This window comes from Eumetopias jubatus, unplaced genomic scaffold, assembly GCF_037043125.1.
Source record: "Eumetopias jubatus isolate StellerSeaLion01/CBP00866 unplaced genomic scaffold, mEumJub1_p1.0 scaffold_17, whole genome shotgun sequence".
NCBI lineage: Eukaryota > Metazoa > Chordata > Mammalia > Carnivora > Otariidae > Eumetopias > Eumetopias jubatus.
Genome location: NW_028274823.1, coordinates 79,030,716 through 79,170,194, shown reverse-complemented (window position 1 = coordinate 79,170,194; position 139,479 = coordinate 79,030,716). Strand labels below are relative to the sequence as shown.

At 37.7% G+C, this 139,479-nt stretch overlaps 1 pseudogene; it reads right to left on the bottom strand.

The window, feature by feature from the left end:
- Positions 1–39,261: 39,261 nt before the first annotated feature.
- Positions 39,262–101,641, bottom strand: LOC148162226 (heterogeneous nuclear ribonucleoprotein A1-like; annotated as a pseudogene).
- Positions 101,642–139,479: the final 37,838 nt, after the last annotated feature.

Genomic DNA, 139,479 nt, shown 5'->3' with positions numbered 1-139,479 from the left:
TGATGGATGAATTTATGGTCACTGAATTTTCATGTCATTAACCACATAAAAATTGATGATACCTCACGCTGTATTACAATATATTTAGCATTTGTTTTTATTTTGCTGGAGGCAGAATACTCATGGCTTGAAACATATTTGGGGGTTGGGCAGGGATCAGTTAATCACTTTATCTTTTTACATGAAGAAAAATAAAAAGGCATCCAGAGGAGTTCCTGGCGTAAGAGAAGTCATGCTATGATTGCACCTGTCGCTGAGATTAGAAACGGGAGCAATTGGTTGTGTTGGTTTTTATATTAAATTATAATTACTCTAAAGCTTGTATTCAGATATAAAAACAATTGAGAATAAGTTTTAGAGATAATGCTAAAGCCCAGTCCCATTCTTTCACGGTGACATTATGTTGAATTTGTCAGTAAACCATTTTTACGGGAATCCAGGGCTAAGGTAACTTTAAAAAGTGGTGAAAATTCATGACCTGTGTCAGGGGAAAAAAAAACCGAAAACCCAGATTGTCTGTTTTTTAGTGATATTCAAAGGTCAGCACAATTCATCATTACCTTCTGTGACAAAACGATATCTTACAACAAAAATTAAGGTAATAAAATGGTAAAAAAACGAGCGCCAGTTCCCGTCAGGTAACTGGCTGCTCGTAATTGCAACACAGAAGGGTTTGTAGGATATCTATGATGGTTTTATCTATTTCAGTAGAACCAGTCTGTACACCAGGTAGATACTTCTAGAATAGAGGGAAAACCTGATTTCATGCACAGACCTATTTATTTAATTTATATATCTTCTTTGCTCAAAATCCAGCCTCCTAAGTGCAACTGAAAATTAGATGTCCACAGGACACCTGAACAAGATCCAGGCGCATCTGCTTTGACATGTTGATAATTCATTCTCAGCCCTAATTAGGAAGAGCAGCGAGAAGCTTTGCCTGGCTTCTCAGCGAAGAGGTTTACCTGTGCGCCCATGGAGGTGCAGAGCTCATGACTCAGGCAACCCATGTGGGGACAGAGGTGCATTTGACAGCTCATCTCTGTCCTTTGGTCAAACAGCAAGTAGCCTCATGCAATCTCCTTGCCTGCCTTTTCTTTCTTTCTTTCTTTCTTTCTTTCTTTCTTTCTTTCTTTCTTTCTTTCTTTCTTTCTTTCTTTCTTTCTTTCTTTCTTTCTTTTTCTTTCTTTCTTTCTTTCTTTCTTTCTTTCTTTCTTTCTTTCTTTCTTTCTTTCTTTCTTTCTTTTCTTTTCTTTCTTTTCTTTTCTTCTCTTCTCTTTCTTCTTTCCTTTCCTTTCCTTTCCTTTTCTTTTTTTTTTTTTAAGATTTTATTTATTTATTTGTCAGAGAGAGAGAGAGCACAAGCAGGGGGAGCTGCAGGCAGAGGGAGAAGCAGGCTCCCCGCCGAGTAGGACTCGGTGCCAGGACCCCGGGATCATGACCTGAGCCGAAGGCAGCTGCTTAACTGACTGAGCCACCCAGGCGCCCCTCACCCTCACTTTTCTATGTAACAAGGCCAAGCTGACTTGCCAGCCCAGGAATCAGCCTTTCTCAGATCTGTAAGGGATTTTATATTGGCCTGTCTAAATCTTCTTCATCTTCTCTCCTTTCATCATTGCATTTTATTTTTGCGTGTCAGGTCACTGCTCTCCGTACAATTCCACTCAGGAAAATACGAGATTGAATCAGGCAAAGCAAAAGTAACACCATTTTACTCATTTCATTTCCTCTCTCTTAAATAGCCTGGTTTCCATGTGAAGATACAGCTTAATTCCTACAGCCTTATCTTATATTTCTATCTACACTACTAACATACCTTTCCCACTTTGATTGTCTAGTCTTAAACTGCTCTTTTCTTGAGAAAGCAATAACCATTTACTGTTTGTGTAGGTAGACGTTGTCCTAATACTTTAACATGTTTGTTTTTTCCTTTTTCTCTCTATCAAACCTGTGAGGTAGAAATTATTATTCCCATTTTACAGATGAGGAAATGGAGGATCGAGAGGCTAAGTGATTTGCCGACTATCACACAGTCAATAAAATTGCAGATCTGGGATTTAATCTGAGGTCTGTGTTCCTCCCATTCCTACCCAGCTAGTTTACATCAGCAGATCTCATGGTTGCAAAGAAAGACTACAAATGAGACCAACAGATAGGAGAATGACTTAAATTCTTGCAGGTTTACTTCTAAATCAGCTTTCAGTCCAACTTCTCGCCGTTCCCAGCACCGCTGCTCTCCTTCTAATTGCTTCTTAAGGGGCTCTGTGTTTTCCATCTTTTTTCTGTCAAATTCGCTCTTCCCACAGATGCTAGACATGGCTTTCAAATGTAAATCTGACAGTATTATTTTCTTCCCTAAAAATCCTTCCGTAGTTTCCCTTCACCTACACTGTTACACGCAGGTGCTCCAGCGATTCAGCAAATGCTCAAAATGATTCTCGTTTAAAATAGTTTTAGTATTCTCTACTGGTTTAAAAGATCAGGTATGTTCTAATAAAATTTATTTATGATTCATTTTTTAGATTTATTTATTTTAGAGAGAGAGTGTGTGTGCCCGAGGTGGGGAGGGACAGAGGGAGAGAATCTCAGACAGACTCCGCACCCAGTCCCACAACGCTGAGATCATGACCTGAGCTGAAATCCAGAGTTGGACACTTAGCCTACTCGGCCACCCAGGCGCCCCAAGAAAATTTATTTTTAACCCTTTAAAATCAGTGTAGGATTAAGGGGCAGGCTACCGGCTGCTTACAATGCCCATGTAAAAGGGGCATGAAAACCTCCCTAATAAGAATAGGTGTTTTTAATGCCGGTATACTCAGATTTCCGTGAGGGATCTTTAACATCATCTGCAGAAGGTACATTTATTCTTCTCCCCTTGAAGTATTTTGTGCTCCCAAACAAAAATAAGCAAAATAAATCAGTAACAAAAACCCCACAATTTTCACTGGTACTGACCTCTTTTTGCTAACTATTTTACAACTGACACAGGTTAAGCACATGCCCTAGTCACATTCCCGTTGCATATTGATGTAGCTGACATGGTTATTCTGAAGTATCAGTTCTTTTTGGTGGGTGTGGGCACCGTCTAATTTTTAGAGATCCTGAGGTCTATAGGTTTCCAACCCTCCAACTGTGCCATGAGAAAAGGTGTTAAAATGAATGCTGAGTCCCAGACCAGCTTCTACCACACATAAAAACCGTTAGCAAGAAATTACAAAAAGTTGTGCTATGGCTTCCAAAAACATGGAGTCCCAGCTCTCTGTCCTTGTACTTTACATAAAACATTCACTCAAGCCAGATGCGTTTTAGCAGCTAATTTTCTGGATAGGGGAAGGAAATATTTCTCTGGTAATTGGCTGCAGAAACCTAAGCCTAGAGCACTGCTTCATAATGTGTAGCACATTGGGCTCAATGGGTTCTTGGGTGGATTTCTTAAAAATATCTAGTCAATAGGCATATCTTGAAAAATTCCAAGGTCCATTATGCTAATTAACACAATCTTCTCTGTAGCTGTTGGAGAAAGTGTTAGCACTTACAGTAGCTGTATTTGAATTGAGTTTCTGAATAATAGACTTCTATAGGATAACTACAACTGGAGTTGTTTACTGACAACATCTAAGAGACGGAGGAAAACTAAACCCAAACACCAGCCTCACTAGAGTGAAGTAAATGGGATCCAAAAAATTCATTCAGCTAATTCATGCAGAGGTGACCTTGGGATTTGGAGCCTGGGGACCATGAGGGAGGCTGCCTGATCCTCCAAAGAGTAAGAAATAGTGTCACTAGCAGAGCACTGGAGAACAAGTGCTGTTCTACTCTTCACGGAATACATCAAACTGCCATTCCCTTCTGAGTTTCAAGGGAAAATCTTGATGATCTCTTTCCTTAGTAATGGACTGACTTCTATAGTCTCAATTTCAGGCATCAGCTCCTTGACTCATTGGCAGCCACCACTGCTCATCCTTCTACTCTAGGAGCTGCAGAGAAAAGTTCCTCTTTCTCCATATCCCCAGACAGTCGGGGATGGGCTCAGGACCTGCACTCAGCTAAGAAGACATTCATACCCAAGGTAGGGTAGGAATCACTCATGAAGCCACTGCAGTGTCCCCACAGTGGAGACCGCGCCCTGCTGCACACAGATGCATCCTAGCTGGCTGGTCCCTGCTGAAAGTAGAGTTGCCATTTTTTCCTGATTTGAGAACTTTAAGGTTGTCTCGGTTCCTGTGCACTTCCTAAGCTGTGTCCCTTTGTCAATTCTGTGACCCCCCCAAACCTTCCCATAATTTATCCCTTTTGTTTAAATACCTAGATTTGGATTTTGTTACTTGGTAATGAAAAAATTTGGATACAAAGAAATACATGTTTCCTAAAAGAACCCCAGCCCTACCAGGGCCTTTAATAAAAGTTAGGTAAGTATTAAAGGTTACTGGTGACAGGCTGCCATAAATCCTTAGCCAGTCCTGGGGGCTCACTGGAAGGACCCATCCCTGGTCAGCTTATTAAGCGGCTTCAGGTTTGCTGGCACTCAAGCTCTCCCCTTGTCCACCAAGATCCCAGAATAATGCTTCTTTTGCCATTTCTGTTTCATAAAAATTAAAATTCAACTAAAATTAAATTTAGATATAAAATATGCCGAGGGTGAGATCTGGGGGTTCACTGAAGTGGCCTCATTGAACTTAATGCTTGACTATATAAGTTGATGTCGCCAACTGTAGCTTGTGTAATTATACTAATAAGGGACTATTTTTTTTTCATATTTTATATACTGGATCTCTGGGTAGACATTGTTTGAATAAGGGGTTATTCCACTTCGAAAGACTGAAAGCGATGCCCTGCAGAATATGCTTCAAAGTATTTAGCATAGGATTAGAAAGCCCTCTATGATTTGGGTCCAACTCACTAAACTCTTCAGCCTCATTTCTGTCTACATAATGACTCATTCTGTAAACGTTCTGACAACTGCTCAGCTTGTAGTCCTGCTTCTTTCCTCCTACACAATGTGTTGTTTTTGCCTCATGTTTTGCCTTCTGCCTGCAATGCTTTCTTCTCTCCTGTGAGTTGGTTAAGTCCTGCTACCCCTTACGACTTGAGCATCAGCAGTAGGGGCCTCCCTGCACATATCCATGTGACCGGAGTACGAGCCCTTCAAAGCTGGCTTCCTTGTACCACAGGAAAGAGATTGCCCTCACCATATGTCCTCATTGGTTTTGCATTTGGGTTTTCTGTCTGCCCTAATGGAGGGAGGGCTCCTTGTGGGCAGAGAAATCACAATGTTTGGCCCCTAACAGAGACATTGTGAGATTGTGATTTATAATAAGAAATATATCTTTCTTATATACCTCTGTCCCTGTCTCAGCCACAGCCCAACTAAAACTCTTGTAAATTCCTAAATGACAAGAGCACTAGGAACATTTTTTGTTCTAGTATTTGGTCTTTGATCTGGGTTCCTGACAGAGGACTCTTGAAACCCTTCAAATTTCCTGGGTGACAATAGCGTCTTTTGTTCTAATGAGGTGACTCTGGGTGGGCTCTTGGATGAAGGCTGGTCACCCACCAGAAAGACCACGCCACGATCAGAAGCTTGGAATTTTCAACCAGTGCTTGCCTCCCCACCTCCATTCCATTCTTTTGAGAAAGGGAGAGGGCTAAAAATGGAGTTAATGATTGATCAGACCTATGTGATGAAGCCCCCATAAAAATCCCAAAGTTATGGGGTTTGGAGAGCTTCCAGGTCGGTGACCATGTGGAGGTGTGGGGAGAGGGGCACCCATGGAGAGGGTGTAGAGGCTTCCTGCCCTTTCCCACATACTGTGCCCTAAGCATCCTTTCCTTTGTCATATTCTTTTATAATAGACCAGTATACACTAAGTATACAGTGTTCCTGAGTTCTGTGAGCTGCTCTAGCAAATTAATCGGACCAGAGGAGGAGATGGTGGGAACCTCAGATTTATAGCTAATTAGTCAGAAGCACAGGTGATGACCTGGACATGCATCTGAACAAGGCGGGACAGGGGCAGTCTTGTGGGACTGAGTCCTTAACCTGTGGGATCTGATCTCCAGGTAGACAGTGTCAGAATTGAGTTCAATTGTAGGACACCCAGTTGGTATCAGAGCATTGCCGGTTGGTGGTGGGGAAATCCACTCCCCCCATTGGATTTGGTTCCAGAATACCCTTTTAGACTCCTTTTAGACAAGAATATTAACTCATATCATGATATCATCGTATTTAAACAGCTAACACGTCAAATTTTTCACATTCTTGTTTGGAATGCATGCATATATAGCAAAAAAAAATGGGAACATGTTTAATATTCTCTAACTTAACCTGCTTCTCCTGCTTTTATCTTCCCAGTTGAATTCTAGTTTGAGAGGTTTGCAATGATTTCCCGTAATTCTGTTAACATTGACTGCGGTATTGCAGATAAGAACCACAAAGCCATTGTGGTTCTCTTTCCTTTGTAAAGCTGAGTTTTTTTTGTGTGTTCGTTTGCTGTTTTCATTTATTTTGGTGCCGTGTTTTTTGTATGTATATATGTGTGTCTCTGGAAACTTGGAGGAAGTCAAAATTTCTAATAGGATTTGAGTGTGTGTGTGTGTGTGTGTGTGTTTTCCTAAAATGTTTTCATCAGCAATGGAAATTTGTCATAATTAATTTTCTTGATTATTGATTTCCGTATCTTTTTTTTCTGTATGCTCTTCAGTGGGTGTCGGCGTGCCTACATTTTCCAAGCACGTATCTTACCTTTTTTTCTCTGTGTTGAATCTTTTCACTTTCCTGTAGTTTCAATACAGTTGATCTTCACAAATTTCATTTCTAGAACTTGCAATTTGTTCTTGACTTATGAATGAGGTAGGAATTTTTTCGATCGTGCTTTCAATTTCCAAGACCTTTTCCAGCAGTCTGATTGCCTCTCTTTGCAACTTGCTCTTGTTTTTATCACGGCAATTCTCTTGAATCTGCCTGGGAATACTAATAAGCTATTTGTAAAGTCCTCTCTCACTTCTTTCATTAATTCTGTTTTCTTTGGCAGATTTTTTTTTTCTCCTTTTAGAGTGTGGAGTTATCATTTCTGGCTGCTCTTTTCCTTTGCATCCAGTGTTGTATTCTGATTGCTCATATTTTTTAAAAAATGAAAGGGTAGCTCCTCGTTTGGGGAGCTGATGCTGGTTCCTCCAGGGATTCTGTGGCCCAGAGATAACTTCCCCAGCAGGCGCTGTGGCCACAGGTCTTCGCTTCCTTAGTGCATTTTCTGTATTTTCGTGAAACCTGGCATGGTGGTTGCAACAACACGGGTAGAGGCTTCAGCATCCAACTATTCTGTGTTCAGATGTTTGATGGAGATCCTGGAGAACTAATTTTTTTCCCCTAAAAGTATAGTTAATTGACTCTCCACTATTTTTGATTGACTTCATTCCTAGCTCTTTGCAATGAAAAGGTAATTATGTACTGAATTCATATAAATAAGAATTATAAATAGAAATTCTTATAAATAAGAATGCTGTTATATCTCTCCAGAAACACGATCCATTGAAGTTTTAACAATATCCTCGCATAAGTAGCCCATTCTTTTAATTACTGAAATTTCAAGGTCCTTCTTTTTATGTCTTCTTATTAAATATCTTAGCTATTTGGCCATTTATGATTTCACAGAATTTGCAGTGTCCCTGGGAGTTCAAATTAAACCTCGCTGAGGTTTAGTTGAAATTATATGAAATTATTTAATTGAAGAACTAGCATTTGAAAAATTTCCTTTTACCTGTTCAGGCACGTATTTCTCCATTTCTTTAATTAAGTCTGTCATAAGTGCTACCTATTTCCTATTAAGATATTCCTAGGAATTTTATATTTCATAGTTATTTTGAATGTAATATTTTTTCCATTGCACATCCTCACTGGTTAAAATGGTCCCTAAGAAACATTTGATGTTTCATATAGTCATTTGCAAGTGTTCATCTTAAACATTTTTTCCTTATTTCTCTTAGGCTGTCAGGTAACTTTATTGTATCTTTTCATTTAAAGAAGACATATTTCAAACACATAAAATGATATAACAAACACTTGTACCCATCTCTTAAAAATAATAGTTAGCTATATTTATTTTTGATATTTAAAATTATATAAGTATAACTAAATAAAGTTGGCTGAAAATCTTTTTACAACATCTCTTCTCAATCCTGTTCCCTCCTGTCATTATCAAAAGAAACCATGATCCTGAGGTAATCGATTATCTTTCCTATCTGTGATTTAATAATTTTACTATCTATGAATTTGTCCATGAACAATGCACAGTATTATGTTAAATGGTTTAAGATGTGCATAAACTATAATATACCGAATATATGCTTCTTTATTTTTCTAAAAATTTCTCACATGACCAATCCCAGATGCAAAGGATAGAGAAATAGAGCACAATTCTTGAAGAAGTTGCCTCATAATCACAGACCTATACCTCTGAAACAAATAATACATTATATGTTAAAAAAAAAAAAAAGAAGATAGTAGGAAGGGAAAAATGAAGGGGATAGAATCAGAGGGGGAGACGAACCATGAGAGACTATGGACTCTGAGAAACAAACTGAGGGTTCTGGTGGGGAGGGGCTGGGGGGATGGGTTAGCCTGGTGATGGGTATTAAAGAGGGCACATATTGAATGGAACACTGGGTGTTAAACGCAAACAATGAATCATGGAACACTACATCCAAAACTAATGATGTAATGTATGGTGATTAACATAATATAATAAAATAAAATTTAAAAAAATCAGCAAAAGTCCCTGTCTTGAGGTGCTGCTTACTTGAAACATTTGGTGGTGTGTGTTACATAAATAAAAGTCCAATATTCTGTAAAAAAAAAAAAAGTTGCCTCATAAGATAGTGGCCATTAAAAAGCTAACAACCAAACAAACCAAGAAACCTACTCTAATACAGAGAATTATAAATAACATAAAAATTATCCAAATATTAACATATAATTTGATTTTTAAAACATGATAATTATAACTGTCTATTTCTCCACTTGGCTATTCTATGTTCTATTTGCTATTCTTCTATCATTGTGTATCTTAATTATATATTTTTATTTTTTTGCAACAGGTCTCTGTGTAAATAAATTTGTGTTTATTTCTAATTATTTCTTTATGAGAGCTCTGTGAATTGGAAACACTTCCAAAATGCATGATTTATTCAAAAATATTTTTTCCTAATAAATAGCTCAGTTGCCCTTTATAAAAATTATGCTGTTGTTTTCTACCACCAGCAGAGAATTAAGATGGTTTCCTTTAGTCAGGGTTCTTCAGAGAAACAGAACCAATAGGATGCATTGAATATACATATATTGTATACACACCCACATCCATATCTATGTACCTATCCTCTATCTTTCCTTCTTGTTTTATTGTAAGGAATTGACAAGCTGGGGGCCAAAGAGGGCCAATGTGTATTTCCAGCTTGAGTCCAAAGGCCTGAGAACATACCTGAGTTTTGATGGTATAAATTCCTGAAAACCAGCAGACTGGAGACTCAAGAAATACAATGAACGATCCAAGTCCAAAGGGGAAAAGAGGTCAATGTTCTTGCTCAAGCAAATCAGGCGGGAGGAGTTCCTGCTTACTCAGCGGTTTTGTTCTATTCAGGTCTTCACTTGATTGAAGGCACTCACTCACATTACGGAGGGCAATCTGCTTTATTCAGTCTACTGATAAATGTAAATCTCATCCAGAAACACCCTCATAGAAACAGAATAATGTTTGCCCAAATGTCTGCACATCCTATGGACTCATCAAGTTGACACTTAAAATTAACCATCATATGGAATATATTTGTTACTGCTTTATGAACTCCTGTCTTCTGTTCATCATCATATCTCATATGAACAACCACTTAACATCCTCAAGCAGCATGTTATGATTACTGTTTGCCAATTGGAAAAAAAAAATTACAAAACATCCCCTTAGAGGACTATATTAAGGACCAGGTATAAAATTTGATTTTTTGGTTCTTTTTATGTGCTCAATGCACTCAATTTTAGTGATAGAAAAACTTATCAGGGACATTCTTGTCTGTAATTTAGAGCCTAAAATTCAAAAGATTTATTTCCTTTGAATGAACCGTAGCTCACAAAGAAGCTTACATTTGAATAAGAACACAGAAAGTTGGTGCAGACAGGATTGGATTTGACTCCTGACTTGTCCACTTTAGCCAGTTGCCCTTGGACCTCAGCGAGGCTCAATAAATGTTTCTTGAATGAATAAATGAGTCAGTAGAACTTAGCCTTCTATTTTAGACTACATTTAAAGTGTTGTAAGGATTAAGTAAACTTAAATGTGAAAATACACAGAAATCCTGGCAGACAGTCATAGCTTGATAAACGGTAATAATAATTGTTGTTATGGTGGTGGTGGCTTTTATTACCCTGAAGCTGACATCAGCCCTCTGACCACAGGTAATAGAGTAGAATATCTGTGTTGATATGAATGCCTAGGGATACTGAAAGACTCACTAAGTGAATCTAAAAGCTACACCTAGAATATATTCCCTATCAATATGTATCATATAATTTAGCGCCTATTTTTTTGTAATAATGGTAAAATGACAAGATGACACCTATTCTGAAACATTTTCACAACTTATATATATGATGTAAAATGAAATAGGGCTATTTTAGCCCTACATATATATTTTTTCATGGGCTGAAAATTATATGCTTGAAAAGCAATTTAGTTAATACAGGAGGTAGCACAAAATGTAGTAATAAAAGGAAGAAGCCTATTATTGTAAAACAATGTATCTAAAATGAGAGATAATCAAATTGATTTGCATTTTCTTAGAAGTAAGACTTGTCTATTTCTTCTTTCACTGCCCCAAACGATTATGAATTCAAATTCTTTTTTTAAATTTTTTTTATTTTTTAAAGATTTTATTTATCTGAGAGAGCGAATGAGAGATAGAGAGCACAAGAGGGAAGAGGGTCAGAGGGAGAAGCAGACTCCCTGCTGAGCAGGGAGCCTGATGCAGGACTCGATCCTGGGACTCCAGGATCATGACCTGAGCCGAAGGCAGTCGCTTAACCAACTGAGCCACCCAGGCGCCCTAAATTCTTTTTTTTTTTTAAGGTTTATGTATTCATGTGAGAGAGAGGGAGAGAGAGAGTGAGTACAAGTGGGGAAAGGGGCAGAAGGAGAGAATCTCAAGCAGATTCCCCACTGAGCATGGAGCCCAAGGCGGGGCTTGATCCCATGACCCTGAGATCATGACCTGAGCTGAAACCAACAGTGGGTCACTTAACCAACTGAGCCGCCTAGGCGCTCCTGAATTCAAATTCTATTGGGACAATATTTGTCAGACATTTATCAGGACGGAAACTGAGAGACTGAATACAAATGGACAATAGCCAGACCACATATAAAAATAGAGCCCTCATCCACAATCTGCAGCAACCATTTCCTAATTTCTGCTTCCACTTCTAACTTATGACCAAGCAAACAAAGCCAAACATGCTCCCCTCACCAATTACTTAGAATGCCTGTCTCCAGTTTCCACATGCCAGTGGCCTTCAATCAGGGCAAACCCAAAACCTTCCATTTTTTTCCCACTATAAAGTTTTCCCGCTCCTTGTTCTGCCTGTTGAGTCTCTGCCAGGCACAAGTGGTCGGGACTGACTCTTTTTATGGCAAGCTCTGAATAAAGCCTTTGCTTGTTCTCATTTGGGTGGGTTTTGTTTATTTCCACAGAACAGAAAAAGAAAATTCTATATAAAGGATTATATGAAATCATTTCATATAAAGAATTCATATCATCATTCAATATAAAAGATTTCAAGCAGTGAATAATTCTGAAGATTTGCATGTGTCCTGTTAATTAGGTACTACAATGTGATTTTGTTTACCTTACTTTTTTTTAAGATTTTCTTTATCGAACATAAAATAAATAAAAATAACTTCAAAAAAAAGATTTTCTTTATTTTAGAGAGAGAGAGAGCGCGCTCGTGTGTGTGTGTGTGCGCACATGGTGTGGGGGAGGGGCAGAGGGAGAGGGAAAGAGAGAACCTCCAAGGGGACTCCCCGCTGAGCACAGAGCCCAACACAGGGCTGGATCTCACCACCCTGAGACCATGACCTGAGCCGAAACCAAGAGTCAGAAGCTCAACCGACTACACCACCCAAGAGCCCCTGTTTACCTTACTTTTATGATGCCCTGGTTGTTTTACTGCTCTCCTTTCAACTACATTAACTTTCCTTTGTAATACCTGGAGTGGCAAGTTTACTAGCTCTTAAGCTCTCTTCCATTATTAGTAGTATAGTTAGGTATTACAGTAATAATCTCAGAGATAGCTTCTTATGTGTAAAGCGCGGATTGTGATAATTTTACCTGGAACAGTTAATGTTTAATGGATACTTTCAACAGCTGGATGTGTTTAGTTTGTGCACTGTTTTTATAAAGCTTTTGAAGAAAGAGTGTACTTAAAGGTCTGATTGCCTAGATATCAATGTCCTTCTTAGGCTTTAAGCAGGAAGCAAGTTCAGAATTACTCCTTAACTAATAAAATGACTGTGAATTCACTGTATATATAAACATTTATAATAACACTGAAGTATGTTGCACAATTGTTGTGCTTGAGTCTGAAACTGGATTAATTTTAAATTGAATAGGAGTTCTAAATAAAGACAATGAAAATACAAAATCTGTGATGGGTCCTGCTATGGATTGAACTGTGTCCCCCCCACCCCCCGTTCATATGTTGAAGCTCTGACACCCGGTTTAATTATATCTGGAGAAGGGGCATTTGGGAGGTAATTAAGTTTAGATGAGGTCATGAGGATGGCTCAGTCATGATGGGATTAGTGTCCGTGTAAAAAGGTAAAGAAACCAAAGCTCTCTGTCTCTTCCTGCCGTGTAAGGAAAGATACAGAGAGAAGGCAGCTGGCTTCAAGTCAGGAAGAGAGCCCTCACTGCGGAACATAACTGGCTGGCATACTGACCTTGAATTTCCCAGCTTCCGGAACTGTGAGAAATAAATACCTGTTGTTGTAGCCACCCGATCTGTGGTATTTTGTTATGGCAGCCCAAGCTGATTAATACAGGTTTTAAAAATTCACCAAAATATCCAGTTATTTCAAATGCTCTTAACGTTTTAATGAATGTTTCCATCTTCATCCAGTAACCTACTATGTGGAATATTTTTTATTAGTCTTTTCTTCTGCCTTTAGAGAAGACTTCTGTTGAAACTATTCAGTTGATGGGGCTGACTATTAAATGTAGATATTAAAATGACTGAAAACCGTGAATCTTAAAAGATAGTTTGAATTAGATTCAAAATAAAGTATTAAAATTACATTTTGATAATGAGAAATTTCAGTGCAGTAACTGTTTTCTTTAATAATTAAAGCACTTAAGGCAATCCCATTTCTCCACTTAGTTTTGCTAGATTGTATGGGTTTGGGCATGGTGCGTTCTTCCTGTACCTTTGTAAATTTATAAATGGTGTGCATTTTCTATTTCGATCCAATAGTTATTGTGGACTGTGATGCTTCATTTCTAAGTAGGTAAGATTATGTTGGTATGGTTTTTGTAGTTTATTTCCAATTTCTTTCGTTTTAGGATAGAAATGCGATCTATCTTTCTCTCTTATATGTATCTTGTGCATGTGTTCAGCATTGTTGATTACTTACTCAATTGTTTCTCTCCTTTTTATTTGTACTCTAATAGATCTGTTTCTTTACAGTTTCTTTTTTCTTTTCTCTTTATCTTTAAAAAACATTTTCAAAAAGAATTGAACAAGTTGCATTTATTTTTCCTGTAGCTTTTATTTCCTTTGTAGTCATCATCTCTGGCTTGGCTGCTTTGGCACACTCACGTTTCCCTGCCAGGCTTGGGGACAAGCCACCAGCTATTATCTTGTGAGGACTTCATCCCCTGATCTCCAGCATCCTTCTCCACAAGCTGAGATTTTTGGAACATATTCATTTCCCTGGTCTTCTTTTCACCATGATCTGAAAGAGCCTTTCCTTTTTTTTTTTTTTTTTCCTTTTCTCTCTCTTTTTTGACACCCTAACTCCAAGTTTTATTTGACATAATTTAATATTTTCTTTTTCTTTTTTTTTAAAGATTTTATTTATTTACTTGACAAAGAGAGACACAGCGAGAGAGGGAACACAAGCAGGGGGAGCGGGAGAGGGAGAAGCAGGCTTCCCGTGGAGCAGGGAGCCCGATGCGGGGCTCGATCCCAGGACCCCGGGACCATGACCTGAGCTGAAGGCAGATGCTTAACTGATGGAGACCCCCAGACGCCCCAACATAATTTAATATTTTCAATCCCAGATTCTTCTTATATTTTTCCTCTCCGTGTCAGCTATCCTCCATTTTGATGATTTGCAGTCATTTGATTTCAAGGATTTCTCTTCAATCTTGAGCATCCTTATGATCATTTGATTGCACTCATTTCAATGATAGGTATGTGAAAAATGACATCCCTCCTTCTCCTCCTCCATTGCTATTCCCTTTGCCTTCCTGTCTCTTGAGGTTTTCCCCTGATATAATTGTGTTGGTTAGACGAGGAAGAAGAATAGGGTATTTCCTGAAGGGTAGCATATCGACGTGTATCTTACTTTTTTCCCCTGTCAGGGATTGGTATCTTGACTAGGAATGGAAGGATCAGGCTGTGATTCTTGCTTCTCAATATTCTGTAGGTGGTTTTCTGCTGCTTTGCTTTTTGCCCCTATGGCAGACAACGAGCCTGTGGCTGCTCTGATCCATTTTCCTTTTTAGGTAATTTGTTTTTTCTCTCTGGAAGCTTGTAAGTGTTTTCTCCTTTTCTTTGAAGTTCTGGAATTTCTCCAAGCATTTTTTAATCATCAACTTTGCCTGGGTTGTTTAATGAATAATTTTTATCTGCAGGCTTGGCTCTTTCTTCAGCTCAAGTAAAAAAAAAAAAAAAAATACGTGTTTATTTTATTTCATTTCCTGTCCTCTCTCTGTTTCTGCCCTTTCCCCCAGGACTCCAGAACAATCCACATGCATTTCTATGAGACCTCTCTTCCAAATTCTCACGTTCCCGGTATAGTTTTCTGTCTCTTTATGCTTTTGGCTCTGTGCTTTAAAATATTTCTTACATTGTATCATCTAGGTCACCAATTCTGATCTCACCAGTAACTGTCCTATTTTTCAACATCTATTGAATATTTTTAGTTTTACATTTCTATAAAGTCTTTCATACCATGACTGAAACTCCCTAAATGTTCACTATTGTTCATGGTCTGGCCTATCTCTTCTAGTGGTTTAATTTTTATATTTTTGGGGTGCTTAATCCAAGCTTATTTTTTTCCCTTTCCCTCTCCTTGCTTGCTTGACTGTGTTAGATGTATTAGTATTGTTTTTTTTTTTTTTCCCTTGTTTGTTGATGTTCTTATCCACCTTCTGGGACATATCCAGAGGAAATAGCCACGTTAGTGGCAGAACTACCAAGATTCTTTACTTACAGGCTAGTCATTGAGCAGCAACATGTTCTCAATCCCCCATCATAGCACACAAGGTTGACACTGTTCTTCCATCTCTTCTCCCTCTTTTATCTGGAGAAGGGATTGAGGCAGCCATTTGGGTTCTCAGCAATTTAAGAGTGAGAAGACCAAGGTCATACTGGTAGATGGACACATTTACCCCTCAAGTGCACAGAGCTGTTCTCGCTAGGCTATACTATTTTAAGGGTCTCTCCCTGGGTATCCCCAGTACTGGTCTCCAGGTTCTTATATGGCCCAAATATAAGATAGTCTCGTACCAGTTGTTTTTTTCAAGTGTCTCTCATATAGTCCCAGTACCAGCAGATACTAGACTCCAAAGAGGTAGATTGATTCGTTGGATCTAACTGGAATCACACTTGATTTAACTTGAATTGAGTAACATGTGTTGGTGCTATATACACTTTTATTTATATGTTATCCACTATATGAATAGCCTCTGTCAATTGGTTCCCAGAGGAATCTTATACATCCTCAGAGAAACAGTTCATTTTTCTTCTTCCATTGATCCTTTCCTGATCCAGTGTGCTTGTCTCTGAATGTCTCTTGTGTTCACTCTCTTTCTTTAGTTTAACAGTTTGAAAAGTTTATTTATTTTGTTTACTGTCTTTAACATTGCACGACACATAGGAGTAACTCAATACATTCATTTAATGAATAAATAAGTGAACGAATTCATGCTAACACGAGTAGTTTTAATACAAGATCAAATATGGAAAATATATATAGGTCACAACATCTTGCACCACATGATATACTTAATGGTGAAAAAATAGTATTTGTGTAATATTCTGTAAGAAGCAGAAAGTGGCTAGTCACTGGGAATCTTTTCTTTCAGTGCTCCTTTTCATATCAGCATATTTGTATAACTTTACTAAAATATGACTGGCAAAATGTATAGACTAAATGTGTTGAAATCATCTCAGATCAAATGCTGTGTCTTACTGTCTTCTTCAGGGTTGGCCTCTGAGTGACAGATGTTAGTGTGCATAAGAATAAACAGAGGCGGGGCGCCTGGGTGGCTTAGTTGGTTAAGCATCTGCCTTTGGCTCAGGTCATGATCTCAGGGTCCTGGGATCAAACCCCACATCGGGCTCCCTGCTCAGCAGGGAGTCCATTTCTCTCTCTCTGCCCCTTTCCACTGCTCATTCTCTCTCTCTCTCTCTAAATAAATAAATAAGATCTTTTAAAAAAAAAAGAATAACCAGGAACCCTGTAAGGTGAAGTCTCCTTTGTCCTCTTCTTGAAAGTCTAATTCAGTAGATGTGAGGTGGATCCCAAATTTCTGCTTCTTTATAAAGTACCCCAGATGATTCTGTTTCGGTCATGCAAACTCCACCCTTGGAGACACACTGGTTAAGTGCCTCAACAAATATTTGTTGAAATGAATTAATTCATCTAAGAAGCTTCATCATTTCATATTATTATTCTTTAAGAAATGAGTAAAGAATTCTTCTCTTAAAAATTAAAAAAAAAAACCCATAGATACAGAGAACAGATTGGTGGTTGCCAGAGGCAGGCGGGTAAAAAGGTAAAACCTCAGTTATTAAATAAATAAGTCCTGGGGATGTAGTGTAGAGCATGGTGACTACAGTTCAGAACACTGTATTGCATATTTGAAAGCTCCTAAGAGAGTTCATCTTAAAAACCCTCATCACAAGAGGAAGAAATGTCGTGTAATGATGTGTGGTGACGGATGTTAATTAGGTTTATTGTGGCGATTATTTAGCAATGTATACAAATATCAAATCATTATGTTGTACACCTGAAACTAATGTCATGTTAAATGTCATTATGCCTCAAATAATAAAAAAAGAAAAAGAAGAGATTTTTAACATATAATTTCTCTATGGAGATATCACTCTGATTTAAATGCCCAAGTGAAACATGCCAGGTGACTGGTGTTGGGAAAATCAATGTAAGGGTGTAAAAGAAAAGAGCAATATGAAAATGTTATGCCTGGAAGAGACAAATCCATAGGCAGAAGGTGGATTAGTTGGGTTCCAGAGGCTGGAAGGAGAGTGACTGTTAATGAGAATGGAGTTTTGGGGGATGAAAATGTTCTAAAATTAGATAGTGATGGGGGAACAACTCTGGGAATATACTAAAAACTGTTGAATTGTGCACTTTAAAAGGGTGAATTTTATAGTATGTGAATTATAATTCACACACTCTATTCTATAGTCTCAATAAAGCTATTATTAAAAAGAATAGGAATGAGTCCAGTAAATTATATAAAGATTAATAAGTCAAGCAAAAGAACAAAAGAACGACTGTGCGCTTATGTCTGACTCCTTTGGGATATAAGGCTGACACTGTTGTGGCAGACATTGAATACAGAGCTCTTATGGGGGGTCAAGGGAACTTTATATTCAAACCAGATTGTGAAGGTGTCTTAACCCTTGCTGAACAAACTCTGTCAATAGAGCTCAAATATTTAGTGAGATTATGCACATTGGGATCAGAAGGAAGAATTGAATTTACCATGTAAATAAGCCAAACACACACACAGACACACACACACACACACACACACACACACAGTATGATGCGCTATTTTTCTCCTGATCCTGCAGACAGACATGGAAATAAAAAAATCCCATCCAGTTGCTCTATCTAGAAATAAAAACTGAAGTTAGTCTCTTAATATTACTATCAATATTTTCTTTTGGTTTACTTGATTTCTATCTTGTTTTTTAAAGGGCAGGCATCTACCTTCCTCTCCTGCCCTTGGCATTAACAAAAGATTCAGAAACCCGAAGCTGTTACTGTATCTTGACAGCAAGTGGAAGAAGGAGCAGAGAGGAAGGATGTATTCAGGCAAGGACTGAGCAAAGTTAACAGTTTTCCTTTGTTATCAGGTGGCCCCATTGGCAAGGAGGTTTGTTTGTTTGTTTCTTTCTTTCTTTCATTCTTTTGTGAATTTGAGAGAAAGCAGCTGTTCAAAAAGGGATAGCTATTCCTTAGGTTTATTATTTTTTTTTTCAGAATTGGTATTAAACATTGAGAAGATGCCACAAGCCATTCAAAATGATGAGTGAGTGAGAGGGCAAAAGAAGACACCTGCTAGATTTTCTTTAAATCTCTGATTTTTCTTTAAATGCAAGCACAACAATAAATATTTTTAAAAATTGCCTACCTGAAGCTAATATAAAATTTGCTACTCTTCCTTACATATTTTATTACAGAACAAACTTTAAAAGTGAAAGTGGATTATTTTTACCACTAGTAATCATAGAAAGATAATATTGTATTAAGTAGATAGCTGGTGTCATCCCTCACTGGTGGGTAGAAATAAGTGAATTTTCAAAGGTTTTCCTTCAACATGGGCAGAAAATGATGACTAAATGAATCTTTATTAGATGGGCACTTTGTTTATTAGAGGGGTACTTTGTTTATTGAGGAAGACATAGAAACTGCTGGTTCTGTTTCTAGAAATCATGACTAACAAAAATCCTCAGAGAGATAGTTGGAAAATGACAAAATTTTAATTTAAATAACTGGTTGAACCTCTTCCCTTGATTACAGTAGGTGAGCAAATGAAGTAGACGAGCTCTGGAATGCATAGTTACACTGTTTATGAATCTTTAGGTGGAGTATTCATATGTGTCCTCCCTATAGCGTTAGGAGATATACACATACTTTATGGCATCATGCTGTTTTTGCATGTTTTGAATACAACTCTACATTGTAGTAAAAATAGTTTTATTCAGTTACAGAGGTTTGGCTAAATAGAAGCATTTGCATATTTAGCTAGGCCATTGCAACAGACAGAACAGATCAAAGATTTCCTCTATCTCTGATAACATACAAGGCATTTTATATATAGAAATGTATATATATATATACTGTTATACTGTTATAAAATAATAATTATTCTTCTTCTTGTATACATATAGAAACCAAGGTTCAAATAACTTTCTGTAGGTCACAGTGTTAGTAAGTAAGGATTTAAATCCATGTCCACTTGAACACAGTGGTTTCTCTCCCTCCAAAATGCACACCACCACATCCTAATAATGAATTAGATAAATGTTTAATTAAACAGAAATTCACTGAGACCTTACCCTATGCCAGGCATGACGCTAGATGCTGAGTTTATATTGAGATATGGAAGCTGCCCTCCTCCTTGGTGTTCCATTCAGCTCACTCCCCCCCTTTTCCAGATGCACCTCTCCTCTCCCTTCATGGTGCATGCTTCATGAAAGCTTGACCTATTAAGTCAAGTCTGGGGAACACCGCAGTGAGTCATGATCTCCATCTTCTATGACAGCCTAGTAAGACAGGTACAGTACGAGTGGCTCATGCTATGACAGATATTGAACACGCAGGCCTTGGTGAGCACCCACCTCGTTGCAGCTGCTGTAGCTGGCGGTTGAGGGGGGTTGGTTACAAGGAAGCTGGACTTGCAAATGTGCGGGCGTCCTTCCAAGGCCCCAAACCATTTCCTGTTCTCTTTCCAAACACTTCTTTCTTTTCCAGTGTCTCAGCCTCCTATAGAATAAAAATCATAAACACTATCTCTGTCCTGAGGTGTTTTACTCTCCTCCCCTTCTCCTGGTTACAGTACAGACCCTTGTGGTTAATCCTCTCTGAGGCACACCACAGAAGGTAGAACAGTCTTACTATTGAGCATGTCCTCCAGCAGGAAGCCAGCTCCCTGGGAGGCATTTCTCCTACCTGGACCTATAACGAATCTCCTCACGGTGGGATTCACTCTCTCTGGTAGCATCTTATTCTAATACAATCTGAAAAGACCCGTGGGTTCCCATTCTCCTCCGTAAGGCAGATTCTCACCGCTAAGCTTTGATGCAGCATTGGACTCTTCTGCCCTAGCTCAGAAGTTCTGTTTTCTGCCTCGTGTTTTCATGTTTCTTGTGGTTGCTACTAAGAAAAAGTTCATCTTTTCAAATAATCAGACATTAAAGAAGCATTCCTTGAGAGCTTTCAGTGCCAGCAAGGACACCAGATTGTAATTTGATGCATGCACTGTTTCTGGTGTGGAGAAAACCAGATCTTGTCTCAGGAAGAGTTCTTAGAGCTTTATGTCCACCTTTATATGAAAGGGAGAATCTAAATGAGACCACTGTGCTTTGTGTCTATCTTTCCAGGGTTAACTCCTTTAACTTCCTGCTCTAAAGTCCCGTGTTTTGAAGGACACGAAACCCCGTCCTTCTTAAACTAGTTCATGCGTTTTCCTGCTCACTCAGATTTCAACAATAGTTCTTAGGTTCATGATGTGAACTCTTCCACTAATATTCACTGACTCTACATATTAGACCATTGGGCAACATATAAAAATAGTAATTATTTTATTTCTTAAGTAAACTTTTATGTTTATTTATTATCCATATAAGCAATATTAATTGCATTAAATTAATATTAAAATATAATTCCAGTGTATGCCTTCAGAAGGAAATATTATAGGCATGTCTTCTTTAAGAGTGCCAATAAGGACATTGTATTAAACTACTAGTATATAATGAAAACATTTTTAAGTAATAAATTTCATTTTTTAGAACATTTGCATTTTTAATTTCAAGTGCCACAGAAAAATTGATAAGATAGTATTAGAATTCCCATATACCCATATGCCCTGCATCCAGTTTCCCTTATAACTAGCATCTTATGTTTGTGTGGTACATTTGTTATCATTAATGGACAGATTTTGATACATTAGTATTAACCATAGTTTATTCAGATTTCCTTATTTTTATCTAATGTCATTTTCTGTTCCAGAATCCCATCTCAGATAAAGCACTATATTTAGTTTTCTTCTCTCCTTTGTCTCTTCTTGGCTGGGATAGTTTCTCAAAATTTTCTCGTTTTTCAACCTTGATAGTTTTAAGGAATACTAGTCAGGCATTTCGTAGGATTCCTTTATATTGGAATTTGCCTGATATTTCCTCACGACTAGACTGAGATCATGGGTTTTTAAAAGAAAGACCGCAGAGTTCAAGTACCATGTTAACATCGTATCAAGGGTACATGCTATCAGTGCGACATGTCACTCTTGATGTTGACCTTGGCCACCTGGCTCACACAGTTTTTATTAGTTTTCTCCACTGTAAAGTTTATATTTTTCTTCCATTTTTCAAATACACTTTTGTATGTAAGAAGGAAGTTACTATGTGTGATTCATACTGTTAAAAAAGAGACAACAGACCCAAAATGGAGTGATTTATGCTAAACCCATGTCCCAAACCAAGACTTAATACCTAATATAATTATGGTTTAGCTTCTTCCAGGAATGTAATCTTACCTAGTTATTCTAGAATTACCTGGTCAAAACTAATAGGGTAATCTGCCTGATAGACCCCTGCTGTCCCCCAAAGGAAGGTGACTTTGCCTGAAACAATTAGCTCTTTGCTAGTACCTTCTCTTTAATTTTTATTTTTTTTAAGTTTTAATTTTAATCACCCAACGGTCATCACAAGTGCACTTCTTAATCCCCATTGTCTACTTCACCCATGCCCCTACCCACCTCCCCTCTGGCTACCATCAGTTTCTTCTCTATAGTTAGGAGTCTGTTTCTTGGTTTCTCTCTCTTTGTTCCGCTTTGCTCATCTGCTTTGTTTCTTAAATTCTCATATGAGTGAACTAATTATGGCATTGTGTTTCTCTGACTGACTTATTTTACTTAGCAAAATTCTCTCTAGCTTCCGTGTTGTTGCAAATGGCAAGATTTCGCTCTTTTTTATGGCTGAATAATATATATGCATATATATGTGTATATATATATATATATATATGCCACATCTATAGATATATATAGATACGTAGATATGGATATATACCACATTTATAGATTTATCTGCCACATCTTCTTTATCCATTCATCAATTGATGGACACTTAAGCTGTTGCCATATCTTGTCTATTGTAAATAACGCTGCTATAAATATAGGGGTGCATATATCCCTTCAAGTTAGTGTTCTTGTATTCTTTGGGTAAATACCCAGTAATGTGATTGCTGGATCATAAGGTAGTTCTATTTTTAACTTTTTGAGGAACCTCCATACTATTTTCCAGAGTGGCTGCACCAGTTTGCAGTGCATGAGGGTTCCTTTTTCTCCATAACCTTGCCAACATCTGGTGTTTTTTGTGTTTTTGAATTTAGCCATTCTGAAAGTGATACTTAATTGTACCTTTAATTTCATTTCCCTGATGAGAAGTGACGATGAGCATCTTTTCACATGTCTGTTGACCATGTGAAAATATCTTCTTTGGAGAAATGTCTGTTCATGTCTTTGGCCCATTTTTAATTGGATTATTTTTGGGGGGAGTGTTGAGTTTTATAAGTTCTTTATATATTTTAGATACTAGCTCTTATCAGATAAGTCATTTGCAAATATCTTCCCCCATTCCATAGGTTGCCTTTTAGTTTTGTTGATTGTTTCCTTTGCTGTGCAGAATCTTTTTATTTTGATGTAGTCCTAATATTTTATTTTTGCTTTGCTAGTTACTTCTTTAATCCACCATCCTTCTGCCTATAAATTTCTCTCATTTTGTACAACTCTTTGGAGCTTTTTTCTATCTACTAGATGGGATGTTGCCCAATTCATGAATCACTATGAATAAAGCCAATAAGATCTTTAAAATGATTTCAGTTGAATTTTGTTTTTTAAATAATACTTAACAAGGCAGGGAAATGGTTGTGCTCTCCCTCTGAAAGGGAGAGTGTCTATATAAATTGTGCAGAATTCTACAATGGAAATCTGTCTCTTCTTTTTTTTATGTATTCAATTACTTATTTATATCATGTGTTTATCATATGTATATTTATACCACATTTGTAACTGTTTTCTATCCATTGCCTTCTTCGATTTTGTTTTTGTTTTTTTTTAAGATCAGGAGTCACATGATCTAAGGACTGAGCCAGCCAGGTGCCCTTCTTTGTTTCTTTTTTAAAAAAATCTTTTCATGCCTTCTCTGGCTTTAGTGGAGCATTTTATATGACTTTATTTTCTCTCCTCTTCTTGCATATTAGATCTCTTTTTGATTTTTTAAATTATGGATCTCCTTACAGCTTGCAGTTTACACTAACAACTAATCTAAATCCACTTTCAAATTCCATTATACCACTTTATAGTGCAGGTCACTTATAACACAGTATTTCCAATTTGTCCCTCCTTTTTCTTGTAATATTGCTATGATTCATTTCGCTTTATCTATACAACACATTGTTATTATCATTACCTTGAACACAAAGTGCCTACTACATCAGTTAAGAATGCAAAAATATTTCATTTACCTTCTTTTATCCTTTTTCTATTTTTTTTTTATTTACAGAGATCCAAGTTTCTGACCTTACCATTTTCCTTTGTGTAGAACTTCTTTTGATTCCATCTTGCAGTGGTAGTTTGCTTGCAATAAATTCCCTCACTTTTTGTTTTCCTGAGAAAGTCTTTATTTTTCTTTCACATTTGAAGGATAATTTTTTGGATATCTAGAATCCTAGATTGGTAGATTTTGCTTTGAACACTCAATATGTTGCTCCATTCTGTTCTTGTTTGCATGGTTAATGATGAGAAGTGGGCAGTATTTCTTATTCTTTCTCTTGTAGGTCAGGTATGTTTTGCCTTTAGCTTCTTTCAAAACTTTCTCTTTCCATTTGGTTTTCTATACTTTGAATATGATGTGACTAGGTGTAGACTTGTTTTTTTGTTTGTTTGTTTTTTGGTATCCTGTTTTGTATTCTGAGCTTCCTAGATCTGACTTGGTGTATGCCATTAATTTTTGGAAATTTTTAAGCTATTATTACTTCAAATATTTCTTCTGCTTTATCTTTTCTCCTTCTGGTATTCCAATTACATGGATATTATACCTTTTGAAATTTTCTCAAAGTTCTTGGATGTTCTATTTCTTTTTTTTTTCATTTGTTTTCTCTTTGTATCCCAGTCTGTCAAGTTTCTGTAACGTTAAGTTCACCAATACTCTTGATGAGTCCATCAAAGGCATTCTTCATTTCTTTTAGTGTTTTTTATACTTTTAGCAATTCTGTTTATTCTTTCTTAGACTTTCTATCTTTCTGCTTTTATTATCCATCTATTATGGTATGTTGTCTACTTTTGCCTTTAGAATTCTTACAGTAATTATACTTATTTTAAAATGATAATTCCAACTTCTCTGTCATATTTGAGTCTGCTTCTAATGCTTGCTTTGTCTCTTTAGGTTGTATTTTTTCTTGCTTATTAACATGTCTTGTAATTTTGTTGAAAATGGACAGAACATATTGAGTGATAAGAATGAAGTCAATGAATGTGAAGTTTTACATTAATTGAGCTAAGAGTTGGATGCTGTGTAATATTTGCTATTGGCGAAGTTTCCAGGGTCTTCAAATTCCCCTGCTATCTTTGTCTCTCATGTTGTCTCTGATTTCCCCCTAAAAAATCTTAGAGTCTTGCTTTGGAGCTCATTCAGCTGCATCGTTTTTATTATCCCAGAGCCTTTGATGATGGTAAGGAGTAGAGGATGGGAAGTATTCTGTAATCTTTTGATTAAATCTCAGTTTCTTAGTGGCTTGTGTACCTGGGATATGGCCTTTGCAAGCGTAACATGGCTTTTTTTTTTTCCTTTCCCACCCTAGTTGACACAGGAAGCCTAGAGGGGCCTTCAGGTGGGTAAGTTTCCCCTACTTCTAGGTATAACTAAGGTCTTTTTTTTTTTTTAATTGGAGAGCAAGCCTTCATCATGGAAAATGCCTACTTCTCCCTAACAGAGCCATGAGGGCATCATTCCTGACTCTTCACCATGAGAATTCTGTGGGGCTTCCAGAGGCATAACTCATAGAAGTGTGGGGTTCTGATAAAACTAAAGCCTTGGGGGGGGGAGCAAGATGGCGGAGGAGGAGGAGACCTGGATTTCATCTGGTCTCAGGAATTCAGCTGAATAGAGATCAAACCATTCTGAACACCTACGAACTCAACAGGAGATCGAAGAGGAGAGTAGCAACAACTCCCTGAACAGAAATGCGACCACTTTCTGGAAGGTAGGACGTGCGGAGAAGTGAATCTGAGGCGATATTCGGGAGGATAGACAGCGGGGGAGGGGCCTCCGTCGGCCGCTTCTGGCAAGTGCTAGAGCCGCGGAGCACAAAATCGGACTTTTTAGAAGTCGGCTCCGCGGAGGGACGTCGCTGCAGTGGCTAAGCGGGGGGTGGAATCCTCCCGGGACAGTGTGGTCTCAGGACCCTCGGGGTCACAGAGAGACCGGGGGTGCCTGAGTGCGGCAGAGCTCCCAGGGATCGGAGCGGGGAAGCCGGCTGCAGAGACGGAGCCGAGGCGCGGGCGCTCAGCTCGGGGTGGCCATAAACTGTGATCGGTGGCCCAGTCGGGCCACTGCTCCCCCAGCAGGGACCCAACAAGCGGCAGATCTGGGGAGACTCCCCTTCCTCCTCCGGGAGGAGCGGCGCGGGAGCGCACCGCAGGGATCTGCTGGGTTTGGAGACTCCACACGGGGTCGGGTGCCGGAGATAGAAATGCTCGGTCACAGGCCGGGTGAGCACGGAGTGCGGCCGGAGACCGGGGACATGGGAGTGACTGCTTTTCTCTGGGGGCGCACTGAGGAGTGGAGCCCCGAGTTCTCGGCTCCTCCGGGCGGAGATTGGGAGGCCACCATTTTCGCCCTGGTCCTCCAAAGCTGTACCGAGAGTTTACAGGGAACAAAAGCTCCTGAGAGCAAACCCGAGCAGCTTGCTTAGCCCGGACCGACAAGGGTAGGGCAATTCAGCCTCCGGCAAAGACATTTGGAAACCACGGCAACAGGCCCCTCCCCCAGAAGATCAGCACGAACAGCCAGCGAGCCAAGACCAAGTTTACCGATCAAGGAGAATGGGAGAACTCCAGCGCTAGGGGAATACTGCACATAGAATTCATGGCTTTTTTTACCATGATTCATTAGTTTTTCAAAGGTAATTTTTTTAACTTTTTTTTTAATTTTTCTTTTTCCCTTTTTCAACCAACATCTTATCAATCCCTTTTTAAAAAAAAAAACATTTTTTATTTTTCATTTTTAGAGTTATATTTTATCCCTTCATAATAGTTACCCTTATTTTTGGCATATATATATAAGTTGTTCTCTTTTTAAAATTTTGAGATACAGTTTCTTCTAACAGATCACAATATACCCTAAATCACAAGTGTATGGCTTTGTTCTAGTCTCCTGCCTGATCACATTCTCTCCCTTATTTTTTCTTTTTTTCCTTTTAAATCTTCTTTCGTTTTTCAAACAACTTCTTATCTTATCAATTCCTTTTATAAAATCTTTTATAATTTTCATCTTTACAGTCATCTTCCATCCCTTCATTATATCAACCCTTATTTTGTACATATATAAGTCTTTCTTCCTTTAAAATTTTAGGAGGTACTTTTTTCTAACAGACCAAAATATGCCCAAAATCTAGTGTGTGGCACTGATCTATGCACTAGCCTGATTATATTTGATCATATTCTGTTTTATTGTATTGTTCTGTTTTTGTTTTTATATTTTTGTTTTTGTTTTTGTTTTTCCTCTTTCTTTTTTCTTTCTTTCCCTTTCTTTTCCCCCAGTTTCAGTTCTTTTCTGATTTGTATAGAGTATATTTGCTGGGGACTTTGTTAACCTGTTAGCATTTTGTTCTCTCATTCATCTATTTTCCTCTGGACAAAATGACAAGACAAAAAAAAAAATCACCTCAGCAAAAAGAACAAGAGGTAGTACCGTCTGCCAGGGACCTACTCAATACGGACGTTAGTACGATGTCGGACCTAGAGTTCAGAATCATGACTTTAAACATACTAGCTGGGCTTCAAAAAAGCATGGAAGTTATTAGAGAAACGCTTTCTGCAGAAAAAAAAGAACTAAAATTTACCAAGTCGAAATAAAAAAGGATATTAATGAGGGGCAATCAAAAATGGGGGCACTAACTGCTAGTATAAATGAGGCAGAAGAGAGAATCAGTGATACAGAAGACCAAATAATGGAAAATAAAGAGGCTGAGAAAAAGAGAGATGAACAACGACAGGATCACGAGGGCAGAATTCGAGAGATAAGTGATACGATAAGACGAAACAACATTAGAATAATTGGGATCCCAGAAGAAGAAGAAAGAGAAAGAGGGGCAGAAGGTATATTGGAGCAAATAATAGCAGAGAACTTCCCTAATGTGGGGAACAAAACAGGCATCAAAATCCAGGAGGCACAGAGAACCCCTCTCAAAATCAATAAATATAGGTCAACACCCCGACATCTAATAGTAAAACTTACAAGTCTCAGAGACAAAGAGAAAATCCTGAAAGCGGCTCGGGAGAAGAGATATGTAACCTACAATGGTAGAAACATTAGATTGGCAACAGACCTATCTACAGAGACCTGGCAGGCCAGAAAGGACTGGCATGATATCTTCAGAGCACTAAACGAGAAAAATATGCAGCCAAGAATACTATATCCAGCTAGCCTGTCATTGAAAATAGAAGGAGAGATAAAAAGCTTCCAGGACAAACAAAAACTAAAGGAATTTGCAAACACGAAAACAGCCCTCCAAGAAATATTGAAAGGGGTCTTCTAAGCAAAGAAAAAGCCTAAAAGCAGCGTACACCAGAAAGGAACACAGACAATATACAGTCACAGTCACCTTACAGGCAATACAATGGCAATAAATTCATACCTTTCAATAGTTACCCTGAATGGAAATGGGCTAAATGCCCCAATCAAGAGACACAGGCTATCAGATTGGATTAAAAAACAAGACCATCAATATGCTGTCTGCAAGAGACTCATTTTAGACCCAAAGACACCCTCACATTGAAAGTGAAGGGGTGGAACACCATTTACCATGCTAATGGACACCAAAAGAAAGCTGGGGTGGCAATCCTTATATCAGAAAAGTTAGATTTTAAAACAAAGACTGTAATAAGAGATGAGGAAGGACACTATATCCTACTTAAAGGGTCTATCCAACAAGAAGATCTAACAATTGTAAATATCTATGCCCCAAACATGGGAGCAGCTAATTATATAAGGCAATTAATAACAAAATGAAGAAACACATTGACAACAATACAATAATAGTGGGGGACTTTAACCCCCCCCCACTGAAATGGACAGATCATCTAAGCAAAAGATCAACAAGGAAATAAAGACTTTAAATGACACACTGGACCAAATGGACTTCACAGACATATTCAGAACATTCCATCCCAAAGCAACGGAATACACATTCTTCTCTAGTGCCCATGGAACATTCTCCAGAATAGATCACATCCTAGGTCACAAATCTGGCCTCAACTGGTACCAAAAGGTTGAAAATATTCCCTGCATATTTTCAGACCACAATGCTTTGAAACTAGAACTCAATCACAAGAGGAAAGTGGGAAAGAACTCAAATACATGGAGGCTAAAGAGCATCCTACTAAAGAATGAATGGGTCACCAGGAAATTAAAGAAGAATAAAAAAAATTCATGGATACAATGAAAATGAAAACACAACTGTTCAAAATCTTTGGGATACAGCAAAGGCAGTCCTGAGAGGAAAGTATATAGCAATACAAGCCTTTCTCAAGAAACAAGAAAGGTCTCGAATACACAACCTAACCCTACGCCTAAGGGAGCTGGAGAAACAACAGCAAATAAAGCCTAAACTCAGCAGGGGAAGAGAAATAATAAAGATCAGAGCAGAAATCAATGAAATAGAAACCAAAAGAACAGTAGAACTGATCAACAAAACTAGGAGCTGTTTCTTTGAAAGAATTAACAAGATTGATAAACCCCTGGCTAGACTTATCAAAAAGAAAAGAGAAATGACCCAAATCAACAAAATCATGAATGAAAGAGGAGAGATCACAACCAAAACCAAAGAAATACAATTATAAGAACATAGTATGAGCAACTCTATGCCAGCAAATTAGATAACCTGGAAGAAATGGGTGCATTCCTAGAGATGTATCAACTACCAAAATTGAACCAGGAAGAAATAGAAAACATGAACACACCTATAACCACTAAGGAAATTGAAGCAGTCATCAAAAATCTCCCAAAAAACAAAAGCCCAGGGCCAGATGGCTTCCCAGGGGAATTCTATCAGACATTTAAAGAAGAATTAATACCTACTCTCCTGAAACTGTTCCAAAAAATGGAAATGGAAGGAAAACTTCCAAACTCATTTTATGAGGCCACCATTACCTTGATCCCAAAACCAGACAAAGACCCCATCAAAAAGGAGAATTACAGACCAATATCCTTGATGAACATGGATGCAAAAATTCTCACCAAAATACTAGCCAAAGGGATCCAACAGTACATTGAAAGGATTATTCACCATGACCAAGTGGGATTTATCCCTGGGCTGCAAGGCTGGTTCAACATCCGCAAATCAATCAACGTGATACAATACATTAACAAAAGAAAGAACAAGAATCATAGGATCCTCTCAATAGATGCAGAAAAAGCATTTGACAAAGTACAGCATCCTTTCTTATCAAAACTCTTCAGAGTATAGGGATAGAGGGTACCTACCTCAATATCATAAAAACCATCTATGAAAAACCTACAGCGAATATCATTCTCAATGGGGAAAAGCTGAGATCTTTTCCCCTAAGGTCAGGAATGCAGCAGGGATGTCCACTCTCACCACTGCTATTCAACATAGTATTAGAAGTCCTAGCCACAGCAATCAGACAACAAAAAGAAATCAAAGGCATCCAAATTGGCAAAGAGGAAGTCAAACTCTCACTCTTTGCAGATGATATGATACTTTATGTGGAAAACCCAAAAGACTCCACCCCAAAACTGCTAGAACTCATACAGGAATTCAGTCAAGTAGCAGGATATAAAATCAATGAACAGAAATCGGTGGCATTCCTATACACCAACAACAAGACAGAAGAGAGAAAAATCAAGGAGTCGATCCCATTTACAATTGCACCCAAAACCATAAGATACCTAGGAATAAATTTAACCAAAGAGGCAAAGGATCTGTACTCAGAAAACTATAAAATACTCATGAAAGAAATTGAAGAAGACACAAAGAAATGGAAAAACGTTCCAGGCTCATGGATTGGACGTACAAACATTGTGAAGATGTCAGTGCTACCTAGAGCAATCTACACAATCCATGCAATCCCCATCAAAATACCATCCACCTTTTTCAAAGAAATGGAACAAATAATCCTAAAATTTGTATGGAACCAGAAGAGACCCCGAATAGCAGAGGAATATTGAAAAAGAAAAGCAACGCTGGCGTCATCACAATTCCGGACTTCCAGCTCTATTACAAAGCTGTCATCATCAAGACAGTATGGTTGGCACAAAAACAGACACATAGATCAATGGAACAGAATCGAGAGCCCAGAAATGGACCCTCAACTCTATGGTCAACTCATCTTTGACAAAGCAGGAAAGAATGTCCAATGGAAAAAAGACAGTCTCTTCAACAAATGGTGTTGGGAAAATTGGACAGCCACATGCAGAAGAATGAAACTGGACTATTTCCTTACACCACACACAAAAATAGACTCCAAATGGTTGAAAGACCTAAACATGAGACAGGAGTCCATCAAAATCCTAAAGGAGAACACAGGCAGCAACCTCTTTGACCTCAGCCGCAGCCACTTCTTCCTAGAAACATCGCCAAAGGCAAGGGAATGCAGAGCAAAAATGAACTATTGGGATTTCATCAAGATAAGAAGCTTTTGCACAGCAAAAGAAACAGTCAACAAAACCAAAAGACAACCGACAGAATGGGAGATAATATTTGCAAATGACATATCAGATAAAGGGCTAGTATCCAAAATCTATAAAGAACTTATCAAACTCAACACCCAGAGAACAAATAACCCAATCAAGAAATGGGCAGAAGACACAAACACACATTTTTCCAAAGAAGACATCCAAATGGCCAACAGACACATGAAAAAGTGCTCCACATCACTCGGCATCAGGGAAATCCAAATCAAAACCTCAATGAGATACCACCTCACACCAGTCAGAATGGCTAGAATTAACAAGTCAGGAAATGACAGATGTTGGCGGGGATGTGGAGAAAGGGGAACACTCCTACACTGTTGGTGGGAATGCAAGCTGGTGCAGCCACTCTGGAAAACAGTATGGAGGTTCCTCAAACAGGTGAAAATAGAGCTACCATGCGATCCAGCTATTGCACTACTGGGTATTTACCACAAAGATACAAATATAGGGATCCGAAGGGGTACGTGCACCCCAATGTTTATAGCAGCAATGTCCACAATAGCCAAACTGTGGAAAGAGCCAAGATGTCCATCGACAGATGAATGGATACAGAAGATGTGGTATATAGACACAATGGAATATTATGCAGCCATCAAAAGGAATGAGATCTTGCCATTTGCAATGACGTGGATGGAACTGGAGGGTGTTATACTGAGTGAAATAAGTCAATCAGAGAAAGACATGTATCATATGACTTCACTGATATGAGGAATTCTTAACCTCAGGAAACAAACAGGGTTGCTGGAGTGGTGGGGGGTGGGAGGGATGGGGTGCCTGGGTGAGAGACATTGGGGAGGGTATGTGCTATGGTGGGTGCTGTGAATTGTACAAGACTGATGAATCACGGATCTGTACTTCTGAAACAAATAATGCAATGTATGTTAAGAAAAGAAAAAAGATGATAGCAGGAGGGGAAGAATGAAGGGGGAGTAAGTCGGAGGGGGAGATGAACTATTAGAGACGATGGACTCTGAAAAACAAACTGAGGGTTCTAGAGGGGAGGGGGTTGGGGGATGGGTCAGCCTGGTGATGGGTATTAAAGAGGGAACATTCTGCGTGGATCACTAGGTGTTATGCACAAACAATGAATCATGGAACACTCCATCAAAAACTAATGATGTAATGTATGGTGATTAACATAACAATAAAAAGTATAAAAAACTAATGATGCATGGTGATTAACATAACAATAAAAAATTAAAAAAATAAAACTTAAAAAAAAAAAACTAAAGCCTTCAGGATTTTTTTGCTTTTGAGCTAGTCCATGTTCAGCCTTTGGTAGTTTATGAAAATTACTGTTTCAGTGTTTCTACCTGTGTCTGGATCCAGTGATTTCTGCTCTAGGTACGCTGATCTGGTATGTAATTCCCTGATCTGTGTCACATAAGGAATATACCTGCTATTCTGGAATTCTGGGAGGCTGTTTGCCATGTGACCTCAATTCTCTGATGGATCTAAGAAAAGTCATTGGTTTTCAGTTTGTTTAGCTTTCTTCTTTTTGTAAAAATGGGACTGATGCCTCTCAAGCTCTTTATATGACTGATCTGCAACCTGAAATACTGAGAATAGATTTATTAAATAACCATCATATTTGGGTTGGAAGAACAACATAGACAATATTTATCTTATTCACGATTATAATTTTGCTTTAAAGTTATATATTTTCATGCAATCACATCAATGTAGTAAAATGAATTTGTAGAGCCCACACAACTACTTCAGTTAAGTTAATCTCCAGATCTCAAATACTGATATTCTGACGCTGCTCAAAATTTCTAGTTTGATTAAATGGATCTTCCAAATTAAGAGGATAATTACCTAGCTTCATTGGATACTTATACTACATGCATATATATAGCTTTCAAAATATTTAAAATAACACACTCTCTATTCTGTATTTGTTCCAAGGTTTATAAAACCTATCTCAGTTTCTGTTGTTATACAACAGAGAAAAAATTATTAACCTGGCTGGTTGTGAAGAACAGCTGGTAACCTTGACGGCCAAATACTGCACAGTAGAAGTTGCTAAGGGCAGCTTTGATAAAATAAGTTGTAACTTCCAACCAACACATCATACACCCTCCGTGCTAAATAAATGCCTATGTTATTATTCATATTTATACTCAATTCACTTAGCAACATTTTTATTACCCAACTGAATTCATTGGAAATTTGATTCAATGTTCCATTCTTAAATTGTAAGCAGTAACCTAACCTCAAAAATATTATATAACCTAAACTCAAAAATGTAGGTTGAATAGGAAAGTCGTTACCCAAAACTAAATTTTGCAACTGTTTTGCAGAGTGTTGCCCCTGTAGTCAGGCTCTGATAATTCATCCTGCACTTGATCTTCTCTTTCATCCAAGGCAATTGCCCATCTGCTCCCTTACCTTTTGATTTAAAGTAACAGAAATGGCATTTTTTTAAAAGTGTATACTGCTATAGATTCTGTGTCATATCATATAGCTTGTACAGTGCACTTATCTAGACATATGAGTAAAATATATACTGTGGCCTGGTCTGGGAGCTGTAGTTTACTTTCCGTTCCTATACACAAAAAAGAAATGTGTGGAGTTTGCTCTTTTACCCTTTTTTAGTTTGAGAGTGCCGCCTGAGAAAGACTCCTTTGACCTGAAGATGATAGAGAATTGGACTCACACACTGTCTTTCAGTTTTCACATTTGCTGATAGGACGCACAAGAGATAGCCCAATGTGACAGGATATAATCTTTTATGGAATTACTCTTACTTTTTAAATTTATAGTCTAATAGAAAATGGTGTTTTAGCAAATGTGGACATGAATATTTTGGAGGTATAGGTGATATTTAACATGCTTCTTAATGCTAAGATTATGGAAAGTTTCGAGGACCACCTGGAAGAACACCATCCTTTGGTTTACTTATTGCTTAAAGTAGAGGACATTGGATTTAGTACTTACTTGCTTGCTGTATTTACCCAAATCTGAAACTTGCATGTAATTGCTTTGGCATGTAAGCCTTATTTCCTTGGTCAAAAGATATAGTTCTCTTTTGGGGTAAATGTAGAGAATGCTTCAGTCATACTAATCTTATTAGTAAGAACTTAACTCTGGGAAAACTTATTTTGGTGATTGTACAATTAAAAAAAATAAAAAGTTATAGCAGACAAAATAATCTGAAGGAAAACAACTCTAATGTTTTGTTGAGTAGAACAAAAGCTGTCAAGGGAGCTACTTGGTCATATTTGTGAATTGTTCAGATAACTAAATCATACCTATAGGTAAGAAAGTAAACTCTGGAAACTGTTTTTCTCTGACTTACTTGCCCCAGTATTCTACCAGAACTTTGTTAACAAGAGGCATTTGGTGTTTGAGCAAGATGTAAAGATGAAAGACAAAGGAAAGCTATTAATTTCTGATTTTTACGTGGTAACTGATTCGGTTAATGGATCTTATTCTGGAATCCAGAGCATCACGTAGGATGTGTGAAACAAGAGAGAGTAGGCTCCTTTTCCTGGATATTTACATTACAGACATGGTACATTTTCAGAAATTGGGACCTTATGTTCTGAATAGGTGGGCATATTTGTTCATTGTAAGATCTTTGAAAATATAAGTGAAACTCGTGAGGGAAGGAACCTCTAGAATTGCCTAAGGTAGTCAGAATCTTCCAAGTGCTGGAGGGAATCTGGCTCTTTACCTTGAGCTGAAGCTCTTCCAGGAAACAAAACTACAGCTGAAATCCTGACTGGGGATGCCTGCTGACAACTGTTCATGATCAAGAGTTAATTGACTTTAGTTTACAGTAACAGAAACTGTAAAAGTATAGTGACAATGCTTTTGTTTGAGGCTGCCATTTGAAACTGCTACTGAGGGGGATCTGAATATGCCACCTCGAAATATGCCACTTTGAAATATAGATTGTTTTTTGCTGACAGCAACTGAGAATTAACAGATTCAGAAAGGTCTTCTTAGAGCTTCCTTTATCTGATGAAAAGCAGGAATTTCTAAGAAATGAAGACTGCCATAAATCCCCTCTCTAGGGGAATTTTATGGCCATGGAGAAGACAGAAAACAGTGAAATGATTCTGCACAAACAAAGGCACCCTCATTTCCCACTGGTTTCTCCACATACTTATCTTCCCATAATTTATTGTCCTTAGGAACCCCAAGCCCCTTTTCTCTTATCTAGTTACTTCTCCAGAATTTATCACCCTTTGTTAAAATTGTGCATAAGCTCTCAGGTCTAACCACTTCTTCGGATTTTCACTTCCTTTCTGTGAAATTCCCGCGAATGAAAGAATACTAACATCAATAAAATGTGTATGCCCTTTCTCCTGTTAATCTGTCTTTTGTCAATTTAATTCTTAGGGCCCTAGTCATTACAGTTAACAGGGTGGAGGAGAGGCTTTCTTTCCGTATATTATCTCCATAGGAAGAAGTGAGTAATAATATTTTCCTTTTGCAAGATGAAAAATAATAAGACAAGGTGATGTTACAACATTTTTATAGAGTTGGGAATAAAATTATTCAAGAAATGTAAAAAAAATTCCTTATTTTCTAAATCCTTAGTTTATTCAAGAATCCAATCTTGCCCTTATCATCTTTACTCTTCCATATATTCTCATTTCTGGATTTGTCTGGATTGGGATAAAAAGCTGGGTGCCCAAGGCTTATTCTGCTATCCAAATCCAAAGCAGGCTATGGAGTAGAAGGAAAACACTGTTGGAAATATTTTTGTGGCAACTCAGATGAGATTCAAAACTTTAACTTTTATACTCATTATTTGGTGTGTTTCACTTTACCTTATTTTATTGTTTTTTGGCAAAACATAATTTAAAAAAGATTTGCCTCTATTATGGTCAATTACAATAACCAACTTTGAAAACAAAACTCAACCCAAACTTACACACTACCTGAATGAATTTTTTCCCTGAGGATATGTATCTGAAGTGTTCTATGATTATTGCTATCTAATGGGTAGAAGTAAGCATTGCCTGCCCAAAATTACAAGATATTTTTTTTCTTCCTACAAATTTTAATCTGAAGCCTCAGCTTTTAATCTTTTCCCTCACATCCAAAACAAAACAAAAACAAAAGACTGTTAACAGTGCTAAACACACAGCAGGTTCAATAAATGCTTAATTGTTTGTCATTAGTATAAAATTTAAATTATTTTAATGCTGAGGTGTACCTTCTTTTTTTTAAAATTTTTTGCAACTGCCTTTATTGCTTTGATATACTGGTTACTCAAACATTTATTTTGAATTGTAATAAATTATGATTTTTTTTTAGCTAAGCACAGTCTAATCTATTACTTAAGAAACACTTAATATTTGGGGCACCTGGATGGCTCAGTTGGCTAAGTGTCCAACTCTTGATTTCAGGTCAGGGCCGTGAGATTGAGCCCCAAGTCCTGCACTGGGCTCTGCACTCAATGTAGAGTCTGCATGAGAGTCTCTCTCTCCTTATACCTCTGTCTCTCCACCCACTCATGCACTCTTTAAATAAATAAATAAGCAAACAAATAAATTAATAAACTCTTAAAAGAAATATTTAATATTCATATGAATATGTTCTTTTTGTGAATTTGCAGTTTTATATCTATTTTTTCTTTCCTCATTTGAATGCACTGCTATATTCATCAGAATAACTGCTGATTTTTAAATATAAGAGACCTACTGTTTGTATGTGTATTATTTGGCTGAAAAAGCTTTTATTTGTATTTTTATTTAATTTTTTTTGAAAAATCTATTTTAAATAGGACTAACCAAGTGAAGATGGACAAAACAATAGTAACAAAGCCCTCCAGATGATCTCAGGGCTTTCAAGAAAAGATAGTGACATTGCTTCACTTTATCTATGTCAAGACTGGATGAGATAATTGTGACAAATCTGACTTGAAGTCTGTTTAAGAAAATCTCTGCTTTCAAATATTTCTCCATCCTTTGTACCTGTAAGGATAGATATCCAGAATATATGGCCTTTTGTTTTCCATCTATGGGCTTTAGATGTTCAAGGATAGTTGGTTTGGGGAAATGGAGAGCTACAGTGCTCTGGTTAGGAATGTGATAGTTTGGAGCTGACAGCCACAAAAGAGTGATTGAAAGATAGAAGAACGTAGAAAGTAAGAAGAATGTAGAAAGTAAGAAGAATGTGGCTAGAGGGAGTTCCCATATTAAAAACTGGCCAGTAAGTTTGAAAATAGTGAACTCTTTGAGCTTAGGGGTCATGTCTTAATTATCTCTTTATCTCTAGCTCCTAACCAAGTTCTGGTCTTTGCCTAGGACCTAAGTAAATGTTGAAATGAGTTATCTGAATTAGCTTATGCCATTTATACAATGGCCTACTAGGTCAGTAATATTTCCTGTTTACATATGACTATATCAAGGCTCAAATATTTAATTAATAGAGGCAGAGCTAGAAGGGGTTGGGATTTAAATGTAGTTTCCAGGGGACGCCTGGGTGGCTCAGTCGGTTAAGCATCTGCCTTCAGCTCAGGTCATGATCCCAGCGTCCTAGGATTGAGTCCCACATCGGGCTCCCTGCTCAGTGGGAAGCCTGCTTCTCCCTCTGCCTCTGTTGCTCTCCCTGCTTGTGCTCTCTGTCTCTTTCACTCTGACAAATAAATAAAGTCTTAAAAAAAAATAAATGTAGTTTCCAGGATTCCAAAAACCCAGTTTCCACTATAACAAGATTTTTCAAAATGTCTTCAATCCTATGGTAAAGTTGAAAAAGGAACAGTTCTGTTGGGGAAAAGATTTACTTCTAGCTTTCTAAGTTCTTTGGCTGATCTAATAATTAAACTGACACGAGGCAGATCAACAAGAGGAAAACAAACAAAAGTTTAATAACATGAATACATGGGAAAGACCCAAGAACTGAGTAACACCTCAAAATGTCTGAACCCATCACCTTAAATACCATCTTCAGCTAAAGACAAAAGAAGGCATTGGAAATGGGGTGTTTATTATGGGAGGTGCCAAGAAAAGCACAGTCAGCAAAGATAAGATTGTTACACAGATTTCACTCACTGTCTTCTCCATAGATAAATTTCTAGAGATTGAGCCATTCCCTCTTCCAGGTATAGTGAGGTGTAATGAGACACCCTTACAAATGGAGATTTCCGTTATAAATGTAAATGTTTCTTACAAAGGAGTAACTTCTACTCAGTTTTCAGAGCTTCCCTTGTGTCTGTAGTCTCTTAAAAATAACCATCTTAAGGGGTGCCTAGCTGGCTCAGTTGGTAGAAGATGCAACTCTTGATCTCCGGGTCATGAGTTCAAGCTCCACATTGGGTGTAGAGCTTACTTAAAAAAATAACCAGGGGCGCCTGGTTGGTGCAGTCAGTTAAGGCTCTGACTCTTGGTTTCAGCTCAGGTCATGATCTAGAGTCTTGGGATCGAAACCTGTGTTAAGCTTCATGCTCAGCATGGAGTCTGCTTGAGATTCTCTCTCTCCCTCTCTCTCTGTCCCTCCTGCTCATGCTATCTCTCTCTCTCTCTCTAAAATAAATAAATAAATCTTAAAAGAAAAAAACAGCTTAAAATAATCAATATGAGAAGAGCCATATCTTGGGGTGGAAGAATTTTCTGTCCTTCAGTTCCACGGTGACAGATTTTCAGGAAATCCTGTACAGAGTGTTGTCCTTCCTGACATTTCATATGGCATAGTAAAATATTAAAATATCTGATACAACATTTATTTATTTATTTAGACAATTTATTTAGCATCGCGGTCAGACTATTACATTCAGCAATCAGTAGCATGGGTGCAAAAAAAAAAAAATCTGCATTAAAATCCTTTGTTGGAATCCTTTAAACTTTCCACAGAACAAAAACTTAAAATAATCTTTTATACAATTAGTCACAAATACACTCCTTGGGTTTTTTGCCCATACACATGAGTATTGTCTAAGATATGTCCTCTCTGTAGCAGCTAGGCCCTGCCACCACTGTGCTTGGCTGAGTTCACAAATCTGTTGTAACCTGTAGCTTTCTTGTCACTTCTCTGGCTCTTCTCTCCTGCTAAGCTCTGTTTCCTGGCAATAATTAAAACCTTCTGCTATTGTCCTAGCTACTGCTGCTGCTGGAACCACCATAGCTGCCTTGGTTTCATGGTTTGGCGAGGTATAGGCCTCCACCACCATAGAAGCCAAGGCTTCTGCCTTCAAAATTCCCTCCTTTAATGGGTCCAAAATTTGAAGATTAACTGTTGTAATTGCCAAAATCGTTATAGCTCCTATCACTTCTAAAACTGCTTCCTTCGTTACCAAATCTGTTATAGACATCCCCATGGCCACCATATCCACTGCCACCTGACTGCCACCAAAGCCACCTTGCCCACTGAAGTTTCCTCCACAATCAAAGTTGTCATTCCCACCAAAGCCACCTCCAAGACCACTACCAAAATTCCAGAAGCACTTCCACCTCTTTGGTCAGATGAGGCACTAGCCATCTCTTGCTTAGATAGGGCTTTTCTTACTTCCCAGTTGTGGCCATTCACAGTATGATATTTTTGAATGACAATCTTGTGTACAGAGTCATGGTCATCAAATATTACAAAAGCAGATCCTCTCTTTTTGCCACTGCCTCAGTCAGTCATGATCTTAATCACTTCAATTTTCCCATACTGTTAAAAATAATGTTCTTCAGTGTCTTCTTTAACGCTACCAACAAAAATCCTTTTCTCAGTTAAGTGGGCACCAAGTCTTTGAGAATCTTCTCTTGAGACAGCCCTGTTTGGTTCCACAACTCTTCCATCCACCTGTGTGGCCTTGCATTCATGGCTGTATCCATCTCCCCCACGTGGCAAACCTGACAAACCCAAAACCTCTGGGGCATTGGTTTTTGGATCTCTCATTACCACAAAGTTCATAAATGTTCCCCATGGCTCATAATGGCTCTTTAGACTGTTATCAGTTTCTTCAAAGCTCAAACCTCTGAGGAAGAACTTCTGCAGCTGTTCAGGCTCTTTAGGAGACTCTAACTTAGATATGACAGTGATGGGAAGGGAGACTTTAGGGATGCTTGCACAGTGGTGTCCACCGTCAGAAAGCTCTGATAAAATTTTCAGTGAAGCAATTGTTTGAACTTTGCTTTTGTTGGAATTTCTCAAAGGTGGTTTATTGCAGTTTTTATGTCTTTTTTTTTAAGATTTTGTTTATTTGAGAAAGAGACACACAAGCAGGGGAGAGGGTCAGAGAGAGAGAGAAGGGGAGAAGCAGGCTCCAACTGAGCAGGGAGCCCCACATGGGGCTGGATCCCACGACTCTGAGATCATGACCTGAGCTGAAGGCAAACGCTTAACGGACTGAGCCACCCAGGTGTCCCTTTAACTCTTTTTTAGATGGCATATTTTTGAAGGGTGGGAGGAAAATAGCAGGAAATGTTTACTATCCATAATAGTAAAAGAAATTATATCACTGACAAAGAACATGATGAAATATCAGAGTCAATACAGTGTAGAAGAAAATAAGCTTAGATTATAAGAAGCTATTAAGAGAGTATAAGCTGATAGTTTTTATGTTTTCACTACTCATAAGGGTATTATATAGTGCTGAATTAGTTATCTATATCCATATTTCCTAGAATAATAGGACCTATAATTGGAAATATACTTCCATTTTCTTAAGCATCTATTACTTCCCTGAAATAAAATGGACAGAAGAAATGGATTATTTTTCTTTCACCGGTTCAAATACTTGTCATTCAAGGGGCGCCTGGGTGGCTCGGTCAGTTAAGCGACCGTCTCTTCATTTCGGCTCAGGTCATGATCTCAGGGTCCTGGGATCGAGCCCGGCATTGGGCTCTGTGACGAGCGTGGACCCTGCTTGGGATTCTTTCCATCTACTTCTGCCCTATTCCCTCCACCCCCCTGCTTTCCTTTTCAAATAAATAAACAAATCTTTAAAAATACTTGCCATTCAATTAAATTACAAACTTCTATATTTGGAATTACAAAAATCTGCTTCCGTTTAGGGAGGTTATTCTAAGTGTTAAATCATTAATGGCTGCTTCCTGTCTTTACTTTGTCAACCTGGAGAGAAAGAGCCACAACGAGAGGCAAATGAGTGTTTCTTTGGGGTTAAAGCATTGCACTTCGGGGAGTACAGATTCAGGTGGTTACCCAAATAGTGTTCCTGCTTCTAAGGTGAAGGCAAAGGTTTTTTTATGAGGAAGAGGAAGGGGGCTAATTACATACGTTGAAAAAAAGAAAAATAAACATTTTTCTCTGGGTGTTAACAAGTTAACTTGGTTAGACATCAATTGACGACTGATTTTATCTTCAGAAACCTCACAACCATCAATCTTGTGACCAAAATGTTCATTCTCCTACTGATTCCTCAAGTAATTGCTTAAAACAGTTGCCATTTTGCCCACTCCAAAGGTTTGCGCCCAGATCAAACAAAGGTGGGTAAGGCATTTTCTCAGAAATGGCTTTCTCCAACTCTATTTTAAAATGGCTTCAGTCAGGACAGTTTTTTTACAACTTAAAGTTCAAACAGATTAAACTGTAGATGAAGTTAGAAATGCTGCTGTCTTTAAAAGAAGTGGTTGAAGCAAATTGATTGAGTCCTAAGTGAATAGGTGGGCTGTAGAAATTGTACCTTATAAAAGGTTAGTTACCTATAAGATATTAAGCTAAAATATCCTCTTTTATAAATAAGGTGTTTGACAATCATATATACTCATTACTGAAAGGCTTATGAGAGAGAAATAAGTAATATATGCTCATAGTGAAGTTTTGACATAGCCCACTTAATGTTAACACCAACAGTGCTGATGCTTTACTCTGAATTTATTCTGAATTCTTATTCTGTTAAGTTGATTTGGAATAAGGCAAACTATAATAATAAAAATTAGGCAAATCAGACAAAACCTATATTAAAATTCTGGCATTTTCATCACAGTATATACAGATTTTTCCATAGAAACACTATCATTTTTATAAAAACTTCCTAAGTTAGAAAGAGAAAAAAATACGACACACTTTACCTTCAGGATAGGTACATGATGCACATAAGTATGTACACTCAGTGTTTAACGTGTGCACAATTGCTCTGTTACAGGAATTGAAGAGTAAATAAGGGAAATTAATAAACAAATATTGATTGAGCAGCTATTACTTTTTAGATCATCACGTTTCATTTTGGGTATGCAAAAAGTCCCCTTTGAATCATATCAAAGAGGTTTGGTTGCAGAAAGAGTGTCTGACCATATTACAAACTCAATCCATCATTGCCAACAGATGAAATATAAAAACGGGAACACAGCACATTATATGGTATTCTAACAACATGAACATGCAAAGAATAATTATTAAGGAATTTAGGATTGTGAGTTATGAATGTGGGTTGAGTAACAAGAGAAACCCTAAAATCAAAGTGGGGCTTAACTTGGATTTCAAAGGTGAGAGTATTGTTTTTTATGTGGGAAGTATGGAAAACATTGGAAAACAGGGACAAATATGACAGAAGCTTTCAGAGATATGAGTGAACATGGCATGTTGGAATAAGGGATAAGAGAGATGGCAAAGATGCCTGCTGGTTTGATGGGAGAGAAAGATACCAAGATGGAAAAACAGACTGTAAGTATATATTACAAAAGCTTTTCTAGAGGAAGTTAAATGTGAGGCAGGGAAAATCTAATAGGACATGAATTTTAGACACTGAGCATTTTTATTAGGGAATAAGGTCCATTTCATTCATTAAGAGATTTTCTGTAGGCTAGATTGGGTTTGGTGGAACACTAGACAATGGATGGATTTGAAAAGCTATTCTGGAAATTCAGGCTTGATGTGATGGGGGGCTGGGGTAAGAAAGTGTTATTGTGTGTAAGCTGGATGGACATGAGGAAGGGACAGATGTGAGAACACTTCCAAGGGAAATTCTACAGGACTTAGAAATTACTGGCTTTAATAAAATAGCAAATTTACTGAAAGAGTAGGATCAGATAATGAAGTTCATTTCTCTTTATGTTATCTAAAGAAAAATTTTACCTAGCATAGCAATGACAATAGAATACTAAAGTACCAAAGATTGAGGTGCCTGGGTGGCTCAGTCGGTTAAGCGTCTGCCTTCAGCTTAGGTCATAAACCCAGCGTCCTGGGATCGAGTCCCCACATTGGGCTCCCTGCTCAGCAGGGAGTCTGCTTCTGCCTCTGCCACTCCCCCTGCTCATGTGCTCTCTCTCTCTCAAATAAATAAATAAAATCTCTAAAAAAATAAAGTACCAAAGATTATGTCTGAATGCTATTAAAAGCATGTGAACGTTCTTCAACAAAAAATCCTGTTTTGCAAAGCAATAACAGTAAGTACCTATGAATATATATGACAAATTTATGTAAACCTTTATGGAGAAAACTGGAAAACTTTAATGAAAGATGTTAAACAAGATTGAAATTGACTAGAGAGATATAAAATGCTCATTAGGTGTCATAACATTGTCAATTTTTTTCTGAAAACATTAGATCTATTTTATATATTTCCAACGAGAATGCCAATATTTATTTTCAGCTTGAAAAGCTGATTCTAAAATGTATATGTAAGAATGAGCAGGGGGAACATTTGTACGTGGTGTGTGTGTATATGCAAATATATATATTTGTGGCAACTAAGGGTATGTTCTTTTGGTTAAATGGTAGGAAAAGTGAAAAATGAAATAGGGACATCTGGGTCGCTCAGTCAGTTAAGTGTCCAACTCTTGATTTCAGGTCATGATCTCAGGGTCATGAGGTTGAGCCCAGCATTGGGCTCCACACTGAGCATGGAGCCTGCTTGAGATTCTCTTTCTCCTTCTCCTACTACCCCTCCCCCACCTCTCTCTCCAAAAAGAAAAAAAAAAAAAAAAAAAGAACAGAGAAAAGAACCCAAGATCAGATCCATGCATGTATATGAATGAACTGGTATTTCAGATTACTAGTGATTGAGCAGACTGTTCAAGAATAGGACTTTGAGGGATGCCTGGGTGGCTTGGTTAAATGGCTGCCTTCGACTCAGGTCATGATCCCGGGGTCCTGGAATCGAGCCCCGCATTGGGTTCCCTTCTCCGTGGGAAGCCTGCTTCTCCCTCTCCCACTCCCCCGTTTGTGTTCCCTCTCTCACTGTGTCTTTCTCTGTCAGATAAATAAATAAATCTTAAAAAAAAGAATAGGACTTAGAAGGAATTAAAGGGATCTTTATTTCATATACTACACAAAAATAAATTCCAGATAGGTTGAAGACAAATGTGAAAGACAAAATTTAAAAATTTTAGCAGAAAATTAACCTTGGGCTAGTGAGGGATTCTCTAAACCAAATAAAGAAGCATAAAAAATTAAGGGAAGCTTTGAAAAATTAGTAACATTCAAACTAAAACTTGTTTTCACTCAACCAAAAAATTATCAGAACTAACCAATGAATTCAGCAAAGTTGCAGGACACAAAGTTAATATGCAGAAGTCAGATGCATTTCTATCACTAATAATGAACTAGCAGAAAGAGAAATTAAATAAACAACCCCCTTTACAATTGCATCAGGAAGAATAAGATCCCTAGGAATAAATTTAAGTAAGGAGGTGAAGGACCTGTACCCTGTAACCATAGAAAGAAATTGAAGATGACATAGAAAATGGAAAGATACTGTGCTCAAAATGTACCTTGAACATGGTAGTATAATTCACAGCCTAATAATTATTTTATTTTAACTTTACTATCCTGTGGAGAGATCATACCATGTATTTTGAAAATGAATCTCCAAAAATTTTTTAAAATTAAAAACGTAGTACTTAATGATGGTAAATGAAAACATTTAGTTTTCTTTCCTTTCTTCTTTCTTTCTTTCTTTCTTTCTTTCTTTCTTTCTTTCTTTCTTTCTTTCTTTCTTTCTTCACTCAACCAATCCTATAGAATGAAAATGGTTTGTATGTTTTCCCTAGGCTTTCCAACCTGGAGACTGATGAGGAGCAGTGAGGTTATTTGCTGTACCGTATTTACTAATATTAGCAAATGGTGGGCACTTGTATGTGCATTTGATTATGCAAAAATGCTATACAAACGACTTGTTTTGGTGATAAGTTCCAATTATTTATTATTTTTTCAACTTTTGCAATAGATACACAAAATTTGATATAACCCTAGAAATATTTTGGTTTATATTCCATTTATTTAAGGTGAAACCAAGCAACAAAAGAAAGTGTTCACCAGGGGCGCCTGGGTGGCTCAGTAGGTAAGTGTGTGCCTTGAGCTCGGGATCGAGCCCGCATCGGTCTCTCGGCTCTGCAGGAAGCCTGCTTCTCCCTCTGCCACTCCCCCTACTTGTGTTCCCTCTCTCACTGTGTCTCTCTCTGTCAAATAAATAAATAAAATCTTAAAAATAAAGTGTTCACCAAATATTTCCATTACTAGACAAATCTGGGGAATTGACAATTGCTCAATAATCTTAATGGACTACCTTTCTAATAATGACTTCATTTTTCTTGATTTTGATAGCTAGTTTCTACATTACTAAAGTTTTATCTCAGGATATAATGACCATTTTACAGGTGAGGAGGTGGAATTGTATGGAGGTTTAACTAATGTGCCCCATATGTACACAGTTAATTATCATTTGAGCTACTATTGAAAGCCAGATCTGTAAGCTTCAGAGTTTGCACACTTATCTGATATATTATGTAACAGTCAATCAATAAATCTTTGTTTAGTTTAAGTGAATTTTGCTACCTGAGAATCAAAGTACCACATTAAAGGCTGAGAGGATTAAAGGAATGAATTCAGAATTTGAGGGAATGGTAGAATGATTATAATGAAACTTGAATCTCTTAGAAAATGCTGGACCATGTTATCTGTGTTTGTGGGATTGGGGTGTGTGTGTGTGTGTGTGTGTGTGTGTGTGTCTTTGTATTTGATGGTGCCTGATATTCAGAGACTTTTTCAATAAATATTATAAAAGGCAATGATGAGAATTGTAAGTGGCAAGGCGAAAAGAATTTGGTGCTCCATAATTACAAAAGGCGAAGAAACCAAATTACTTTGAAATGGAAATACTCACATTCTTTAAATCTGTTCACACAGTTCCCAAACAGACTAATAATTTGCTTCATTTCTTTCTTTTACACTAAAGCAACTGATGAATTGATTGAAAGTTGTGTAAATTACAGCAGGTGTTTCTTGTTTTTGTTTGGGCATAATACTCATAAGGAGGTAGTGAAAAGAAGGATGAAATGAAAGTAATCTGATTGTGCGATTAATGTAATCGAAATAAAACTTATTTTTAGATATCCAAAATGTGGAAAAAAATACTTGATAGAATGTCATTTTCTTGTCCAGAATAGAAAAGAGATATACAGTCAATAGGAAAAATTATGAAAAATAAAATTGAAATGTAGAGAATAGTTTGTCAGCCTGTAGCACATTTTCTGAAGAAAGCTACAGAGGATAAAAACAGAGGGAATAGTTGGAAAAATATTCTAAAGGATGAAGTCTGAGAATATTTATAATAAGTTTGTAGGAGAGTTTTCAGCTTGGGACTAACCTACAGGATTATGGTAGAATGATTTTTAGTCCCCTATGAAACCCTCCCTTTGTCACGCTGGACAGTCCCTCTCCTTCCCTACCTCTTGACTCTGTGTTTGGGCCCGTGTCTGGCTTCAGCCAATCACATGGGAGCAGCGGTGAGAGCGTTCTGCACGGGCCCAGCCTGAAGCTGGGTGCTCCGTCTTGCCAAGTCCCATTAGGCTAGCTGATTGCAAGACTAGCTGTAGCTGCATGATTATCAGTGAGTGATGTTTTAAAGCCACTGGGTCATTTTTATACAATGGTAACTGAGTAATACAAGTGTCGTGAAAGATAGATAAAACAGACCCACACATAGATATAATGCAGTGAAATTTTACAATATCAAGGATAAGAAAAGAAAATTCTTAAAAGCTACCAGAAAAAAGGATTATCTTCAGATCCACAGCAATTATAGTGTTAGTAGACTTGACATTAAAAGGCAACGGAATTGGGGGCAGAGCAAGATGGCGGAGGAGTAGGAGACCTGGATTTCGTCTGCTCTCAGGAATTCAGCTGAATAGGGATCAAACCATTCTGAACACCTACGAACTCAACAGGAGATCGAAGAGAAGAATAGCAACAACACTCTGAACAGAGAAGCGACCACTTTCTGGAAGGTAGGACGTGCAGAGAAGTGAATCCGAGGCGATATTCGGGAGGATAGACGGCGGGGGAGGGGACCTCCGTCGGCCGCTTCTGGCAAGTGCTAGAGCCGCGGAGCACAAAATCGGACCTTTTAGAAGTCGGCTCCGCGGGGGGACGTCGCTCCAGGGGCTAAGCGGGGGTGGAACCCTCGCGGGACAGTGTGGTCTCAGGACCCTCGGGGTCACAGAAAGACCGGGGGTGCCTGAGTGCGGCAGAGCTCCCAGGGATCGGAGCGGGGAAGCCGGCTGCAGAGACGGAGCCGAGGCGCAGGCTCTCAGCTCGGGGTGGCCATAAACTGTGATCGGCGACAGTCAGGCCACTGCTCCTCCAGCAGGGACCCAACAAGCGGCAGAGCCGGGGAGACTCCCCTTCCTCCCCCGGGAGGAGCGGCGCGGGAGCGCACCGCAGGGATCTGCTGGGTTTGGAGACTCCACAAGGGGTCGGGTGCCAGAGATAGACACGCTCGGTCACAGGCCGGGTGAGCACGGAGAGCGGCCGGAGACCGGGGACACGGGAGTGACTGCTTTTCTCTGGGGTCGCACTGAGGAGCGGGGCCCCGAGTTCTCGGCTCCTCCGGGCGGAGATTGGGAGGCCACCATTTTCACCCTGGTCCTCCAAAGCTGTACCGAGAGCTTGCAGGGAACAAAAGCTCCTGAGATCAAACCCGAGCAGCTTGCTTAGCCCGGACGGACAAGGGCGGGGCAATTCAGCTTCCGGCAAACACATTTGGGAACCACGGCAACAGGCCCCTCCCCCAAAGATCAGCACGAACAGCCAGCAAGCCAAGACCAAGTTTACCAATCAAGGAGAACGGGAGAACTCCAGCACTAGGGGAATACTGCACATAGAATTCATGGCTTTTTTACCATAATTCATTAGTTTTTCAAAGTTAATTTTTTTAACTTTTTTTTGAAATTTTCTTTTTCTCTTTTTCAAACAACATCTTATCAATCCCTTTTTTAAAAAAAAAATTTTTATTTTTCATTCTTTTAGAGTCATATTTTTATCCCTTCATAGTAGTTACCCTTATTTTTGGCATATATATATATATATATAAGTTGTTCTCTCTTTAAAATTTTGAGATACAATTTCTTCTAACAGATCAAAATATACCCTAAATCACTAGTGTATGGCTTTGTTCTATTTTCCTGCCTGATCACATTCTCTCCCTTTTCTTTTTCTTTTTTCTTTTTTTCTTTTTCTTTTTCTTTTTAAATCTTCTTCTTTCTTTTTAAAAACAACTTCTTATCTTATCAATTTCTTTTATAAAATATTTTATAATTTTCATCTTTACAGTCATCTGCCATCCGTTCACTGTATCGACCCTATTTTGTACATATATAAGTCTTTCTTCCTTTAAAATTTTAGCAGGCACTTTCTTCTAACAGACCAAAATATGCCCAAAAGCTAGTGTGTGGCACTGATCTACGCACTATCCTGACCATATTTGATCATATTCTGTTTTTTTTTTGTTTTGTTCTGTTTTTGTTTGTTTTTATCTTTTTCTATTACCTTTTTTTTTCTCTTCTTTCTTTCCCTTTCTTGTCCCCTGGTTTCAGGTCTTTTCTGATTTGTATAGAGAATATTTGCAGGGGACGTTGTTAACCTGTTAGCATTCTGTTCTCTCATTCATCTGTTCTCTGGACGAAATGACAAGATGAAAAAAAATCCCCTCAGCAAAAAGAACAAGAGGTAGTACCGTCTGCCAGGGACCTACTCAATACCGACATTAGTACGATGTCGGACGTAGAGTTCAGAATCATGACTTTAAAGATACTAGCTGGGCTTGAAAAAAGTGTGGAAGTTATTAGAGAAACCCTTTCTGGAGAAATAAAAGAACTAAAATCTAACCAAGTTGAAATAAAAAAGGATATTAATGACGAGCAATCAAAAATGGGGGCACTAACTGCTAGGATAAATGAGACAGAAGAGAGAATCAGCAATATAGAAGACCAAATGATGGAAAATAAAGAAGCTGAAAAAAGAGAGATAAACAACGACAGGATCATGAGGGCAGAGTTCAAGAGAGAAGGGATGCGATAAGACGAAACAACATTAGAATAATAGGGATCCCAGGAGAAGAAGAAAGAGAGAGAGGGGTAGAAGGTATATTGGAGCAAATAATAGCAGAGAACTTCCCTAATGTGAGGAAGGAAACAGGCATCAAAATCCAGGAGGCACAGAGAACCTGTCTCAAAATCAATAAAAATAGGTCAACACCCCGACATCTAATAGTAAAACTTACGAGTCTCAGAGACAAAGAGAAAATCCTGAAAGCAGCTTGGGAGAAGAGATATGTAACCTACAATGGTAGAAACATTAGACTGGCAACACATCTATCCACAGAGACCTGGCAGGCCAGAAAGGACTGGCATGATATCTTCAGAGCACTACACTAAACGAGAAAAATATGCAGCCAAGAATACTATATCCAGCTAGGCTATCATTGAAAAAGAAGGAGAGATAAAAAGTTTCCAGGACAAACAAAAACTAAAGGAATTTGCCAACACAAAACCAGCCCTCCAAGAAACATTGAAAGAGGTCCTCTAAGCAAAAAGAGCGCCTAAAAGCAGCATAGATCAGAAAGGAACACAGACAGTATAGAGTCACAGTCACCTTACAGGCAATACAATGGCACTAAATTCATACCTTTCAATAGTTACCCTGAATGGAAATGGGCTAAATGCCCCAATCAAGAGACACAGGCTATCAGATTGGATTAAAAAACAAGACCCATCCATATGCTGTCTGCAAGAGACTCATTTTAGACCCAAAGGCACCCCCAGATTGAAAGTGAGGGGGTGGAAAACCATTTACCATGCTAATGGACACAAAAGAAAGCTGGGGTGGCAATCCTTATATCAGACAAATTAGATTTTAAAACAAAGACTGTAATAAGAGATGAGGAAGGACACTATATCCTACTTTAAGGGTCTCTCCAACAAGAAGATCTAACAATTGTAAATATCTATGCCCCTAACATGGGAGCAGCCAATTATATAAGGCAATTAATAACAAAAGCAAAGAAACACATTGACAACAATAAAATAATAGTGGGGGACTTTAACACCCCCCCTAACTGAAATGGACAGATCATCTAAGCAAAAGATGAACAAGAAATAAAGACTTTAAATGAAACACTGGACCAAATGGACTTTATAGACATATTCAGAACATTCCATCCAAAAGCAATGGAATACACATTCTTCTCTAGTGCCCATGGAACATTCTCCAGAATTGATCACATCCTAGGTCAAAAATCAGGTCTCAACTGGTACCAAAAGATTGGGATCACTCCCTGCATATTTTCAGACCACAGTGCATTGAAACTAGAACTCAATCACAAAAGGAAAGTCGGAAAGAACTCAAATACATGGAGGCTAAAGAACATCCTACTATAGAATGAATGGGTCAACCAGGAAACTAAAGAAGAATTAAAAAAATTCATGGAAACCAGTGAAAATGAAAACACAACTGTTCAAAATCTTTGGGATACAGCAAAGGCAGTCCTGAGAGGAAAGTATATAGCAATACAAGCCTTTCTCAAGAAACAAGAAAGGTCTCAAATACACAACCTAACCCTACACCTAAAGGAGCTGGAGAAAAAACAGCAAATAAAGCCTAAACCTAGCAGGAGAAGAGAAATAATAAAGATCAGAGCAGAAATCAATGAAATAGAAACCACAAGAACAGTAGAACAGATCCACGAAACTAGGAGCTGGTTCTTTGAAAGAATTAACAAGATGGATAAACCCCTGGCCAGACTGATCAAAAAGAAAAGAGAAATGACCCAAATCAACAAAATCATGAATGAAAGAGGAGAGATCACAACCAACACCAAAGACATACAAACAATTATAAGAACATTGTATGAGCAACTCTATGCCAGCAAATTAGATAACCTGGAAGAAATGGGTGCATTCCTAGAGATGTATCAACTACCAAAACTGAACCAGGAAGAAATAGAAAACCTGAACAGACCTATAACCACTAAGGAAATTGAAGCAGTCATCAAAAATCTCCCAAGAAACAAAAGCCCAGGGCCAGATGGCTTCCCAGGGGAATTCTATCGGACATTTAAAGAAGAATGAATACCTAGTCTCCTGAAACTGTTCCAAAAAATGGAAATGGAAGGAAAACTTCCAAACTCATTTTATGAGGCCACCATTACCTTGATCCCAAAACCAGACAAAGACCCCATCAAAAAGGAGAATTACAGACCAATATTCTTGATGAAACTGGATGCAAAAATTCTCACCAAAATACTAGCCAATACGATCCAACAGTACATTAAAAGGATGGTTCACCATGACCAAGTGGGATTTATCCCTGGGCTGCAAGGCTGGTTTAACATCCGCAAATCAATCAATGTGATACAATACATTAACAAAAGAAAGAACAAGAATCATATGATCCTCTCAATAGATGCAGAAAAAGCATTTGACAAAGTACAGCATCCTTTCTTGATCAAAACTCTTCAGAGTATAGGGATAGAGGGTACATACCTCAATATCATAAAAGCCATCTATGAAAAACCTACAGCCAATATCATTCTCAATGGGGAAAAGCTGAGAGCTTTTCCCCTAAGGTCAGGAACGCGGCAGGGATGTCCACTCTCACCACTGCTATTCAACTTAGTATTAGAAGTCCTAGCCACAGCAATCAGACAACAAAAAGAAATCAAAGGCATCCAAATCGGCAAAGAGGAAGTCAAACTCTCACTCTTTGCAGATGATATGATACTTTATGTGGAAAACCCAAAAGACTCCACCCCAAAACTGCTAGAACTCATACAGGAATTCAGTCAAGTAGCAGGGTATAAAATCAATGCACAGAAATCAGGGGCATTCCTATACACCAACAACAAGACAGAAGAGAGACAAATCAAGGAGTCGATCCCATTTACAATTGCACCCAAAACCATAAGATACCTAGGAATAAATTTAACCAAAGAGGCAAAGGAACTGTACTCAGAAAACTATAAAATACTCATGAAAGAAATTGAAGGAGACACAAAGAAATGGAAAAACGTTCCATGCTCATGGATTGGACGAACAAACATTGTGAAGATGTCAGTGCTACCTAGAGCAATCTACACAATCAATGCAATCCCCATCAAAATACCATCCACCCTTTTCAAAGAAATGGAACAAATAATCCTAAAATTTGTATGGAACCAGAAGAGACCCCGAATAGCCAGAGGAATATTGAAAAAGAAAAGCAAAGCTGGCGGCATCACAATTCCGGACTTCCAGCTCTATTACAAAGCTGTCATCATCAAGACAGTATGGTACTGGCACAAAAACAGACACATAGATCAATGGAACAGAATCGAGAGCCCAGAAATGGACCCTCAACTCTATGGTCAACTCATCTTTGACAAAGCAGGAAAGAATGTCCAATGGAAAAAGACAGTCTCTTCAACAAATGGTGTTGGGAAAATTGGACAGCCACATGCAGAAGAATGAAACTGGACCATATCCGTACACCACACACAAAAATAGACTCCAAATGGTTGAAAGACCTAAACGTGAGACAGGAGTCCATCAAAATCCTAAAGGAGAACACAGGCAACAACCTCTTCGACCTCAGCCGCAGCAACTTCTTCCTAGAAACATCGCCAAAGGCAAGGGAAGCCAGGGCAAAAAGGAACTATTGGGATTTCATCAAGATAAAAAGCCTTTGCACAGCAAAAGAAACAGTCAACAAAACCAAAAGACAACCGACAGAATGGGAGAAAATATTTGCAAATGACATATCAGCTAAAGGGCTAGTATCCAAAATCTATAAAGAACTTTTCCAACTCAACACCCAAAGAACAAATAATCCAATCCAGAAATGGGCAGAAGACACGAACAGATACTTTTCCAGAGAAGACATCCAAATGGTCAACAGACACATGAAAAAGTGGTCAACATCACTCGGCATCAGGGAAATCCAAATCAAAACCTCAATGAGATACCACCTCACACCCGTCAGATTGGCTGAAATTAACAAGTCAGGAAACGACAGACGTTGGCGGGGATGTGGAGAAAGGGGAACCCTCCTACACTGTTGGTGGGAATGCAAGCTGGTGCAACCACTCTGGAAAACAGTATGGAGGTTCCTCAAACAGTTGAAAATAGAGCTACCATAAGATCCAGCAATTGCACTACTTGGCATCTACCACAAAGATACATATGTAGGGGTCCGAAGGGGTACGTGCACCCCAATGTTTATAGCAGCAATATCCACAATAGCCAAACTATGGAAAGAGCCAAGATGTCCATCGACAGATGAATGGATAAACAAGAGGTGGTATATATACACAATGGAATATTATGCAGCCATCAAAAGGAATGAGATCTTGCCATTTGCAACGACGTGGATGGAACTGGAGGGTGTTACGCTGAGTGAAATAAGTCAATCAGAGAAAGACATGTATCGTATGACCTCACTGATATGAGGAATTCTTAATCTCAGGAAAGAAACTGAGGGTTGCTGGAGTGGTGGGGGGTGGGAGGGATGGGGTGGCTGGGTGAGAGACATTGGGGAGGGTATGTGCTATGGTGAGCACTGTGAATTGTACAAGACTGATGAATCACGGATCTGTACTTCTGAAACAAGTAATGCAATATATGTTAAGAAAAAAAAAGAAGAAGATAGCAGGAGGGGAAGAATGAAGGGGAGTAAGTCGGGGGGAGGCGAACCATTAGAGACGATGGACTCTGAAATACAATCTGAGGGTTCTAGAGGGGAGGGGGGTGGGGGGATGGGTCAGCCTGGTGATGGGTATTAAAGCGGGCACGTTCTGCGTGGAGCCCTGGGTGTTATGCACAAACAATGAATCATGGAACACTACATCAAAAACTAATGATGTAATGTATGGTGATTAACATAACAATAAAAATTATTAAAAAAATAAAAGGCAACAGAATTATCTCTTTAATGTAGAAATGTATACCAGGTAAAATACCATTTAATAATGCAGGCAGAGCAAAAGAGACCAACATGCCCAAGCACCTTCACATTAAAACTACAGCTACTGCTGAAAAATAAAGACATCATGTGTGAGATAATAATTGTACGTTTTAAGCATCACATAAAAGAATATCTAACAATGTCAATCCTGATAGGAAAAGAACTTTATAACAGCTGGAAAAATTATTTGAGAAACGGCCGTGATCATGGCCTTAAGTGAATTAATATTTGCAAAGTTCTGGAAGAGTGTCTGGGCCATCATATATACTGCATAAGTAAGTTATTTTAAAAATAATCAACTTTGCAGACTTTTGAGAACATATTTTCTTACAGAAGTTTATTGATTTTAGTGTTAGTCTACTGGAGACTGATGAAGTAAATACAAAAGGTTAAGTACAGATTTGAACTGAAAAACACAATTAAAAAGCTTGTCCTAATAGCTATACACAGAACATTGTACCCAATAAATAAAAACTGTATATTCTTGGGGGTGCTTGGGTGGCTTAGTCAGTTAAGTGTCTGCCTTCAGCTCAGGTCATGATCTCAGGGTCCTGGGATCGAGCCCCACGTCGGGCTCCCCGCTCAACGGGGAGTCTGCTTCTCCCTCTCCCTCTGCCCCTCCTCCTGCTCATGCTCTCTCTCTCTCAAATAAATAAAATCCTTAAAAGAAAAACAAACTGTATATCCTTTTCAAGAACTACAAGACATTTAAAAAATTAACTATATTAAGAGTTACCAAGATATATGAAATATAATATATATCTTTACCTGTCATCTAAGATAATATATATTATATATATTACATAATGAATATACTCTCATATAAGTATGTATAATATATACATATTAATGAAGTGTTCCATTCAAGAAGTTAGAAAACCAAAAATAAACCCTACACTAGAATGGAAATGAGAAAGGAAAGGACATAAATGAAAAACAAAACCAGGGGTCCCTGGGTGGCTCAGTCCATTAAGTGGCAGACTGTTGATTTTGGCTCAGGTCATGATCTCAGAGTCCTGGGACTGAGACCCGAGTCAGGCTCCATGCTCTGTGGGTAGTCTGTTTGAGATTCTCTCTCTCCCTCTCCCTTTGCCCCTTCCCTTCTCATGCTTTCTCTCTCTCTTTCTCTCTCAAATAAATACAATCTTTTTTTAACAAAAACCCAAAACAGTATAAACGATAATTAAAAACTCTTTTGTTTTTAAAGATGTATTTATTCATTTGAGAGAGAGAGAGGGAGAGTGAGCAGGAGTGGGGGGGAGGGGCAGAGAGAGAGAATCTCAAGCCAACTCCCAGCTGAGAGTGGGGCCTAACTCAGGGCTCGATCTCAAGACCCCGAGATCATGACCTGAGCCAAAACCAAGAGTCGGACGCTTAACCCGCTGAGCCACCCGGGCTCCCCAATAAATAAAAATTCTAATGAAGGAAGGGGGGAAACAGATAGCACAATTAAACACACAAACACATAATAAAGTGTTCGTAACTCTAGATTGAATGTAGCTTTAAATTTTCCAAAACCTCACCCTTATTACTACAGTGCTCAGAAAGATACTGGGGCTAGATCATTTTTTATAAATAATCTTCTTTCTAGTCCAGCAAACAGAAAAAGGAGGCTGGCAGTGCAGAACGGTTGTGTGGCTATGCATAGTACTAGGTTGAGCAGGAGGGAAAGACCACGCCTACACGCAACTTAAGTGAATAAAAACAGTTTGGGTTATTTATCTACTGGATACTTGAGGGAGCTGGTACAGTGAGGATACAGAGTATAACAATCACAGTCATGTATTCATCCAGCTCCCAACTATTTATTATGTACCAAAATATGTGACATGTTTCTAGACACTGGTCATACAGCAGTTAAGTAAGAGTTGGAGACTCTACTCTTAAGAAGCTTACATTTTGGTGGAGGTACCAAACGAGTCTAAATGAGTCTAAATGAATTAGTCTACATGAAAAAAAAAGAATATATATATGCATTATCTGTTTAAATTAGTTAAATATAAATATATATATTGCATTAATCTATAATATATATTATATATGCATTTAATATATATGTGCATTAAATATAGTTAAATTATTTATGCATTAATCTATAATGATATATAAAGAGCAATATGTAAATACCTATATTAGAAGATTGAGAAGTAATAAATACTCTGAGTTTATTAGAGAACTAATACATTCTCTGAGGAATTGTAAAGTAGGGTAAGAGAATAAAGTAGAAGTAGTGGTCCTCCTTTAAATCCCTTCTTAGGAGCCACTGAGCAGGGGGCAATGGACAAGGTGGCGGGTGTGTGGTCGCTGGTCTACCAGCACAGCCATGGGGAGATCCCTGAGCTCAACCGTGGCTGGCCTGTTGGAGGCCCCCAGGAACCCCAGTGCAGGGCCGATGGGAAGAGACAGGCCACAAACAGCCAGAGCCTGATCCCTGAATAGGGGATGTCATGATAAGAACCTAGAATTTTATTCTATGTGTGATGGGAAGCAAAGAGACAGATTTGCGAGGAAGAAGGACGTGATTTATCATGATGCTTTTTAGAGGATCGCTCTGGATGCTGTAAAGAGAATGAAATATAAGGGGTCAAGACTGGAGACCGGGTGACTCGTCCGGAGGCCAGGGCAGGCACCTGGGTCCATGGTAATCCGCATCCCTGTCTGTCCCTCCAGCTTGACCTCACAATCGCCGGGCTCTGTGCTCAACCCACTTGAATAAATAAGCATTATTTGAAGGCCATTGTTAAGATAGCCCCTTCCCCTTTCTTTCAAAAGGCTAAATTTTCCTCGCACTTTTTATACTAATTTCATTCTCATTATTTAGTCCTTTGACTTGCCTCTGAAACCTCTCCAGATTACGCACATTTGTCTAAACCAGTGGGCTCTAAAAATAGAATCCAGAGTGTCCCAAGTAAGATCAGGAAAATTAAGCACACGATACAAATTTTTCTGTTGGAGTTAAATGTATTCTGATGATTCATCCAAATGTCTTTTCTTTTTTTTAATCAAAGGTTCTATTGCTGGTGGTTTTATAACATCTATGAAGGAATTGGTCATTTGAGAAAGCTGTTGTCTTAGCCTAGGTTTCCTGAGTAGTGTGTGCAGGAGGTTTATTGTGGGGTATTCTGTGGGTGCTTCAACAACTGCAAGGCAGTAAAGGACATAGGACTGGGCTGATGGAGAAGCTGACCTATTATAAATGAGAGCAAAGTTCCCAGCAATGTCAGAACTGCTCCAATTGGAGCTCAGAAGTGGTCCTCAGACTCCATACCCACCAATCAATGGATGCTGGGTATCCTTGGATGGAGTTATAAACTCGGTCGAGGCAGCTCCCTTTGGCCCGAGGACCTTACCTACAGAGGGACTCACCAACAGGGGAATGAGCATCTTGGTCCTGAGGAGGGGATCCGGGTAGCCTAACAGCCAATACAGCTGCTCACTGACTCGTAGTTTCAAGCAGAGGTGATAAATAGTATTTATCCTTTTGGGAGTCTCCTCATTCCAGAGATGTTACTCTCTATCCAACTGTGAAAAACTGTCCTGCTTAACTATTCCTTACTGTCCGTCAGGGCTCCGCATCATTCTCATCTCTGTATATACTTTCTTTCTAACCCCATCTCGTATAGTCTGTTGAATTTAGTACTTTCTACTTCTCTGAACTGTGCTGTGCTTTGGTTCTTTAATTACAACACAAGGGGACCAAAAGCCGGAAAATCAGTCAAAGGTCTTTCTGCACTAAAAGCAATGCATCAGTGCTTTTATAAACAGCGCCTATTCCCTCACACTCATGTTTACCCTGCCCTGCTTCCTGAGGGTGGAAGGCTTTAATTGTCCCCACCCTCCTAAGCTCTACAGTTGGCATTTTTTGTTACTGCTGTGGTGGGGGTGATAAGGAAGGGGTCAGACAACAGAGGATTCTAGACAGCAGCTTCCCGTGAGCTCCGACTCAGAGTAGCCAGTGACCATTCCAGCAAGCGGCAAGAGTGTTCTAACCTTTATTTCCATTGCTTTGAACATAAATTGTTGATCCCTGAAGAAATGAAATGTCAACATTGTTTTGGCTTATTTTGGACACTAAAGGCAAGGTTCTTCCTGATCTCTACAAGTGAAAAAAAGAAGCAGAATTCTTAAATGAGGGACTTCAGTAAAGGATAGTGTTTCTCTTCCATGAGTGTAAGTAAGAGTAGGCTGTTGTGAAATTTTCATAGCTTGCTCGGTATTAGTTTCATACACACATTCAAGAAGGATATCTCATTACATGTTCAGGTCCAGAGCGTCAGACTTGATTTTTGTATTTTCCTAAGCATCTGCCCCATCACATATCACCAGGAAATAATCTCTCTCTTCTTTGTGTTCATGTGACAGTTGTGATGCGAGTCAATGTCCTATATCACCAAGAGGAGTAGGCTGGTCGGCAGAAGTCCTGAGTGTAATTCAGCTAGTTTAAGGAAGAGTAGGCCAAATGGTTTTTGGAAAAGGGAGGCATTACTCTTGCAGTTGGCTGGTGCTGGTTGGACAGTTTAGGTTTAGCAAGAAGGTGGAATAGGAAATGTAGCAGGGCTAAAGTCATTTGAAAAACTGGTGGGAAGAGAAAGCTCCAGGAGTCAAAGTAATGCTAGTACCACAGTAGAAATTTTTAGTCCTTCAGGTTCTCTTCTGGGCTGTCCTGTTGGTCAGCAGGGAAACTGTTGCTCTAATCTGACCTCTGAAATAGCTACCTCACTTCCATCCAATGCAATCTCAGACTAGCTGGGCATGACTGTTGTCAGAATTTGTTGCGACTTCTGTCTCTGTAGGCTGGATTTTGGTCATTGGTTGAGTGAGTAACGTGCATAAGCATCTAAGAATCAGGAGAAAACACAGTGAACTGTGATAAAAAAAAAACAAAAAAAAACAAGCAAGAACGAGGCAAGTATCAGAAAGCTTGGGACCATGCCACTTAGAACAAATTCTGCCCCAGCTGGAATCAGCCAGGAAAATAGATCCCACCCTTTCTGGAATTTTTAAATAAGGCAAGTTTGATACCCATACCTCTGTGTTCATTCTCGAGATTTGCCCAGACAACCAGGGTTAGGAGAAGAAACATTCAGAACTTCATTCTAGCAACCAAAAACGTTAATGCAAGAGAGAGGTGGGAAATGACAGTGGGAAGAAAATGGTGGAAAGACTAAGTAGGCTGGCAGCCGGAGGCCTGGAGTGTCGGTTAAGCGGCAGACTCTGAATTTCCGCTCAGGTCATCATCTCAGGGTCATGAGATCAAGCCCATGCCCAGCGTGGAGCCTGCTTAAGATTCTCTCTCCCTCTCCCTCTGCCCCCCACCCTGCGCTTGCACCTTCCCTCTATCTCTCTTCATAAATAACTAACTAACTAAATAAAACTACTTAAAAATAAAATTGAATACCATATGATACTTTATTAAATAAAAAAATAAAATCCTAGCTATTGGATTGAAGTAGTGGGTGGGTGTGCTAAGAGTTATGCTATTGTTAGTTCTCTCCAGGCCTCTATCTTCCCTCATAGTAATGCCTGTGCCCTCCAATTAGATCCTATGAACAAAGCTTAAAATGCTTTTATGAAGAACATAACATAAATTTGTGTGTTTGTGTGTAATGTATGCTAGAGCGCATAAGATGCCGCAATATTTAGAAGCAAATTTTATAGCCCTTCAAGAGGGAAGCATTATCACTACCTACTGATATGTATCATGTAAACAAAAACAATCTCAAAATGCTGCTGATGATTGTTAGACCAATGGTGAGGTCCTATTTGGGAGGAATAGACAGTGAATGAAAAGGTTTAGTGAAAGACAGTTTGAAAACAGTTTTTGGAGAGTCTGGCATGTAATGCTAATGAGTTATCTTGTAGGCCAAGGGGAGTCTTTTGAAAGTGTTTGATCAGGGAACGAAGGGAGTAAAGTTCCTATGACAACATTGTGTGGTTTGGCTTGAGCAGAGCGAGCCTGAAGGCAATAAGACAATTTAGAAGTTATTGGAATAGTCCAGATAAGGTAATAAGGATTTAAACTAGCGAGGTGGCAAGCATACACACACACACACACACACACACACACACACACACACACACACACATATGTATATGTGTGTATATATGTATATAATCACAAATATCTTAGTAGTATATTTCAACCTTTAGGGCTTTGCAACCAACCAGATTTTGAGGGGATAAGGGAGAGAGGAATCTAAACACAATTTTGAGGTTTAAAGCTTGGATATCTAGAAGGATAATGGTCCTATTAACCGAAGTAAGAGCAACAGGAATACAATTAGGTTTGGTGTGGTTGGCCGATATATGAAGGATTTGATTTTGAACGTCATGAGACTGTCATCTTGGTCTCTAGTTCTCAATTATCAGATTGCTAAATATTAAATCAGTCCTTTTGATGAACGTACATTTGTGAAATGACTATTATGCCTGAAGTGTGGGTAGCATTATGTTCTCACAGGTTTTAATTTTAAAGTAAATTCTGTGTTTTGATGACCATCAAGGCAATCTGCGCTATACAATAAGTTTGCAAAGCCATTTATCCTCATGAATTTTTAAGCTCTGAAAGGTGGAAAAGTCCCTGTATTTATGTTAGGAGATAAACTTGGTAGCCTAGAAACGAGGTGCGGTATTGCTGGATACTCAACAGCTTATTTTGGTGCAATAATGAAAGGGCACTTTAGAGGCACCCGGGTGGCCCAGTTGGGTAAGCTTCTGACTCTTGATTTCAGCTCAGGTCACGATCTCGGGGTCATGAGATGGAGCCCCACGTTGGGCCTCCCTCAGCGGGGAGTCTGCTTGAGATTCCCTCCTCCTCTCCTTCTGTTCCCCTCATGGCTCGCCCTCTCTGCAAACTAACTAACTAACTAACTAAATGATCTTTAACAAAAAGACAATTTAAATGGGGAAATGTTCCTCAAATATTATCACAAATGTCTAACAGAGCAGCAATATGGCTCAGACAGACATGGAAAGCTCTTCTCCAATTTAAGCCCACTTGTGTACTGATGGCACAGTTTCGTGCCTTCCTAATGTGCAATAAATTCTCTTAGCACTGACCACTGCTTTTTGTGTGTGTTGAATCTTTCTTTACAGGTGCAATCGAACATGTGGCAGAGACCCTCAGCTGCCAATTTGTTGTGGATTCTATGGCAGGGCACTTAAGAGAGGGGACTTGCACCTTTTCTAGGCCCAAAATTAAGGCTGGGTAATGTAAACATCAAGGGAAACAAATTAAAAAATTATCATTTGTTATTACTAATTTGCAAAATGAACGTTCTCCCTGCCTTTCTGTAAGTCATGAACTTGTTCAAAATGTATGTCTATCGAGAGAAAAAGTAGAATTTGCATACTTTATGGAGCAGAGCCCAAGCCATTATCCTAAAACACAGACGTGCATATAATAATTCTTCATTTGGGTGCATGCTATCTAAGAGACAACTCCAGGTCAACACTCACATAATGGGTCCCAACAGAAGCTTTAACCTTCCCAACCTGCTGCACCCCCCCAACCAAGTCTTTACCCCAATGACACTAATTTCATCTTTCCCCAGATCACCCTCCTTATCCTTCAGTTTTTGGACACGGTGCTTCTTACATATAAATTTTTCTTCTGATTTACCTAGAAAACATGTATGTATTCTTTGAGACTAAATTGAAGTATTATGTTTTCTCTGATCTTTCTGGAATTTCTTTAGGCAGTGTTAGATTTAAATCAACTATTATCCTGTCATAGTTTGCTGTCCATTTGAACACTTAGCACACTTATGTTTTCATATATTGATATTAATCAATTAGTTGTTCTGTCTATTCTACTTCATTATGTGCTTCTAATTCAGGGATCCCATAGAAATCCAATTACAGGGGCGCCTGGGTGGCTCAGTCTTTTAAGTAAGGGTCTGACTCTTGATCTCAATGCAGACCTTGATCTCGGGGTCATGAGCTCATGTTCAAGCCCCGCATTGGGCTCTATGTGGGCATTTCCTTTTTTTTCAAAGGAAATCCAATTGCAGGCATACCTGTTTAAAAAAATTAAAGTGCTTCACTTTATTACAGTTTGCAGATATTGTGTTTTCTAAATGTGTTGAAGGTTTGTGGCAACCCTGTGTCAGGCGGGTCTGTCGGCACCATTTTTCCAACAGCATTTGCTCCCTTTGTGTCTCCGTCTCACACTTTGGTAACTCCCACAATATTTCAATTCTTTTCACATTATTATATTTGAACTGCTGCAATGTCATGATAAAACTGTAACAGATGAGGAGTTGCTTCTTATGGATGAGCAAAGAAAGTGATTTCTTGAGACAGAAACTGCTCCTGGTCAAGGTGCTGAGAAGATTGTTGAAATGACAACAAAAGATCTAGAATCTGACATAAACTTAATTGATAAAGCAGCATCAGGGTTTGAGAGGATTGACTCCGATTTTGAAAGAAGTTCTACTGTGAGTAAAATGCTATCAAACAGCATCCCATGCTACAGAGAAATCGTTCATGAAAGACAGAGTCGATGGTTATGGCAAACTTCCTTGTTGTCTTATTTGATGAAATTGCCACAGCTACCCCAACCCTCAGTAACCACCGCCCTGATCAATAGCAGCCATCAACATCAAGGCAAGACCCTCCACCAGTAAAAACATTACAACTCCCTGAAAGCTCAGATGATGTTTCATGTTTTTTTAGCAATGAAGTGTTTTTTAAAAACTAAGGTATGCACATTGCTTTTTTAGACATAATGTTACTGCACACTTAAAAGACTATACAGTATAGTTTAAACGTAACTTTTAAAAAAATTTTATTTATTTATTTGAAAGCAGGGGGAGCGGGGGATGAGGAGCAGAGGGAGAGGGAGAAGCAGACTCCCTTCTGAGCAGGGAACCTAAAGCAGGGCTCAATCCCACGACCTGAGCTGAAGGCAGACATTTAACCCCCTGAGCCACCGAGGTGCCCCAAACCTAACTTTTATTTGTACCAAGAAACCAAAAGATTCATTTGACTCACTTAATTGCAGTATTTGGTTTATTGTGGGTGGTCTGGAATTGAATCTGGCATATCTCCAAGGTGTGTCTGTAATGAAAAAAAAAAAAAAAAAAGAACCTACATAACAATTATTACTGAGACTTTATTATGTATCAGGAGTTGTATTTACGTTATCTTATCTAACCTGAGAGTAACGTTCTACTACGTGGTAAGAATTATCCTTAATTTACAGATGAAATGAAGTCCCAGAGAAGCCTAGTGACTGGTCCAAGGTCACACAGCTAGAGAACAATTGAGGAATCCATTCCTGGTTTACCTGACTCCAAAGACCTTTCTTCTAAATACAATATTAGATGTTTCCTTTAAGATGATCTTACTTCTGGAGAGTTATTAAATTACACATGCCTTTGGTCAGTTTCTAATATATCTTCCTTGAAAGTACAGATATACACAGCTTGAAATACAGCTGTATTTGAAAAATACGGCTATGGTATCCCAGCTTAGTATGGGAATATTCACACTAGAGATCAGGATGAAGCCTGCTCCACTACTAACTTTATTTCTAAAAGATTCCTGAAAAATCTTGCACAAAAACATTCATTTTCAATTACATCTTAGCCACCAAGAAGAGCTTGTTGAGAGGAGTAGTGAATGAGTTATGAAACACATTGCTTGTTATAAGCAGACTCTCAATAAATTATTGTTGAATTGAATGTAATGGATGAATTATGCACAGGTATATAAGTTAAAAATTTTGCCATTTTCCCCAAATCACTTTTTATATATAAATATTGCCTTTACATTGCTGAATTTGTAGTATGAACTTAATTAATATGTATTGTTGATTGCTTTAAGTACTTTATCTGAACTTCTCTAGTAAAAACAAAGAGTAATAATTACCTAAATAGATCATACTCAAGCACTCAATACTACTCAACTAGTATATATGCCACATCATTGGGAGCTAAGAAAAAAAAAAAAACCTGCTGCTAAACATAAGGTTAAGGGGATAAATACATGGATGGACTTTCTAAGGTGCAAGAACTTTCTTCTTTCTTGTGTGATGTACTTGAGGCAGTCGGATTCCACTTGGAAGATGTTGGTACTGACAAAGATGCTTTCTTTGACCAAATTCTAGGCAGGCTTCTCTGCCAGGTCTGAACTCTGCCATACAATGACTTGAACAAACACAAACATAGTTTCCAATAGCTTGAGGTCACATCCCTAGACTGACTGCAGCCCCCTTGAAGGGTCTGCCTGAGAAAGCACCAGACCAGCAGAAGAACTGACTCTTCTAGCCAATACCTGAGAATGCGCCCCTAACCATGTTTTCTTGAAGCATGTATTCTAAAGGACTTGCCAGTGGGAATAGTTCATTTGACTGTTTGAGATGTATGTGTATCTACTACCACGTAGGAGTGTCTTTCTCAAGGATCTGAAAGCCATCCTTTCAAATGTAATCATCAGGAAGGACATAGCCACTGTTTCCCGATCTTTGTGGGAGGACAGAATCCTAACCTCAATAATTGCCGACTAGCAGACACGGCTGGCCGAATCGCATCTACACTGACCAACCCTTGGTGATTCTTCACTTCCCAGAGTCTACTGAGCCCCCATTTCTACGCCATCATTCTTCCTTCAAACTGTCCAGTCATCTCGACAAATCAAAGTTGGGTTCAGTGCAAGATGCATTCTTTTCCCCATTGCAATAGTTATTACTGATTAAGGTCTGTTCTTATCACTTTAACTGGTGTCCAGCTTTGTTTATCTTTGACAATAGTTTAGGAATTGGGAATTTAAATTTAGCTATTGGGAAACGAATCTAGATGAGTCAGTACTCTGAGGTGAATTGTCAACTCTTATGTAAAATAATAGATTGCTGAAAGGAAGAATGATTTGCACCATATCGAAATTGAGATAATATAAAGTAGACCAGCAATGTTCTCCACTTTGACTTGCAGGGATAGACACAGTCTAAAATACATTCATTACATAAAATGTTATCTCTGAGAGAGCAAACATTTTTTTTCCTGCAACTCCACTGCATATAAAATTGCTCAACTTCTATGTAAATAGTCTTTTGTTTCTGATGAACTTCATATTTACCCTTTGGAAAATACAGAGCATATTATAAATGGAAAATCTTACATATATTCACCACCTTTAGCCACTGTTACTATATTGTAGCATTTCTGCTATGCATTTTCTGTTTTCTTACAATTAACATTATATCATAAGAGTTTCCTGTGTCATTAACAATTCTCAGAAGGCTGTATTTATTGTCTACATATGCTATATAGGCATGTATGTAGCCCAGTTAATATGATACCCTTAATCTGTATTGGTTCTGATATACTTGCTAGAGAATAGTGCAGAAAAGAATATCTGTATTGACAAATAATTTTATTCATTGGACTGTTTTTTAGGCTTCATTTGTATGGATTCAAAGTGCAGAAACATGTTATGCTTTTGACATATATTGCCAATTTGCTTTCTTTCCCAGAAGTCCAACCCAATTTAGGGACAATAGAAGAAATTGTTGCCTATACACATCTTTCAAAAATTTCTCCTTTTGAGTTTTTTTTTTTCTCATCTGATAGACAAAAAAATGGTCTTTTATATGGGCATTAATTTATTTCTTTGATTATTGGTGAAGCCGAACTAAATCTCCCAAAAAGAAATTCAGGATGAAAGTAAGGCTGAGGAATATAAAAAGCCATAATGAAGTCTTCTCTCCTGGACACTTTTTAAAATAGACAGATGTTTATATCCCTTGAGAGGTTTCATCTAATGCCACCTGACAAAAAGAAAACATCACATTCCTAGGGCATCACCTTTTGTAGTTCACTAAACTAGTGTTTCTCAAATTGTTCTTTGACTTAGCAACCCTCGGTTCCAGTGGAATCTGATGCAGACTCCCCAGGGAGAATGATTGTTCAGGTTAAAGCAGAGTGAGGGCCACAAGCCTCACAGTTTGGGGTGCTCCCCTCAGAGAAACGCCTGAGTGGGCTATGGGCAACACAGTTTTTACATCACGGATACGGTTAAAGAACAAACAAAATGGAGGAACAGAGAGATTATATAATTTTTCAAATGTCACACAACTCTTAGCAATATAACCAACAATGTCTCATAATGCTTTACAGACTTATGTACACCATGTTTATTTTCTCACTTTTTCTCTTTTCTACACCCCTATAGTCCCCATCCTATTTGGCAAGGGGGCAATTTTCCTAAAAATGAGCCATCCTATATGTTGACAATATTTGCTTCAAATGTTACTCATGCCTAACTTCACAGCTGTGGGTTTCATGCACTTCTTATAATCCAGGTCTTATTTGTTCTTGAGCACAGTCATATGCAAATATTGAAGAACAGAGAAATAAAAAGGCAGGCTAAAGAAATGAGTGAAAATTGACAGAATTTTAATGTTCCAGAAGTTGCTGCTTTAAAAATATAAATGTGGTTATGTGAAAGAAAGAAGCATGGGAAATGTTGGTTTCCTTCTAGCCAATTATGGAACATTGGTAGCTTTCTGGCGGAGTTCATGTCAGGAGCTCTATTTTTTTCTTCCACATCGAAGTAATAGTTTTTACTACTGATTTGGCAACTTTTTCAGCCTCTTAAAATATTGAGATCCCTGTTATGGTAAAAACAATCTTTCACATGAAAATAATGAAATTTAAAAATTTTTTTTCTTCTATATCAATTATTCTTATTTCTCCTCTTTTTAATGGTATTACTTAGAATTTTCAGTGAGATGCATTTCCAGAAATACATAATTTATTGTTTTTTGAGTCTTTAATTGGGTCTCTGTCAGTTAAGTAACTACACTGTGACATCCTGGGTCAACTCATTTAGCTCAACTGGGTTAAAGTTCTGGGCCGTTGCAGATAATTCTCTTACTTAGTCATGTATGTTTGTATCTAAATTCCATAGCTCAGAAAAACAGTCCTGACTCATGATGACCTCCAGGTCTTTGTGTGCCTATTTAGCCATTAAATATTTAATAATCTTTTTCCTTTTCAATATTGCCTCTTATATAGTAGGGCCTAGAATCCTGTAACTACATTTCTCAGAGCATCTGCCAGCACTCGGAGGAATCAATTAGAGACACTTGTATGAAATTTGGGAGGTGGAAAACAAACAGAAGGCATGATGCCTCTTGGCAGGGTGGGGCAGGAGTGTGGGCCTTGGCCTTGGAAGCCAGGAGGCATTTCCAGTGATTCTGGGCAACCCCCTGCAAGTCAGTCACTCGTGCAGGGTGGCTGGTAGCTGAGCTCACTGTCTGTTGTCTCCTGCAGGTCCTGATTTCTTGAACATCAGTAGATGTTTTCCTGACCTTGCCTGCTAGGACTCCAAATGGTTTTGAGAGCTGCTATTTTCTGTATCGAACAACTTCTTTCTCGGAATAGCTGCTATAATGTCCGTTTCCCTAATGAAACACTAATACACCAATTTTCTGCAAAAAAACTGATCTCAAATTTCATTCCAGAGTAAATCCTTCCATGTTTGCCAAGCCAGACGAGGCCTCATTGTATTCACTTGTCAATTTAGTGTGACATACACACTTCTTGAGTGGCCATAGTGTGCCTATACTATTTATGAGGAGCATTGCCTGTGGTACTGATCAAGCATGGAGATAAATAAGATTCAGGAGCTCAAAGAACACATGCTGGAAGAGAAAAAGCACACAGCTTATATAAGACAGACTGTGATGTGATCTGAGAGGCAGAATAGAGGGAATACAAAGAGAAATTAAAAATACTTGAATGAGGGACATTTGGGAAAGTTTCATAAGGAACATGGAATTTATTTGTTAAAAAACTGACAAAGGGATATAGTTAGAATTCAGGAAAAGGAAGGGGGCGCCTGGGTGGCTCAAATGGTTGAGCACCTGACTCTTGATCTCAGCTCAGGTCTCATTCTCAGGGTCATGAGTTCAAGCCCCATGTTGGGGTCCCTGCTGGGCATAGATCCTCCTTAAAAAAAAAAAAGAATTCAATAGAAGGATAGTGTTATAGAGGTGTTTGAAATACATGTAAAATAATGTGCATTTCCATGGTGGCTTGAGGGTACATTGGCAGACAGAAAGATGTTGGGACCAGCTGGTAGATGGCTTTAGACGCCTTGCCAATGACTTTGTTCTCTTGGTCCTTACAACATGGGACTGTTTAGGAAAGAATAGTGAATGGTACCTACACCTAGGTGAGTGGAGACATAGTCACCATCAACAGAAAGGTAGTTTTAGAGTTTGAGACATACTTCTGGGGTGTTCCAGGTGTCTAGAGAAGAGATTAAAGAGTCGAGGGTAAACACAGAATCTATTTGTTATTTCTTCCTGCTCAATTCAGGTGGAAGGAATCCAGAAATTGTACTATTTATGCCAGCTTCTGTGTATCTTTGATAAATGGGAAGTACGCGAAAGGAACTGCTTGCTTCTTTAATCCTTGCCATTCTGCTCTCCAATGTTTTTACCGAATCTCATTTACCTGGGGAAGAAAAGAGGGAAAAAGAGCTGCTGCAGGGGACCATCACTCACTGGCAAGAAGGGAATAGACCTCAAATGCAATGTTTCATCCAGTGGATGGCTTTCGTGTTCAATTAGCCTAAACTCAAACACTGGCAGTTAACCTCTACCCTCCTGTCAGCTTTTGTACTCAGCTTAGTGTAGGGCTACTTCTTAGGGAATAAAAACAGGATTTCATAGGCACTCACAAATATACTACTGAAGGCATGATAGAGTGGGTTGACAAACTAGAGATATAGAACTCTCATATTTAAAGAATTATTTACAAGAAAGGAGACTGAACTTCCAAGAATCACGGTGAAAAAACACACAGTGATTCTAGTTAATGTCATGAAGGCAAAGCCTGGGGAGAATAATTTGATTTTTATAGCCAGCAAGGTTTGATCCAGGGCACTGGGAGTTTTGGAAAAATTACATTCATTTTCTTGTAGCAATGCATAGCAAGCCACTATAACTCACAATTGGAAGGAGCACTCCTAAAGAGAAGAGGTGTAGCAGAGTCAATGAATCATGGATGAGACAACTAGGAGGCTGGGGGCCGGGGCTGCCTCTGAAACAGGCTTATTTTATGATTTGATAACTTGATTTAACTCTGCTGGTCATCTATTTCCCACTTGTTTAAACTGATGAAGTTGAACTGAGGGGGCTTACCTTGAATTTTAAGCTCTCAAAAATTCTGTCACCATGATGGAAAAAAAAAAAAAGGTATAAAATACTTTAAAAACCCTTGTGTGTGTTCCTTGAAACTTAACTCTGATTTTTTTTTTCCCTCAGGGATTCCTTTTATTATATGCTTTTTTTTTTCCCTTCAAGGACCTCAAGCACTGTTCCTTGGTTTTGTGAAATTTATTTTCAGTAGACTTAACATTAATTTCTGAAGATTTAATTGCTAAATTTCTGATGGGGGGAAAAACTTTTAATGGGGGAGGGAATAATCTTAGCATATTTGCCAAAGACATTAGTATAGGAATTGTAGGTGCTTGGCATGTGTTCAATTTAAACTTTGTATCATCTGGCAAGTGTTTGAATGACTTAACAGAAGGGATGGTTCCAAATAAACTGGGAACTTGATTATGCAGATAATGGATATCAGGGCAACTTTTCTTTTGTGTGTGTGTGAATCTCGCTTTCTTTACCACCAGTAATTCACATGCAAATTGGAAGACATTTTACTTTGACAGAAATAGCATCGCCATTTGATTTTTCCTATGGATTGCCTACATTTTAATATTTTATCCTGTTCATCAACTTTAAAGTAGACAAAAATTTACGTGATTCCATTTGTGTGGAAAATCTGCTATGTCAGTTTCACAAGGGGAGAATCCATTTGGCTTTGTTCTATTTGTAGGAACCATTGTATTTAGTTAATATGTTTTCATTAGGTTTTTCGAGCTCATATAACTTGCATGCCCTTTTCATTTGTTTGCAATGATCCTTCACTTCTCATGAATAAGATTCTGAGTTTTCTCTTCGTACCATCATGCAAATGACTCAATCTAAGGCAGATTTTTTTTCTTTGTTTCTTTACTATATAGGGTGTTTTATCTCCTTCTGAATTTGAAAGCCATACTGTTTCAGACCTTTTCTCCAGGTTTTGCCAGCCTCTTACAGAAAGGAAACTCCAATTTAAAAAAAATGTCATAAGGAACTGAAAACACTTTGCACAAAGAGACAAAAAAGCAAATATTTGTTTGTATTTCACATGATGTTACTGGCTGTCAAGGGAGAGCCGTTCCTGTACTATCTCACATTGTCAGCCATCTGATACTAATGTGGACATCTTGAGTATTTGCAGTGTGAAGATCCAGAGATTTTTTAGTTTTTAGGACCAACTTAATAAAATGAGAGCAAAATAAGTGATGGTGTTCAACTAGATAATGCATCTCTGAGGAAGGTGAGATGAATATCTAGCAAACTGCTTTTCATACCTCCATAAATAACGTTTCTCTGGGTAGCTTGAAAATTCTTGTTTTCCATCCCATCTTTAGCCCTTTGGGCTTTTGATGCTGTGCTTTTAATAATAAACCACTTCTTTCTTTTTCTTGGATTGCTGTCTTTAAAAGCGACTTTTCTTTAAAATAGAGTAAACATTCAAATAGTGTGCAGTTTAATAAAATCCTCACAAATTGCTCACATCTTTATAAAGAGCATAGAGGTAAAGATAAAGAAACAACACACAAACTCTCCTTAATGTCTAGAGAATTTCTCTGCCAAGATCAACGACTGTCCTGATCTCTTAACAGCATGGAATAATTTTGCCTGTTTTTCAATATCTTTAGGAATTGGAATTATACACTATGTACTCCTTTTTTGTCTAGATTCTTTTTTTTTTTAAGATTTTACTTCTTTATTTGAGAGAGAAAGTGCGAGCAGGAGCAGAGGGGAGATGGAGAGGGAGAAACAGACTCCCCGCTCAGCAGGGAGCCAGGCACCCTGAGATGATGACCTGAGCTGAAGGCAGACACTTAACCCACTGAGCCACCCAGGCGTCCCTTGTCTGGATTCTTTCACCCAACAATGAGTTTATGATATTCATCCACTTCAGTGCATATAGTTGCATATTATTCATTCGCACTGTTATAGAAATCCATTGTCTGATTACAGTAAAGGCTATTTTCTCTCTCACCTATTGATGAGCATTCTTTTCTTTTCTTTTTTTTAGTTTCTAGTTCTTTTGTTTTTACAAATAGTGTTTGCCTGAACATTTTTTTGCATGTCCTCTGGTAAATGCAAATGCATACCTATCGGATATATATCTATGAGTGGAATTCCTGGGTCATAGGCCTCACATATTTTCAGCTTTATTAGTCACTCTCACATAGTTTTCCAAAGTGAATACATCAATATAAACACCATCAGCAATATATGAGAGCCATAGTTTATTTACTACATTCTCACCTAAACTTAGTATGTATTTTTTAATTCTCCTTTTCCTTCATCTTCATTTCAAACTGTATCCATTCTAATAGGAATATAATTCTATGGCATGATATTTGCATTTTCCTAATGTCTAAGATGTTGAACACACATTATATGCCTTTTGGCCATTGGACTATACTTGCATGAATTTCCTGAACAAGCTTTTTGCCAGTATTTAAATTTTATCTTGACTTCTTAGCACCTTGTAAATTCTTTATATTATGGATACGAGTCTTTTGTCAGATATCACAAATATCTTCTCCCATTCTATGACATGCCTTTATCTCTCTACTCATGATAGTCCTTAATTATAATATGTTCTGAGTCATTACATTTTTTGTTATTTTTTGTGATTATTTATTTTCATGTCCTGTGAAAGAATCTGTGCCTCGTCCAAAGTCCTGAAGATATTATATGTTTTCTTCTGAAAATGTTGTTTTACCTTTTTCAGTTAGATCTGCAATGAGCATGGTATTAATTTTGATATGCTGTGGAGGTTTGGATCAAGAGTCACTTTTTCCAAATGCATATCCTATTGACACAGCAATATTTATTTAACAAAAAGTCCTTCCTGCATTGCAGTGACATCTTTGTCAAAGTACCTATGCAGGTGTGTGGTTGCTTTCTGTTTTGAAAGTCTAAAACTCAGGTAAACTAAGAAGTATATAGTGGTTTGGTATGTGTGTGCATGTTTGTTTTAGCTCTATTAAAATGTACTTTATATATGAAAAAATCCACTGATATATATGGATTTCACTAATTATATACAATCATAGGATCCTCATCAAATTCAAGATATAGAGAAGTTCTGTCACTCTACTAAGTTTCCTCAGGCCCCTTTGCAGCCACCTGCCTCCAGACTACCAGCCATGCTCAACCACTTATCTGCTTCCTGTCACTATAAGTTTGTATTTTCAAGAATATTTGAATATATTTTCATATACATATGTTCATACCATATGAAGTATTAGACTTATTTCTCTAGCATATTTCTGAGAGGCATCCCTACTATTGTGTCTATTAATATCTGGTTCTTTTGTATTGTTGACTGGTATTCCATGATACGAATATACCACATTTTGCTTAACCATTTATTAGCTAATGAATAATTGGGTTGCTTCTAATTTTATATTATTATGAATAACGCTGCTGTGAATATCACTAGATAAGTTTTTGTGGAGACATATGTTTTCTTGGGTTTCTCTTGGATAATGTCTTTAATGAAGCACGATGTAATACAATGTTCTGTGATAATGGAAATGCTCCTATAGCCACACTGTATGATACAGTAATCCCTAGCCACATGTGACTATTTGGCACTTGAAGTGTGGCTAGTGTGACTGAGAAAACTAAATCTGGATATTATTTAATTCTAATTAACTTACGTTTAAATTTAAATAGTCACATGTGGCTGGTGGCTGTTGTATTGCACAATGCCATGAATGGGATTACTAGGTCAAATGGTAAAATTATGTTTAAATTTAGAGTAGGTTGACATAGTATTTTTTAAAGTGGTTGTACCATTTGTCATTACCATTGGCAGGGCGTGATACTTCTAGTTGCTCCACATTCTTGCCAACATAATGTCAGTTCTTTCAGCTTCAAACAAATATGTTGCCTGTTTTTTATTGGATTGTTTGTCTTATTAATATTGTGTTAATATTAATATTGTGTTGTAAATATTCTGGATGCAAGCTCTATTTCAGATTTATGCTCTGCAAATATTTTCTCCCAAATGTAGCTTGTCTTTTGTTAACTTGAAGACATGATAACTAATTTTATGTGTCAACTTGGCTAGGCTGTGCTTCCCAGATATTTGGTCAAACATTATTCTGGATGTTTCAGTAAGGGTGTTTTTTGGATTGAACTGACATTTAAATTGGTGGCCCAAAGACTTGAACTGCAACTTCCCTGGGTCTCCAGTCTGCCGACTTATCCTGTAGATTTTGGGCTTGCCAAGTCTCCACACAATCACATGAGTCAATTTCTTAAAATTCCTTCCTTCCTTCTTTCCTTCCTTCCTTCCTTCCTTCTTTCCTTCCTTCCTTCCTTTCTTCCTTCCTTCCTTCCTTCCTTCCTTCCTTCCTTCCTTCCTTCCTTCCTTCTTCCCTCCCTTCCTCCCTGCCTCCCTCCCTTCTTTCTTTCTTCTCTGTCATCTAAATATCTATTATCATCTACCTATCATCTATCTATATTTATAATCTATCTATCTAATCATCTATTTATCATCAGTCTGTATCTGTCATCTATCTATCCATATCTTGTTGGTTGAGCTTCTCTGGAAAACCCTAATACAAAGAAGACATGGTGTTAATTTTCACAAATTTCATTTTGCTAATTGGTTTATTCTTTTATAGGTTTTTTTTGTGTGTTCTGTGTAAGAAATCTCTCCTTACCCAATTTGACAAAGGTTTTGTCATTTGTTGTATTCTAGAACTTTTATGGTTTTAGCTAACATATTTAAGTTTATGATTCATTTTGAGTCGTTTTATTTCTGGTGTGAGGTTAGGGAGTATTAGTATTTTCCAAGTAGGTATCCTATTGTTCTAATACCATTTGTTGTAAAAGCTACCTTTACCTATTAAATTACATTTATGCTTTTCAAGAAAATCAATTTATCATGTAAGTATGGATTTATTATTGACCCTATTCTGTGCCATTGATCTATACTTCTCTCATGAAGCTAATGCCCCACTGACTTGATTAACATGTTTTGTAATTACCCTAGAAATGAAGGAGTGCAAATTCATCAAATCTGGTCCTCATTTCCTTTAAGTTCTTTGAGGTCCTTTGGATTAGCATATAAATTTTAAAATCAACTTGTCTATTTCTTTAAAAATAAAATCCTGCTGGTATTTTAATTGGAATTGCATGACTCTGTGGATTGGTTTGGGAAGAATTGCCGTTTTCATGACCTTGAGTTTTCCAAAACATGTAATATTTTATATTTTTCAGTATATTTATCTTGTATTTTTCAATAATTTATTTCAAGTATTTTGATGTTATTATAAATGGAATTTTTTATAATTTTATTTTCTAATTGTTCATTGCTACTGTACGGGAATACTAATTACCTTCGTACATTTATCTTGTAACCTGTGAACTTGCCCAACTTATTTTCTTTAATTCTAGTAATTTTTTTTTTTTTTGGTAGCGTCATTAAGAACTTGTTTGAACATGTCACTTCAAGTTAAGAGTTTTATTTTTTCCTTCCAAGTTTTTATGTCTTTTTCTTGTCTTACTGCACTGGTTAGTAAGTATAATATTGAATGGAAGTGTTGAAAGCAGACATTCTTGCCTTGATCCTGGTCTTAGCTAGAAAGCCAAGCCTTGGTATTTTGATGCTAGTTGCAAATTTTATCACAGATGCCTTTAATTTGGTTCAGAAAGTTCCTTTTTATTCCTCTTTTCCTGAGAGGTTTTATCATAAATAGGAGTTGAATTTTGTTAAGTGCTTTTTTTCCTTGCATCTTTTGCAATGCTTATGTATTCTTTTTTTCTTTACTCCATTAACATGGAGAATTACTTTTGATGATTTTATTTTTATTTTTTAAAAGATTTTATTTATTTATTTATTTGACAGATTGAGAGTGAGTACAAGCAGGGGGAGCAGCAGGGAGAGAGAGAGAATCATGCTCCCACTGAACAGAGAGCCTGACGTAGGGCTCGATCCCAGGAACCTGGGATGATTTTGATTTTCATAAAAACCTTAATTTCTGAAACAAACTTTACATGGTCATGAAATATTGTTCTTTTTGCATATTGTTGAATTCATTTTACTAAAATTCTGTTCAATGTTTTTTATCTGTGTTCATGAGGAATAATTATCTGTAGCTTTCTTTTTTCTGTCTTTGACTGGTTTGGTATCATGGTAGTAATGGCCTTATAAAGTGAGCTGTGAGGCATTCCCTCTTCTATTTTCTGCAAGTTTGTGTGAAAAGAGTAATAACTCTGCCTAAAATATTTGAAAGAACACACCAGTGTACCCATATCCTAATTTTCTTTGAGGAAGGTGTTATATATCAAATTGAATATTTTTTATTGATAGAGAGCTTTATAAGTTTTCTATTTTTTAAAGTGAATTTCAATAATTTTTACCTTTTGAGGATTATGTCCATTGTATCTACTATTGTATCTACATTGTCAAACTTATTGGTATTATGTTGTTGATAATACTCCCTTATTATCACTTTAATGTATGTAAGATAGCTAGTTATGTCCCCCTTTTATTCCTAAAATTGCCATTTTTTCTTTTTCTTTTTAGATTGTCTTGCTAGAGGCTTATCAATTTTAGCAAACTTCTCAAATAACTAGTTTTGGATTCATTGATTTTCTCTATTTTTCTATTTTCTCTGTGACAGAATTCTGCTCTTAACTTTGTTTTTCCCCCTCCTTCAACATACTTTGGGTATACTTTCTCTTCTCTTTCTAATTCCTTAGGGTGGGTGGCAGATCATTAATGTTCCATTTTTCTTTTTTCCTTAGAGAAAAGCAAGCCTGAGTGCTTCCTCCTTGGTGCAGGTGGGAAACTGAAAGCCCCCAAGAGCTGCCTGAGTTCAATGACTCCCACCCCAGCCCTAGCCCCAGCCCCTGACTGCAGTAAAGACCCAGATCATCCCTGTTGTGCTGGGGTGAATGTAGAGCATGAAATCAGCCGTAATACTACGCTTGCTAAAATGTAATAAAAGCTAAAAAGCTGCTGGGGGCGAAGGAAGGTTTCAGAGAAAGACGTGGCCCTTGGGAATGCGGGCCCCTGACCACTCCGCCCTTGGAACGCCGTGGGGAGGTGCCTTCCCCGAAGCTCTCTAAACCTAAACAGCCGCTGGGTGATCTAAGAGAAGTATGCACTGTCCCTTAGGTTATGTTTAGCAGAACACGCAGATTAGCATATCTTATCTTTCTCGTAAATCCTCCCAGTTTCAGTAAGACCCCTTGTCACAATCACGTGCTTGAGAAACAGTGAAAAGGATTTGTGATTATCCTGAAGGACCAATAAAAGCGGGAGCAAAGAGGAGCAAAGGATCTTCGTCTCTGAGCATTGACTCTCTCGCCTTCTCTTCTCCTGCACGTCAAAGTTTGGAGTCATCTTTCATCCGTTGGTACAGGAATTGCTGGCCATTCCCAGCACTGTTGGACCTGTGTTACTGGTCTGCTCTGGATTCACCTGCCTCCCACAGATGACCTTAGCAGCTACTAATTTAGCACTGCAGCCTTCCTGTCCTTACTGCTTGCATGCCTTTTTTTTCCACAGATTTCCTTCCATGTCACCTCTCTTGACATTTGTTAACTCTTGTAGACATCCTATAGTTTGGACTAGTTTTTAATGCCATTCTGACAACCTCTTTCAGTTGTTGTCCATTACATCTGATATAATTGTTCATATGTTTGACTTTGGGGCTACCGTTTTATTATTTGTTGTCCACTTCTCTCTTCTGGTTTTTTCTTTTTTTTCCATTCCTCAGTTTCTCCTTTATTGACTTTTGTGAGATTTTTTGAATATTTTCAGAATTTCATTTTAATTTTTCTATTGGCTCTTCAACTAAATTCTTTTTTATAAAAAAGAGGCTGCTCTCCCATATAAAACATATACCCTTAACGTTTAAGTCTATTATTAATACTGTATCAGTTCATGTAAAACATAGCAGACCTTGCAATTGTGTATTGCCATGACTGTCCCTAATTTTTCATGTTGTAATTATTACATGTATCATATCCACATAGATTATAAACCCTAAAGGAAATGTTATAATTTTTGCTTGAAACAGTTATATGATTTATACAGAAATGAAGAATTAAAAAAACCATTTCTTTCACTTTCTAAATTTATTTTGACATTTATCATTTTTAGTATGCTTTGGCATATTCTGTGGATCTGAGTCTGATATAATTTCCATTAATCCTGAAGAACTTCTTTTGTCATCTCATATAAAGCAGGTATGCTGGCAAAGAATTCTGTCAGTTTTCTTTTCTCTGAAAATTTCTTTATTTTGCCTTCATTTTTGAAGAATGTTTTCATTAAGATATAGAATTCTGGGTAGATTTCTTTTAGCATTAAAAAAATAATGAATTTACTAATTAATTTTAAGTAGGGTCCATGCCCTATGTGGGACTTGAACTCACGACCTGGAGATCAAGAGTTGCATGCTCTACCAGCTGAGCCCGCCAGGTACCCCTCTTTTAGCACTTTATAGTTGTTCTACTCTAAGCTGATATCCATGATTTCTTTGTTTTTTCTTTTTTTTTATTTCTGCTTTTTTAAAAAATTTAAATTCAATTAATTAACATATAGTGTATTATTAGTTTCAGAGGTAGAGTTCAGTGATTCGTTGGTTTTATATAATACCCAGTGCTCATTACTTCACCTGCCCTCCTTAATGTCCATCACTCAGTTACCAGATCCCTCTACCCCTTCCCCTCCAGCAACCCTCAGTTTGTTTCCTATGATTAGGAGTCTCTTAAGGTTTGTCTCGCTCTCTGATTTCATCTTGTTTTATTTTTCCCTCCCTTCCCTAAGATCCTCTGTCTTATTTCTCAAATTCTTTATATCAGTGAACTCATATGATACTTGTCTTTCTCTGATTGACTTATTTCGCTTAGCATAATACCCTCTAGTTCCATCCACGTCATTGCAAATGGCAAGATTTCTTTTTTTTTTGATGTCTGCATAATATTCCATTGTATATATATATATTACATCTTTATCCATTCATCTGTTGATGGACTTCTAGGCTCTTTCCATAGTTTGGCTATTGTGGACATTGCTGCTATAAACATTGAGGTGCACGTGCCCCTTTGAATCACTACATTTGTATCTTTGGGGTAAATACCCAGCAGTGCAATTGCTGGGTCATAGAGTAGCTCTATTTTCAACTGTTTGAGGAACCTCCATACTGTTTTTCCAGAGTGGCTGCACCAGCTTGCATTCCCACCAACTGTGGAGGAGGGTTCCCCTTTCTCCGCATCCCCGCCAACATCTGTCGTTTTCTGACTTGTTAATTTTAGCCATTCTGACTGGTGTGAAGTGGTATCTCATTGTGGTTTTGATTTGTATTTCCCTGATGTCAAGTGATGTTGAGTATTTTCTCATGTCTGTTGGGCATTTGTATGTCTTCCTTGTAGAAACATCTGTTCTTATCTTCTGCCCATTTCTTAATTGGATTATTTGTTCTTTGAGTGTTGAGTTTGGTAAGTTCTTTATAGATTTTGGATACTAGCCCTTTATTTGATATGTCATTTGCAAATATCTTCTCCCATTCTGTCGGTTGTCTTTTGGTTTTGTCGACTGTTTCCTTTGCTCTGCAAAATTTTTATCTTGATCAAGTCCCAATAGTTCAGTTTTACCTTTGTTTCTCTTGCCTTTGGAGATGTATCTAGCAAGAAGTTGCTGTGACTGAGGTCACAGAGGTTGCTGCCCTGTGTTCTCCTCTAGGATTTTGATGGGTTCTTGTTTCATATTTAGGTCTTTCATCCATTTTGAGTCTATTTTTGTGTATGGTATAAGAAAATGGCCCAGTTTCATTCTTCTGCATGTGGCTGTCCAATTTTCCCAACACCATTCGTTGAAGAAACTGTCTTTTTTCCACTGGGTATTCTTTTCTGCTTTGTCGAAGATTATTTGACCATAGAGTTGAGGGTCCATTTCTGGGTTCTCTATTCTGCTCCATTGATCTATGTGTCTATTTTTGTGCCAATATCATACTGTCTTGATGATGACAGCTTTGTAATAGAGTTTGAAATCTGGAATTGTGATGCCACCAGCTTTGGTTTTCTTTTTCAACATTCCTTTGGCTATTTGGTGTCTTTTCTGGTTCCATACAAATTCTAGTATTATTTGTTCCGGCTCTGTGAAAAAAGCTGATGGCATTTGGATAGGGATTTCACTGAATGTATAAACTGCTCTAGGTCACATAGACATTTTTACAATATTTGTTCTTCCAATCCATGAACATGGAACATTTTTCCATTTCTTTGTGTCTCCCTCAGTTTCTTTCATGAGTGTTTCTATACCCTAACAATGAGACAGAAAAAAGAGAAATTACGGAGTTGATCCCATTTACAATTACGCCAAAAACCATAAGATACCTAGGAATAAATATAACCAAAGAGGCCAAGGATCTGTACTCAGATATCCATGGCTTCTTATAAGAAAAAAGCCACTAGTTTGCTCATCGTTCCCCTGTTTATAATCTTTCATTTTTCCCTTGCTGATTTCAAGATTTGCCCATTATTTTGGTTTGCAGTAGTTGAATAGTGCAAAAATCTGAGAAACCAACCAGGTCCAGCCTCTGTAGATGGGACAAAAAAAAGGAAGATTGCAGGGAAGATTATGGGACCCCATTGTCTCTGTGTAGCTGCTTCCCCTGTATGTACACATCCAAGGGCCTGGTAGAGAACCTGGGGCTGTTCTTGGTCAAAAGGACTAGAAGGTGGTTAAAATGTACATGAAACAGAGAAGAGAGAATGATCTTAGGCCTGCTAGACACCTTTGCTTTTGTTTGTCACCCACTATGTCACCCACTCTCTGAGAGAATGACTTGTATCCTCCAGATCTCACTCAAGATGAATTAGAAGCAGTTCAGGTTTTCAAGCACTCTCGAGGGCATTGTTTCATGAGGTATTGCTCTGACTTGACTGTGGAGAATAGCTTGGAAAGGAGCAGGAGTGCGGCATCACACCACTGTGGCCAAACATGGATAATAGCTCAGACAAGGAATGTGATCATGGAGGTGGTATGAAGAAAATGCCATCGAGGTACGTGCTAGAGCTAGATCCAAAGACTCTGGCAGTAGATTAAATGTGATGGGAAAATAGGGGGGTTATGTCAATGATGGTCAGGAATAAATGAGTAGGCGCATGCCTGGGTGGGCCAGTCGGTTAAGCATCTGCCTTCAGCTCAGGTCATGATCCTAGGGTCCTGGGATCGAGCCCTGCATTGGGCTTCCTGCTCAGTAGAGAGCCTGCTTCTCTCCCTCCCTCTTCTGTTCCCCCTGCTTGTGTGCTCTCTCTCTCTCTCTGTCAAATAAATAAATAAAACCTTAAAAAAATAAAAAAAGTATAAATGAATAGGTGGTGGGAAAGAAGCACTGAAGGCAGAAATGGCTGGGAAACGGTGGAGGGTGAACTGACTTGGGAGGAAGAAACGCTTAAGGTGTTGGTATCACAAGCATATGGAAACATGCACTGAGTGGTTGGGATGTACGCTCCCAGATCTCAGGGCACTGAATGGAGATGGGGATCTTGATCCTAGAACCAACAGCAAGCGATGGCAGTTGATAGCATTATAGGTACAATATCCCAAAAGAGCGAGACCAAGGCACTAGGAGAGAAGTGATGGGATTGGGAGAAGAGTCCATTATTAACAGGCCTGATATGGGGTTATCTTTCACACACCACATATAACATATTCAATTATTGTGATAAGGTTAACAGTTTGGAAATCATACCCTGACTGTTTCTTATTGTGTTAAAGAACGGATGTAATGCAATATGGAGGTTCGCCTGTGTCTGGGTTTCTGTGGTCTGTTCCACTTTTTATTTAGTTCCAACACAAATAATGTAAAGCATCTTACTAACAGCCCGTATCATGCAAGTTTCACTCCTCTGTATGACCATCAATCTAACACAGACAGATGACCTGTCAGCATTGCTCTCTGGGTATCTCTAATTACAAGTTTTCTATTTATGAACCGGATTGTACTCGACAGCTTTTCCCCAACTGCAATCTTCTTTTAAATTGCTATCAGTTTTTTCAGTGGAAAGGAGAGACTACATTAAAAAAAAAAATACAAATGACTAGCAATTTTTGACTTCCACATTCTGGTAACTTGGGTGATAAACATAGACAGTTAGATACTTACTATATATAAATAATCTTATTCCAACATGTAAAGATTAAGTTTTTTAAATTTCTACTTGGTTGAAACAAAGGTGATATCAGACTTAATAATGCAACTGCCAATGACTGTCCCTTCATCAGCTGCTTAAGATTTCAATTAGCGCCGCACCTGGGTGGCTCAGCCATTAAGCATCTGCCTTGGGCTCAGGTCATGATCCCAGGGTCCTGGGATCGAGCCCCGCATCGGGCTCCCTGCTTGGTGGGAAGCCTGCTTCTCCCTCTCCCACTCCCCCCGCTTGTGTTCCCTCTCTCCCTGTGTCTCTTTCTGTCAAATAAATAAATAAAAAATAAAAAATAAATGTTTTAAAAAAAGATTTCAATTTGTATCTTCTGTATTTTTTTTTTTAAAGATTTTATTTATTTGACAGAGAGAGACACAGGGAGAGAGGGAACACAAGCGGGGGGAGTGGGAGAGGGAGAAGCAGGCTTCCCACCAAGCAGGGAGCCCGATGCGGGGCTCGATCCCAGGACCCTGGGATCATGACCTGAGCCCAAGGCAGACGCTTAATGACTGAGCCACCCAGGCGCCCCTGTATCTTCTGTATTGTAATCACAGTTCAAACCTTAAAGATAAGCAATGATTAGGAATCACTAAATTAAATATCAACTCTCTGCAGAATTTACCTTCAGAGAATTTCATTATCTTGGGATGTTTTATCTTTTCCCTTTTCAAAAATTATTTTATTATGAAACCAAAGCTCTGAAATACAACCATCCCATGGCTTTGTCTGGCTCTGTAGCATAGTTGTGTAAAAAATAATATTCAGAGAAGTAGGTTTTAATTACCTTTGAGTAGCACATTGTCACTGGCAAAATCATTAAGGACACAACTGTGAACTTAAAAATTGTTAAAATACACAATGCTATTGTCATCAAAATCTGTGCAAGATAAAAGTCTTTATCATCTGGTGTCTCTTGTAGGTAATGAGCTGGCTGGCTATCTTTATGCTCTCAGGAAGGAAACAACCCTGTTGATGCTCTTTATTTTATTATGCAAACCCTCTGAATTAGCATCGAAATAGGAAACAAAATGCTTTTGTGTGGCAAGTTTTGCTTCTTTTTTTTTTTTTTCATATAGCTTTCTTTGAAAAAAATGTGTATGCTGCCTGGCTTTCAACCTTGTTCAGCATTTGGATTTGTAATTTTTGTGATGATTTCCTTATATGGGACCTTCTCAGTGGCTGTTTGAAAAAGCAGTCTTATTTCTCAGATTGGTTATTACTATTACTATTAATGTGTCAACACATATAAGAGGTTCTGGAATAAATTAGTTAAAATGGGGTATGATATGCTAATGTCAGGTGTAGCAAATCAACCAGGAACAAGCCTGGCTAATTTCATATTCTTTATTTTTATTTTTTTTTTAAGTTTTTTTTTTTTTAAAGATTTTTTTATTTTATTTATTTGAGAGAGAGAGAATGAGAGATAGAGAGCACGAGAGGGAAGAGGGTCAGAGGGAAAAGCAGACTCCCCGCTGAGCAGGGAGCCCGATGCGGGACTCGATCCCGGGACTCCAGGATCATGACCTGAGCCAAAGGCAGTCGCTTAACCAACTGAGCCACTCAGGCGCCCCAATTTCACATTCTTTAAAGAGAAGTGTTTATTTGGTCTACACACTCCATGCTTGGGAATATTTATTAAAATAACCATTTGTGCTAATTTAAATCCAGTTTTCAGTCATAGTCGTGAATACTCATCATAAATAAAACAAATTGAAAACTCCTATACACACGGATGCTGCCATGGGAATGAAAATTGGATATGGTTTATTTTATGGCTAAATGTAATTTTGTACAAACATTTAAAATAATATAGAGATAGGCCTATCTTAACAAAATGCTTCCTATTTATAATTGACCCACTGTGGCTAAAGGGATACCCTGTAGTGTGCTGCTTCTGTTTTATTTTGACATCCACATAAAGTTCCTCTTCGGGGTGTTGTATGTTGTTTCGGGCCCTCATCAGACTGGCCAGTACTGTCTTTTCTTGGTAAGAACAGCATTATTTACTGATTATAGAGATGTCTCACTCTGCACACGTCATTACTCAAAGTTAAGATTTCTCAACGTTACTTGCTCTTGAATTATGTTATTTCAAAGTCATGGCATTTGTCAAATCCCTGATGCTCTCTACTCAGTGCCCGAAGGTGTTTCTCTTGTGGGCCTCACCCTCTGGCCTTTCTCCTCATCCCCATCATGTCTCCGACTGCAGCTGCGCCCTGATCCTGGCAGTGAGTGAAATTTAAATTTGCTCTTCTAGTAAGAAAAGTAAGCTCAAAGCTGAGTTAAAGCTAAAAAAGATTCCCCCCACCGAAGAGCAGCATAAATTCTATGGCACATTCATCTATCATTTTGGCCATAGCCATTTGGTTTTACTCTTGTCTGGAATTATATAGAATTCAGTTACTGTGTTTGAGGTGGCGTTAAACTTGTCTTCTAATGTGTTAATGAATAATGTCTCCTAAAATGTCAGCTAATACTTCCTTTAGATGAAACTTGATGTAGGAAAGATGTCAGGGTTCTAAGCCCATGGCCAATAAGGAATTCTTGAGTTGTCTTTGGTGCAAAAATGTGGTTTCATTAAAGCATGGAGGCAGGACCTGGGGTAGACAGAGCTGCACTGGGGTCATGAGGGGTGGCCCATTATATACTTTCAAGTTGGGAAGGGGTTGGGGAGAGTGAAAGTCTCTAAGGAATTGTGGAAGCAAGGTTTCCAGAATCTTGAGGGGGGCTAGCTATTGTTGGGAAAATGTCATTTATTACCGTCTAATAAAACCTGAATTATGAGACCCTTCAAATGTGTATCGGTGGGCCATATGTTTGGGGGATGATTGCCAACACGTATCTTGGGGGTTTAGAGATAAAGGAAGTTTCTAAAGGAATTTTATACCTTAAAGTAAACTTAGAGGGTCCTGGAAGGGAGGAAGAGCATTTGGGCTAGGATTGCCTTTTGTCCTTCGCAAAGTATTTAACATCGAGGCACTTGAGTCCCTAGAGGAATGTCACTCTGCCCGTTTCAAGGACTTGTCAGTGGGCTCTAGGTAGTAAGGAAATTTAATAATTTTTCTTCTGCCTTTGTTTCCCACATCCAAACTTACTTAGTTGCAAAATAAAAACAGTCTTCAAACTTAGACAAATAGAACTTAACACATAGTGAAAGGAAGAGTTACAAATGGACTTTGGATTTGGCTGACTTGGTTTATTGGCTTGAGACATATATACCTGAAATAGTAGGACTGTTGTATGTGGGCTCCTGCCTGGACATTTGTTCTGGGTCACTCAGATATTTGGGCCGGACCTAATGATTAAGGAGGAGGGTGTGAGCCCCATTTCCTCAGTGAGGACAGCAGGCTGCAGGTGTCAGATAAGAAACACATCTGTGGCATTAGTGGACCAAGCCACACCTGTTATCACACTGAGTTCAGATCTGACAAATCTGGGGACTTGGCTGAAGTCATGGGTGCGTGGAAGACCAGCTACTGTTTGGTCCCAGAGGAGGAAGGTATTCAGCTGAAGTCTAGCTGTCGGTTGCTGCTTTGAACTCTGTAGTTTGAGGTCACCCAACATCAGTGCAAACAGACCTGACTTGAAAGAGGGCTGTCTGGTATTGCACATTCCCCCTGGTCTAGATTTCTCCTGAGGTGCTCCCTAGATTCTCCATTAGTAGGTGATGGAGTCGGGACCCCTCAGTGCATGCTATTTGCTTTGTGGTTAAGGCACATATGATATATTCCTGGACATAGATTCTGGACAGACACTTATACAGCAAATGCACACAAACTCTTTTTGAATAGCCAACTAATTGGCTATCTTACTAACTAAATATTATGACACATGACAGTGAAGTAGGCAGACTGAGGTATCAGACTGACATTCAAATGGTGTTTCTTCCACACGCGGCTCTACAACTTAGGGTGAGTTAATCATCTGAGTCATAAGGTTATTTTCTCTGGGAGAATTTTCCACACTCCCTGAATCAGATCAGGTCATCATATCTGCTTTTGTTGTATCTTCTATTAACATAGTCAAAATATACAAAGCCATTATAAAAACAACAACAAATTTAAAACAACAACAATCTGTAAGATGTATTTGACAGATGTAAACCCCATGGGGCCAAGGGACTGTAGTCATACTATTCACCACAAGACCCTTAGAAGTTAGCGCCATGCCCAGGACTCAAGACTTCTTGGGTAACTGGCTTAGTGAGAGATGGAATAAATGATGCCTACTTCCTGATCTTTGAACTGGAGAGAATATAAGATTTACCTGTAAGGTTTGTTTAGAGAGTCAAGTGACAGAGAATATGAAGCACCTAGCAGCTCCTGGTTCTTAGTAGATGTTCTGTGTGTGCTATTCACTTCCTTTCCCTGAACAAACTGTACACAGAAGAGGAAAACCACTCTTACTGTATTTATAAGGTCTTTTAAAAATAGAGTTATTTATTTTACAGAAATGTTTTGGTAATGTGGTTTCTAGAAAGGGCTCTAGTGAATCCCTGACTGACTTCTACCTGTCTGGATTTGACAATCACCCCAGCTGAATCGAACAGCAAATTATTTTATTTTCCTACTAATGTGGCATTCACTAACCTAGTTTAGAAATGTACACAATGAAAAGGTATCTTCTCTTCATAACAGAAACTGTTACTTATCTCTGAGCTTCTGTCAGCCTGATATATTTTCCATCGCCCCAAGCAGATCACCCTTCAGTGCAGAGTGTGGTTCACATTCTTGTACAGGTACCATCCATTAAAGGACAGCACTCTTATCCTCCCTCATTTAAACTCAGTGCACAGACTTTAATCCATAACACAATTTTTCATTTTAACAGGAAGGCATTAACATTTTATAAAAATAGTTGCATCATATAGGAGAAACCCTACCAAAAGAATGGTAGTATTAACAGTATGTCTAACACCGAAGAAATGTAGACTTGGGGAATTGGGCCTATGAGCTCAGTACTCTGATAGTGGGCTCGAACCCCATGCTGTAGAATTATTGCAAGTGTTTTGGTGTCATAACTCACACCTGGAATTATTTCTAAATCATCCTACTTAAAAAAACAAAATGGTCTATTCGTTGCGGGGGAGGGGAATTTTTTTCTCTTATGAACTTTGACCTTACAAATGTCGAGAATCTTTTCTCACCTCTTTCAGGTATTGAACTTCAATAATTTCACTATCTGTTACTGACCGATGCTTTCCTTTGTTATTGGATCTTTTTTTAGACTCAATGTTGAAGAATACCTGTTTCAAATATTTCAACAATTTTTTTAGGTGAGCCTGTTTTAACAGTATTCATCATTTTTATACATCACCGTTTCCTTATAAGCTTTCTCTTTGTGGATGGAAAGGTTTTTGTTATCTAGTCTTGCTGTTGTTTTTAGAGCTGCAAAAATCCTGATACTTGATCATTGTAGGCTCCTTCTTTGCATGTCTGCTGGCTCCATTCAATTTTCCTGGATGTTTGGCAATAAGCGTGGCTCACGGTATTCCATTTCCAAACGTAAAGTGGGCGATGAGTTATTCTTCGATCTTTCCTATCAGATCATTCTGAGTGATGGTAAATTTGTCCAGGTGGGCAGCTATCTTTTCTTCCAAAAGACAATTTTGTACTGTGATCGGCTGGTCTTAGAAAATTTTGAGCTATGCACTGTACTTCAGGAAGTACTTTTCAGATGTGTCTGCACTTAAGGTAATTTCTCATTTGTACCTTAGTATTTAGGGAAATTTATTTAAAAAGAGTGTGGAACTGAATTTGGGTATCTATTATCACTCTTTTTTCTATTCCGTACTCCAGTCATTTGCTGTTCACTACTGAAGAGCCTTCCAGACCAAGTGCCTCTTTTTGTTTTGGACCAAGTGCCTCTTTATGTTACCTTTCAGTATTCAGATAGGGCATGAATCTGATCATGGTCTGAGGTATTTAGTTTTTCCTCGGTGAAAGGCCATTTGTTTTTGAGTGTTTTGTACTTTTACATTTAAAAACTGGTTGCATACTGGGGTGCCTGGGTGGCTCAGTTGGTTAAGCGACTGCCTTTGGCTCAGGTCATGATCCTGGAGTCCTGGGATCGAGTCCCGCATCGGGCTCCCTGCTCAGCAAGGAGTCTGCTTCTCCCTCTGACCCTCTTCCCTCTCGTGCTCTCTATCTCTCATTCTCTCTCTCTCAAATAAATAAATAAAATCTTTAAAAAAATAAAAAAATAAAAACTGGTTGCATACTGTGCTCAAGAAGTAAACCAAAAGGAGGTCATTTTATTGGTTTCCATGCAAGCTTACTCAGAGTTTAAAGGAAAATTAATTGGTTAGTACACAGAAAACAAGTGTACTTAAAGTGCACGTACATATACATGAATATATAAAGTGAATATATATATATAATGAATACACGCACATATATGTTTGCTTTTTTATATACGTCTATTTATACACATATACCTGAATTATTGATAGGTAGAAAATATAATTTCCTTCAGTTGTTATGCCAGTTTTATGGCTGCATTCTTCAAAATTTAACTTCCTGCTGACGATATATTGAAGACTATACTGAATTAAGAGAAGAAAAATTTTAAGAGCCATTTATTTTGTTCTAATATTTCTGCCAGATTTTAAAATGTTCTCATTTCATTAATTACTGTTTTTCTTAGAGCTTCTTGAAGACCAATTTCTGAGTATTATTCAAAATATAGGCAAATAATGTAGTCTTTTTACTATTTGTTCTTCAAAGATTTTATAAAGAGCCTTTTCCCAAAATTAATTATTTCTTTTAAAGATTTTATTTATTTATTTGAGAGAAAGAGAGAGAGAGAGCACAAGCAGTGGGGAGAGGCAGAGGGAGAGGGAGAAGCAGACTTCCCTCTGAGCGGGGAACCTGATGTAGGGCTTGATCCCAGGTCCCTGAGATCACGACCTGAGCTGAAGGCAGTTGCTCAACAGACTGAGCCATCCAGGCACCCACCACAATGAATTATTAATTGGAATTTGAAGGGGCAAGAAAGAACATTTTCTAAATTTTAAAATTTTGTAATTTTTTCATTGATCTCTTGTGACCAAATGTCTACACGTCTTTGTGTTGGTTAAACTTTATGTCTTTTCATTGTTTTTACTCTGGGATTGACAATCCTACCTACAAGTACTTATATAGGAATTAAAGTAAAGCTAAAAATAATATTTCAGCTCAATTAAAAAATCTCAGAACACTCATAATTTTTACTTAATTTTGTCATACCTGATTCCATTAATTTTCATTTTTCTTTCCTTTTTTTTGTTAAGCTATGTATGACTCATCTTTCTGTATTCAGCGTGAATGTCACCTCCTCAGGGACCCTTCTTTGACCCCAGACTCCACATTTATAAACTCTGATTACGTGCATTTGATTATTTACTCGTTTGTTCTTTTTTTGCCTTGGGATAGCTTGTAAGTTCTAAAGGAGACCCCTTATGTTCTTTTCACCATTTTATCCCTCATCCCTAGTATGGGGCCTTACACACAATACATGGTAAGTTGCTGCTCGGAGGGTTCTATGGGCCAAAAAGTAATCACTTATTGACCTCCATAATGCATGTGGTAGAACACATATTGTGGAATTTCAAATCCGTGATGTCACCATTAGGAACATTGCTTCATTATCAATAGCCAGAAGCCAGTAAGGATGATATCCTGAGGGAGTTGACCATCTTTTGATTCTGAATGGACTATTGCAGAAATCTGAGAAGAATTAATTGGCACATAGAGTCACAGGAATGTATTTCTCAAAATGGCATAGGTGTTTCAAGAAATTTAGATGAATGACGGTGATTTTTTGTCGATTTTAATATGTAAGAAGTAAACCAATGAAAGATTGTTGTCAGATTGTCATGGAATGTTGAAAAAAAAATATAACCCAACAATGAACAGGCTTCAAAGAAAAAAAGGCACAACTCTGGTTAGAACTTTTGGTTTGTTTTAGGCAGGAGGGTAACTTGGTCTCTGTTATTCCATCTTGACTGTTGACACAAATTCCTTCCTGAACAAGTTTTAGCACCAAATTTATACGGAAATTTCCCCAGAGCCTTTCTGCTTTAGAATTGTCAGTGAAGGATTGTGGACCGCTATAGTCTTCCCTTGGCCTAAGGCATAGGCTACAAATTCCTAAGGCACAGTCAAGCTCATGTTGGAGAATACTTGTGCTCTGATGTATTTATTTCTTATAATCACAATTTTACATTATAGGACCTGTACAAAGTATATTTGTTATCATTTCCATTCTAAGAAAAATATCCTATTCATTTTTATATAAACTATATATTTTTTCTCTGAAAGCATTTATAAAAAATTGATGACATTTCCCAATCATCTCCCAATCGTATTTTATAATCTTGTATATATCTGTAAGGGAACTATCTTAAAGGGTTACTAAATCTATTTCTTGAGCTGAAGGTAGTTAGGAGAATCATTAAAATTTCTTTTCAAAATGTAAGAGTAAGTCATGGAGTTTTCAGGATTATTGCTTGTCAAACACTTGTATTATGTGGCAAAATCTTAAAGTAACATTCTGTGTTTCTAAAACACTTTTTTCAGCGTGGCAGCCTTGTTTCTGGTTTGCAGTTCTTCTAATTGCTCTAAGTCTCATGAAAGTAAAAAATCTATATTTTATTCATTCTCCCTTTAGGGCAATTACTAACTCATTAATTACTAATTTCTCCATCTAATAGTTGTTCATATGTTACAGATTTTCTCATACTAATTCCAGAGAATGTTCCTTCAATTTGTACTTTATAGTCAGAAGTTTCTATTATTTTATTTTTATTGATATGCACATTCCCCCAAACTGTGTGACAAAGTGCCAAGGGGCATCATGGCAAATTCACGGGGCACCGTGGAACCTTTTTAAATTATAAAGAATCACAGTGATACCAGCCATGTTGAACACTCTGTAAGCTACTAGCTTGAGCTAGTTCAAAATTTCAACAGTAGACTGTGATACATTCTTTTGATTAGAATATATCTTTACAAAGCTGAATTTTGGTAGTTGCTCTGATGAATAACAAGGGCCATGCACAAATTGATGTGGACTAGGAAATGGAGACAATGTTGTACAGTCTGATTCTAAGGTTTCAGAAGTTATGAATGCCCACATCTCATATTTCAGTAATTGGGATTTTTTTCAGAGTGAAAGTAAAATATTATTTTGTGTTTAATTCATCGTAATATATATATTTTTAAAGATTTTATTTATTTGAGAGCGAGAGAGCAAGCACGAGCAGGGGCAGGGGACAGAGGGAGAGGAAGAAGCAGACTTCCCGCGGAGCAGGGAGCCGAGGTAGGGCTTGATCCCAGGACCCTGGGATCACAACCTGAACCAAAGACAGATGCTTAACCAACTGAGCCACCCAGGCATCCCTCATCTGTATTATATTTTAAAATACTAAATTGTTATGACATAAGTATTTTTAAGTTGTTTAGTGCCATCTACTTAGTGAAGAAACAGATGCTTGCTTTGCTGTAGGGCTTCTGGGATGCTCAGGGGGCTGTGAAATGAGAAGGTGTGGGACCCTCTGTACTGTGTCCTTCTCTGGATGGGCTGTAACAATGAAAGTAATAAGAATGAAAAGTTTTATATATATGTAGTTATATATATATACACACAAGTATATACAAGCATTTTATTTGTAAGGAGTATTATATATAGTATTTATCATGCATTCTATAAAGTTATAATGTTAAAATCTTTTTTTTTAAGATTTTATTTATTTGTCAGAGAGAGAGAGCACAAGCAGGTGGAGCAGCAGAAGGAGAGTGAGAAGCAGGCTCCCCACTAAGCAGGGAGCCCAAGGACCTTGGGATCATGACCTGAGCTGAAGGCAGACGCTTAAGCGACTGAGTCATCCAGGTGTCCCAAAAATCTTTTCAACAAAAAAATCTTTTCAAGATTCAGAAAACTGAAACTTTTTCCCCTTAACTGCATAGTTATTAAGTGACAGGCAGTTCTATGTTTTCAACCCGTCTGGACATGATAAAGATACTTACCATCTTTTTCATAACTAAAAGAAAATAGCACATAAAAAATCATTACCCAAATCTCAGAAGTTAGATGTATCCAGAACTAATTTCAAGTTGAGTTTCTTTCTTTTTTTTTTTTTTTTTTAAGATTTATTTATTTGAGAGAGAGAGCACCTTCACACAGGGGATGGTGCAGAGGGAGAGAGAGAGAAACTCTAGCGGATGACTTGCTGAGCTTGGAGCCCCACGTGGGGCTCGATCTCAAGACCCTGAGATCATGACGTGAACCAAAATCAAGAGTCACACGCTTAACTGACTGTGTCACCCAGGGGCCCTGAGTTTCCTTCTTTTTAAAAAAAAGTTATCTCCAAGTTAAAAGTGAAAGAGAGTGGAAAAGAAAACATTGTTGAGGGCTACACTTTCATAGTGCACGGATCCCTCCCTATCCATGTACTTCAAATTACCAACATCTTTGGTCATCTTACATTTAGTGTTACCTCCACTTTTTATTCAGTCCCATACTTTGTGTTATGTAAGAACCGGCAAATGAAACCGCATTAAGACAAATGCCTACTTATTTAGATCTATGTAATATGTCTAAAAAAGGTTCGAGGTAGTGAAATGTGGTAGGAATTAAAATATAATAAATCTTTGTTATACCAATCAAAAAAGCCTTACCTTGTTAACTTGAGCTATGGAACTAATGCAATAATCTGAATTAACAGAAAACAGAAATACAGATTTTATTTAAGAAAATTTACTTTCATTACCTTCAAATACATTAGTGGCTTAAAATAGACTATTACACCATTATCAAGCAGAGACCTTTATTTCCTTATTTAAACTGAAGATTTGTGAAACACATCAACTATAAAAATGTCTCCAACTTAGATTTTGCCAAATACAAAAATGATTCACTAATAATGAGATTATTCAAAAGTACTCTGATTTCCTATACTGTTTCCGATCTCAATGTTTTAATCATTAAAGAAAGTGAATTATGGAACCAAAAAATAGTTCATTCAATTTAATTTTCCTAAGAAGAAATAAACAAAAAGAAATATAGACAAATGTTCATTAATTTCTGGAATTAAAAAATCATGCGAAATTATAGAATAAAATGCAGAGATCATAAGTGTATAATTTGATGAATTTGGCAAATAATTACACTTGTTTTACCCTTACACTTTTCAAGATATAGAGCATTGTTATCACCACAGAAATGCCCTGTGTTCCATTCTAAACAACCCCCTTCACCTTGAGAACCAACAGTTATCCTAATTTTTACCATGTAGACTTCTTCTGCTATCTAAAACTTCATAGATGGAATTACATAATACATTCATTTTTATATGGAGATTCCTTTATTCAATACAATGATTATGAGATTTGGCTAGCGTCTTGAACGAATCATTAATTCATTTTTTTTTTTTTTTACATCTAAGTAGTTTATTCTATAAATATACCACTATTTATCAATTCCATTGAGGGAGATTTGTAGTTTCAATTATTTTGTTATTATGAATATGGCTGCAAAGCACATTCTTGTGCAAATCTTTTTGTGGGCATATGTTTGAATTTCTTTTGGGTTAATACGTAAGCACTGCCTTGCAGGGAGATAAGTAGGTGTATTTTGTAAGAAACTTCCAGATAGTTAATCAAAGTAGCATTGTATACCCAACGAGTGACATATGAGTTGGACCACTTGATATTGTACTGCAGATCTTTGAAACTTTATTCTTCTTCATTTAGTCTTATTCTCTGTCTGTTTTTTTGGGGGGGGAGGCAGGATGGGAGAGGAAATAGATCATTCCTACTGATCTGTCTTCAAGTTCATTGATTCTTTATTCTGCCATCTCAAATCTGCTCTTCAGCTTGTCTAGTGAATTTCTTATTTCAGATAATATATTTACAAGTCCTTGAATATCCATTTTGATGTTTTAAAAAATATTTTCATTTTTCTTTTGGCATTGTTTGAATACCAAACATATTTTCCTTTAATTTGTACTAATAATGGCTGCTTTGAAAACTTTGGCAACTAATCCATCACCTGAAACTATTCAATGTCTATTCCTATTCCAATGCTTTTCTTACCTATATGTGGTTCACATTTTCCTCCCTTTTCCATATCTTGTGATTTGGGGGTAAAAAACAGACATTGTAAATGATATATTATAGAAACCTCTGGAATTTGTGTTGCTTATTTGACAATTATTGTTTTCAGTTCTAGGAGCCAGTGAAATCTGTGTCCCATGCAATGTATAGCAGCTGTTTCAATTGTTATTGCTGTGTAACAAATTATCCTAAAATGTTAAATGGTTTAGAACTATCATTTTATTATGATTATGGATTCTGGGGGTTAGTAATTTGAGAAAATCAAGTCAGGAACCTTGTATCTGCTCCCCTGGGACTAGCTTTTCATCTGTGAAGACTCAAATATTGCTGTAACTTGTTAGCTAAAGGTTGGATTCAAACCATTTATTGCACGGGGCTTGGGATATCCCAGACACCAGAGTTGCTGATGAAATGCCAGTATGTGGACTTTCTAGGGGGTGTGGACTTCTGACACTACAGAAGTCCCAGGGTAGTGAGACTGTTTCTTTAGCGACTTTGAGTTCCAAAGATGAGTGTCTCAGGCAACATGGCAGAAGCTCCTGCCTTTTCTGTCCCACCTTTAGAAGTCATGCAGCATCACTGCCATCACATTCCATGAAACATGAGTCACTAGCTTGCCAACATTCAAGGAAAGGGCAGAGATTCTACCTTTGGATGGGAAGAGGGTCAAGGTCATGTTATAGAAAATGATAATGGAAGATATCACTGTGTCTAGGTTACTTGTTTGGTTTTGTGATTTTTTTGTGTGATTCTTTTTTTTTTTGCATATTTGTGTTCTTTGCATACTTTATCATATAAAAAATAGTGGAGTTTGAAGTAGACCACTACCTTGCTTTTATTTTTTCCAAAGAATGTGATTTTTTTTTCTTATGTGTGCAAGATAAAGGGAGAGGATGCTCTGACAGATTTTTTTTTAAAGATTTTATTTATTTATTTGAGAGAGAGAGAGAACGAGAGATAGAGAGCACGAGAGGGAAGAGGGTCAGAGGGAGAAGCAGACTCCCCGCTGAGCAGGGAGCCTGATGCGGGACTCGATCCCGGGACTCCAGGATCATGACCTGAGCCGAAGGCAGTCGCTTAACCAACTGAGCCACCCAGGCGCCCTGATCTGACAGATTTTTGCCAAATTTTTATTTTCTTGGGGCCTGCTGGAAGCTTTATTTTTTTTTACTTTTTATTTTTTTAAAGATTTTACTTATTTATTTGACAGAGAAAGATAACGAGAGCAGGAACACAAGCAGGGGGAGTGGGAGAGGGAGAAGCAGGCTTCCTGCCGAGCAGGGAGCCCGATGTGGGGCTCGATCCCAGGACCCTGGGATCATGACCTGAGCCGAAGGCAGACGCTTAACGACTGAGCCACCCAGGCGCCCCCTGGCGGCAGCTTTAAAGACGCCAAGCTATGTGAGTTCATTTTGCTTTACAATCTCAAGTTACTTGCTTTTTTTCTCGGCAAAATTCAGACATGGTTGTAGGGGAGAATAATTGTAATGCTGTACAAAAAAAAATTTCAGACTCTAATCCATTACTGCCTGTCCTTTCCTTTGCCAGTGGCCCATCTGTCTCTTCGTCTTTTGCAAGGCTTCTCTTTTACCTGACACCATGTTCGCCCACTAAGGTTGCCTTAAGTTGCTGATTACCTATGAAAGTCTCTTCTCTCTGGAAACCAGTTTATCAAGAATTGTTGTTTTTGTGTGTGTCCACTGCTTTTGACAGTCCTATTCATAAGAATGTTTTATTTTTTCTGGATTTTTCTTGGTGTTACCAGATGAGTAAATGTCTTTTGTACCCTTCTCCATTTGAATCATAAGAAAAACCTGTTTACTCAGTTTTAATGTGACAAAATTTTCAAAAGATAGACGCAAACTTGTAGAAAAGACATTTTTTTCTTGTCAAACCCCCTCCCACCTTCTAAATCTCCAGAAGTTTTTTTCTTACTGTTTTATTTTTATTTTTTTATTTTATGTTATTTATTTATTTTTTTAAAGATTTTATTTATTCATTTCAGACACAGAGATACAGAGAGAGAGAGAGAGAGAGAGCATGAGCAGAGAGAGGCAGATGGAGAGGGAGAAGTGGGCTCCACGCTGAGCCAGGAGACTGACGTGGGGCTCGATCCCACAACCCTGGGATCATGACCTGAGCCGAAGGCAGACGCTTAACCATCTGAGCCACCCAGGCGCCCCTTTTTTTTACTGTTTTAGACAGAAAGAATAGTCTATATATATTTATTTTTCCAACAAATAAATCAATTAACATATTTTAATTACTTCTCACATAATCAAACAAGCAAAGGAATCTCTGCTTGGTCATGACATTCAAGATTACAATTTATTTTGTAATATGACTTACCAGAACAAAGATAAAAGAACATATGAGCAGTTGACTTGGGTTGATGCTATATAACCATAGGAGTGCCTGGAAGGTACTCTTTCCATATTAAAAAAGATTTAAAAAATACTAGGTTGCTCCCCAAATGGATTTAACTTGCAGGATTTCTAATTTATTTGATTGCAGAACCCAATCTTGTAGAGTTTTGGGAAACCAGTGTTCTCAGAAAACACTTTTGAAAAATATTCTATGTGAATTCTGAGAATGGAAAAATACTTTAGGGATAAAGTCCTCAGCAGGAATTTCCAAACAAGGCAGAAACTTCAGGTAAACCTTAAGAAGGTAGAAAGATTGGAAGAGAGGGAAGAGAGAGGTGATGACAATTCCAGATAAATTTTGTGGGAGGTGGAGCAGCTGAGGAAGAGGGAGCAGGTGTAGCATTAAGAGCCTGGGCTTGGGAATTGGGTTCAGTTGGATCGGATGCAAATTTTGTCACTGAATTGGTTTGATGACCCAAGCCATTTAAATTCACTGAGACTGAGTTTTTGTTCTGTGATATTGGCAGTGCCATTCTCCTCCCAGGCTGTCATATGGTTTAAATTAGATCTCAGTGTTAGGTTGGAGCAAATGCTAGCATGCCGGGACACTCAAAAATGTTAGTTTCCTTCTTTCCCCAGTGAAGCAAAAGAAACAAAATATGAGAAAGTGGAAATTGAACAGGAGGTGAAATTAGTCTAAGAATTGTTATTCTTAGAATAACAGTTTTAGAATGTTTTGCTAATATTACTTAGGTCCAAATCCTTATGACCACTGACATAGTACAGTAAGAACAAGCCATTCTTTTTCTCAAATCGGCAACATTACTCTAATTAGGTCACTCGTCTATCGAGTATTCTTCCAGAACAAATACTGATGATGCTTAAATTCTGATATATAACCTGAATTGAACCCTGTTTACTCTACAAGGAATACATACCTTAAACCAAACCTAGTGCTTTGGCTAATTCCTGATCACTTTCACCTAAACTGCACTTCCTGTTTATTTTCCTCTTTACCGCAGTCTTCTTGCTTGTACCCCCTGAATCTCTGTCTCCTCTCAAATTCTTCACTTACCTGAATTGATCCTTTTACCTCTGCTGGGTGAGTTTACCCACTCTTTTGGTTTCAGCCATACAATGATCTCTCCAAAATTGATGTTTCAGTCATCAGTTTTTAAGTTTTATACCTAACTTTCCAATTTATACCAGAAATCTCCTGCTGCAAAACAGAGAGGGCACCTCACATGTGCCTATTTTAAAATTTATGATCCACAATCTTCCTTTCCCTCTGTATCCAAGTCAAGACCTGATTGTAGTCCACCTTACTGAATAGCAGCCTTAGCCACCAGTAGCTCAAGCTAGAATGCTGGAAATCATTCATAATTTTCCTCTTTTCCTCTTGTCTTTGCTAATCCACATGCTTCCCTCCAGCTAAGTACGAAGTCCTTTTGATGCTACTATCTCAACACTTCTTGAATTTAGTCATTTGAAGAAGGATGTGAAATTGCATGACGGAAAAGAAGATTTACTGGTAATATCTCAAGTTCTTCACCACATCGAAGACCCTATTTTTCCATTTTGATGGCTCAGAGACGTTATCTTGTCAGGAACCAGAGTCAGCAAACCATGAGAAACTGACTTGCTTAGACAGAAGGGGGAACTAAGGAGTGGAACGGACCATTAATAAATTCACAACGAGAAAATACTTATGACCTATTTCCCCCTTGCACTCTTTGGATATCTTCTTTTGTTATTTATTTTTTTCCCTTTAGGGGTATTCATAACATTATTTCTAATAATGTACTCATATCACAACAAAGTTGAACATGCTAGTAAGGGCAGGCTGCCTAATGCTACATCCTATTGGCAGACTCAGGAGTGATTATTTTGTCATATTCAAGTTATTATTCAAGCTAGTGGGTTTTGACCAAATTCTTCCACTATGTGTTACTTTCATAATTTAAAGATCAAAGAGCAATCTATTTTTCCTCATTCAATAGGATTTGTCAGACAGCATGCCATGTACTTACGTTTCACCATAATTTTATAACACCACTGCTATCTGATTTCTATACAACTTCCAGTCAGATCTCCCTATGAAAAATCTTGCCACTCTCCAACTCTTTTTTTCCTTTGCCACCAGGGTGAACTTTCTAAAATGCAAATCTGCCCTTGTGACGTCCTACTGCAACTTCTTTAATTGCTTCCTGTCACCTTCATGATAAAGTCTGTCCTGCTTAGAATGCCACAAGGGCCCTTTGGGATCAGCCCTTTGTCATCTCTCCCATCCCCACTCACAGATGTGTGTTTTTCCTCACTAAAACATGTACAGACTGCCACAAATGTTTCATTTTCTCTTTGCCTCTGGTCCTTTCAATGCAATAACTCTTTTTGGTTTGAATGCCCTGATCTCTTAAGAGAGAGAGTTCAGCTCATCCTTAAGGACTCCCTCCAGAGGTTTCTCTTATAGAAAACTCTTCTTGACTCCTGATTCCCTGATGCCTCCGGACTGCCTATATGATGTTGCATGTAAGTCTGTTGATGTATTTCTCTTTCATGCAGTCCTCTCATTAATATCTGACTCCCTGGCAAGATTCTTGAGAGCACAGACTTGGCTTTAGGCTTGTGGTCACCCTACTGTTTATACAATGCTGAACATACAGTAAGCACGTGATAAATGTTTACTGAATAAATGACTTAAGTACCTGGTTAATCATTCAACAAATAAATAAAATAAATCATTCATATCTTTGTCCTTCTAAGTAGGAGTTTGTTTTCCCTATGATTCTGCCTCCAGAAATAATGTCTTATATCCCTTTTATGTCTTTTACACTACCTAGCAGAGTGTTGACCATGTAGTAAATGCTCAATAAATCATTTCCAGTGGATAGATTATTATTTCACATTGTATAGTTTACTTAGTTAACATTTTTGTAGTTGTGCATATATATTTAATTTATACTATGTTTCTCAGACTAGTAATAAAAACATAAACATATCCGAAATGAATATAAACCTGAAAGAATGTTCTTTTTTTTTAAGATTTTATTTATTTCTTTAAAGAGAAAGCACAAGCAGGGGGAGGGGCAGAGGAAGAGAATCCCAAGCAGACTCCCCACTGAGCGCTGAGCGCAACTCCTGACTCAATCTCATGACCCTGAGATCGTGACCTGAGCCAAAATCAAGAGTCAGATGCTTAACTGACTGAGTCACCCAGGTGCCCCAGAATGTTATTAATTAAGTAGTGGCTACTTTTCATGATAGAGGCCCATGAACTGCATCAAGTATTCTACAACCATTGAAGTCATACCTTTTTCGCATATGCCCTCTTTGTTCAACAGGGAAGAATAGTTACCAAACTCATAAATGATTTTTGATAGTAAAATCCCCTAGGTAACCATTACTTTAAGTTAAGCTTTATATTTTGATGAAAGGTCAGACATGTGAGATATTTGTGTGAGATGGAAACTGTGGGATGAAAGCTTGCTTACAAAATTCAAACGCACTTTATCAGTGAATTTGAAGGGACTTATTTAAAAATGAAACTCTTAGAAAGCAAGATGAGATTGTAAATAGTTGTTTCTGATTTTGCAGTAAAAATAAGATAGGACGAAATAAGTGGCTTTAGACAAATACACAAAAACCTGCTTGCCAGGATGGAATGCCTCTTCGATAATTTGCATTTTTTTCTCTTGGTGCCGTATTATCACAAACGTGGTGGCTTAAAACAACAAATGTATTATCTCACGGTTTATATAAGTCAAGAGTCTTGGTGGGTTGGACCGGGTTCCCTGCTTAGAGTCTCTGAATGGTGAAGTCAAGGTGCTGTCAGGCCTTCCTTCCTGAAGACTCTGGGGAAGAATTCATTTGCAAGCTCATTCTGGGTGTTGGCCGAACTTAGGTCCTGGCAGTTGTAGGACCAAGGTCCTGTTTCCTTGCTGGCTGTCAGCCAGGCTTTGCTTATGGAGGATGCCCATATTCCTTTTTAAGCTTTCCATATTTCCTACAATGGTGGTTCAAGTTCCTCTCACATTTTGAAACTCTCTGACTTCCCTTCTGTTACATACGTCTTGCCTGCAGCTAGAGAAAGTTCTTTGCTTTGAAGAGGTCATGCGATTAGATTCGGCCCACCTGGATAATCCAGGATGATCCCTCAATTTTAAGAGCCACATACTTAATTACATCTACAAATCCCCTCTTGCACTGTAATGAAACATTTACAGATTCCAGAGATTAAGGTGTGGACATCTTCAGGCAGCCATTTTTCTTACCAAATAATCTGTGATTTTTGAATGGGAGTAGAAAGCTTTACCTCAACCCGAACTCTCTTAGGGCTTGGGAGATTTGGTGATAGAGCCAGTGAATTATCTCAATTACTTTTTTTTGAGGAATATGTATTTAACTTTAATCCATCATTTTAATTAATATTTCCACTTAAGTACTTAGATTTATAAATTTTGCAAAATATTTTATTTATGTGTTTCAGAGAGAGAGAGAGCATGAGTCGGGGCTGGAGGGACATAAGCAGGCTCCCTGCTTAGCATGGGGCTTGAAGCCGGGACCCCGGGATCATGACCCTGAGCTAAAGGCAGATGCTTAACCGACCGAGCCCCCCAGGTGCCCTTAGATTTGTAGATTTTTAATGCCGAGACCCAGAATTTCAATGTTATATCCATATGTAATTATTTTCAATAAAAATAGTTAAATTTTCATATTATATGTTAAACAGGATGAATGGAGTCAGTCTAAAATATAGTTCACCAAGACTCACTTTGAAATGCAAGCTAGTACTGAAGTAGCCAAAAGAAGAGCTGGGACCAAAACATGTGGAGAGATAGGGATCTGAACATCCTTGACTCAATAGATTGTATTCACATCATTGAGAGCTGGTTCGAGTTCTTCTGTGAGAAACTCGTGGGTTTCCAGAGAAGAGATGGGATTATAGGGCAAATCTCTCTTTGAGATAAATTTTGCTAAAGAAACAGAAGTTTGAAAATCTCTGAAGCGAACAATTAATATAAATTTTTTTGATACATGTTTTTCATAAGTTGTAACTTAAAATACTTGGCAGTATTTGAATATAGAAAAATGATAAACAACCTACAGATTTTTACAGGGTTCAGTCTTTTTCTTTTTTTAAGATTTTATTTATTTATTTAACACACAGAGAGAGAGCAAGAGAGCACATGCTGGGGGAGCAGCAGAGAGAGAGGGAGAAGCAGGATCTCGGCTGAGCAGGGACCCCGACTTGGAGGTAGATCCCAGGACCCTGGGATCATGATGCTTAACAGACTGAGCCACCCAGGCGCTCCCTACAATGTTTAGTCTTAAGGGAATCAAAGATAGGTGATAAATTTATGTTGTCATTTGGTGGGAATCGTATATGTGAAAATAATCCAGCAGGAACTGCTAACATCCATTTCTCACCATTTGTCCGTCCTTCTAAGTAAAACTGGGCAATGATGGAGCATGCCTTTGACAGGCGGTACTCGGTTGGTTTACCCGCTTTCATGTTTTAACCTCGGAGAGCTAACCTCTGCCACTTAGCACATCAATGGGAGCCTTTCAGAATCATGCAGGCTAGGAATCACTGAAAACAGCATGTTGGGGATGATTTGGGTTATTAAACATAAACTTGATTTTGATACTTTTATTGGAAATGTGTACCAGACATTTCACGCTGTGCTGCCACTGACCTATGATGAAGTGGGGCAATACCACTGTTCTTCTAGTATTTCCAAAGCTTGCAGAGTATTGCTGAGTGTGAATGTAACATTTTCTTAGTCAAGAGGGGCCAAACTGGGGCGCCTGGGTGGCTCAGTTGGTTGGGCGACTGCCTTCGGCTCAGGTCATGATCCCAGAGTCCCAGGATCGAGTCCCGCATCGGGATCCCCACTCGGCGGGGAGTCAGCTTCTCCCTCTGACCCTCTTCCCTCTCGTGCTCTCAGAGTCTCTATCTCTCATTCTCTCTTTCATATAAATAAATAAATAAATAAGTAAATAAATAAATAAATCTTAAAAAATAGAAAAACAAAAACCATGCATCTCCAGTATTGAGCCACGTTTTTTGATAAAGCTATAGGTAATGAGTGTTCTGTTAGTAATGAGGCTACTGCTTGATCTCCTTTCTGATTCTCCTGTCTTATTTTTAAAACTCGTTTTGGAGGCGCCTTGGTGGCTCAGTCATTAAGCTTCTGCCTTCGGCTCAGGTCATGATCCCGGAGTCCCGGGATCGAGTCCCACATCGGGACAGGAAATACTGGATCACAAAGGTCAAATATTCTCTCAGGTTCTCTTGGAAAACTTGCTGGTTAATATTCAATATTTTACAATTCCCATTACATAGAAAACTTGAAGTAAGGCCTTTAAGCTTTATTAAATGGACCCAAACCTAAGGAACAGAGAGTTAATAAAGGAAGCCAAAAAGAAAAAGAAACAACATGAAACATTGTCCCTCTAAGATAACTTTATTAATAAATTATACTTTGCTCATGTATGTCCAGCTTTATGCATTAAGATTATGTTTATTTTATACTAACATGAAAGCTGAAAATATGACCTCATTCTTTATATTTATTACAATGCATGTTTATGGAAATACCTTTTTTATGTTTATTGATCACTTGTATTTCTTCTTCTGCGATAGATCGATCCAATTGCCTATTTTTCTACTGGGCACTTGTTCTTTCCTTACATATTTGTAGGATCTTTTGATTTATTGGGGTTATTAGGTTTTATCTGTGACACATGTAACAAATGCTTTTTACCAGGAGCTGATTGTCTGAATCAGTTTTATTTACGGGGTTTTACACTGAATACATTTCATAATCTTATTTATTCATTTCTATCTTTTTAATCGTGCTCAAGAAGATCTTTTTATCATAATTAAAAATCTTCACATATGTACTTCTACTTCTATGTCTTCATATTTTACATATAAATACTCAGTCTATCTGGATATTATTTTGGTGTTGGAGATGTATTTTCTAAAATAGCATAACCAAAAACTATTAATTAAATATATTGACAAAGTTATCATTTCTTTTTAATCTAAAATGATGACTTACTGTAGACTAAAATTTGTATATTCTTGAATCTGGTTCTTGACTTTATTTATTCTCATATTATGAGCCAAGAACATACTCTTTTGATTAATTAGTTTTCTACTTTAAATAAGTGGTAGAGCTTATTCCCTATTATTTAAGCTAAAATTTCAGAAATTTCCTGACTTTTCTTTCATGTTTATTCTTTTGCATAAATTTAATCTGTAATTTTAAGGTCCATCAGTATTAGATTGATATTATAACTGGAATTATCTTAAGTTTTTAGATTTATTTTGGAGATAATTGAGTCCCTTCTTTAGTCCTCCTATCTCTCTGAGAAACACCCCACTTTCTACTGGTAGATGTTTTTCCATACATATATTACTATACCATATGTCTATCCAGGTCATATCTATTTGATTTAGAATAGGTCTACTAGCATCTACTTTTGTAAAGAAATCTGAAAATACTTTTATTATTTTTAACCTCTGCATTTAGCAGAATTTTCTCTATATCTCAATAATTCTGTTAGTTCTTGAAACCAAATACTTTATTAATTATTAAGTTATAATCTAGGCGCTACCTGTTGATGATTAATTTTATACAATGAACTCCTTTGAACTTATAGTTCAGGAAGATTTGTATTTCTACTCTTGCTCTTTATATTGTGAATCTGGTCTTCCCTCTTCAAGAAAACATATCTGTATGCTAGCTTTTCATTGCCTGTAACCCTTCATTAATGTCTTCTCCATAATGGCTTCCACATTGTTCTTACATTCCTCTCTATGTGTGAGATTTTCTCAATGCCATTCTCCTCATCATTGATCCAAATTCTGGCACTATTGATTTTACTCTTTATTTCTTGTATGTCATTTTCTGCCATTATAGTTTTTCTATTTTTTAAAATCATCTCATATCTCACTACATTCTGTTTTAAAACATTACATAGTAGGATTCAGACCACCTCCACACAATTTTTTTCACATATCACAGAAAATATTGATTTGTATTTCCCCTTTAACTATGTTTTAAATATTTTCATAAATGCTTTCTTAGTTCTTCAGAGGAAAAAAATTACCTGGATAAATACATGTGTTATAACCATGTAGTAAAAGCAACAATATATTCTAAAAGAATGGAAGATGATGATCTTTCCTTATAATGTGTACTGATAATGCAATAGTACTCAATTAAATAAAGAGATATAAATGAATCAAAGCTTCTTAAACATATCACCCTTTTCTCCCACACACCTATCAAAATGTCAATTAAACTTCAGAATCTATATTTAGTTCACAGAAAATAATGAGTTGTTATAATTATATCTAGCATAATTCATTCACCTACATGGAACATTTTACCAGAAAGGCAGAAATCATCACATTCCCTGGCTGGTTACATTGACATCATGCCTCAAGCTTAGAATCTGCCATAAAGAAACCATCTTATAGAGTACTTGTATACTTTAATCAAAGTAAGTAGACTTTTTATAAAATTTAACATACAGAAATAAAATTACATGCGTTATCTCATTTGACTTGCTCTTGAAAAAACCAAAGTGGCCCTTATTACCATTTTTATCAACCCTGTTTGTGATGGTTAATTTTATAGGTGAACTTGACTTGGCCATAGGTTGCTCAGATATATGGTTAGGTATTATTTCAGTGTGTCTCTGTGAGTGTGTTTCTGGAAGAGATTAGCATTTGAATCTGTAGACTGAGTTTAAGCAGACTGTTCCCCACTGTGGGTGGGCATCATGCACTGAGGGACTGAATAGAAAAAATAGATGGGGGAAAGTAGAATTCTGTCTTTCTGCTTGAATGCCTGAGCTGGAACACTGGTATTGTACCCTTGGACAGTTACTTACAACATAGGTGCTCCTGGTTCTCAGGTCTTCAGACTTGGACTAGAAATATACTACTAGCTTTCCTGGGTCTCCAACTTGCAGGTGATAGACCATGGGACTTCTCAGCCTCCATAATCACATGAACTAATTCCTTACAATAAATCTCTTTATATATCTATGGCTATGTTTGTCTATCTACCTACCTACCTACCTATATATCTCTATCTTCCTATTTATAAATCATATATATATATATATTCCTGTTTCTCTGGAGAACCATGACTAACACTCTATTTTTCAGATGATGAAAGATAGGCTCAAATTGTATGTATCCTAGGGAACTCAGCTAGTTTAGAGATGACATTAGTGCTCAAACAAATGTCTTTAGACTCTGAAATAATGACCCCTTCCATTGTAGTAGGTGCTTCTCAATAAAGGTGATGCTCCCAGCTTTTATAAGTCATGAAAGATTACATTTTTTATAGATGGAGAGAAAATATATTTGAGCAAATGCACCAACACTCTGTCCCTTATGACTAAATATTCTATTTTCTCTGTAGGCAGCTGAGATTGGAGACTATAGCAAAGTAGAAAAATAACTGGATCCCAAAAAAACTTAAACCTTGGCTTCATCAGTCCCATGCTTTAACTAACTGAAATAAGTAACAGCTAGTAGTATCTTGGTGTTTTGACCCATCAAAAAAGTGGAGAATAAGACAGTTATGCCTAGTTAGATTTAAAAATTGCATTTGCTTTTATATCATTTTTTGTTCTATGTCATTTAGAATTCCTCCCTTTAAAATATAAATCCTTGTAGGGAAAAGTTGGTTACTGTCAGAGCTGAACCATTGGGTTTACAGAGCTCAAATCTGAGTTACTACCCTTCTAAATTCTTCAGTAGAAGTTTCCCATAAGGTCTAACTCAAACAAAAATGTAAATACTTTCCACAGTGAATCCTAATTTCTGACCTAAATGCAATTCACAGAACTCTCTGAAGCTTTTGTTCTTAAAAGACTCAGGCTAGGGTCAGCTGACATGGAAAGCAATCCAACAGGGCAAAGACAGCTAAAAATGATTATATTAAAACTGACAGGGAGACACAATAAAAAACAAACCAGAAACCTTGAAATGTCTTGGGAGTACTTTTCTAAGTTCCAAAACCAAATTATCTTTTACTCTTTAAGGAAAATTAAACATGAGTTATTTATGTAATGTTTTACATTTTGTTTTTTGAAATGCTTTTTAAATAAATTTGTATTCTAAAGTGGAGTATTTAAATGACCATATGGAAAACTTGGTCATCCAAACATAAACCACTAAAATATACCAGCAACTGAGGTAAATTAATTTGACTTTAATTGGTTAAATTAGTATTGATTTTCTTTCTAAGTTAAAATCATTGATTAAAGGAGGTAATGCAATTTCTTAGAAAAGCCTGAGGAAATTAGGATTCTAAGGCAAAATCACACATACCAGACAATTTGGATTCATTTTCCTGAAGTTTTGGCTTTCTAATGCTTACTATTCTAGAATTTCCTTGTTTGATTTCCAGAATAAAAATAAACTGTTTTCCAGTTAAAATCAGGTTCTAAATAAAGAGTTGCTAGGCTCATGGTGGAAAAAAGAAAACTATGTCGTTCAGCTAGATGACTTTATCTATCACTGAAGTGTATCTACATAGGCACAGGTATGTATATTAACATTTATATGCCTCTATCTATGTTATACTGTATATAAGGCGTGTGTATACTGTATGTAGGCGTGTGTGTGTGTGTGTGTGTGTGTGTGTAATGTTAAGATATGTTAAGACATCTAAGAATTTTTCCCAAGTATTTCCAAAGAGTAGAGATTGTTTCCCATCATAGTACTTTTTTTCAGTGACTATAGGTGGGTGAATTATTATAGTCATCCTTTATACCATGCCCCCTGGCTTATCTTCCTGGAGCCCCTCAAAGTACATCCTAGAAGCACCTTACTTATAGTATTACATCAGTAATAATGATTAATGCATGACAAACTATGCAGTAATTTTTTAAAAGATCTATTTATTTATTTGAGAAAGAGAGAGTGAGCAGGAAGAGGGGCAGAGGGAGGTAGAGAATATCAAGCAGACCCCGCACTGAGCCTGGAGCCTTAGACTGGGTTCCATCTCACAACCTTGAGATCATGACCTGAGCTGAAATGAAGAGTCTGGTGCTTAACTGACTGAGTCACCCAGGTGCTCCAGATAATCTGTACTTCTTGTGAGGTTTTCAGATGATATTAGTATGCATCCAGTTCGGCAGCTGACTATAGACAAAAGTATGGGCTTTAGGACTTTAGAGGAAGATGTATCATTAAAACTCACTGAAGAATCTCAGAAGAACCAAATCTCAGAATCTGACACAAATTCAAGAAATTTTCAAGGAATAGCATCTAATAAATAGTTCCAGAATCCAAACCAGGAAAGTTGTAGGTAAATTCATCACAATTTTAAAGAACAGAAGCAGGTTTTTATAAACTATTTTATAAACACAGAAAATCATATAAGTGCTTTTAGATTCATTTTTATACATTTATTAAAATCTTATTATCAAATTTCAGTAATTTCCTCTTTAACTCATATTTGACAAATAGCTACATTCCTATAGAAATAAATTTAAAGGATAAAAATAAAAATGTTCATCCTTGATAGCAAGAAAGATTTCAAATTTTCTAGAAAAAAATAAACAAGAAATGTGTAGGACTCTGTGAAGAAAATATATACTATGCTGAATGATAAAAAGACTAATATAATGGGGACTTTTAAAAGTAGAGTGGTGGTTGCCAGGGGGCTGAGGGGTAGAGGAAATGGGAAGATGTTGGTCAGAGTATAAACATTCACAAAGATGAATAAATTCTGGGGAGCTAATGTACAAAATGGTGATTATGGTTAATAATACTGTATTGCATAATTGAAATTTGCTGAAAGAGTCAATCTTAAGTGGTCTCACCACACACAAAGAAGTGGTATGTGTGTGAGGTGATGGATATGTTAATTTACAATATATATGTATATTAAATCATCACTTTGCACACCTTTAAAAATCACATTGTACAACTTATATATATATACAATTTTTACTTTTCACTCATACTTCAATAAAGCTGGAAAAAATTTAAATGAAATAAATTATTTTTAAAAGTAGATATGGGAAGAAAATTAGAACAATATTAACCAATGTAAAACTGCAAGAAAGGGGGCACCTGGCCAGCTTAGTTGGTAAAGCAGACTCTTGATCTTGGAATTGTGAGTTCAAGTCCCATGTTGAGTGTAGAGATTACTTAAAAATAAAATCTTTAAAAAAGAAAGTGTAAGAAATTACAAACTCCAAATTATCAACATTTGTGTTATTGACAAGAATAAACAATATCATGGGACAGAAAAGAAAGTCTGAAATGAGATTAGGTATATAATTTGAGTAGCTACAATTTAGTAATTTATAAATAATAAACAAATTCTCTGTTATATGATAAACACCAAAATAATATGATTCAATCAGTAATTGTCAAAATGGAACTTTTGGGCACATGGAATGATTGTATACCATGCCACAACATATATTAGTATATACTGAGATACTGATTTATAAAAACATGTCTTTCAGCATTCAGATTACGAGAATTCCTCAACAAAGTATCAAATATGTAACTAGATCGTTACCTCAGCTAGGCCTTCATTTTTGCCTAGAGAGTTAAATTTTTTTAGATAGTAAACTGGATCATTCTCTTGAGCTTTACTGGGTCTCAGTGGATTCTGTGGTATCATCCTCTTGTGAAGCACTGGCATCTCAAACATAGCATGTCCAAAATGTAACATGTGATCCCCAATTAACTTTCAGTTTAAGCTTTTCTCCTCAATATTCTCCCCTCAAAAAAATGCCATCACCCTGGCACAGTTGCCAATGGCTGGGATGGGTCTATGATAACTGGCTTGCCATCATTATTCCTATCCAATCTAATCTGAAGTTGTGGTCCATGACCTCTGAAATGTTATGTTCATTGAATATAAGATGTCTTCATGTAAGAAACACAAATATCATATGTGTCTTTAAGAGAGATTAAAATTAAAAAATGCTGCTAGATAAACTATTTAGCAGCACACACCTTAAATTTTAAAGTACATTATAATTTCAGAGATCTTAATACTTGCCAAGACTGCAGCCATCACACCAGCAAAAGTGATCCAACTGTCATTGGATGGTCAGGAGAGCCTTTGTGGGTCTTCCCACCTGCATTCTCACCTTACTGGAATGGTCCACACACAACAGCCAATCATCTTTCAAGATGCAAATCTGATAATGTTTTCCTGTGTAAAAACTTTCACTGATTTTCAACTTAGAATATGATATCTAAAAATAATTTGACCATGGTCTGCAATACTTGGCATGTCTGGCCCCTGACTTTCCCAACCACGTGGTGGAAGTGTCTCTCTAACTTATTATGCCTCACCTGTGTCCCTGCAAGTAAGTCAACTTGTCCTGCTTCTTATTATCATGTCTCTAAATTACCCCCTTGCCCTCTCTTTCTACTCAGCCTCTCTAATCTTGTTAATCTTTAGGGATTCAGCCTTCTCTGCCCTTTGGATTAGGTAAATGTCTTTTGTTTTAGATGCTAATATTTTTGTGCCTGTCACAGAACTTCATTAGAACTACATAGATTTATTACTGTAGTTTGCTGAATCATGGGATGAAGCATATAATTAAATCTAAACTTTTTTTAAAGATTTTTATTTATCTTTTTGAGAGAGAGAGAGAATGAGAGAGAGAGAGAGAAAGCATGAGAGGGGGGAGGGTCAGAGGGAGAAGCAGACTCCCCGCTGAGCAGGGAGCCAGATGCGGGACTCAATTCCAGGACCTGATCATGACCTGAGCTGAAGGCAGACGCTTAACCAACTGAGTCACCCAGGAGCCCTAAGTCTAAACTTTTATTGCATTGTAGCACACATAACAAAAAGAAATAAAAATTAATGCACAGTTAAAAAGATTATCAAAAAGTAGGGTGAGTGGGTGGTTCAGTTGTTTAAGTGTCCGACTCTTGATCTCAGCTCAAGTCTTGATCTCATGGTTGTGAGTTTCCCCATGTTGGGCTCCACACTGGGTGTGGAACTTACTTAAAAAAAAAAAAAAGATTATCAAAAAGGAAACATTCATGTAACCTCCAAGGGTTCTCAAGAAAGAGAATACCAAAGGACATGGCAGAACATCCACCAACATTCCAAAGGACATGGCAGAACATGGGTGGATACCCAACATGCCTATCTTAATCACTACTTCCCCAGTGATTTGGGTTACCCACTTTTCTTTTTATACCACAATGTAGGTATGATTGTTTTGAACTTTTCAAATTTATAGTTTATTTTATTTTACACTGAATGTTATTTTCGTATAATTAATCAGTTTTGTAAGTAGTTCTTCCTCATTGATGTAAAAAAAAAATTATCTAATCTTCTACTTTTTGGTAGAACATATATAACATTATATTAGGAAATTTGATAAAATATAAAAATAAAACATTATATTAGTTTTAGGTATACAGCATAATGATTTGATATTTATATATCTTGCAAATTATCACTACAGTAAGCTAACATCCATCATAACACATAATTACAAATTTTTTTTCTTGTGATGAGATCTACTCTCTTATTGACTTTCAAATATACAACACAGCATTATTAACTATTGTTATGTCTCTTTAAAAGATATTTCCCTCCTCCACATCATGATATTCTCACATATGATATTTGAGGGGGTTCCTTCTTTGCATTTACACTTGGTGCTACAATTCATCTGAAATTCATCTGTGATATCTTCATATACACTCCAGTGTCACCCCAGTCATAAATCACGTGTCCATTTTTACGGATCTGTTTTTGGGCTTTTTATTCTGTTCTGTCAGTCTGTTTATCTAACATTGCTTCAATAGGACACTCTTAAATACTCTATTTTCAAAAGAGTATTTAGTAAAGAATCTGCTCCCACCTTATACTTCCTCTTCAGGAGAATTTTTCTTTTTTGGTCTTTTAAATTTCCACATAAATTGTAGACTGAATTCATCAAGTTCTAAAAAAGAGAAAAAACTGAGATTTTTGTGTAATTGCATTTGTTTGTTTATTATTTATCTTATTTTCTTGTGGGACTTTGTTTTATTTGATTATGAGATACATGAAAAAACTTTAGAGATTATTTGTGGATAATCATAATTTGTAGGGTCTTACTATCTTCCATTTGACATGACTTAAGTCTGACTTTTAAAAGTAGCCAGGGATGCTAGAAATGCATTCTTACCTTAACCCAGTTATAAAGAATAATATGATTTAGGTTAAGCTTCATTTCCTTTTAAGTCTAGTATATTTCTGGCTCATGCCTTCTTTAGGGCAGAGGTTGGCAAATTACAGACTGTGGGTCAAATATGGCTGGTGCTTGCTTTTATAAATAAGGTTTTATGAAATACAGTGATGTCCATCTATTTATATTGTCAATGGTTGCCTTTGTGCTACAAAAGCAGAATTAAGTAGTTGCTATAGAGAGTGCAGCCCTTTAGGATTTAGACAAAGCCTAAAATATTTAGTGCCTAGCCCTTTACAGAAAATACTTGCTGAGCTCTGATTTAGGATACAGTGCTTTATGGTCTACACAAAGGATGGGGGTCAATAAAGGTTTGTCCCTTTGGCATCATCTGGATTTCAGTTGTGTCCTCGAGCCCCTGGAGCCTGCTACAATCATTGCTCAGTATCTCACCCTCTCCTGTATTCAAGAAATGGCAAATGTCCCATGTAGAAACGATGTCCCAATGCTACATTCAATTACTTGTGTTTCCTTCTCTTACTTCATTGCTTTATATTCTTCATTATGCAGCAGCATTCCTGCATCTTCAAAGACATTTTAAAAACATATTTTCCAGTATTTCTCACCATTCTTAGTAAAAAGGTTGGTACACATTACATAATATGCCATCAGTATAGGCAGAATACTCTATATTTAAAAACATACATATCGCGGGGCACCTGGGTGGCTCAGTGAGTTAGGCATCTGACTTTTGATTTTGGCTCAGGTCATGATCTCAGGGTTGTGTGATTGGCCCTGTATCAGGCTCCACAGAGCGTGGAGCCAACTTGAGATTCTCTCTCCTTCTCTCTCTGCCCCTCCCTGCTCATACTCTCTAAATAAATAAATAAATAAATAAATAAATAAATAAATAAATAAATAATATTTTAGAAAACATATATATCTTTCTAGGACATCATCTTCATGAAGTTCACAATTGTGTTCCTGTTCTTTCTCGAAATGTATCTCTAGGCTCTGCTGTAAAATTTGATTGTGTTAAATAAATGGGTGTGGAGTCATATATAACTGTAGAACTCAGGTGCATTCCTTTTTTTTTAATATTTTATTTATTTATTTGACAGAGAGACACAGTGAGAGAGGGAACACAAGCAGGGGGAATGGGAGAGAGAGAAGCAGGTTTCCTGCAGAGCAGGTAGCCTGATGTGGGGCTCGATCCCAGGACCCTGGGATCATTTGCATTTACACTTGGTGCTACAATTCATCTGAAATTCATTTGTGATATCTTCATATACACTCCAGTGTCACCCCAGTCATAAATCACGTGTCCATTTTTACGGATCTGTTTTTGGCTTTTTATGAGCAGAAGGCAGACGCTTAACGACTGAGCCACCCAGGCGCCCCCTCAGGTGCATTACTGACCCAGGGCTCTTGTTGCACAGAGCATTACTTCCCCAAATTGAAATATCTTCCATCAGTGGAAGCAAGGGCAGGCTAGAGCTTGATAAATGCTACTTATAATATAAAATATTAATAATCCTGAGTTGCAACAAAATTGTACTTTACGAGAAATGTAAAGCTGAACGTTATTGGTTAAACACTTGACTTTATTAAACTGCTTGTGGTTGTTAAAACCCAAGAACTTGTTTTAAACTTTGGAAAAGTGCCTTTTCTCCTTCTGGGAATAGATCTTTCATATAAATAATAAGTAGGCTTAATGCTTCCCCTCAGAGAGAAGACCCAGATGTCTGTAGAATAGAGCTTTAGTTCCAAATAAGATTCATTTTTCCGAGGGCCTATAATTGTAATTCAAGAGCTTTTGAGTTGATTCCATACTGGAATGCAGAGAGGGTCTTATAAATAGACTCTTTTTAAAGATTTTAATTTATATGAAGTGGTCATTCATGTTATAGGGTCAATTAACCAATCTATGAGATAGAAGAAATATCATATGTGCTATCACATTTTGAGGAAAGTTCTGAAGAGTGTGGTATGACTCTGATGATATGCTAACATGGATCATCCATTACGCATGTTAAAGAGAATATAGTACAGATAATTCTTGTAACTATTCATTACAAAATCATATTAGTTTTAAAATGTTCTGTTAATGATATGATCAGTACATCCAATGACGAGAGGAAAAACGGTGACAAAATTAAAATTAGCCTAATTTTATGTTACTTTGACTCCTGAACTTAAAGAGGCTCTCTTAGTAACTGTTTTGCTGTTAGAGGCTGAATGTTCCAGACCTCTTCTTCCCTCCCTTTCTTCTTTAATAGAGTATTGGTATGTACTGGGGAAGGATCTAGCTTATGTGATCTCATGGCAGCTGAGAAAAGACCAGATCCTAAGGATTCCTGTAGTGTTCCCTCGATCTTCCTGGGACTATTGTGGAGCTAGATTGATCTACCACTTGATCTTTCGAACATGGAGGGGCAATCCTTTGGCTACTTGGATTGGTTATACTGGTTCCATTACTGCAAATGAGATTCAGCCTCTGATCCAACATTCCTGCCCTCTACAAGCATTCAGGCGTGCTGCTATCTAACACTACCTCAGTATCACCTGGCTGGGAAATCTGCAGTTTCCAGGATCCTTGTGCCCTACCTTAGCTCCTTTACTTACTTTCCTTCTGCTCACACTTCTGCATATCTCTTATGGTGTCCTCGATCCTTTACTTATATATTCCTTAAACTACAACCTTTAAGTGCCTCCTATATACATATTGGTGCTATATACATATACATATATACATATATAGACATATACATATTGGTGCTCTCTCTATATGTTTACATATAGCAAAACACCTAGAAGCATGCACATTAAATGCAAATAGTGTCTGTGCATAATCTAGTTCATTTGACTTTCATATTTTTTACTTTTCTAAAACTCTATGTGATACTTCTGTATTCAAAGAAAAGAGAAATAAGTGAACAAAATGAGCCAAATGCTTTATTAGAAACCTGACAAAGGACATAGCCTGTTTCATAAGATATGCAAATGGTAACTTCATGAGAAAACCAAATAAGTGCAATTAAAATAAAAATATTTGCCTTTTTTACCTAACAAATCAGAACATATTATGCCCATTAGTTTTGTGCCGTAGAGACATTTTTGAGATTTGGGTGAAGACAAATTGTGATGGCAATCCAAGATCAGGGAGGAGAGATTGTTTTGATTCTCTCAGTACTCATTAGGAAACACATCCACTAAGGAGTAATTTCTTCCATTACTGGGTAAGTAAAAATTGTGCTTAAGGTGATCATTTGGCAGTCTCATCATCATGTCAGTAACACAACAGTGTTACAGCATGATGTTACAGCATCATAATGTCAGTAACACAACAGTGATAATAGGAGAGCACAATCAAAAGGGGGAAATTATTACTCAACTCTGATTCCTGTCTTGTGGAATTGTGGGCCTTGATTTTCCAAATTTATATTCTAAGGAGCTGGAAATTGCACTTAAATATGAAATTTTACCCTTAAATGATTGAAATGAATTCTATTTTACCTCATGCTATGTACATCAGAAGCAAAATGAAGCAACATTAAACTAACTAAACTTAGAAAGCATTTGTGCAAGCTAAAACTGCCCTGTGTTCTGCCATAGTTAATAACACTGTTTTGCACGCTTACAAGTTACTGTGAGAGTAGATCTTAAAAGTTCTCATCACAAGAAAAAGAAATGTTTGTGTAATGTATGGTGATGGCTGTTAACTAGGCTTTTTGTGGTGATCATTTTGCAATATATACAAATGTTGAATCATTATGTTGCACATCTGAAACTAATGTAGTGTTACATGTCAATTATACCTAAATAAAAAAAAAAGAGTGGTTCTAGAGGGAAAAAAAAAGGAAGTGTGTTCTAGAGTAGATGCTAACTAAATTTCTGTAATTCCAGAGTACTCAAAGCTAAGTAGCATAAAAAATATTTTTATTTTTATTTCAATTAATTCAATTGAATTATTTCAATTCAATTATTCAAATTATTTTTGAAATAATTTCAGATTTCAGAAAATTTGCAAGAATAGTGAAAAGAATTCCCACATACAATTTTCCGGAGTCCTTTTAAAAAATATTAATTATATTTGCTTTATAGTGTTTTCTCTATACATACACACACCTACACATAAAATATATGTATAAAATAAAATTTACATATATTTTAACCATTTGAGAATAAGTTGAGGTTTCAGGACATAATGTTGCCCTTTACATGTAAATGTTATATATGTGTCCTAGGAATAAGGACAGTCTTTTAAATAACCTCAAATTCAAATAAGGTCATTTAATGATTCACATGCTAATAAAATCTACAGCTTGGTTCAGATTTCATAAATTATCCTTAAAATTCCCTCATAAAAACAGAAACTCTCTTGGCCGTCTGGCTCAGTCAGTGGAGCGTGCAATTCTTGATTTTGGAGTTGTGAATTCAAGCCCCATATTGGGTGTAGAGATTACCTAAAGATAAAAATCTTAAATAAATAAATAAATACAGAAACTCTAAGGTTACATGTCGTATTTGGTTGTTCTCTCTTTCTAGTTTAATTTGGAAGAGTTCCTCAGTTCCTCACCCTATATTTATTGCATGACCTTGAGATTTGTGAAGACCACCGGCCAGTTATTATTATTATTTTTTTTTAGAATGTTCTTGATTTGGAGTTTGCCTAAGGTTTTTACAGGATTCAATAGAGGTTTTGTATTTTTGCAGACATAGCGCAAAAGTGACTGTGTCCTCAATGCATGGTATCAGAAACCAGCTGTAGTTGTTTCGCCCCACTGCTGATGTCATTAACTTTAATATTTTAGGACCATATTTGAGAAGAGGTAGATATCTGATCCATCGTCAGTTTTTCCTAGGATGCATCAAATGATTTTCTAATCACATTGTTATTACTAGACTTATCAGTTGGCATTCTATTGGAAGGAAGAGTATGTCTTTCTTTTAATTCATTTATTTATTTCAGTATATATTTGTCTATTCCTATTTCATTCAGTAGATTCTAATCAAGATGATATAATCCTTTCATGTAATTACTTACTTTTACACTGAAATTATCCCAGACTTGGTTAGTGGGAGCTTCTTCAAACTGATGTCTGTGTACTTATGAGGCTTTCCTGTCATTCTCTGAGCAACTCTTTACTTTCTGGAACAAGAAGTTGTTCCAGGCTCATCATGTATTTCCCACTCCAGTGCTGAAATAATTTCTCTAAGGAGCCAAGCTTATGTTAAGTGAATGGCGTTTATAAATTAATACCTGTGTGCCAGGTGCATTCATTGCTACTGGGGTGCTATTACTTCCAGTCCCTCACAGTGGACAGAAATAGAAAATGCACATTTTTACAACTACTTGTGATGCTGACAAACCAAGTTAATATGCTTATGCCAAGAGTCTGAGGCATATCTGAAATGAAGTCAGTGAATAAGATAACATCATAAAGTTGCATAGCATCTATGAAATATCCTTTGACTTCTTCACCTTAAAATATCTTCTATACTATTCTCAACATAATAGTATTAATTATTCTCAGAGATGGATTCAAATTGTGTAGAACAGTTTAATATTAAAAGAAGCTCCAATAATTTTGGTATCTTCCTGTTTAGGTTAAATGATTGTTCATGTGGAATTAAATTTTACAATTCCTATTTGATAGGTTCTGGCACATCAGCCAATACTCAAAAATTAATACAAAAAGAATAGTTCCTAAAATGATCCTTTCCCTTTGTAGAATTTTATTTCAAAGGAAAGTTTTTCACACACTAAAAATTATCTTCTCTCTGGTTTACTGTTCTTAAAAGCCAAATATATTTCTTTCTTTTTAATGAGAAATACTTCAGGAAGATGAATCTTGAAGAATGTATAGCTCCATATAAATAAAAAGAACAAATTTTCTGTCAAATATGAACTTATTTATTAGCATATTTCTGAGAAGTTACTTTCCTGAGAGAGACAGAATTCCTGGGCTCATAATTTATAAAACCGATAGTGTACAAGGGTATACTTTAGAAAGCCATTATAGTGCTGACATAAAAATAACATTGCAGCACAAGTTTGTAATAAAGCTTACACCAAAGAAAACACATATTCTGAGGTTCTAACATTGTTTCAGGAAGTAGGAACGTTTGAGCATTGTTTGAGGAAGTATGAAAAAAATGAAACCTGCATATGGCTCAAAAAATATCTTGAGAACATAGTTGCTCATAAATCTTTAAATAAGATTACTCCTAGATTCTTGACCAATAGCTGGAAGTGGGTGCTTTGTCTTATTTGCTATAATACAAAGCAATACTATAAAGTAAAATATAAAATAAAATAAACTTTGTCTATTCCTGAGATACTGTTTGGATCTGATCAGAGGTCTTGGCAGAATGTTCATTTTCATATCAAATCTTAGGTAGTAGTTCCATTAATTGAATGGATTTACATTTGTACTGAGTGTTTATTGGAAGGGACCCATCCATCCTTAAATGATATATATCCTAAGCAAATTATTTTTGATTATGTGAGAAGGATGATTCTTGGTTTCTATATTTTAAAATTAATATATTAATACATAATCACTTAAGTAAAAGAGGCCATTTTTAAAAAATATTTTATTTATTTATTTATTTAAGAGAGAGGGAGGGAGCACAAACAGGGGGAGGGGCACAGGGAGAGGGAGAAAGAAAATCTCAAGCAGACTCCCCGCTCAGCGCAGAGCCTAACTAGGGGCTGATCTCACAGCCCTGAGATCATGACCTGAGCTGAAATCAAGAGTTGGGCACTTAACCAACTGACCCATCCAAGTGCCCCAAAAGAAGGCCATTTGCATATTTTTTTTCAGGAAGTAGTTTATGATTATTTTATTAGTTTATATTTTTTCGTATTTATTTAGGAAATAATGACTTTTTTCATAGTAATAAATTTACATTCACTGAAATTTCTTCCCTTGTAAGATCTGTCTTTTGCTAGATTTGATTTTTAATGGATTACCATAGCATAGTAACATAATTACTTAACGTTTTCCTTGTGATGTATGTTTTCCTTGTGATATGTTTTCCTTATGTTGCTTTCCTTATGTTGATATAAGTTTTCCTTATGTTGATTTACATATATATTCAAAAGGAATTGGTTAGAAAAATCCCCAGGAGGTGTGACTAAGAGAACTACCCCAGTTCTTACCTGTGCCAGGTTTTCTTCTTGTGCCAGATTTTTCTTCTCGTCAAATCCTTCTGATAACCCAAGGTATCCCACATAGGCCTTTCCCTTCGTCATCTGCATGGAGATGTTGCATCTTTATAATTATGACCTTGACTGAACAACTTAGTCTCTCTGTGCACCTACTCAAAGTTTAGACATGAGTTATCAGATGCCTTTTAAAATTGCTTCGGTAAAAAAAAAAAAATAATAAAATAAATAAATTTGTCTTGTTAATAAGGCTTTATTTTTCTCCAAATATGCATGTCGTTTACTCTCTTTTTTTAAAGATTTTATTTATTTATTTGAGAAGGAGAGAGAGAGAGAGAGAGAGTGGTGGGGAGGAGCAGAGGGAGAGGGACAAGCAGACTCCGCACTGAGCGTGGAGCCCCATTCGGGGCTCAGTCTCACCACCCTGAGATCCTGACCTGAGCCAAAATCAAGAGTCAGATACTCAACTGACTGAGCCACACAGGTGCCCCGTGTATGTCACTTACTCTTGATTCAACAATGGCTTGTCTTTCATTTGCACCCCAGCCCAAATCCACCCCAGATTCTCTATCAAGTCTGAATCCTCATGGACATTATCAGTGTTAAAATCAGAGTTCTAAACTTTTACTTGAAAATCCTTGAAAACAGACCAGTGAGGGCACTTGGGTTTTTTGTTTTTTATTTTGTTTTTCCTTCTCAAAAAGAATTAAGGGAGGAATAAAATAGGAAGTAGGTGACACTTCCTACTTATATTACTGTTATTCTGAAAATAAAATCTGTCACCCACTGATATATTTCAGGCAATATATAGAGTTTTTTTTTTTAATCTGAAGACTGAGTGCTAATTGATTTTGCCTTTTTATTAGAAATCTATTGAATTGTAACAGCTTAATTTCTCACTCAGCAATATTGTTGAGCTCATTTGTTCTCCAGTATTTGAAGTGAGTTTTTGATGCTTCCTTCTAGTAATGACAAACAAGCAATACTGGTTTTGTTTGTTGAGTTTCATCTTTCTTAGTAATAAATTTTATTACATTTGACTTCTGGATCAGAACCGTGTTCTACTGATAGCATAGTTCAATGAGTATCATTACTCAGTGACAGTGAGTATTTAATGTTAGTCTGATGCTTTTCTTTTTTTTTTTTCTTTTCTGGGAAAATTATTTGTTTCCTTTCTTGGCATCATAACCTTGCTCCCCCTGCTGAGGCACCAATTCTATGTTGGATATCTATGATGCAGCTTTTCATGTTAGGGTACCAGTCACCACTGTATTTCATCCTGACCAGGTGTAACAATAATGACCTACAAGTAAGGTACACCTTGTTTAAGTACCATTGTGACCAAAAGTTAAAATACTTCTACCAGACTGTTATTGAAAAAAGTTAACACAAAAGTGGAACTTGGGGAAAAAAGCACGAGTTTTCAGTAACTAACGAGGATTGTGGTTCATCATATACATATCATATATTTATAGAAATATGCATCATACATATAGGTATATATAAGAATAATATTTAATCCTGAGTTGTGAAAAAGAAACTTTATATATTTAACAGGCATATAAATATCACTTAAAATTTATAGTAAATTATGGTGTGTCTATTAAGGTCCAGAGAAGTATAGCTTTGGAATTGAATTTTAATTTTAAATCTTGCAGTTACTAGGCATCAGGTGTGGTGACGTTCTCAAAATCTCATGTTATCTTCTCTATATCTGTATTATGAGGATTTTTTTAAAAAAAAGATTTTATTTATTTATTTGAGAGAGAGAGAGAGAGTCAGGGAGAGCGTGAGAGGGTGGAGGGTGGAGGGTCAGGGGGGGAGGGCGATTCCAGCCAAGCAGGGAGCCGGATGTGGGACTCGATCCCGGGACTCCAGGATCATGACCCGAGCCAAAGGCAGTCGCTTAACCACTGAGCCACCCAAGTGCCCCTGTATTGTGAGGCTATCGATAGCATGCATCTCAAAGAGTTTTTTAAGGGTTTATTTTTTAAAGTTTTTATTTAAATTCCAGTTAGTTACGTGCAGTGTAATATTAGTGTCAGGTGTACAATATAGTGATTCAACACTTCCATACTCTACCCAGTGCTTATCATGACAAGGGCACTCCTCCATCCCCATCACCTGTTTCCCCCATCCTCCCACCCACCTCCGCCCTCTATAGTTCAAAGTCTGTCTCTTGGTTTGGCTCCGTCTCTCTTTTTTCCTCCCTTTGCTTGTTTGTTTTGTTTGCTTAATTCCACATATGAGTGAAATCCTATGGTATTTGTCTTTCTCTGACAGGCTTATTTCACTTAGCGTAATACTCTCTAGCGCCATCCGTGTCATTGCAAATGACAAGATTTCATTCTTTTTGGTGGCTGAGTCATATTCTAATGCATACACACACATCCTCTTTATCCGTTCTTCAGTCTGATGGACACTTGGGCTGTTTCCATAATTTGGCTATTGTAGATAATGCTGCTATAAGCATTGTAAGTAATGCTGCAAAGGATGGATGCTGTATATCTACCCCTTTGACTTAGTATTTTTGTATTCTTTGAGCAAATACCTAGTAGTGCAATTGCTGGGTAATAGGGTAGCTCTATTTTTAACTTTTTTGGGAATGTCCATACTGTTTTCCAGAGTGGCTGCACCAGCTTGCATTCCCACCAACAGTGCAGGAGCGTTCCCCTTTCTCCGCATCCTCGCCAACACCTGCTGTTTCTTGTGTTGTTGATTTAAGCACTCTGACAGGTGTGAGGTGATATCTCATTATGGTCTTGACTTGTATTTCCCTAAAATGATAAGTGATGTTGAATATCTTTTCACGTGTCTGTTGGCCGTCTGTATGTCTTTTTTGGAAAAATGTCTACTCATGTCTTCTGTCCATTTTTTAATTAGATTATTCATTTTTCGGGTGTTGAGCCTTAAATTCGATAACGAATACTAAGTTTGTAATTGCCCACAAGTGAGATAGTCAGTAAATATTAAGTTATGATTATTGCCATTATTATTAGTAGTAATTATTATAGAATAAAATGCAAAATTTGCATGACTGAGAAATAAATGAATAAATAAATTTCATTTGTATTTATTTAATCTGTAACTATGATCACACTCTACCTTTACATTTCAACTTTACTCCACCCTCATTTTGGCAGCCTTGTGAACAGGTCAATGATTTTCCTGATAGTTGGGTATCATATCAAGAGTATTTCTGTAATGGTTAGTTCGGATTTAAATAATTTGGGGTTCCCAGACAAAAGAAATATAGCTTGAATGGTTTCACTAATTCACAGCACTCTACTCTTATTCTGGCTTGTGAGGGATTTTAAGAAAAATAACTCACTTGGCAAAGGAAAATGAGGAAGATTAAGTCAACAGGAAAACAGAAAACAAAACAAAACAAAAACAGTCTGTATCACATAACCTTTTCCTGCGTGTCATTTAAATCAAAGCTTGATGATGGGTTGGTGACAATGTCTTTAAACTTTTCATATTTTTGAATTGTTTATTATTTCCATAAGAGCTTTTAATTTTGCTAACCTAGTTTCGTTGTTTTGGGGAGGCGGAATAGCCGAGGCGAGGTTAGTTCAAACACATGAAGGACCAAAGGTGCATATAAGGATAAGACTAATATTCAAAAATACTCGCCCAAGCCCTAATTCATCCCTTGGTTTCACTTATCTCCCATTTCTGCTCTCATTAGCTTGTTGTGAGTAAGTGATGTGTTTTAACAATAAAGTTCTGCGCGTTTCCTCTTTTACTATACCAGCCTGTAACAGGCCATTGTATGAGATGCTGGACTACCAGAAGTGTGTTGAACTAATGATTTGTGAAGTATTTTTCTTCCAGCTGGGAGCAGATGCCTTCTATCTTGTGGTGTGCAGTTTTGTTTTTAAGGACGAATTTTTCTTTTTTCATTTAGAGAGCAAGAATCATGCCATAACTGTGTTCATACTGAAGCTCACAGAATCCAGTGAGGGTGCCCAGAGATGTCACAATTGCAGCTGTGATTGTTCTTGTGCACAGAGATGGAGGAAGTCTGTGAAGCAGTTGATGTGCCTTAATGCGGGCTCCATGGGGTTGAGTTTGGAGCAACTGTGAGCCCCAAAGGAAATGTCATTAGTCAGTCTATGTGCACTCCCAGGAAGATGGGATGGCAGTCTGCCATAGCATCTGTGCTCACTTTCCACTGACTCACTCTGATCTCTCCTGAACTCACCCACTCTTCCCTAAAATCCTGCAGTTCAAAATATGTGGTATACTGCGGCGCACTCCCTGAGTGAAATAAATAGGGATCTGCAAACTAAAAATAATAGATAATATGGTATGGTAATTGTCAGCCTACTCAATCTTCTCAGGCTGCTCTCTACAGCTTTTAAATGTGAGTGTGTGTGAGTGTGTGTGTGTGTGTGTATGTGTGTGTGTATGTAATTTTTTTTTCCCTTCTGCCATCTGCTCTAGTCCAGTGAGAACATTTCCTGCTGTGCCTCCCCTGCTCCTGCAAGTCCTCCCCATGCCAACTTTCTGACATTCTTTGAGATCCTTTGGCATAGCTCCTTTTTATTCCCCAGTGCTTCTTTTCTCCTATTTCATGGCTTAGTATCACCAACCCACACGCCCAACATTGCAGAGATGTCCAGTCTTTTCAGGACTTGCTACTGGCATAATCTGATATCTACACCAACAAGCTTGTGTGTTGTTGAAAATAAAATGGGATTATCAGGCAGAAAAGCAAAACAGCAAGCAAGAGTGAAGAGTAAAATTCCAAACCAAATGAAAGTAAAATTCTAAATTTTATTAGTCACGAAGGAGATAGAAAACATTAGCTTGTGTATTTGCTCTTCTGGGAAAGTTTTCAGGTCTCCCCATTCATAGACTCGGGTGTCTCTCTGTTTTTGTTTTCTTGTTTTTTTTTTTTTCCATTAGCCTTCCTGTACACATTCCTGTTATAACATCTACCACACTGACATGTTCTTGAAGGTTTATTTATTCCTTTTATTAGAACACAAGTTTCCTGTGAGTAGAAACTCTCTTGTTCATCACTGGTGTTTGGTATACAATATGTATACAGTATATGTTTTTATAAGGAACTAAATTATAGGAGACTATTTCATTCTTGATGTAGTATGTGTAAGAAGGAAAGAATATTGTACAGGTTAACTTTATCTCAGTTTAAGAATTTTACTACTGATATAAAAAATTATTAATAAACTTATGAGGTGAAAAAGTAAATAAGAATTTTTACCATTATATGTACTAAGCCATAACAAGAACACAAGGGTTCTACAACATGCCACTTGCATCTTTACTAAAACCTGATACATTCAGATACCTGTTCATGATACAAAAGGATTATACAGAAATTATCACAGATTTGGTTTCTTAGCTCCAAGACACTTTACTGTCAAGTGATTGAACAGAAGTGTGGCCTCACCCTGATTGCTCTCTGATTTGAAAGTTTGTTATACTCAAAATTCACCATCTGAGATTTCAATGTGTCTCATTTTGCTAAAATAGAACTAATAGAGTAAGTGTTGTATGAGATGAATTCTTAGTTAGTTTTTAAGTGACAAGTATAAAATAACCTATTTTCTTAAAAAATAGTATTTTTAGTAACACAAAATTTGAAAAAAAAGTTCAAAAACTACAAAGGATATACAAAAAAAGTATGACTTCTCACCTCAGAAAGGCCCTATTCTCTCTTCAGAGATACCTACCCTCTTCCACTTATTGTATTTATATCAGAAATGTTCTACATATTAAAGCATGCATTTATGGAAATACATCTTTATTAGCTATTATATAACAAATTAACTGGCAGCTGGAAACAACCCACATTTATTATTTCACAGTTTCTGTGTATCAGGAATTTGAAGGTGGCTTAGCTGCACCTGCTGCTGTAAGATTTCCCACAAGGCTACTGTCAATGTGTTGGTCAGGGCTGGGGTCTCATCTGAAGGCTCAAATGGTGAAAGATGTTTTTAACTTCACATCTGTTGGTAGGATTTAGTTTCTTATGGGGGACTCTTTAGACTCTTATGGGACTAAGAGTCTCAGTCCTTAACTGGTAATATTCCAGAGGTCATCCTCAATTTCTTGCACATGGACATCTCTGAGAAGGCAATAAAGAGAGACTGACAGTCAGACAGAAGTTAAAGTCTTATGAAATTCTAATCAGAGAAGTTATAACCCCTCAACTCTGTGGTACCCTATTGAGGGGAGGGGCTTCCAAAGTCTATGAACAGCCATCATTGAAGCCCACCAAAGTCTGGTCCCTGACTCTGAAGTATTCACATCAGTTTCCCATACCAAACACGTTAACCTCCCCATCCCCAAAGTCCTTATGAGTACTAACCTATTACAGACTTTGCTCCAAGTCCAAAATCTCATCTTCAGGATCAGGTTCAGGTACAGACAAGTGTAGTTTGTTAAGTAGAAATCTTGGAACACAATTTCTCTTGATCTGACATTCGAAACTAAAGAGACAAGTTACCTCCTGCCTGTCTTCCCAGCATACAGTGGTGAGTGAGGCATAGGACAATAGCCACATATATTTCTATTTAAAAAAGGGCAAATGGGAGGAAAATAAGAATCTATAACAATTTTGAAATCCGACTGGGCAAATGCTAGAAGGTCCTTGATTATGTTCAAGGTTTGGGAGTAACTGTTGAAATTGGTTTTGTTGTTGTTGTTGTTTATAAATTTATGCATCCAGTTTAGAATTTTTTTTTTTTTCCAGGAGCTGTTCAAAGATGTTAATTGCTCTACTACATTTACTACCTTTCAAAATCCCAATGGCCTTACCTAGCCAATTTAGAAGGAAAAAAAATTAACTACTAGTGACTGGCTTTCTGGCTATTCAATTTGGTACCTGTTAAGGCATATCCCAAAAGTTAAGACAGCTTATGGAACACATACCTTTGCAGCTATGAAGCTAGAGAAAGTCTTCATTTCTACATCTAACAACATCTGTCTGTGGCAGTAGGAGAAGTGACAGTCCCACACAGGCCACCTTCCTCTTTAATCCTTTTACATCCATTCTAGACTAGCTGAGTATATACTTGAGAAACATGGTGTTAAAATATTGCCCTTACAAAGATGGGTAGATGGGGCCAAAGTGCAAAAAGCAAGTTTTCCCTTTGTTTGTTTCATTGTTCTGCTCTTAGTTTTGAAAGCTCCTGGCTCTGTGTTCTGTGCTCTTGGTTTTGTCCTCTGAGTCTCCCTGTTTTTTTTTCATGTAAAGTAGCATGTGTTTGCACCTGAATACCTTTCTCTGTGTGCTCCACTGCCAGTAGAAATTTAGGGGAGACCAACAATGTCATTTCCTTTTCTATTCTCTTTGTTTCTTTTAGTTAAAACTGTCAGTGTTTTTGGTGACAAGATTTTCTTAAAAATGGGGGGGGGATCGGAGGGGGAGACGAACCATGAGAGACTATGGACTCCAAAAAACAAACTGAGGGTTTTAGAGGGGAGGAGGATGGGGGGATGGGTTAGCCTGGTGACCTGTATTAAGGAGGGCATGTATTGCATGGAACACTGGGTGTTTTATATGCAAACAACGAATCATGGAACACTACATCAAAAACGAATGATGGGAGGAGGAGCAAGATGGCAGAGGAGTAGGAGACCTAATTTTATCTGGTCCCAGGAATTCAGTTAGATAGTTATCAAACCATTCAGAACACCTACAAACTCAACAGGAGATCAAAGAAAAGAATAGCAGCAACCCTCTAAACAGAAAAGCGACCACCTTCTAGAAGGTAGGACATGCGGAAAAATGAATCCAACGTGATATTTGGGAAGACAGAATGAGGCGGAGAGGGAGCCTCCTTAGCCAGCTATTGGCAAGTGATAGAACAGAAGAGCACAAAATTGGAACTTTTAGAAGTCTGCTCCACTGAGGGTTGTCGCTCCTATGGCTAAGTCAGGAGTGGAACCCTTGCTTGGACAGTGTGGTCTCAGGACCCTTGGGGTCACAGAAAGACTGGGGGTGTGTGAGTGTGGCAGAGCTCCCAGGTATGGGAACAGGGAAGCTGGCTGCAAAGATGGAGCCGAGGAGTGGGCTCTCAGCTCAGGGTTGCCATAAACTGTGATCTGTGGCACAGTCGGGCCACTTCTCTTCAAGCAGGGACCGAACAAGCAGCAGATCTGGGGAGACTTCCCTTCTTCCCCCCAGGAGGAGTGGTGGGGGAGCCTACAGCAGGAATCTGCTGGTTTTGGAGACTCCAAATGGGGTCATGTGCCAAAGATAGAAATGCTCAGTCACAGGCCAGTTGAGCACGGAGTACAGCCAGAGACCAGGGAGACAGGAGTGATTGACTGCTTTTCTCTGGGGGCTTACTGAGGAGTGGGGCCAGAGACTGAGAGGCTGCCATTTTCACTCTCGTCCTCCAAGGCTGTATGGAAAGTTTTCAGGGAACAAAAGCTCCCGAGAGCAAACCCGAGCAGATTACTTAGCCTGGCCCCTGGCAAGGGCAGTGCAATGCCGCCCCGGGCAAAGACATTTGAGAATCACTGCAACAGGCCCCTCCCCCAGAAGATCGGCAAGAACATCCAACCAAGACCAAGTTTACCGATCAATGAGAATGGCAAAACACCAGTGCTAGGGGAATACAGCACATAGAATTCATGGCTTTCCCCCCCAAGATTCCTTAGTCTTTCTAAGTTAATTTTTTAAATTTTCTTTATTTTTCTCTTCTTCTATTTTTTAGTTGATTTTTTTCTTCTTTCCTCTTACAACCAACATCTCATCAATTACTTTTTCAAAATCTTTTTTTAATTTTTTATTTTATAGTCATGTTCTAGCTCTTCATTGTATTTAACCTGATTTCTTGTATATATATATAACTTCTCTCTTTAAACTTTTGGGATACTCTTTCTTCTAACAGACCAAAATATGCCCTAAATCTAGTATATGATGTTGTACTAGTCTCCCACCTGATCACATTCTCTTTTTTTAAAAAATTTTTTCCATTCTTTTTTCAACAACTTCTTATCAATTCCTTTTTTAAAATCCTCTTTAATTTTCATCTTTACAGACATATTCCATCCCTTCATTGTATTTACCCTTATTTTTGAATATATATGTAAGTTTTTCTTTCTTTAAAATTTTGGGAGGCAATTTCTTCTAACATACCAAAATACACCCAAAATCTAGTGTGTGGCTCTGTTATATTCACCAGCCTGATCATATTCTTTTTTTTTTTCCCCTTTTTTTTCCCCCCAGTTTTGGGTATCTTCTGATTTGTTTAATGTATATTTTTCTGGGGTTCTTACCCTTTTAGCATTTTTTTAGCATTTTGTTCTCTCGTTCATCTCATCATTCATCTACTCACCTCAAAAAAAAAAAAGAACAAGACGCAGTACTGACTGCCAGGGACCTAATCAATACAGACATTAGTAAGATGTCAGAACTAAAGTTCAGACAGTCGATTATAAAGACACTAGCTGGGCTTGAAAAAAGTATAGCAGATACTAGAGAATCCCTTTCTGGAGAAATAAAAGAACTAAAATCTAACCAACTCGAAATCAAAAAGGCTATTAATGAGGTGCATTAAAAAATGGAGGCTCATGATGGGCATTAAAGAGGGCACGTTCTGCGTGGAGCACTGGGTGTTATGCACAAACAATGAATCATGGAACACTACATCAAAAACTAATGATGTAATGTATGGTGATTAACATAACAATAAAAAATTTAAAAAAATGGAGGCTCTAACTGCTGGAATAAATGAGGCAGAAGAGAGAATTAGTGTTATAAAGAAGACCAAATGATGGAGAATAAAGAAGCTGAGAAAAAGAGAGATAAACAACTACTGGACCACAAGGGGAGAATTTGAGAGATAAGTGATACCATAAAGTGAAACAACAGTAGAATAATTGGGATCCCAGAAGAAGAAGAAAGAGAGAGAAGGGCAGAAAGTATATTGGAGCAAATTATAGCAGAGAACTTCCTTAATTTGGGGAAGGAAACAGATATCAAAATCCAGGAGACACAGAGAACCCCCCTCAAAATCAGTAAAAATAGGTCATCACCCCGACATCTAATAGTAAAACTCACAAATCTCAGAGTCAAAGAGAAAATCCTTAAAGCAGCTCAGGGCAGGGGGTCTGTAAGCTAAAATGGTAGAAACATTAGACTGGCAGCCGCCCTATCCATAGAGACCTGGCAGGCCAGAAAGTACTGGCATGGTATATTTAGAGCACTAAATGAGAAAAATGAGCAGCCAAGAATACTATATCCAGCTAGGCTGACACTGAAAATAGAAGGAGAGATAATAAGCTTCCAGGACAAACAAAAACTAAAAGAATTTGTGAATACCAAACCAGCCCTACAAGAAAGGAGTCCTCTAAGCAAAGAAAGAGCCTAAAAGTAACATAGACCAGAAGGGAACAGTCACTTACAGGCAATACAATGGCACTAAATTTATATCTTTCAATAGTTACCCTGAATGTAAATGGGCTAAATGCCCCAATCAAAAGACACAGGGTATCAGATTGGATAAAAAAAAAAAACAAGAGCCGTCAATATGCTGTCTGCAAGAGACTCATTTTAGACCCAAAGACATCTCCAGATTTAAACTGAGGGCGTGGAAAACGATTTCTATGCTAATGGACATCAAAAGAAAGCTGGGGTGGCAATCCTTATATCAGACAAATTAGATTTTAAACCAAAGACTATAATAAGAGATGAGGAAGGACACTACGTCATACTTAAAGTGTCTATCAACAAGAAGATCTAACAATTTTAAATATCTACGCCCCTAACATGGGAGCTTCAAATTACATAAGCCAGTTAATAACAAAATCAATGAAACACATCAACAATGATACAATAATAGTAGGGGACTTTAACATGCCCCTCACTGAAATGGACAGATCATCTAAGCAAAAGATCAACAAGGAAAAAGGCTTTAAATGACACACTGGACCAGATGGACATCACAGATATATTCAGAACATTCCATCCCAAAGCAACAGGATACACATTCTTCTTTAGTGCCCATGGAACATTCTCCAAAAGAGATCACATCCTAGGTCACAAATCAGGTCTCAACCAGTACCAAAAGACTGGGATCATTCCCTGCATATTTTCAAACCACAATGCTTCAAAATAAGAACTCAATCACAAGAGGAAAATCAGAAAGAACTCAAATACATGGAGGCTGAAGAGCATCCTACTAAAGAATGAATGGATCAACCAGGAAACTAAAGAAGAACAGAAAAAATTCATGGAAACAAATGAAAATGAAAATGCAACTGTTCAAAATCTTTGGGATGCAGCAAAGGCAGTCTTAGGAGGAAAGTATATAGCAATACAAGCCTTTCTCAAGAAACAAGAAAGGTCTCAAATACACAACCTAACCCTAAACCTAAAGGAGCTGGAGAAAGAACAGCAAATAAAGGCTAAACCCAGCAGGAGAAAAGAAATAATAAAGATCAGAGCAGAAATCAATGACATAGAAACCAAAAGAACAGTAGAACAGATCAACGAAACTAAGAGCTGGTTCTTTTAAAGAATTAATAAGATTGATAAACCCCTTCCAGACTTATCAAAAAGAAAAGAGAAAGGACCCAAATAAATAAAATCATGAATGAAAGAGGAGAGATCACAACCAACACCAAAGAAATAAAACAATTATAAGAACATATTATGAGCAATTCTATGCCAGCAAATTAGACAATCTGGAAGAAATGGATGCATTCCTAGAGACAAATAAACTACCAAAACAGAACCAGGAAGAAATAGAAAACCTGAACAGATCCATAACCACTAAGGAAATTGAAGCAGTCATCAAAAATCTCCCAACGAGGGGGGGAGCAAGATGGCAGAGGAGTAGGAGACCTGGATTTCGTCTGGTCTCAGGAATTCAGTTGAATAGGGATCAAATCATTCTGAACACCTACGAACTCAACAGGAGATTGAAGAGAAGAATAGCAACAACTCTCTGAACAGAGAAGCGACCACTTACTGGAAGGTAGGACGTGCAGAGAAGTGAATCCGAGGCAATATTCGGGAGGATAGACGGCGGGGGAGGGGGCCTCCGTCGGCCGCTTCTGGCAAGTGCTAGAGCCGCGGAGCACAAAATCGGACCTTTTAGAAGTCGGCTCCGCGGAGGGACGTCGCTGCAGTGGCTAAGCGGGGGGTGGAATCCTCGTGGGACAGTGTGGTCTCAGGACCCTCGGGGTCACAGAAAGACCGCGGGTGCCTGAGTGCGGCAGAGCTCCCGGGTATCAGAGCGGGGAAGCCGGCTGCAGAGACGGAGCCAAGGCGCGGGCTCTCAGCTCGGGGTGGCCATAAACTGTGATCGGCGGCCCAGTCGGGCCACTGCTCCTCCAGCAGGGACCCAACAAGCGGCAGAGCCGGGGAGACTCCCCTTCCTCCCCCGGGAGGAGCGGCGCGGGAGCGCACTGCAGGGATCTGCTGGGTTTGGAGACTCCACACGGGGTCGGGTGCCAGAGATAGCAATGCTCGGTCACAGGCCGGGTGAGCACGGAGTGCGGCCAGAGACCGGGGACACGGGAGTGACTGCTTTTCTCTGGGGGCGCACTGAGGAGCGGGGCCCCGAGTTCTCAGCTCCTCCGGGCGGAGATTGGGAGGCCACCATTTTCACCCTGGTCCTCCAAAGCTGTACCGAGAGCTTGCAGGGAACAAAAGCTCCTGAGAGCAAACCCGAACAGCTTGCTTAGCCCTGACCGACAAGGGTGGGGCAATTCAGCCTCCGGCAAAGACATTTCGGAACCACGGCAACAGGCCCCTCCCCCAGAAGATCAGCACGAACAGCCAGCCAAGACCAAGTTTACCGATCAAGGAGAACGGGAGAACTCCAGCGCTAGGGGAATACTGCACATAGAATTCATGGCTTTTTTACCATGATTCATTAGTTTTTCAAAGTTAATTTTTTAACTGTTTTTTTATTTTTTCTTTTTCCCTTTTTCACCCATCTTATCAATCCTTTTTAGAAAAAAAAATTTTTTTATTTTTCATTTTTAGAGTCATATTTTATCCCTTCATAGTAGATACCCTTATTTTTGGCATATATATATATAAGTTGTTCTCTCTTTAAAATTTTGAGATACAGTTTCTTCTAACAGATCAAAATATACCCTAAATCATTAGTGTATGGCCTTGTTTTATTCTCCTGCCTGATCACATTATCTCCCTTTTTTTTTTTTTAAATCTTCTTCTTTCTTTTTTCAAACAACTTCTTATCAACTCCTTTTATAAAATCTTTTATAATTTTCATCTTTACAGTCGTCTTCCATCCCTTCACTGTATCAACCTTTATTTTATACATATATGTCTTTCTTTCTTTAAAATTTTAGGAGGCATTTTCTTCTAACAGACCGAAATACACCCAAAATCTAGTGTGTGGCACTGATCTATGCACCAGCCTGATCATATTTGATCATATTCTGTTTTTGATTGTTTTGTTTTGTTCTGTTCTGTTTTTGTTTTTATCTTTTTCTTTTTTTTTTCTCTTTCTTTCCCTTTCTTTTCCCCTGGTTTCAGGTCTTTTATGATTTGTTTAGAATATATTTGCTGGGGACGTTGTTAACCTGTTAGCATTTTGTTCCCTCATTCATCTATTCTCCTCTGGACAAAATGACAAGACGAAAAACAATCACCTCAACAAAAAGAATAAGAGGTAGTACCGTCTGCCAGGGACCTACTCAATAGGGACATTAGTGTGATGTCAGACCTAGAGTTCAGAATCATGATATTAAAGAGACTAGCTGGACTTGAAAAAAGCATGGAAGTTATTAAAGAAACCCTTTCTGGAGAAATAAAAGAACTAAAATCTAAACAAATCAAAATCAAAAAGGCTATTAATGAAGTGCAATCAAAAATGGGGGCACTAACTGCTGGGATAAATGAGGCAGAAGAGAGAATCAGTGATAAAGAAGACCAAATGATGGAAAATAAAGAAGCTGAGAAAAAGAGAGAGAAACAACGACAGGATCATGAGGGCAGAATTCGAGAGATAAGCGATATGATAAGACGAAACAACATTAGAATAATTGGGATCCCAGAAGAAGAAGAAAGAGAGAGAGGGGCAGAATGTATACTGGAGCAAATTATAGCAGAGAACTTCCCTAATGTGGGGAAGGAAACAAGCATCAAAATCCGGGAGGCACAGAGAACCCCTCTCAAAATCAATAAAAATAGGTCAACACCCTGACATCTAATAATAAAACTTATGAGTCTCAGAGATAAAGAGAAAATCTTGAAAGCGGCTTGGGAGAAGAGATATGTAACCTACAATGGTAGAAACATTAGACTGGCAACAGACCTATCCACAGAGACCTGGCAGGCCAGAAAGGACTGGCATGATATCTTCAGAGCACTAAATGAGAAAAATAGGCAGCCAAGAATACTATATCCAGCTAGGCTGTCATTGAAAATTGAAGGAAAGATAAAAATCTTCCAGGACAAATAAAAACTAAAGGAATTTGCAAACACGAAACCACCTGTACAAGAAATACTGAAAGGGGTCCTCTAATCAAAGAGAGAGCCTAAAAGCAGCATAGACCAGAAAGGAACACAGACAATATAGAGTAACAGTCAGCTTACAGGCAATACTATGGCACTAAATTCATATCTTTCAATAGTTACCCTGAATGTAAATGGGCTAAATGCCCCAATCAAAAGACACAGGCTATCAGAATGGATTAAAAACAAGACCCATCCATATGCTGTCTGGAAGAGACTCATTTTAGACCCAAAGACACCCCCAGATTGAAAGTGAGGGGGTGGAAAACCATTTACCATGCTAATGGACACCAAAAGAAAGCTGGGGTGGCAATCCTTTTAATAGACAGATTAGATTTTAAACCAAAGACTGTAATAAGAGATGAGGAAGGACACTATATCCTACTTTAAGGGTCTATCCAACAAGAAGATCTAACAATTGTAAATATCTATGCCCCGAACATGGGAGCAGCCAATTATATAAGGCAATTAATAACAAAAGCAAAGAAACACATCGACAACAATACAATAATAGGTGGGGACTTTAACACCCCCCTGACTGAAATGGACAGACCATCTAAGCAAAAGATCAACAAGGAAATAAAGACTTTAAGTGACACACTGGACCAAATGGATTTCACAGACATATTCAGAACATTCCATCCCAAAGCAACAGAATACACATTCTTCTCTAGTGCCCATGGAACATTCTCCAGAACTGATCACATCCTAGGTCACAAATCAGGTCGCAACCGTTACCAAAAGATTGGGATTATTCCCTGCATATTTTCAGACCACAATGCTTTGAAACTAGAACTCAATCACAAGAGGAAAGTCAGAAAGAACTCAAATACATGGAGGCTAAAGAGCATCCTACTGAAGAATGAATAGGTCAACCAGGAAATTAAAGAAGAATTAAAAAAATTCATGGAAACCAATGAAAATGAAAACACAACTGTTCGAAATCTTTGGGATACAGCAAAGGCAGTCCTGAGAGGAAAGTATATAGCAATACAAGTCTTTCTCAAGAAACAAGAAAGGTCTCAAATATACAACCTAACCCTACACCTAAAGGAGCTGGAGAAAAAACAGCAAATAAAGCCTAAACCCAGCAGAAGAAGAGAAATAATAAAGATCAGAGCAGAAATCAATGACATAGAAACCAAAAGAACAGTAGAACAGATCCACAAAACTAGGAGCTGGTTCTTTGAAAGAATTAACAAGATAGATAAACCCCTGGCCAGACTTATCAAAAAGAAAAGAGAAATGACCCAAATCAACAAAATCATGAATGAAAGAGGAGAGATCACAACCAACACCAAAGAAATACAAACAATTATAAGAACATTGTATGAGCAACTCTATGCCAGCAAATTAGATAACCTGGAAGAAATGGGTGCATTCCTAAAGATGTATCAACTACCAAAATTGAACCAGGAAGAAATAGAAAACCTGAACAGACCTATAACCACTAAGGAAATTGAAGCAGTCATCAAAAATCTCCCAACAAACAAAAGCCCAGGGCCAGACGGCTTCCTAGGGGAATTCTACCAAACATTTAAAGAAGAATTAATACCTATTCTCCTGAAACTGTTCCAAAAAATAGAAATGGAAGGAAAAGTTCCAAACTCATTTTATGAGGCCACCATTACCTTGATTCCAAAACCAAAGACCCCATCAAAAAGGAGAACTACAGACCAATATCCCTGAAGAATATGGATGCAAAATTTCTCACCAAATTAGTAGCCAATAGAATCCAAGAGTACACTAAAAGGATGATTCACCACGACCAAGTGGGATTTATTCCTGGGCTGCAAGGTTGGTTCAACATCGCAAATCAATTCATGTGATACACTACTTTAATAAAAAAAAGAACAAGAACCCTATGATCCTCTCAATAGATGCAGAAAAAGCATTTGAAAAGGTACAGCATCCTTTCTTGCTTAAAACTCTTCACAGTGTAAGGTACATACCTCAATATCATAAAAGTCATCTATGAAAAACACACAGTGAATATCATACTAAATGGGAAAAAAACTGAGAGCTTTTCCCCTAAGGTCAGGAACACAGCAGGGGTGTCCCCTATCACCGCTGCTGTTCAACATAGTACTAGAAGTCCTAGCCTCAGCAATCAGACAACAAAAAGAAATAAAAGACATCTGAATCGGCAAAGAAGAAGTGAAACTCTCACTTTTTGCAGATGATATGATACTTTATGTGGAAAACCCAAAAGACTCCACTCCAAAACTGCTAGAATTCATACAGGAATTCAGTAAAGTGCCCGGGTATAAAATCAATGCACAGAGATCCATTGCATTTTTATACACCAACAATGAGACAGAAGAAAGAGAAATTAAGGAGTCGATTCCATTCACAATTGCACTCAAAACCATAAGATACCTAGGAATAAATCTAACCAAAGAGGCAAAGTATCTGTACTCAGAAGACTATAGAATACTCATGAAAGAAATTGAGGCAGCCACAAAGAAATGGAAAAACGTTCCATGCTCATGGATTGGAAGAACAAATATTGTGAAAATGCCTATGCTACCTAGAGCAAACTACACAGTTAAAGCAATCCCTATCAAAATACCATCCACTTTTTTCAAAGAAGTGGAACAAATAATCCTAAAATGTGTATGGAACCAGAAAAGACCCCAAATAACCAGAAGAATGTTGAAAAAGAAAAGCAAAGCTGGTGGCATCACAATTCCGGACTTCAACCTCTATTACAAAGCTGTCATCATCAAGGCAGTATGGTACTGGCACAAAAACAGACACATAGATCAATGGAAGAGAATGGAGAACCCAGAACAGAACAGAACAGAGAGCCCAGAAATGGACCCTCAACTCTGTGGTCAACTAATCTTCAACAAAGCAAGAAAGAATGTCCAATGGAAAAAAGACAGTCTCTTCAACAAATGGTGTTGGGAAAATTGGACAGCCACACGCAGAAGAATGAAACTGGACCATTTTCTTAGACCACACACAAAAATAGACTCAAAATGGATGAAAGACCTAAATGTGAGACAGGAATTGAGGAGAATACAGGCAGCAACCTCTTCGACCTCAGCCAGAGCAAATTCTTCCTAGACACATCTCCAAAGACAAGGGAAGAAAGGGCAAAAAGGAACTATTGGGACTTCATCAAGATAAAAAACTTTTGCAGAACAATGGAAACAGTCCACAAAACCAAAAGCCAACCAACAGAATGGGAGAAGATATTTGCAAATGACATATCAGATAAAGGGCTAGTATCCAAAATCTATAAAGAACTTATCAAACCCAATACCCAAAGAACAAATAATCCAATCAAGAAATGGGCAGAAGACAAGAGCAGACATTTCTGCAAAGATGACAACCAAATGGCCAAAAGACACATGAAAAAGTGCTCAACATCACTCGGCCTCAGGGAAATCCAAATCAAAACCTCAATGAGATACCACCTCACACCAGTCAGAATGGCTAAAATAAGTCAGGAAATGACAGATGTTGGTGAGAATGTGGAGAAAGGGGAACCCTCCTGCACTGTTGGTGGGAATGAAACCTGGTGCAGCCACTCTGGAAAAACAGTATGGAGGTTCCTCAAAAAGTTGAAAATAGAGCTACCCTATGACCCAGCAATTGCACTGCTGGGTATTTACCCCAAAGATAGAAATGTAGTGATCCAAAGGGGCACGTGCACCCCAATGTTTATAACAGCAATGTCCACAATAGGCAAACTATGGAAGGAGCCTCGATGTCCATCAACAGATGAATGGATAAAGGAGATGTGGGATATATACACAATGGAATATCATGCAGCCATCATAAAAATGAAATCTTGCCCTTTGCAACGATGTGGATGGAACTAGAGGTATTATGCTAAGCGAAATAAGTCAATCAGAGAAAGACAAGTATCACATGATCTCACTGATACGAGGAATTTGAGAAACAAGACAGAGGATCATAAGGGAAGGGAGGGAAAAATGAAACAAGATGAAACCAGAGAGGGAGACAAACCAGAAGAGACTCTTAATCTCAGGAAACAAACTGAGGGTTACTGGAGTGGAGGGGGGTGGGAGGGATGGGGCGGCTGGGTGATGGACATTACAGAGGGTAGGTACTATGGTCAGTGCTGTGAGTTTTGTAAGACTGATGACTCACAGACCTGTACCCCGAAACAAATAATATATATTATGTTAATAAAAAAATTAAAAAAAGAAAAAAGCTAATGATGTACTGTAAGGTGACTAACATAACATAATAAAAAAAAAATTGTGACCCTTCCATGGATTTCATTGAGATTCCCTCCATTAGACAAAAACCACACCCCAAATGTCTTCTGGATAAGCTTTCTTCTACTTTGGGCTCCTGTAGAGGCTGAGGAACAATGCTCTAAATGTCCTAAATGCCCTCTAAGGTTTGATTGATGGGTTCTGTTATGCATATCGTTAATCTCTCTAAATGACTTTATTTTTTTTACTTAATACTCTGATATATTTTGAAGTTTTAACAAAGGTTTGTCCAGTTACACAGTCAACTTTTTCTCTAATCAGGCCTTACCTCTAGAATACATTTTTCTGAGAGTGCCTGGAAGTCATTTTTTTAAAGATTTTATTTGTTTATTTGACACAGAGAGACATAGCAAGAGCAGGAACACAAGCAGGGGGAGTGGGAGAGGGAGAAGCAGGCTTCCCGCGGAGCACGGAGCCCGATGTGGGACTCGATCCCAGGACCCTGGGATCATGACCTGAGCCAAAGGCAGACGCTTAACGACTGAGCCACCCAGGCGCCCTGGAAGTCATTTCTTATTGTTAGCAGCCTTTGCCATCTGAAGAGGCTGAGGACTTCACAAATCATCAGTTCTGGTTCCTTTTTTGTTTGACGATTCATTTTCAGTTTGTCTCCTCTTGCATTTTACTATAAATAGCACAAAGGAACCAGGTGGCGTATACAATACTTTGCTCAGACATTTCCTTAACTAGATAATCAAGTTTATCATGTAACTATTGTTTTCCACATAACTGAGATAAAAATTTTGCCAAGCTTTCTACCACTACATAATAAGTATTCCCCTTCTTCCAGTTTCCAGGAATACATCCCTCATTTCTTTTGAGTCCTCATCAGCAGTGTTCTCACTGTTCAAATTTCTCCTAACAGCCTGGTTAAGGGAATGTAGGCTTTCTCTATTATGCTTCTCCAGATCCTTTTAGCCTTCAACTACTGTCTGGTTGCAAAGCCACTTCCACACTTTGTGGAAGCATCCCACTTCTAGGTATCAAAATATATATTGGTTATCGATTGCTGGGTAACAAATTATCACATAATAAGCAGCTTAAAGCAATGCATATTCAGTATCTTAGTTTCTCTTGGTCATCTGCTCAGACATGGCCTAGCTGGGTCCTCTGCTTCTGGGCTTTTCAAAGGCATTAATAAAGGTGTCATACAAGTCTGGGGTCTCTTCTGAACCCTCAACTTGGGAAGATTCCACATACAAGCTCTCTTTCTGGGCCATTGCATTGAGGTCTTCAGTTCCTAGCTGACTGTCGGCCCAAGGCTGTCCTCAGTTCCTTCCCATGGGGATATCTCCAACATGGCTACTCAGTATAGCAAAGCATGCAAACCAAGGAAACAATCTACTAGCAAGATGGAGGTTACAATCATATATAACCTAAATTTTAGTGATATCCCATCACTTTTGTCATATTCTGTTTGTTAGAAACAAGTCACCGTTTCCACCAAACTCAAGGTGTGAGGATTACATAAGCATGTGAATATTGGAGGCAAAAATCTTTGGGGACATCTTAGAGTTGGCCCACCAAAATTTTCTCCATCATTTTCTTCCCACCAAATATACAATTTGACAACCATTTTCATATAAATATATATAGACACCTCTTTCTTAAAATGGCCTCTTAATATTTTTATCTACAGATAAGTCTTTCCATGTATAATATCCTTGATTGGTATTATTTTATAAAAGAAAACTCAATGTGAAATGAAAGCCATGAAATCTATTATGAATAGGCTTCATAACTCTATCATATGCAAGTGAACATATTTTACTGAATTTATTCTACTCCACAGAACTGTTTTTCAGAAATCCTTATGGTCTTCTCCAGACTAAAATCCACATAGCAATAAAAGCGACATGCCCTTTGTCACTTGTCATTTATTATATCTTTGACTCAACCTAGTGGAGAGAATTAAATTATTAGCAGTGTTCTCAGCTTAATTTGTAGCTTTCTAGAGGTTTAATCCTATGACCACAATGAAGTCAAACCAGAAAACGGTAATAACTGTATTAATCTAACAGAACTATTAGGTATTGTGAATCTAAATGCAGAGCTGGTGTCATTTAGTAATAAAAAGAACATGTAGAAATTTCTATGGGTCAAATATTTGAATCAAAACTCTTTGAAACTATGACAAGGGGAGAGAGGAAACATTGCACTTTGAATGCTTGGTTGATTCATTGCATGTAGAAACCTGTTTCTGAATCACTGTGTTTTTTTGCTCATCTGATTTCTTGGCT